At 41.7% G+C, this 144,179-nt stretch overlaps 1 protein-coding gene across 1 annotated transcript; it reads right to left on the bottom strand.

The window, feature by feature from the left end:
• Window positions 1–85,565: 85,565 nt before the first annotated feature.
• Window positions 85,566–142,078, bottom strand: col12a1a (collagen, type XII, alpha 1a). The gene is made up of 66 exons (XM_080479506.1): window positions 141,912–142,078; window positions 140,097–140,202; window positions 135,771–135,887; window positions 135,545–135,688; window positions 135,246–135,299; window positions 133,995–134,258; window positions 133,745–133,909; window positions 133,314–133,487; window positions 132,919–133,209; window positions 132,215–132,817; window positions 131,289–131,570; window positions 130,926–131,201; window positions 130,564–130,836; window positions 124,648–124,917; window positions 122,910–123,176; window positions 122,605–122,797; window positions 122,390–122,514; window positions 120,578–120,727; window positions 120,365–120,484; window positions 120,106–120,270; window positions 119,871–120,017; window positions 119,136–119,275; window positions 118,250–118,379; window positions 116,462–116,607; window positions 115,833–115,962; window positions 115,600–115,736; window positions 114,703–114,832; window positions 114,484–114,623; window positions 114,095–114,227; window positions 113,871–113,897; window positions 112,944–113,083; window positions 110,947–111,076; window positions 110,062–110,201; window positions 109,831–109,960; window positions 108,022–108,164; window positions 106,264–106,393; window positions 106,023–106,165; window positions 105,808–105,937; window positions 105,253–105,372; window positions 104,853–104,999; window positions 104,639–104,755; window positions 104,385–104,537; window positions 104,214–104,288; window positions 103,993–104,132; window positions 103,287–103,410; window positions 102,698–102,841; window positions 102,299–102,463; window positions 102,045–102,083; window positions 101,805–101,943; window positions 101,042–101,184; window positions 100,573–100,682; window positions 96,008–96,166; window positions 95,696–95,773; window positions 94,126–94,212; window positions 93,621–93,674; window positions 93,222–93,317; window positions 92,844–92,897; window positions 91,387–91,440; window positions 91,042–91,095; window positions 90,292–90,363; window positions 89,867–89,902; window positions 89,713–89,779; window positions 89,436–89,618; window positions 89,158–89,235; window positions 88,021–88,191; window positions 85,566–87,399 (listed from the first exon to the last, which is right to left on the bottom strand). The coding sequence occupies exons 2-66, from the start codon at window positions 140,164–140,166 to the stop codon at window positions 87,389–87,391; spliced, it is 9,219 nt and encodes a 3,072-aa protein (XP_080335632.1). The 5' UTR covers window positions 140,167–140,202; window positions 141,912–142,078; the 3' UTR covers window positions 85,566–87,388.
• Window positions 142,079–144,179: the final 2,101 nt, after the last annotated feature.

Raw genomic sequence — 144,179 nt, 5'->3', positions numbered from 1 at the left:
CACACACTTTGTTGGATTATTGAACCGTTTTCTGTTTTTTGTCCAAGCCATTTAACGTTGCAGAATGGGGCTGAGGTGAGTCTGGGGACAAAACATCAACTCAAGTTTGACATCTGGAGTTCATTACGTAAAAAGACATGAAGTGTAGATTATAAAAATATCAAAAGTAAATTGTTTTTTCTATCACCTCTTGTATTCACAGTTAGTGAAAAGCTAAAAAGAACGTGATGTTTTTCCATGTTTTGGGGTAAGATTTGTTTTGTTCTCTTCTTTGCTTCCTCAACAAGAAGAAAGTCTTGAACTAGTTGTTGCAGTTTTGCAAACAGAAGAGCAATCGGCCTCTTTGAGTCAGAGCGCACATTCACTATAATTTCAGCTGTGGAGGATTACTTGGAAGCTGTGACCAGAGGCTGTTTGCAGTGAGTCTGCCTCCATGCGGAGACTGGAGCAGCTCAGGCCTCTCTTCCCCCTTGAAGGCAGGATGTCCATAAACTCGTCCAACGTTTTGGTCAAGTCAGACGGAGGAACTGCTCAGAGGCATTTGGAGGATTGTGTAACTTCAACACACAGATGCTGACCGAATATAGAGAGAGAGAGAGAGAGAGAGAGAGAGAGAGAGAGAGAGAGAGAGAGAGAGAGAGAGAGAGAGAGAGAGAGAGAGAGAGAGAGAGAGAGAAGGAAGCACAGCATCTGAATAATTGTGGACATAACTTATGGGGTGACAGCAGTCGTAGAAGAAAAGTTTCACGTGTTGCTCTCTGCAACTCGTGGTGTTGAAAATAACACGTTTTCAAGCAGAGGTGTTAAGGATCCACATGCAGGCCAGTTTAAACTCGGGGGGGAAAGAGGAGCAAAAACAAAATCGTAACAACCAACAGATAATGAAGGTTTATTTTCACAGATCTGGAAGTTTTAAACTCAGCAACATTTTCAAAACAATGGTCATTTACATGGACGTGGCAGAAGCGCTGAAAATGATGCAGTGAGCATGCCAGACCACAAGTTGGCACTGTTGTTTGTTTTAGTAATGAAACCACAAACACATACGCACAGAGAACAATATGCTATAAACATTAACACTAGATAGTGCACGGACATTTGTATAGACAGACGACGAAGTTGTATTGCTATTCCGGGTGATTTTCAACTATAAAACTATCAAGTCCCATGAGAACATCAACTAGGAGTCATCACACTCTGAAGGCTGCCATTGTTGTTATTGTTTATCTACTCGTACATGTGCAGAACTTTTTACCATGGTTGTGGTGCGCAGTAGCAGCGGCACTTTTGTTTTTAAAAGTTTCATTTTCCCATATTCACATGGAGACAATCAAAGCATTTTCAAAAAGTTGCTTTTTCAGTGACTCCGAGCACGGTTGTCATGGAAACAGACTTTTCATCTTGTGTTCTCCCAGTGAACATACTAGGAACAGGAGTTCCTAAAATCTGAACTTATTGTTTTCTTTGTCAATTTTGGATGCACAGTTTGGTTCCATGATCTATATGTTTGACACCCCTGGTATAAAGTAAGAGGTCATTGTAACACCACAAGTTAATTAGTCATGGTTACAACTGATAATTATAAAAAAAAAAAAAGAAAAGAAAAAAAAAAGTAATTACTGGACAATAAGAGAGCTCATCATTTTTGTCACACTTAAAAATAACTTTGGAGCTACTCTCTCTATGTGTTGACAGCCAAAGGTTTTATATCAATGGTTACTTTTAAAAGGTGGAGCGTTTTCCTAATCCTTAACGAAATGCTCATTAATGTAACATGGAAGATGTAAGTTACATTAAGTTTTTCCATGTATCTTTGAAACCTAATTAGCATTATCTTACCTTTTATAAAACTTGTCTGATGCTGTTTGTAAGTCTTTAGTTTATCTAAACAGTTTTAGTGCTACTTCTATCAGTCCCTTAATCGTAAATCTGAACCTTTTAAGAGCAGGTGTCATCCAAAGTTTTGCATAACTGTAGAAAAGAGCCCCTCGTTGTGTGGAAAATATCATGATTATGATTATGATTGTGCGCCATCATTTGACTATGAACTAACCGCGTTAACTTAAGCTGAACTTTACGACTGAGTCAGTTGTCAGACTAACCCCTGCTGACAGCTCCACACAACTCTAAGGAAATATTGCCATTTTCATTGGGTGGTGGAGCTGATTTCCGCCAACTGAGGGCAAAGGCAGGGTACTACGCCCCCACAGCAGGGCAAACACAGAGAGACAGTCACAAGTCACACACACCTTACGGGAAATTGTGGGGTCACCAATTAACCTCACATGCATGGGGGGAAAACCCACTCATGCACAGGAACAACATGCAAATAAAAGAAAGGCCCGACCTGGATTTGACCACATAATCTTTTCAATATGAAGCCACATACACCATAGGTGGGCAAGCTCGATCGATGTGTGGTTCACAATCACTCCATCCTCAGTAAGGGGGGGGGCGTCATATTATATTATGACTGTGACTTTCAACTGGAAGTATATATAAAGATAATGGCTACTTATTTCACCAGCTACTTTTCATTTTCAGAAACTAGGGCAACTATTGTAATCAAGTACAAAGTTTCAACGGCTTTGACTGCCTGAAACGATAAGTCAATAGTATCTCGCTTGAAGAAACAAGCATCTATTTGGTCTTCAGTCATTTAATTAGCCAAGCGGGGCCACTGTGTGCGTAGTGGAGCCAGCCAGAAGTCAAAATCTGCCTGACTGCATCCCATCTCGCTGGTTACACTAATATGAAAGAGCAGGATAAGACGCCACAGTAATGCACTACTTAACAGGCCTTTTATTTGTTATTCTTGGCTTCTTAAACCTTTTAAAGGGGTCACAGGTCAAGGCGGCTGCCTGGGGAAGAGATGTAGATGTTGATTAAGTAAATAACATGGCGGTGGTATCAGCTGAGCCCGTTGGGACGCGGAGACACCGCAGATCCCTCAAGGGAGGCGGAGACGAGCAAAAAATCTGTAATGGGATCCAGAGTGGTGAGTACTGATGTCATGAGGAGAGACAGGCGAGGCAAGCACGCTTGTGTGTGTGTGTGTGCGTTTGTGTGTGCCTTTGTGCGTGCGTGCGGATGGATATATGGAGCGACAGACTTGCAGCCATGCTGGAGATATTAACACCACCAGCACACAGTGTGTTTGATCATGTTTAGCTTCAGAGCATGTAGTTCTGATCCCGTCCGGTTATTTTCAGATGAACTTTTCACTATGAGGAGGCATGTAAAGGCAGAAGGAGTCTTTTATTCTTTGTGTTTGTGAGCTGCACACAAAGATCTGTCACCCTCCAGAATCTTTTTGCAGGTCTTTCATATACTCCCTTCACACTACGATTTAGTCATCTCTTGTATCTCAAAGGTGTGTGTGTGTGTGTGTCTGCGTGTGTGGGGGTGGGTGGGTGCTGGGGGGGGGTTCGGGGGGTCTACAGGGGGGTGTGGACCTTTAACCAGCAGGTGTCAGTGTTCCTCTGCACCATCCTCTGACAGAATGACGGCAAGAAAAATGTCTCTGATATGAAAATTCATAGGAATCAGACGAGCCTGTGAAGTACTTTGTCTTAGTGATCCGTGACGTGGGCGTGTTGAACATTTTGTTGTGAAGTTATACTGTTAGCTGGTGGCGTCTTATAGTTTATTTTCCAGATTGAATATTAGATTACAGAAAACCAGTAAGTTTTTATTGGAATTGTAATTTTTCTCAAGAAGAGGATATTTAGGACACAAGACTCATCCCTGCTGTTTGAATTATGTCCAATTTGATGTTTTTATTATTCTTATTCTTATTCTTATTCTTATTCTTATTCTTATTCTTATTCTTATTCTTATTCTTATTCTTATTATTTCAGAAAATGTCCAGTTTGCACATTAGTCAAAATACAATCATTATTTTGACTCCAGCAATTATCGGTGTATAGCAGGTGAATAAAACCAAATCTTACTTTTCAGGGGTTGTATCATTCCAAAAGGGAATAAATAATAAGAAGTTGAACAGACTGAGTTTTGGGCCTCCACTCTAAGAGTTCTCAATTATCATACAGTTTGCAATGAATCCTTTCTTATTGATTTTGCATATTTGACATATTTAGTTGTGTTGTTAATAAACTTTGTGGAAATTAAGTGTGAAGGTTAATCTCACTCGTACTGTGGAAACTTCAGGAGTTACCAAATCCCTCGTATTGGCTTTGTTACAAGCACACAAAAGAACAATAAATAAAATGACACAAAGTGAAAAATTTGATTTGCAGGGAGCAGGAGCGTACACGCATGCGTACACAGATTTGAATTCCTCTTCTTTGATGCACATAAATCAAACTAAACTCAGGTTCTGAGATGAAAGATACCTGCTCCTTTGACAAGGTCATTCTAAAGACCAAATTTAATTTATAGCGTCTAAATTTATCGAATGCCTCCGATAGAGCAGCTTCTTTTCATTATTTTCTCATGAATAGCCTACTGTTGCTGGAAATGTCATGTTGTAAACACTGCGGCAGGAACTGATTCAGCCTTCCAACGAATCTGAGAGTTATGTCATTTGGCTTCACGTGCATTTACCTTCTCTGCATTTTATTACACACAATAAAACAAATAAATTGATAAATCACTTGCTCCCGACTGCGCGCCCCACTGCTTTAAAGCCCCATCATAAAGATTACAATGAAATGTGGCTGAATTCCTTATGAGAGACGTGTACAGTATGGATACCAGAGGTGGTAAAAAGTACTGAAAATTTGTACTCCAGTACTGCGACTTTTACAGTCCTTAAATCAGGGGTGTCAAACATATGGCCCACGGGACCAGAACTGTATATTCAATTATGCTGTAACTGCTATTCCTCATATTTCCACTGGGGGGCAGTGTCATTAAGTAACACTGAAACCTGGAAATGAGCAGCAGATGGCAGACTGCTTGCAAATTAGCAATAGCATTCGGAAAATTGCAGGCTGAAGGCTTCATCGAAAGAAGCAACATTCCTGCGGGACACATTATGGCCAACAATGAATTTTGACTCTGAAATGTCAGATAATTTATTCCTTACGCCATATTTTCTTTCAGACGATAAATTGCACTTTTTTTTGTTATTTGGTCGTTCACATTCAGTATTAAGAATTTACATATACAGGTACATCCGAGGCACCGTTTATACATCATTTCAAGTGAAAATGTATCTTGTTTTGTCTTTCAGAAGAGTTTTGTTTTTGTCCACCAACCCTAAAATCAGAGAAACTGTTACAGCGATGAAGAAAACGAAGAAGGCTAATTGTCGGCTAAAAACACGATGAACAGAATCGAGGAACAAAGTCACAGAAGGCTCTGGATGAGAGTTATCAACAGTGAAGTTACAGTATGTATTTGCATGTGTCTTTTACACCAGCATAACTTATATATTATAAATATTGTTCTTTTTGATACAATTTTGTTTTGCCTTATATTTCTGTTTCTTACATGCTTGATACATTTTTTTTGAAGATCGAGCTGTTGTGTATCTGACCACTGAACTCAGATGAGTTTGACACTCCTGCCTTTAATACTCAATTAAAAGCAAGGAACTAGAATATGTAGTTACTTTGTTACCACCTTGAATTGTACGGCTAAAATCTGTCTTATTTCCTTGAGTTCGCCTCCTAGTGTCTGATTGCTGCTCTCTGTCCTGATGTGTTTAACCTGTGCCTGAGTGTGTCTGAGATTGTCGCCACCCGGTGACAGCGGTATCTGTTGTGTGTCTTGTTGTCGCTTTGTCCTGTGTTTCATGGTGGGTTGCGTTCTTGTGCTCCAAATACAGCGAGCATTATTTCCACAATGGTGAAAATCATGAACAACCTAATTTACAGTCAAAAGAAGATGAATCGATTTCGTCCGAGATGGTTTTGAAAATCACGGATCCCCCAGAGAACGCCTCTTTAATAACTGATTCCTGACACAAAGTTCACACAAACGGTTGTGTGTGTGTGTGTTTTTTTGTTTTTATGCATTATGAAACAATTACATCCAAAATGATGATTGCTGCTTAATTTGGAAAGACTGGCTGCTCTGGAGAACGCTTGCTTCCAGATGTGGTCACCTGGCACTTTGATGAATCTTTTCCATCTCCACCCGGACGCCCGGTGGGGGAGCCTTTTGTTTACATGCAAAAAAGCTCCAGTCACACACAATCTTTTGATCACACGCTGACTGTTTTCCATCAAAACGTCCGGGCTTGCTTCCGTTGATTAGCCTTTTACATTTCCTCCCATTTCTTGGTTTGCCTCGTTTTTAAATCAAACATTTCCCTAATCCTCTCCCCAGTGTTTTCCCCTTTTTCTTTTATGTCTCAAATTTATATGATGGGTTCATGCGGATGGACAATGTCTCCTCTTCAGGCCAGAAACCACAGGTCATTTCGAGGTCTATGCCCCAGATACACATCTGGTGCATGTGGATGCTGCAGGCCAGGCCGAATTCACACATAAACCATGATTCATACCTTCAACCACACATGTGCGACTTAGTTTGATGTGCTTTCGTTATTTTTGGAAACATTTGAGAAAAACACATCCTGACATGTGTCGTGAAAAGGAAGTTTGGATCATTTTAGGAATGTATTCCTCGTGTCTATGTTTAATTGAAACTCAACTTTAGGGATGCAGTCTTAACTGGAACTCTACATTCAGATTCCTCACATACCTGCAGGCTTAATCTAACTAATGCTGGGATAACCCCCCCCCCCCCAAATTGTCCCATGATAGCGTTAAAGACCCCTAATGGCTTGTAATTAGTCCATCTCTGTGACTAGGGGGCGCACCAGAGGGATGGCCATCAGGTTTCGAGGTAACAGGCCTGAACATGAACACATACGCTTCCTGTTTGTTCATATCTTTATTTGGCTGCTCTATAATGTTATCATTACAGCTTTTCACTTCTCTTTGGGTGGTAAACAAGATGAAAAAGGGTCCAATTAATCACTCGTAAACAATCCTGAGGCTGAGAAAAGTTACAGCTAAGCAGTCTGAATGTGATTAATGAAATGTTTGAGGTTTCCCAAACCTCCACTGAAAAGGGGCAAGTTAGGTTTCTTTCCAAAAAAACTGCAAGAAATATTAAATCCCTGATAATCCCCCTGAAACCAGTCAAAATACAGATACCACAAATATGAGTGGTCATCTGTGCACCAATTCCCATGGCGGTCTGTCAGCCGCAATACTCTTTCTCTGTGTTGAGTAATTATACATAGTAACTAAACACCAGTGCTGCAGTGTTTTGTTTACCGAACTCTGTAATAATGAGCAAGAGGAAACCCCTACTTTCCTCATGTATAGGGGACATCAATCCATACGAGCAACCAAACCAAAGACGTTCAGAGGCGGCGTTTCTCAGTTGTGGCCGAGCAACATGCATTTAATGGATTCTGCATCCACGGGTCGAGGACAAACCCTGACATTTTCGGCATCTACCGTACGTCTCTCCTTTTCTGTCTGCCTTGCAGTTGTGGTGAGTGTTACAGATGCTCTGAGGCCCGCGGAACCAGAATCCATGTGGCCTCCAGAGAGCAAGTTGTGCTAATTCATGGGATAGAAAGATGTTTGTTTGTGTTTTTTTTCTAAAAGAGTGCATGCGAGCAAATTTTTGATGACTGAGGACAGTTTTGAGTTCGACTCGCAGGATTCTACGTGAGGTTTGGCTTCTCAATAGACGTTTTCATTCCTCTGGACCTGGTGGGTTTGGCTGTTCTTTTGGCCTGCAGCAACTGAACATAGGCACGTTAAGCAATTAGTTATTGCCCCGAGCTTAAATAGGATTGCCTGAGAGGGCTGATTATGTTCAATAATATTGACAATATGATGGAGCCTCTTTAGTTAGACACAATCCGTTTGGACAACCTCTTGTTGCTGCCTACTTGCCCTTTAATCTGTCTCGAGAATATCGGGAAACTGTGTTTATAAGAACAAAAAGGTAAATGGAGCTTTTTTTAAATCGTGCTCAGTCACACACTTCCTGGGTGGCCATGGTCATAAGGTTTGGAGATAAACTTGAGGTTTTGCATCTTTTAGGGACACTGCAACACGTCGACAGGTCGAGATGGGGGCATCACGCCGCCAATGAAAGGACCACCCGCTCCACCCAATGGCCCACAGCAGCTACGGTTTTATTTCAAAGGATTTATGCGCATTATCCGCACAGCTATTATGCATGAAAATTACTTTTTTGTGTGAGGAAACAAGAACATTTCCTAAGCTTCACCATAACCGCGGCCACAATGACTCACAGAATCTCCCAGTTTAAATGGATTTTTCCCACTGGGAAGAAGTGAGAGCTTTTCCTACTTCTTAAATACTGATGAATGCACCACCATTTTCAGAAGATCATGAATCCCCAGTCAAATGTTTTATTTGGGGTCATTTTAAAATGCCGAAGCAAACCTCATGGACTCAATTCAGCAACTTGTTCTATTTAAAGATAATGATGAGGACGTGTTTCTCCTCATTCATCCTCTGTTTAGTAAATTAGGGTTTTCATATAATTACAAGCAAAGGAATTCAAGTTCCACTTATGCAAAATACTTATTTAAGTGGATCAGTATTACACTTTTAAGCTGTGATAAGTTATAAATTTATATTGCCAGCATTTCTCGAGACTACAAATAATGTCAAACATAATTATCACCCAGTATTACACTTTCACTGAACGCTACTAAAGGTTTTTATCATCGAGCAGCTTATTATATCAGTTTTATGGCCTGTAGTTTTTATTGTTATATTCTCACTGCTCTCATAGACCTTTTTGGCTGCAACCCGCAGCCACATAATGCACAGAGTGATTAGTCAGTGAGGATGTTGTATCATTTCACTGCCAAAAAGGCACATTTTTCTCAGTAGTTGCAAGAACACAAATAAAACACACAATCTTGGGCTTATTTTTTATCAGGGGTGGAAGTGATGAATTACAAATACTGTAATTTGTAGTATTTTTATGGTACTTGATAATGGCCATTACTCAAATATCTTTCAATAAATTCGTACTTTAGGCCATTCTAAATGAAAATGTATAAATCCAACACAACTTTCATCAGTGCATTAAGATTTTTCTATCTGATAATTATGCCTATTTTAACTAACAAACTGCATACAGTCTGTTCAATATTAATTCATTTCCAAGAAACCAATCTTAAATATGTATAATTGCATTATTAGCTACAGTTATTACATTTTCAAAGTTTTTTTTTTTAATGCATTTAAATAATGTACTAACCAGCAATGTAAGAACTTATTACATTCTTAGTAAAATATTAATATCACATGGTACAAAATTGCATTATTACAAAGTGTATTATATTATATAACATTATTATAGCATTTATGGCTTCTTTCCATTTAAAATAGCCCCCAAAAATGTGTTGCCCTCTATCGGATCATTTGTTGTTACACAGTTATGTAATCATTTTGAATTGGTATCTAAACCTTTTGGAATTATTTCTGCTTGACATTTACAGTTATTTACAAAATTAATTGCAAGAGTGTGACTTTAATACACTTGAACATTGCTCGGAAAATAGAAGTCAAACAATTGCTCCTGGAAATGCATTTATCTCAATTTCAGTTCAAATGTAATTGATATTTTGGAGTGTTCTGTACTTTTGCTTTCATCATATTTGATTTTCCTTCAAGCTCATTACCAACAGACAATAAACAAGACAAAAAGTCCCTGCCAGAAGTGATTATTTTCCGTGTTGCAGTTAATGCAGGTGGAGACTAAACTCTGGCAGAGAACAGCTCATTGGTTCGACTGAAAGGAACTTAAAAGCTCTTATATCATCATTACGCCGTTAATGATCTCTTTACACACAATCAAGAAAAGGCCATTAGCTCTTCAAGCAGAATGAATGAAGCCACAATCATCCAAACTGCTTAACGTCTCCGGTTAATCACAATCATTCCCGTGCTAAAATGTTTAGGATTTATAATTTTCTTATTCTTCTCATTTCTCGGCCTTCCTTCCTGTTGCATAACAAACATCAAAATGCATACATCAAGATGTAATATAGTGACTGGGAGCTTTTTTCTTATAGCAGAAGACAGAGAATTGGAAGGCGCTTGTTTGCCAAACTATTTGCTGTAAGTGATCCGGGCTCAAGGCCAGATGAAGGTCATCAATGGGACTAATGCTGCTTTCCAGTTGCCTTATGATTTGTAATCCTGAACCTTATTTGGATTTTAATAAATCCATAAACACAAGCGAACAGATCACACAGAAATAAATGAATAGCTGCTTTTGTTACGTTGCACATTTCTGTCCCGGGCTGTTTCCCTTTTCAGGCTCCTTGACTTCCCCTCCCCGTGTCTGATTGCTTTCCTGATGTGTTTCTCCTGTGCCTGAGTGTGTGATCATCCTCACCTGGTGACTGCGGTTTATACTGGGCTTCAGTTCTGTGCCGTGTGGCCATTTTGTTTGTGTTCCTTGTGCCAGTTGTTTCCAGCTTTCTGTTCCTGGTTCCTGACCCGCCTTTCATCCTAATACGTTTCTGTCCAGACCTCGAGTTGTGGGAGTTCCAGCTTTGTCTGTGGGCGTTAACTGGAGGGTGTTCATGTCTGGGAAAGCACAGATCTGACTCCACGGGGAGAAAATAAAACACTTTTGTTTGAATGAATGAGTCTTTAGTTCAAACATACAAAAAAAAAAAAGAAACATTTAAATGAATTTTTATTTATTTAAAAACAAAAAAAAAGCAACTTTCAAGTAAGTCATGGTTGCAGGTGTAATATTAGGTGGCTGCAGGGGAACTGGTTGAGCTGAACGGGTGTGGGTTTGCAAAACTGGACTCATGCAGGTCAGTTTCATGTTGAAGATGGCTGTGCGCATTGTGGCGTTCGCTCAGTGTTTTGAAAGCAGTTTTTATTTCTTGTTTCAACGACTCGTACAAACATCTGTTACCTGTGGTATGACGTTCCACTGGGAATGAAGTGAAGCATTTTATTGTTATTAATACTCAGAGAAGAGCTCACGCGACAACACACGTCCAGTTCAGCTTTCCCAAGAAAGTCACATCATTCCAAGTTCAGAATGATGACAATTGGAGGCGGATTAGATTCTGTGTGAAAGTAGAACAGCTGCTTTTCTTGCAGTCACTCTACGAATGATGCAACTGTGATTATGTTATCTGAGTTCTTGCAAAGTTTAATTTTTAAGCCCAGAACTCCAATGCTTTGTTCCCCTGAAGCCGAAGCCTCTCGGCCAGTGTTTTGATCACAGTGGGAGCAGATCTCCATCTTTCATCCGCTGAGACGTGGCAAGCGGAACTGGAGAGGTTTTTCATGTCAGACCGTATAAATCATTTGATGAGCAGTTGTGAGCGCGCCACGAAGATCCTTAAAATGTCATCAACTGAAATATGAATTTGATGAAAAAAGTGTTTTCATTTCAGCCACTTTCAAAACTAATTTCCTCTCAAATAAGAGTCCGGAGAGGACAAATTAACTCCTTTCTGTCTTTTCCGTCTATGTTTTTCTGTGTTTTTTTTGCACTCCAGATGTGAACCACTCGCAGACCTCTCGCTGTGGGAGAAGACCATTTGGGTTGCATTGTGAGGAGTCACTTGAGGAGAGTCTTTGTGGGAAGAGGATACAGTAATTGTCAGCTGAAATATTTCCTAAGCTCTTTCTCTCCCAATTCACCTTCAGATAGTCCAACTGTTAACAGCACAGGAGAAAGTGACGCGGGATCAAAAGAAACTGTTTGTTTCTTGTCATAAGACTCCGAACATCAGGAAAAGTTTGGTTTTTTTGGCCATAAAACTACAACAAAAAAGTTTTTTAAAGAAACATGTATTTAATACAATGTTTTTTTACCTCTTCAAGCTCCTCCACAGGCCAGGTTTGTCTGTAAACAAAAGACTTTGTGAGAATATTTAGTTGCGTCTTAACTTACAGCTTCACTCATTCTGTTCTTTGAACAGTGGCACTGAGGGATGTATTTTCAGTTCAAATCAGCACAAAGGAAGAATATTACTTTGGAACACAGCGACTCGTTTCGACGACACACTTGATCACACTTGTGGTGCAGCTCAATGGTCAGTCGACAAAAAAGCTTAGACTTGGTTGTAGTTCATTGGTTCAGGCTGACGTTTTCACAGAGTCACTTAAAACTTCCACGAATAGAAACTTTGAACTGGTTTTAACTAGACCAGGGATGGCAAACATAAGGCCCGTGGGCTAAAAACGGCCTGCAAGCAAATTATTAAAATTTCAAGGAAAAGACACAACACAACACTGAGACCTGAGCTGAGATATCGGTGATGGTGATGGTCATCTCAAGATGAAATCGGGCTTCGTGTGGCCGCTGAGCTAAAAAGTATTTGACACCCCTGAACTAGATTGTGAACGCAGCTCTACTATTCGTGCTACCAGTAATTAGGTTCTAAGCTGCTCCGTCTGGGAACTGAAGCCACATGAGCCACTTGAGCATAGGCACCAGTGACGGCATGTTTGTGAAAGTGTTGAAAGTCCATGTTAAGGTTGTGCTATAGAAATGTTCAGAATCAAGTTTATCCAAACAAAACAAAACAAAACAAAACAAAAATCCATTAAACAAGGATCCAACCTGACACGTTCTCAACTCTCAAACAACAGAATGTAAAATCAACAACAGGTCAGACTAACGTTTTTTATATATATATATATATATATATGTCTGCGTGTGTGTGTGTGTGTGTGTGTGTGTGTGTGTGTGTGTGTGTGTGTGTGTGTGTGTGTGTGTGTGTGTGTGAGTGTGTGTGACGAAAGGGAAACAAGACCCAGATGGAGGATCGGAGGGCGGGGCAAATCAGAACAGAATCTTATAAACACACCAGGGAGAGAAAAGACGAGACACGTGTGAAAGGAGCAGAAAATGAAGACTGAAATGAAAAACTCTCGAGATAAAACTCCTTTATTTATTTAATTTGGGATATGTTGACGAGGGCATAGGTGAATATACATGGCTGGCTCTAAGATACAACTCTTTCTCATTTATTTTTTTTTGTTGTTGTCATATCCATTTGAAAGTAAGCTGACTTTGTGGCCTCATGATGCCAGGTCTTTTTGTACTCATGAGATTCTCTTGACACTTTATCTCACTCCCTCAGTGGGAAGTTAAAAAGATGTTAAATATTTACTGAACTTCATTGCAACCCCACTTAGCCAAAGTTGAGTGTTGAGATTCAGTATCCCTCAAATAAGCTTTATCCTTTTGGGTTAAATCATTAATGAGAGAAAACCTTCTCCATAAGATTCATACTTTGGTCAAATCTCATTAAAAAGTTTATGCACTTTTCTTTTGGGGGGGGTACTCTAAGAACTAAAATTTAATTTCTCCAAAACAGGAAGGAGCGTTTTCAGGTTTACATAATCAGGATCTGTTGTTTACATCCACACACATGATTAGAACTGGCAGTAGTTGGAACACTGTAGACACAAAATTCAAGGAATCAGCTCCAACAAAGCCCCCCCCCCCCCACTCACCCTTCTTTAATTACATTCCTGAAACCTTTTTACTGCACGTGAGTCTGAAGAGACATTAATGTCAAACTGGTTTGTGGCGGCTCAGCGCTGCGTGGTGGTGAAGTCTAATCTGTTGTGTTTGTGGTTGCTTCAGGCAAACTTAATGCCTGAAGAAGCGTTTCTTCTTGACAATTTTCTCGTTTCTTCTAGAATCCAAGGCTGCATGCAGAGGGTCATCAGAAATGTCATTGTTAAATGGTATGGAAAGCTATATTAAGAAAATACAGTTTCATTGTGTACTCTGCACCACAACAACGAAAAACTGTAAAGTTTAAATTTAGAGATTATTATGTCACTGATACTGAAGATAAAATTGGGCTGCATGTGGCCTCTGAAGTTTTTGAGACTGCTGACTCAGATACAAACGGACAAGTCTTCGTATGCATTGACAAATAGATTTGCTACAATAATGCCTCCTTACATAGGACTTCACTTTAGTGTTTCGCCTATTGATTACTTTTCATAAGTCCTTCCGCACGTCTTGTGATCTCTATAGGAGCTTCAGAAAGTGAGGGCTCACTATGCAACGCATAATTGTCAACAGGTGTAGACTGGAATTGTGTGAAAATGTCACGAGGGTCCGCTTCAGGCTTGTTGTTGTGCTCTTCATCTGATTTGATCTGCACCACTCTCATCTCGAGAACAATATGAATGAAAAAATGCACAATAACTTCCCATTCAGTCATGAAACATTTCAGCCATGATTCTTCGCCTCTGCTAGAGCACGCAGCGCCTTCGGACGCCTTCCGCCGTGATCCGAGGCGGTTTGCATGGACGTTTTCAGAGCTTCTTCCATACGTGCTTATCATAAAATTAACCGCTTGCTGTTTTTACAGTGTTGGACTCAGCCTTTCCACGTTACACCTCAGCATGTGAAGCCTGTCCTCGGCTATAAACCCAAGGCCGGTTGCTGTTGATGGAGGAGAAGGCAAACATTGCAGTTTTCAGTGTTTGGGCTTCAGCTGGATGAGATCATGACTGTCAGTTGTTATTGTACTCCACTAAAATTCCCAAATCCTCTAAAATGACAGCTTCCTGTGCACCCAATTACTCCCAAAAGAAAGAGGATTATATTTCAGGAGTTTAAAATTTTTTGGAAAATAAACAGCAGATTTAACCACAAGGGACCTTTATTATATATTGATTGATTTAGACTCAAATACTTTGTTATGAGCAGTTTTCATGACTTTCATTCAATAACAACAAAGCAGCATTGTAACTGGACATGTGTGTAATCAGTTCCATTCGTCTACCGTACAAATCCTCCAGTAATTGATGTTGCATGTCTCCCCCTCCTCTTCCTGCTACAGCTGTAAGGATGTGTGTTGTGTTTCTAACAGTCCAGATGTGACTTTTTACAAATCATCTGGACCTGGTGCCGATTCGAGTTATACCTCCCGTCAATACTGCTCAGAAGACACAGTCAAACCACTAATCTATTGTTGGGGCCATTTTTGTGCTGAAGTAATACCCATGGAGGTCCGTGGAACAGATGCAGAACAATCCATTTAATGTAATGTGGCATGAAGAGTGTAACTGAGTTATTGGGTTTGTGACGTCTGAGTTTTTCTGGGTAACACAACTGGAGGTACAAGTAGCAGGTTACTTGTGCTTTTAATTAGTACATTTTCTGATAATGTGTGTCTGTAACCTGTGAGAGGACGGCCCCCTCAAGGCCCTCTGTGTTCCCGAAAACTCTTCCTGACACACAATCCTGCAGGCGCACGTACTGAAACGTGCCAGTCAGGTAGTCAACAATGAAGTAATACCTTAATTACATCATTTCATTGATCAATTTTAACTTTCAAAGATCTCCAGAATTAATTCCACATCTAGAGTATTTGTCTGACCTGTTTGAGGTTTGGAGCTAACATACAGGAACATGTCTCTTTAAAGACTGTGGGTAAGTCCTCAATCAATCCATAACTGCCAAAGGAAAACAAAGACAGAGTCCAGCCATGAATCATTACAGCACAGTGGCCACATTGACTGCACGACTTAGATTTATAGAGTAAATCAATGTCTGGAGAATTTCTCTCAATGGAAGTGTGTGGAGAGTGCTGCTGCACTCTTTACTTTAAATGCACGTTCATAGACGAGAGAGAGGTAAGTGCCTTTGTGGAACCGTGGGACAACGCAACTTTTCTGAAATGCTGTTGTGGCACATGCGCATCATGACCGTAGTATATAGTTTTTCTGCACATGCGCGAGTAGATGGACAGTAACCATATTGGTGGCCTCCTGAGTGTGACGACTCTCGGTCCATGTTTTCCTGGGACTTGATAGTTTTATAGTTGAGAGTCATCCGGAATAACAATTCAACTTGGTCGTCTGCCCATGCGAATGTCTATGATATATTGGCCATTGTTAATGTATGATATAGCATATTGTTCTTTCCACACGGGTGTGATTTCCTTACAAAAACATGCTGCGCCAACAAAAAGAACATTAAAATAATGTTGAAAAGATCACATTGGTCAAGTTTGTTTAGTTTTTTCCTAAGTTCCAGCTTAGTCTGTATGGGGTCACGGAGGCAGCAAAGACAGCAATGAAACCGGGACGTCCTTTTGAAGAAATATTAATTGTCAAATTCTAACAATAGATTCAGATATAGTGTCTTATGTTTTGGGTCATTGATGTTGTATGTAAATTTACTTTATCTATGTTGCACATTTAACAACATCCGCTGACTTGAAGTGCTTTACATGATCATCACATTCACTTTCTGCTCTATGCATGAAAACAAATGCCAGAAATTCAAAGTCCATGTATCCTATGTGTTGAAATGATCATAAGGGATTCAGTCCAAGAGACAACGATGCTCTAAATCAATATACTAGACACAAATACCTAAAAGAAAAGTGCAATTCATTTTAGAGAGAAGGAAAACGATAACTAGATGGTAGGAGGGAGCGCTAATGTTGCTACAAAGAGGCACAATTGGGCGCAGCTTTGGGTTCAGTCTCTTACCCAAGGACACATCAACACGTGGACAGGCTGGGGTTGGGGATTCAACCACCAACCTGTGGATTGAAAGGCTACCAACCTAGCCACATCAAACACGGGGACAGCGGTATTGAGATGTCACGTTGTTTTCGGCTTGTGTTTGGGTTTGCTGACTGTTGGAGAAAGAGAATACCACAAGTCAAATCCTCAGAGGAAAAAAAGACAAAACTTCTTTTTGTGATTTTTTTTTTTTTCCGGAATATTACCACGTCTTCTCATGTGAATGTTTATTTGTGTTCCTCCGAGGAAACGTCAGCCCAAAGGAAGCCATGGGCAAAAGTGTTAGCAGGGCTCCAAAGAAGAATTCACTTTATCACAGACGGAGATCATTGTGGCCTGGAGAGGAGAAACACTACCAACTGTGCCGCTGAAAGCTTTACACAGTCTGAAGTGGCTAGCCTATCTGAACACTGTGGCATTATTTATTCCAGACCAGCCTGAGAATATGACACTTTCTGATGACATACCAGTGCCATCTGAAATTATTTATGATGGTTTATGTTGGATAAATATTATGTGAGAGTTGTTTGGATAGTAATGAACCTGTCATGGATGGGGAAAATTATTTTGCTTTCTTTCAATGAAGTTGGGCCCTCGTGACTATTTGAAATAAGACGTCTCGTCATCAAACCATTCTGTGGGATGGATCACAGGAGGAGGCCAAAGTCCCAGTCGGCTGGAGATACCAGCGTAACAAAACTGAGGCGACATTCATTAACAGCTGCGATGATAATTTGTCTGAGAGTTTCAATGCAGAATTTTCCACGTGCGGCATCTTCCACTTCAAGCAAAGGGATGGAATCAGGACCTGTCTGCGGCGTCTTTTCCAGGATCCTCCTCTGGAACAATAAATTAGAGTTGACTTCTGGTATATAGGCAACCGTGATGAAAAGTAACGTCTGCAGTTATGACTTGGTTTAAGCAAAGTAAAACACAGATGTGGAATCTGCGAAGCTATTTGCTTCAACCTTTCACTAAAGTGTTAGCAATAGCTTCATATGGAAAACAGGCTCATAGTTTTGTTAAGGGGGGGGTCAGCTCTTACGGGATGAGGACGGAGGCTTGGAGCTATTCTCGGGAAGCAATATTTCCCATTATAAATAAAATTTCAGAGAAAAAATTACAGTAAATTCATGTTCATCCAGATTTTATAAAAGTATATATCTTTCTGAAATAATTGAAATGTTTTTGGCTTTTTTAAAAAACAACTATTAACTCAGCTACAGTGTAATAACAGAGTAACTCATTAATAGTAGGTATATCTCAATAGATGTCTCAACACTCCGCATACATAACAACACTGCTCAGAACCACTGAAATCACAACCTTTTGACAATGGAATCCAAAGGTGGAACTTTTCAAAAATGCTCCGACTGTGAACTGGGGAAAACTTTTGGAAAACATGCTTCTGCGCATCATGGCCATTGTCAATAGTTCTTCTGCACATGCACCAGTAGATGGATGATAACAACAATGTTTCCTCCAGAGTGTCATGACTTCATGTCCATATTCTCCTGGGACTTAGCTTAGTAGTTTTATAGTTGAGAGTCTCCCACAATAACAATCTAACTTCATCGTCAGTCCATACAAATGTCCCTGTTCTCGCCATTGTTAATGTTCATAGTGTATTATTCTCTCAGTGTGGTTTCATTGCATTAACAACTAAAAGCACCCACTAGTGAGAGCTACATTGCTTTAAGTGCGTCTCCCATTCCATGTAAAAAATGTTGCTGTCATATAAGCAGAGCCTTAATATCATGCAGGCCCATTGTTACTATGTACTATACTATACCCAATGTTACTATAGAGCCAAAATGGTCACTTCAGACAGACATCCTTCATATTGTTTGAGAACAATCAGTCTTTTCAAGGATTACTGATGAAAGTAGTCCCCGAGCAAAGACAAGTTGCTGCTGTCCCTCAGTGGAGTCATCAACTTCTGCACAAGTAACCTGAACTTTAGTACATTATTGATTTTCTAAAAAATTACACAATACTATTTTTTATAACACTCACTTTGAGAATTGTGGTTGTAAAACAAAATACATGTCTCTTACCAAGCACGGCATATAAACTCCATTATAAGCTCCAGAGGGCCGATCAAGTAAAGGCCTTCAGATTGTTGTGGTTTGTGTTGGAAAGAGTCAAATTGCAGATGGATGAACAAAACAAAAAAGCCATTCTTTCCTACAGATGAAAAATCCCAACACAGAAAATTTCTCAAAAAGGATGAAACAAAAACCAAAGTCAAACTTGCACAAGGATCAACCGCCATCTGAGGAGGAAGACGAAGGAAGAGGGTTAACAAAGAACAGCGATGAGGATTAACAGACGGCATGAATAAACCACTGAGGATCACAGGAAGGATCACAGACCAACCAACAACTGACAAGACTTAAGATATACAGACACAGGAAGTCAGGAGACAATGAGGCACAGCTGGCAACACTCGGACTAATCAGAGGAGACACATGGAGACAAGAGCCACAACGTGAGATGCACACAAACATAAACTAAGGCTCTGTTTACACAATAACGTTTTCACGTGAAAAAGGAAAATATTTGTTGTGTTTTGAGTGTCCATTTATCGCAACGGTGCTCGGACCCACTGAAAACCCAACTTTTAAAAAACAACTATGGTACATGCACACCATTTCCATAGTAAATAGTTCTTATGCTACATTGTGCGTGTGCAGTAGATGGATGATAACAATCATGGGAGTCTCCAGAGTGTCATGACTCCCAGTCCATATTCTTCTGGGACTTGGTAGTTTCAGAGTCACCTGGAATAAAAATCTATTTTGTTATCTGTCCATACGAATGTCCATGTACTTGCCATTGTTAATGTTTAAGATAAGATAAGATAAGATATCCTTTATTTATCTCACATGTGGAGAAATTTGCAGTGGTACAACAGGATAGTAAAGAGAAAGAAGCACACATAGCAGAAACTAAAAAAGCAGATGAAAATACAATATAATAAAAATATGCACACGGTGCCTATAAGTGTGGCCATGTACAGAATATGGGGGTGGATGTATTGCACATAGTAAATACGTTTTTATAGATTATTATTGTTATTGCACCACTTATTGCACAGTTGGAGTGGAGTGATATTGTCCGGTTGTGGTGTGTCAGTGGTCTACTGGGAGCAGGCTTGTTGAAGAGTCTGACTTATGGCGTATTGTTCTCTGCGTGCATTTGTTTGTGGTTCTTGGCATGCTAACTACATCATTTTCAGCATTTCTGTTATTTCTGTAAAAATGGACGTCGTTGTCAAAACGTTGCATTGTACAGGTGAAACTTTTCTGAAACAAAAACGCAAAAATTATGCGTTTTCACTTGGAACATCATGTAAATGGACATGGAGCAGATGAACAGAGACAACAAGTTGTGAAAATGAGGCAAAAGATGCACAAAAATAAGTCTTTCATTACTGTTTTTAGACTTTGTGTACAGTAAAAGAACAAAACTATTCATGTGCTGATTCTAACTTTGTTAAACAAGTGAAAAGATTTTGTTTTTTCACATGTAAAAATTGGGTGAGGGGGGAGAGAAATCTGTAAGCCATAATCCTGAAATAATCCATCCGAGGCCAAATTAGAATTCTGGTTAGTTTGAAATGATGTCTCTTTTTTGTTGTTTCAGTAAAATGGGAAGTCTGGAAGAGGAAACAGTGAATTAGAAGGTTAGTATTCAAGCAGACCTACATGTGGGCCGTGTTTTTGTTAATATCGCCCCAGTAATCAGGCTCACTCCCAGCTCACTCACTCAAGCTGCACAGACCTAACAGTCTTTGTTGTGGGGGACTCCGGGTCTTTGTGCAGACGAGCTCGCGACCTGATTGACAGCCAACAGTCACTGAACGCCAAAGGGCCCCTTTATGTGTGACTGCCGCCAAAAATAAAACGCGTCAAGCACAGCTGAAGGGGAAAGCAAATGGAAAGTTTCGCAGTAAAAGCTCACCACGCGATAGACGTTGGTAATTACAAGCAGAGAACCCGATAATTAAATTCAGGGTAGAGTTTGAAGTCTGGATTAGTTTCATGGCCATCTGCAGAGTGCACCTGCTCGAGTGCAGACACGTTTCAGTCCCACTGCAACGCGACATCAATACACTTCCTCAAAGTAAAAATAATCCATTTCAGCTCCGCACACATCTCCAACATGCAGAAATCTCCACTAAAACCAGCTTCCTGCACATTCCTCCATCTTGAATTTGACTGTCCGTGACCTCGCTGTGGTATTTGGGCCGGCAGCTAGGTCTCGCAGAGGTCAACAGAAACACATGTCAGCATCAAGATGGAGGGAATCCCCAGTCTGGAAACACCTCTTTCTACCTGTACCTGAGGGTGGCTGCAGTACGTCTGCTCTCCTGTAGAGGCTATACAAGATCACTGCTTCAGAGAGCATGTTGGAACAAGTGTAAAATTAAATATGGGTATCATACTGGCAACATCTGCACAAAGAAGACATGAAAAGCACAACCCATCCTTTCCAGTGTGTTATTACAGGTACATTGACAAGTGTTGCATGTGAGGCTTAATTGCCTAAAATACCACCGTGGCTTTGATCACAGATTTCCTCCATGTGGTAGTGCTTATCGTTTGTTAGGACAAGCTATTGCTTCCAATTAAAACCTTATTAATGTAATTTCATGGCTTTCTGAGAAATTGTGGCATGGTTAGAAACAAAAATGTTTTTCTTCAAGAGCTGTGTAATTCACAAATTTAGATGACATTTGCTGACTTGGATTATCTGCTTAACCACAGCTCAACTCCACCTGCTCATCTTCATCAAATACTTTGCCCTGCCTGTGCTTCACTACAAGTATTGTTTCTCTTTTGCATTAATGTAAATCCTAACACCAGACACATTGATCAACATGATTTTTGAAATACCCACACATAATTTCAATAAGATACATCTCACATACATTATGACTTTTATTAAAACCTGGATTGACTAACTGGTTCTGTCCCAATACTCCTTGTATTTTGCATATAAGTTGATGAGTAAGATGTAAAGTGTTTCTTCCTGTTGGAAGACAAAACGTTATTTTCCGTAAATTCTCAAGTAACTCCACTACTTCGGCTATCGATTCCAGATCACTGTGACCAGTGATGCCAGTAACGCGTTACCAAAAAAAAGTCCTATTAGAGTAATACAACCACTTTTTCCGGTAGCGAGTCATCTAACGCGTTACTATTTCCAAGCCAGTAATCAGATTAAACTTATTATCAGTATACTTATCTCAGTCACTGCGTGTTACTATTGCAGCATTCAGCAGGAGGATTTTCTTGTCCATAAAGCCGATTCATTACCGAACAGATGAACAGAACAGATATAGATTAACTGGCTGCTACTGCATTCCTTCTCCTCCAACCGGACACACACACACACACACACACACACACACACACACACACACACACACACACACACACACACACACACACACACACACACACACACACACACACACACACCAACACACGCAGCCCCACTTGTGTGGCAGCTTTGCTGAAAACTGAATTTGCTGCCAATGTAAGTTTCCTCACCCAGATGAACATCCAGAGAAAAGCAAAAAAGTCCCTATTAATATGTTCAGGCATAAATAATCTGTTATCTAATTTATTGGAAAGCCGTTCAGTAGTCAGTTGTCACAAACATCAGCGCTTGTCAAAACCTTGCAGAATTCTTGACACTATATAAATTCTAAACTGGGGCTGTGTTATATTAGAGATTATATAACCTGTTTGTTATTGAGGACTCAGGGCAAAATGGGTTGTGGAAATGTTAGTGTGGGACCACGGTAGGGGTCCCTATTCAAGCCCCGAGGTGCTGAAGTGGGTTAATGCAGCCCTCATGTCAGGAAGCATCATCTGGAAACAATGACACGTGGTTACGTTACAGGAAAAGCACCAAACAACCGTTACCTTGGCAGCTACAGAGTACCCATTAATAAACATGCTGAGATGAAATGTGTCTTTAATTGATTAGAATCAGAGAAGAAAAAAGAGACACTTAAGGGAGCGTTTGGTGTGTATTTGCTTCAAAGGAAGGCAGTATGGATTTTATGAAGCTAAAAATATTTTAAACCGTGGAATGAAATAGAAATGTCTTCCATCCCCGAAGAGGGCCGACTTACAGTCCCAGCAGATACCAGGTGCAGCAGTGGTCTCCGTGGTAATGAACAACAGCCCTCAGACTCTCTGGTCATCACTGGTTGCAGCATTTCTGTACGAAGCTGCGAGCGGAGCAACGTAAATGTCTCACCGCATGAATCACAGGTTCAACAAATGGCTCTGTCAAGCGCCGCCGGTTTGAAAAGTGAATAATGACAAGAGGAAAGCTGACAAATCACTGCTTCATTTCCCATGATGCTCTCTCTGCTCTCCGCTCACAGACCCACATGAACACGTTTTATATAAAAATAGGGACGTGTAGCTAAAGAAGGGGGGGGGGGGATAGTACTGAGAACATCTGCAACTCTTAACAATCCACATGAAAATCTGCTGAAAACATCATTCTGCCCTTTTATTTATTCTCGAAACCTGCGACTCTTCTTTGAAACATGAAAAAGTTTATGTGCTAAGTGAATTTGGATGTGCTGTAATGAGCATTTCACGCTGTGGGATGAAATCATTTTTAAGATGTATTTAATCTTTTCAAGACTTGAATAGATTGTTTATGTAACTTCATTATTTGTCCCTCTAATGATCTCCATATTGAATACAATTGTCTGTCTTCTTTAATCTTTATGTTTCGAAATCTAGCTCATTACTTATTTTGACCTCTGATTTTACATAATACAGCAACATGAAAGTCATCCATGGAGAGAAAGTGAGTGTACAGTTTGTACAACAGGGAAAATGACAAACAACTTATCTGACAATAAACCATTTAATCTGGGAGTGAAAATGTTCACAAGACCTTCCAAGGCTTTCACTTTGAAATTATTGATATTCCCGTGTTCATTTCATAGTTTATCCAGTGAAGCCGAGAATAACAAACAACAACTGTGGTACTGTGCAATCGTAAATTAGTTCTGTATGTGCACAAGGAGATGAACAATAACAACAATGTTTTCCTCCAGAGTGTCATGACTCCCCGTCCATATTCTCCTGGGACTTGGTAGTTTTAGAGTTGAGAGTCTTAATAACATGATAACTACATAATTTTCAGCTTATTTGAATGAGCAAATAAATTAAATTGACTGTTTGCAACAAAAAAAAAGCCCCTATTTTCTTCATCAAATTGTTTAAGTACAGTACACTGTTACATGAGTATACATTAGGGATGCACAATACTTTTTTTTCCACACTGATAGCGATAACCAATAAATCGGCTCCTCGCAATCGATGCTGGTACCGATAACCAATACCATGTTTAATAAATCATACACACCCGAGGTAAAGAAAGATACTTATCGTGCGTTCCTAGTACGCATGTAACTATAGTTACATGAATGCTCAACTCAATATGAAGTAAAGTTTTTGCATTTACCCTTTCGAAAATGTGCGCTGTCACTTTAAGAGACAGACAAGAAAAGGCACTGTGGTAAGCTCAAAAAAGGGAAAAACAAATGTGTGCTTGTACTGAATCTCAGATTATATTGTTTTACGGTGGAGCAGTGCTTTGCTCTTTCACCTTGACTCAAGCACCCTGCGACCCTGCACCGGTAAAGCGGAATAAAAGATGGATGGATTGTCCCATAAAGGGTTAATAATGAAATTATGCAATATAAAATAAGAGTAAATCAGCAAACAAAGTAGATAAAACAGAAAAGCTTAGAAAATGATACCTAAAATCATAAATAATCATGACGGTTTATTAAATTAATACATGCACAAGCCTCCTCCATCATTACTTATGAACTTTTTTGACTTTAGAGTGGTACATTGTAGAACTATTACTTCCACAGGCCTTGTTTGTATTTGTGGGTTTATTTTTACTTCAGGAGTGACTGTGAGTACTTTAGCCATCTTTGGTAACTATGTTTGTAATTGTTTTCTAAAATGATATTTTCCGTTTGCAGCAGCCAGACCCTTTACTTCAGAGTGTGTGAGGCGGCACAGACGCGCTGACCTCAGGCCAGAAGAAAATGTGTGAAAACGATGGAGGCCGGCGGCTCAGCGAGCTGCGCTCTGGTCGGGATCAGGTTCGACTGTTGGCTGAACGGAGTCGAGGTGCGCCGGGTGTTTTGATAGGAGGTAAGTGACATGATGCCCAAAAAAAGCCCAGCGGTGGATTATATATCTCACACATCTGTTGAAACTCTCAAAGTGCGTTTTGGAAAATCCCGGGAGTTCCCCCCCGGGGACCGCCGCAGCCAAGCAAAGCCCTCCAGTGAATATTTCACCCGATATGATCACCTGAGCATGATTTCTGAGGAATGAGGATAGCTTTAATGTCAGGCTACATCCTGAGATTGAAAAGAAAAGTCTCTGGACCGAAGGTGCTGTGTCTGTGCGGTGGAAAGCCAAGGGTTTTAAAAAGCAGAATATTTTCCTTAATGCAGTGTCAAAAAGGAAGATGCGGCCATTAGATTGAATTACGTTCCTGTGCTGGAGAAAGCAACTGGAAAAAAGGGAAGGTGCCAAACCAGAAAACAGGCACCACGAGCACAAAGTCAAGCAAAAAAAGTGCAGCTTTTACTTGTAACAGAGATCTGATGTAAATTCACGATGTGCTGTTAAGATGTTTTGAATACAATTAGAATAGGGCAAATCTTCTATCCATTATCATTCCCACGGTGGAAGAATTCATCGTCTTTAAAGGTGAAAGGCATCATATTCCTCTAATCCAGCCTTCCCAAATGTTCTAGAAATAGACGGCAAACAATAGTCATAATCCCTCAAATCTTCAGCTGGCTCAAACCTGGAAAATCAGAGCAGAAATACAAGTTGAATTGAAACTCTTATTCAGGATGGAATAGGCCATTCAAAAGACGAGGCTTCCAGCCAGCAAAGCTTTGACATTTCTCTGCTATTAAGCCTGGCGGCTTCCACAATACGCACACAAAGGAACTACCTGGGAAGATCGTTAAATCTGCTTGTTTACTTTGGAGGGCTCAGAGGAAATCTTTCCTCCCATTCTGGCAGGTTACATAAACAGGGACGGCCATAACAGCGAATCCTTTGAATAATATTATCATACTTCGCTCATTCTGTTTACAGAGGCATCGGGGCTGAAATTAAGAGATGCTCAATAAATTAGGGGCCCTATAAACAGCAAAATGCACCATAGGCGAAAACTATACCATGTCACTGAGAAGCGAGAAGACTGAGCAAAAGTGCAGATAGCTGTGTAAAAAAGAAAAGTACTAAAACAACATCGGCTCAAGTGGAAGCGAGGAAGTGCTGAAACGTGCTTGAGTGTCAAAGTAGTACCCCGGTTCCAAAAAAAATCCGGGACACTGTGTTAAATGTACATAAAATGTAAAAATGATTATTTACTTTTAAGATGAGAGACGCCTTGTTCTAAACCTCTTGAATCTCAAGTTTATCCAGTCAGCTGTTCGAGAAATACTAACCTATTATTTAGAAAGCAAATCCATCCAACCATCTTCCACTGTAAAGTCACATGAAACAGGAGTGCCTGGAGGAACCCCCCCCCGACACACACACACACACACACACACACACACACACACACACACACACACACACACACACACACACACACACAAGGAGAACATGCAAACTCCTCAACATCTCATAGTGAGGTGAGAGTGTGAACCACTGCTCCACCACATGAGAAGATGCCTTGCCAAAAACATTCACTTCATTAAATTTAAAAAATCAAGGTATTTTAGCAAGTTTCGAAACTAAGTTCAAAAGAAGCAAAGCATTGATTGACAATGTATTTTTGCATGCATTCTTTCTCTTTGTTTTAAGAAAACATGATGGTGAATAATTGAGACAAAATGTAAACTCATTAAAAAAAAAAGAACAACAAAAGTTTTAGGTTAAAGATTTTTATCTTGGTCTAATGAGGACAAAAAAAAAAGCTATACGTTTAATCAGTGGGAATAATGTGAGAAATAAATATAGAATTAACAAGGTGTCAAAGTGAAAGGTTTCAATAACCAAATGATATTAAGAAACAGTTAAAACTCACAGTATTGAGAGTATTAGTGTTTAAAATAAAGGATGTATAAATAAACATAAATACTGAAAAAATAAACTCAATAACAAAATCATTCATTTGGTCTCCGCCTGTTGTTCATCTGAGGTCACGTCTAGGCTGGGAGCAGTAGTGTTTGTTGGTTTTGTGTGTTAGTTAGAAAACAAAACACACTAAAGAAAACAAAACAAACAGGAATCTGCTCTCATTTGGTTTTATTAGTGTGGATAAAATCCACAAACCAAATATGCTAATGGTCTAGTCTGTTAAATTAGTGATGGTATCTGGCGTTCTTCATGGCGCCTGAACATCTCCTCCTCTTTCCTCTTTTTTTTTTTTTTTTTCTTTTCTTTTTTTTCGCCGCTCTGGTCGTTCTGTGCAACTTTCTGCTGATTGAGTGCATTCGCCCACCGGTCTCTGATTAGGATCCAGCTTAATTTTAAATCCAGTTGAGGTGTTTCCAGTGTTTTCTCGAAGCCTCAAACAAATCTCCTGGAAATACAAGCTTTCACTTAAACCGCAGGAGAGAAAAACGGGAGGAAAAATGTTTCCGCACATGGCTGGCTGGAGATGCGGAGCGGCTCAGACAGTAATATATACTCCACTTCGCTGACACTGCCAGATACCACCGAACAACACAAATATTGATCATGGAAGGTAAATGAATCACTTGACCTGCTGCAGGTCACGTAATGATACGCCGGCGTTTCAACAGCTCAACGTTACACTGAAACTCCTGAACACAAGCTACTGTTGAATGTGATGACGGACAAGAAGAAGCTATAATTATTCACTTTGACACCGTTTTGTGGTACTTTACTTTGAAATTCATGAAGCATTGCCATTTAGTCTTTACCTCTGTTCCAGGGTATTACAGTACTTTCAACTGATGGAGGATGTCAAAAAGATAGTTACATGAAGCATCATGTGGAGTGTATCATATTTAAAGTCTTTCTAAATCAGGGGTGTCAAACACACTTTAGTTCAGGGGCCACATGAAGCACAATTTCATCCTGGGTGGGCCAGACAGGTAAAATAGTGTCATAATAACCTTTAATTTTATACTTTAAAGTTTTTAAAACATTTTTGTTTGTAGTGAAGCACAATAAATGCAATAAAAATGTTCATATTTTCAGAAACCAAACAGTTACAACCCCAAAACACTACAATCTCAACATAAAGTCAATTCTAATTAAACCTTCTGCAGCAAAATACAGTAAGATGTCCACAAAACATTTTCTATAGCTTCTCCTATAGTTATAACATGATAGGAAATGATGAGATTATCCACAATAACTATCATTTGCAGCCGTCAATAGTTAACTCAATAGTATAGTGGTGAAAATGGCCATTCGTCTTCTCCAGCATTTAGGAGTTCTTCATTATTATTATTTATTTAGTGTAATCTGCTACTCAATGGTAATAGATATTATTGAAATATCAAAGATGAACAAGTAGTTCTTTACATATGCCTGCATAAAAAAGAATTGTGTATCGCCACACAGTGTAGCGAGGAATCCGGTTGAAATGCATCAATTTCAGCAGCTTAATCCCGAGAAACATCTCATAGAGTTGAGTTACTGAAAGGCTGGGCAGATAAAATCATGTGCAAACGTGATATTGCCCGACCAGATGTGGAGAAGCTGATCTACTAACAGGAAGCACAGAGGATCTCGTCAGACCGAGTGGAGTTTATACTGGGAGATTAATGTACGGAGCACTTTTTTGATTTACTACATATGAAAACGTTTACATTGTTTATCATTGCGAGTGTTTGAACGGAGGTGGAACCTGGCTCAGCATTCAGCAGATATGCTGCTGTTATTGGTGTGAGAGGCATTTTCTTTCATTGGATTCTTGGCTTATGAAATATAAAATGAGATAATTATCTATAGTTCTGACATTAAAATGTGTTGATTTCTTGATAAGTGAAAATGTGCTTTATCTTTTATCTTATCTGGTTTTATCTTGCTGTTCTGGCATCTCCCTATGTCCCATGCTTAATTGTTTCTTTGACAGATTGATGATTCGATTATCGGCTATTTATTTTATTGACTGAATGCATGCATGAATGTAAATATACACTGGGAAGCCACAAACGAATTTCTCCCTTGTGAGATAAATAAAGTTGTCTGAAATGAACTAACTCAGTATGTGTTGAAGCTACTTGTCGTTCATATTTTCCTCATTCATCTGTGATGATAATACTAATTTTTTAGCAGCCAAGGATGGAACCATCATGTACTGGACTGTATGTACCAGTGATAAATCATTTCAGGCATATTTATAAACGGCGAAACCGCAGCAATCAAATGGCCAATTTTATGCAGTGATTTTTGAGCAAATCAGCAAGCTCAGTGGATAAACATAATTTGGTCACATTCGAACCTAAACACCCGCGTGCCTCCAGTCGCCTGCTGTCGCTGTAAAATGTTGAAAATGAAATTAAAAAAAAAGACATCTGCTAACGCCACCCCATAAAATTCCCAGACATTTACAAGAGCTCCGGGATTTACTGAGTCACCCCGAGCAAACACATTTTCCAGTTTGTTCAGTATCTTCGATCTTAAATTGAGGACGCAATCTCAGAGAAATCACCCCCATCGCAATCATTTGTGTGCGAGTGTAATGATAAAGCCAGATGCAGGAGCGAGTGGGAGTGAGTGAGGGGATGTTGTGGTCCGGTGCCCGCTGCGTGTTCGGAGATCACGCCACAAGTCTGGCGACCTCACGCCTGGGATCAGACTCCAGCTTGATTTCTTGTATTGCAGTTGGAGCAGACACATTTCTGCTTCTGCTCACAAAGCAATACGGATGTAGGACTTTGATCTCCCGTCACTAAATCACATCCAGCCTTTGCTCGTCCTCGCGCCCCTCTGCTACTGATAAACAGCCCGGCTCAAAGTCACGGTTCAGTGATGAGCACAATGTCCCTGGCATGATCCAGAGGGAATCCTTGTATATTGGATTTGAGCTTCTTCCAGCTGAGCGGAGATCAAGTCATTTTGACAGGTATTAGATATGAAACACATTTACCACTGGCTACAAACTATTTATATACACTATATATAGAAGTCTGAGAGAAGGACAAGGCCACCCAATCTTCTGGAGGGATCTATAAAGTCTTTAGTCCCGTGCTTGTCTGGCCGGATCTGTAAAACTAGTCATTTTCTTTAAAAGGTTGAACATCTGTAGTCGGACTCACAGGATTGGAAAAAAAGTTTCTGACAGAACCTTCTACCCAATGGAGACAAATTTAAACTATGGAATAAATGAAATGGTTCAGACGGTTGAAGACTACAGGTGAAGACAGATAATACAAATTAACGGCATCAAATAAGCTTTGAAAGAGCTCTGCAGTTGTGGCTCCAACAGTCGGTCACGTCCAAGAATCTTCTAGACCGCTTTATCCATGAGTCATGAGGGGAGGTGATCCTACCCTTTAATGGGGGAAAGAGACCTGGACCACCACTTCATCACAGGTCCAATGTAAAAAACAACTCTTATTTACACCTAGAGTCAATTTCAATTCACTGACTCACCTCATATGCACTTTTTTGGACTCTGGACCGACTGGAGAAACATGGAAACTCCACACAGAAAGACCTTCAAGCATTGAAGACCATGGGGAAGGGAGTGTGGAGCCTTTGCTAAATGCATTATTGCCATTGATATTTATTTATTTTTGCATAGATTTGTATTCGTTGTGTTCACCTCACAGTTCACCTTAGGCTCTGATCATGTGATCATGTACACATTAACACACACTCACTCACCCAGAAACCAAACTCTTCCTGATGCCTTCGCCGTCTCAGCCAATGACAGTGAAGTACAGAAACACACCTCCTGATGAAGACGTGCTATTTGGAAGAAGAAAACATTCGAGGGAAACTATAACACATGGAAGTGTAAACCTCTACCCCATTGTGCAGCAGCAAAACACAAAAAGAACCCCTTCTGCAGAAATTCACCCTAAAATGGGTAATGAAAGAGAGAAAACTGAAGTCACAAAACAAGTGACTACTCAGGGGATGCTGTGATTGTGTGAACGTCGAAATTCAGTGTCTGACTGAGGCTTGACTGAACTGAGATAAAGATGAAATGACTCTAAGATAAGAAGGAACAACGCGAAGCCTCGCAGATGCGTTTAATTTCAGTGGCGAGTTCATGCTGGTCCGAGCTGAATCTGAGAAAAAAAAGCTTCTGATAAAGGAATGTTGTTGTCAACACTAATAAAACACTTTGATTAATCTCTAATCATTTTATAGAGGCTTGGGGCACAATCTTTTATTGGTTATACTTTCAAAACCTGATTTTCATTTATTTGTTTTCACAGAGGCAGATTTGCTTCAGGGATCAAAGTAAAGCCCCACAAATCTTTGACATCAGTTTCAACTTCGGTGAACTTTGATATTCTAATGAATGCCTCTGATGGCCGATGCCAAATGGTTTTTGTTACGTGTGTTTGGGAGAACAAAGAAATGGCCCAAATAGGAAGCTATCACAACCGATTACTTTTACTTTAACGTTCTGTTAGCAGTACAATCACCTCTTTGCGTACAGGAGTAAATCCAGGTCATTTGTCACAAGTAAAGGACAACATCTGCAGATTCAATTGATCACAGCGAAATCTATCGTATCAGTTACATTTGTACTCTGTTAAATACTGAATCACTGCAGATTAACATTAGGGATTTCTTATCAGGCTATAGGGATGATCTATTAGAGGCTAGCGTGTTTATAAAATAGGCACAAATGTGCTAGTATGTGCACATGCTGAAGATGGTACACCTGGCAGAAACTCAAAATAACACACCATCAATTTGGCACCTTCATGAAAATGAAATATGGGAATGCGTGTTCGAAGGTATTCAAAATCCTGGGAAGAGTTTCTGCGAATTGATTACTGCGCAACACACAACGCAATTCAAAATGTCTGCAAAAGGATGCATTGCTGATGGTGGTGTCTGTTTTTAACACATTTCATAAGAAGGTGCAAATCGACTCAGCCTTCAGTAGAGACGCTATTGTTAATATGAAGAGAGATATTTCCTCGACTGGCTCTCCATAACTTTTGTGTGTAAACTTTATTATAAAGATATTTTCTTTGTTGCACCCCAACGTTTAAAAATAATACTGGTTGTAGCAGGTTGTGCTTTGTAAACAGACTCTCACTCACTCTCTCCCAAACTCACCCAATCCTGTCCTGAGCTTTGGCTTGCGATTGGCCCCATGATCGATTCAAAAGACATCAACCTTTCTCACGTCTCCTTTAATCCCCTCTCCAGAACTCACAACCACACAAAAGCACAGCTTTAACATTGCTTTAGTAAATCCTGATCTTAGTTTTGAGGCTATAGTGTTTTGAACTTCCAGATGTTACGGAGTCGATTGAAGGGACTTCTGGCTTTGTTTCGGCGGGCCTTGATGTCTTCATGAGCATCCTTGTCACTACTTAAAAGGCTTCCGAGGTATGTGAAATCTCCAATGCACTCCAGTTTTCGCATATCTCAGAAGCATAATACCCACAAAACCCTCATTTGAATAGCCCTGTTGACTTGTTATTCTTGGCTTTTCAACTGCAAAATGCACACCAACCAAAAGAGCAATAATTTGTATGGGTATGCAATTGTATGCTTGTGCAGGATCTTAGTAAAGTCGGTCCTATGACAGCATCATTGTCATAGTGGTACTGTTATCTTGTGTCATTTCAATTGTGTGCTATAACCTTGGCATACCAGTAGCTAGTTGTCTACTGTTTTGTTGCTGCAAAACAGAAAATACAATTTTTAACTGTAGTTCTAGTTGTCATTGACCACCATCAGTGTATTGAATTTTATGACCAGGGTCTTATCTGTCAGGTTAATTTCTCATTGTCTATCACATGGCTTGAGAATACTAAATGACCTGAAATAATATTTATAGCTGTCTTCCTTTATTTAAATTATTTGCATAAGTGAACAAAAAAAAAAGCAGCTGTTTGAGTAACGCAAACAATTTCCCAAATGTTTGAATGGGCTTGTCTCTACTCTACATTAGTTTAGCTTATTTCGGACATGTGGGTACACAACAAAACAAAAATAAATAAACACAAACAAATAACAAACATAGAGAGTAAACAAAACAAAAAATGTAACAAATAACTAAAAAAATAATGGCTCGACATATCCGAAAAGGAGTAGGAAGAAGCAAAGCTTATTTACTCCTACCCCTTATTCAGCCCAATCAACAGTCATTCGTACATTCATGTATACACACACACACGTACATCTTTACCAACAAACTCTATATATTCACATTTACAAGAAAAAGAAAATAGTAAATAGAAATACATATAAATAATAAATTGTCCCTACACCCATGTCTACAGCCCGTCCTCCTTGTACTTCGTGAACACCATTGCTTTGTACTGTTTTTGGAACGGATTCGTGCTTGGACACTGCCTGAGCTCCACCCCCAAACTGTTCCACAACCTCAGTCCACATATAGAAAGACCAAAGGACTTCAGTGTTGTGCGAAACCTACTGGTCAGATGCTGGTTTGAAACCTATACACATGTATACTTTGACACAGTTGTATACTGTTTTAGCTTGTGGATTGCAGGCATTCGGCAAATGGCTAGCCCTTATTAACCTTGTATACAGTTTGCTTGTTTAAAAAAAAAAGCCTTAAATATGTACTTTTCTAGAAAGGATTTAACACACACACATGATCCTGTATTGGCAAATATGGGTGATGATAATGCAGTCTGTATTCATTTCCATGAACCCTCCCAACTGGTAAACTCATCATGACACTCTGGAGGCTGCCGTCGTTATTGTCCATCTACTCCAGCAAGAACAGGAACTCTTTACTACAGCCTTGGTGCGCATGCGAAGTAGCTACGTTTAACCCGTTTACACAGAGACAGAGCCCGAGTGGGTTACACAAGTTGCATTTTCCCCCCATTTCCACAGAGACGGAATCGGAGTGTTTTCGGGATGTCGCACCTTGGGACCAATTTCTTGTAAACAGACACCGAAAACACAAGTTTTCTGTTTTCACTTGCAGAGTAAACAGGGCCTAAGTGTAATCAACACAAAGGAGGATATCATTACAGCACCAGGCTGCATCCATCAGTTTTTGTTTTGTTTTACTTTAAGGCTGCATACTTCCTCCACCACTTCCGAAATTGTCTTTACACGGACATGGTTTCACAATCAGCATCAGTGTTCTGGCTGTGATTACCCTTTAATGCAAAGGTCTGAACACAATTAGATGTAAATGAACTAACCACTTCTAATAAGAATGATCCAAACAGTCTATGAATACTTACATCGTTTTGGGACCCCTCGCCCTCACTTCAAGTGTTGTTCTTTCACAAGAAATAAAATCATCATGTATTTTCCATTCCCGCAGATTAAACATCTTTGTAGCAGGAGAGCACATCAATCTTCTTGAATACCTTAATAGACTCTCTCCAGAAATCTGTAGCTCATTTGAAGCTAATGCATTGGCTTTGAGTTGTTCTTTAGTCTTGTTTTTTTTTTTTTTTTTTTTTCCCTGCTTCTTCTTTTTTTTTAATCATCAGCATTATTCATTGTACATGACCTCATAACTGGCGTGAAACAACCAGAGCAGAGGAGCTAATAAACGTCGAGGTCAGCATCTGTTCCATGAGCCGGCATCCTTCAAACAGCCCAACCACTGTGTTAAAGAGGAAATTAATGTTAGGAACACCCTGTGTGGTAAATTCAACTTCATCTAAGAGAATTAGAAGTGAATTTATAACGGTGTCTAAAAGCTAAAAGATGCTTCATTGTTTCCTTAGTTTTTCCATTAAAAGGCTGATTGTGTCCTACTTTTGTGGTATATAATGCAAAAAGAGACTACAAGAAAGGTAAATACTGATCATCTGACATAATGACTGTTGTCAGGCATTACAAAGCCTCATCGGTAAGCAATAAGAGGGCCGGACGACACCTACTTGAGCCAGAATAGCAAACACCAGTGTACAGAGTTACTATGAGTGGTGGGAACTGAAATCTTTCTGGACAGGATCTTCTGCCAGGATTTCCCCGCACACCCTCATAATGTGCTTCAGTTTTAGGGTCTGGCCAAACAGTCTTTTCTGCCATGTGATCCAACTCACCAACAGATGGGGATCAGGTCCTCACTTCACCTAATTGTCCAAACATACGGTGAAACAACAATGCTGATCATCAGCCATTGGCCCAAGAAGCTCTGGCATGAAGTATACTTCTGAGAATCCTTGCTTGAACCTGATGTTTGGTATAGGCACAGATGTCCAACAACAACTCACTGCTGGAGATCCGATCAGGCATGTCATTCCTCCCAGTCATTTCCTTAAGGATTTCACAGCCATCGCCAATGTGTGCGTTGATGTCCTCCAGCAAGACGAAAAGTCAGAATCATCTGAAAAAACAGTTCATGGATAAAAAACAGGCACCAACTTCAGGTGAACTTCTCAGGTTTCCAGAAGAAATTATTATTATTATAATGTTAAGCTGCTTGGAGGCGAATCTCTCAACCAGGACAAACGCCAACTGTGAGGCGGCGGGCTTGTTAGTATCCTGAGACCACCATTTGTTAAGAAGTTAGGGATCATTTCTGCTCCACGTATGCTTGAAAACCGATTTGATGCTGAAACCGGTGTAATCATCTCTACCTATATACCTCCATGTGTCCAATTTTTGGAACGAGTGATTGACAATCAATCCAGCAGTGCTCCAAGTCAACAATCACTATGATGGAAGGAGGTCGCACCAATGTTTTTGGGAAAGAGGCACAATCTGCAGCAGCAAAACTATTAAACACCTCGAAGTGTCACACAGCCTATTGTCATTCATCCATGTAGGAGTTGTCTCAGAACAATTGAATCACATCAGCTGGACTTGTCTTGGAATATGTCAAATCTAAACGAGCCTGAGGTATGAACTGATGAAGTCACTTGGATAAGCAGGTGAAATGTGTTCCAAGATATACAACCAAGCCCAGATCATCTGATTCATTTGAATTGACATTTCATCATTTGTTATTTGCTTCTAATCTAAGCACTACCCTGAACATTACTGGTGATTCTGCTTCATTGGGCCAGATTTTAAAGATTGTAGGAGACGGACAGAAAAATGAATGCAGACTACGGACAAAATCTTTTTAAGTATCTGAAAGTGGTGAGCCCAATCAAGCCTTTAGGCTCCGAGCCGAACTGTATCCATCAGACTCACCAAACTCCAGTTCCTGCTCCTTCCCCACCAGCGAGGTGACATTTCACATACCTAGAGCGAGTTTCTGCCCCTTTGTAGCTCCCCACAGCACTACATCAACACTGTTAAAGTCTGTTAGTCTCTGCAGGGCAAACCTATAACTAAAACATGTTCATGTCATTCTATTTTCACTGTGTTCACCAATCCAGACACTACTGTAAATATACTGTCCATTCAAACCTTCGGCTCACTATTAATCTGCATGCAACCCGTTGGCCTGGCCACCATGTCGGGCAGATTAGCATGCTGATGGCCAGCAGCAAGCAGGCTGTAATTCAGACTGTCAGCTGCGGCCAGGACACATCGCACTGCTACTGCGGGAGGATTATCGCTGACTTATGGACAAACACACGGGAGAGGGAAAAAGAAATTGCACTCGCCTCCGTAGGTCTATAATTCATCCATAGTATTTGCAGATGTGATGACTATCGCTAATAGCTACAGCTGTTGTTAACATGGTGTGTGGAAGTCTGCAGGATGATGTCAGTTGTTGAAGTGAAGCTAACTTCATATGTCTGCCACACACAAGAGGAGAGTTATGGCTTTAATAATGACAGGAGTTGTGAATCTACGCATGTTGCGAGGGCGATGAAGTATGTGAAGCACTGCAGTCTGTGTAAAAGGACTTTTCAAATATTTATGCTCCTCTCAGAAGAAATAACACGTAAAAGAGACCCAGGGAATTAGGAGTGTATGGTGTTAGTTATGAGGGACATGATTCACATTTACAATACATAAATGTATGAAAACAAGGTAATCCACATAAAACACTGAAAATCACAGTCTCTCACATACTTGAAAAAGCTTTTTGGAAAGGGCTCCCAATGTGACACTTTTCTAAAAAGAAAATGCAAAGTCATGCATTTTCGCATGAACAGGGCTTTTAACTCCAATATTGCTGAAACACCTACACTCACTAGCCACTTTATTAGGTACACCTGTCCAACTGCTCGTTAACACAAATTTCTAATCAGCCAATCCCATGGCAGCAACTCAATGCATTTAGGCATGTAGACATGGTCAAGACGATCTGCACACCGAGCGTCAGAATGGGGAAGAAAGGTGATTTAAGTGACTTTGAACGTGGCATGGTTGTTGGTGCCAGACGGCCTGGTCTGAGTATTTCAGAAACTGCTATTCTACTGGGATTTTCACGCACAATCATCTCTAGGGTTTACAGAGAATGGTCTGAAAAAGAGAAAATATCCAGTGAGCGACAGTTCTGTGGGCACAAATACCTTGTTGATGCCAGAGATCAGAGGAGAATGGCCAGACTGGTTCGAACTGATAGAAAGGCAACAGTAACTCAAATAACCACTCGTTACAACTGAGGTATGTAGAAGAGCATCTCTGAACGCACAACACGTCCAACCTTGAGGCGGATGGGCTCCAGCTGCAGAAGACCACACCGGGTGCCTCTCCTGTCAGCTAAGAACAGGAAAGTGAGGCTACAATCCCCACAGGCTCACCAAAATTGGACAATAGAAGATAGGAAAAACGTTGCCTGGTCTGATGAGTCTCGATTTCTGCTGCGACATTCGGATGGTATGGTCAGAATTTTGCGTCAACAACATGAAAGCATGGAGCCATCCTGCCTCGTATCAACGGTTCAGGCTGGTGGTGGTGGTGTAATGGTGTGGGGGATATTTTCTTGGCACAATTTGGGCCCCTTTGTACCAATTGAGTATCGTGTCAACACCACAGCCTACCTGAGTATTGTTGCTGACCATGTCCATCCCTTTATGACCACAGTGTACTACTTCTGATGGCTACTTCCAGCAGGTTAAGGCACCATGTCATAAAGCACAAATCAACTCAGACTGGTTTCTTGAACATGACAATGAGTTCACTGTCCTCAAATGGCCTCCACAGTCACCAGATCTCAATCCAATAGAGAACCTTGTGGGATGTGGTGGACCGGGAGATTCGCATCATGGATGTGCAGCCGACAAATCTGCAGCAACTGCGTGATGCTTTCATGTCAATATGGACCAAACTCTCTGAGGAATGTTTCCAGTACCTTGTTGAATCTATGCCACGAAGGATTAAGGCAGTTCTGAAGGCAAAAGGGGGTCCAACCCAGTACTAGCAAGGTGTACCTAATAAAGTGGCCGGTGAGTGTAAAATGGCAAAACCCTCAAAAATGGCTGAAATAGATCAAGTGGATAAACCAAACAAACCTTGACCAATGTCTTCACTTCCCATTTGTACTTTCACGAGTGCAACATCTACAATTTGTAACTTTACAATTTTTGAACATTTCTAAACTCATGCTATATTCGTTTTGAAGGTTTGATGTGCTTTGCAGTGCCAGACGAGTCTTATTTAGTGGAAAATGGTCAAAAACATCTCTTTTAGTCATAAAGCTTCAAGACCTTTAGTGTACACCAAAGTGTGGGAGCTTCAATCACATTTTGACCCTCCTACAAACCCCAACACCACACATTTGTTTCACAATGAGAAGTTTTGGTTTGATGCCGGAACTTTCTCACTTTTTTACATTTGAAGATATGATCGTTAACAGCTGTTGGGATCCAGAGACAATGAAAATTAAAGTTCTTGCTTTTAAATTTTAAATATCTGGAAAGTATATAGACTGTGACTGTTGTAACTGTTACACATTGTAAAAAAGGTTTGTGATTCTCATTTATACCTACATAACACTTTGAAAGCTACTGGTATAGACTGCTGACTATCTCATGCATCTATTTGGTAAAAAGTGCACAATAAGCTGGCGGCCCCCCCGCCCCATATTTATTCACCAGATTCACGTGAAGCCACAGTGTCACACGTGCTGTTCCACCCGGATGCTTCAGTGTGGTTACATTAAAAGGAATATCAAATCTTGGCTTAATAAGGCAGGATTAAAGGCAGTAGCCACATTAGCCTCTGTCTCTCCAACTCACGGGCTTCTTCCTCTCGGCTCCCAATGCAACATGTGCTGCGAGTTAGAGTTCTGGCAGGAACCATAATGTGGAGTCTTCTTGCGATGGACGTGGCCCAGGCAGACTTTTACTCATCCCCCGCTGACAGATCTTAGTGGAAAGTCTGTGTCCAGTTATGCTGTAAAAACACTCAAAGGCCAAACCTGACCAGAGGTGATCAGAGAGGAGGAGAGAAACGGGTCAGTGGCAGCGATAGCGCCATGACATCAGCACGTGATTATTAATTCTTTTACTGTACATCAACCCCTTCAAGACAGCTATGACACGTCCACTTTATGACCCTATTTAATGCTCTCACGCTTTCTTGCCTCCTGATATTATTTACTTCTCACCACTACTGTGAGCTGATCTTCGTGTCAAAGCGTTCCTGTAGGAAGAGCTTCGTTATTACACATGCTTCCACTTATTCCCATAATTTGCTTGCCGCTGAGGTACATGATGGGGTGTCTCGAAAAATTCTGCAATAGCTTTACGGGCGTGTTGGGAGACGTGCAAATGAGTAGGTGAGTGACTGTCAGAAAAATGACTTGAGCTCAAAGCCATCCAAACCTCAGATTACGACCTCACCTGACACCTGCCCCCGCTGATTTAACCCACCACGGTGCAGCTCGCCCGAATATATTCAACATTTTCATACTATTACAATACCGTGTGACTGTAAAAGCAAAATCTGTGTTAAATCATCACTGGATCCTTGTTAAAACAAACATGTCAGGACCTATTAATGACACAAGCAATATAAGATGAAGGTGCTTTATTTCTTGTGGAATCAGCTTCCTGACTATAGTTTAGGGTCCTAGCAAAGTCTATTCTTCAGACAAGGTCCCTGCTTTGCTAAAACTGCATCTTCCAATATAGTACATTTATTTATTAGGGGTTTTCGGTGCTTTAGATCTAGAGCAATCTTCTGGAAACAATATTGGATCTGTGTTCATTCACTTGTGGTCAACATGGAGTGATTGGTCACAGCGCTGAGCTCACTTTAATACAAAAATATGGAGCTGGACATGCTGGTGGAGGAAGTTATCAAAAGATCCTTGAGGAATTTAACTCTAAATAAACAAAAAACAAAACCATAATCTACATCGTGGGTGTCAAGTACATTTTATTTCAGGGGTCACATACAGCTTAATTTCATCTTGAGTGGGCTGGACAGTTAAAGTACCACAATAACCTTTGAATTTAAACTTTAAGGTTTGTGTTTGTTGTAGCGCAGAGTGAAAAGTCTATATTTTCACAAAACCAAACATTTACTACTGAAAAATTACTACAATGTCAACATAAAGCGAATTCTAATGATACCTTTGGGTGTAAAGTACAGCGAAAATTAACCCAAAAAACTTTAAAAACTATAACTGTTGCATTATGCATGTTTTTACAAACTCACCCTGACAGCATGGCTCTGAGGCTAGTTTGTTAGCAATGAGGGAGCTTTCTTTTATTGCAGCATCACCAATATTTCAGCTCAGTTCTTACTATTGTGTGCTGTCCACTACTCTTCAGACATTTAAAAAAAAAAGTTTTTATTTACTCTATGAATTTTTTACTTTCATTTTCTTGGTGGTTTAGCGAGCCGGTTGGAGCCTCTGGCGGTACGTTTTGCCTCATGGGCCTTATGTTTGATCAAGGATTATTAAAGTACTTCTGATCTGGTTCTGATTCGCTAAAAGGCTGAGCTGGTTTGCACCACCTTTTCAAACAATGCAACGCATGTTCAGAGGTAATGATTGGCATTGGATCGCTCTTCCTTCTGAGGTATTTTCTGTGTTGTACTTCAAATTCTGACTTTGTGAAAGATGGTTTCCTAGTTTGTTTGTTTTTTGTTTGTTTGTTGTTGTTGTTTTTGATTTGCTGCAAACCTCCCGAAATGTTTAATACCTTTCTCCTTGTACACTTCCAACTCCACATTCTCTTATGATGGAGGGGTCTTGATATTCTTTCTAGCTGATTGTTCTCATGCAAACAGGGTGTTTGTACTTAAAACCCTCAAGGCCGTGTTTGCCATGAAGCTCAGTCGAGCTCAGGTGCTTCTTGTTTCCACTGATTATCATTGAGCCATTCCTACAGCTCCACCTGTGGTGAATTCAGTTGATTGGATGATTGGGCCAGGCACACGCCTGTCTATATAAGGCCCCACTGCTTCACACTGTGTGTCAGACATACTAGAATCGTCTGAAAGCACATAGGAAAGCTCGTCCAACTAGGAGTGTTCGCACTCTAACATGGGAACAGTCAAAAAGCAGAAGAGCGTTCTGTGCTATCTGTGTACAGGGGAAAGCAGAGAAAGCTGGAGCTGGAAATCTAGAGATTAGTCAGTCTGTTGCGTGTCTGCCGCATCCACCATGGTTGTTACCAGTCCCTGAGGTGGATACGTCCTTGCATGAAAAAATAAAAAAAATATATATATAAGGAAGATAGTGGACAGCTTGCAATGAGGCACATCGATGAATATTATGGTTATGTGCAAATCTTTACAGATGGTTCAAAGGACCCAAAATCAGGGAAAGTGGGCATGGTGGATGTGATCCCAGACAATGACATAAAACTTTTTGCAAGGGTGACTGATCATGTAACAGTATATTCAGCGGAGCTGATGGCAATTATAATGGCATTACAATGGGTGGAACAGAGTAAGCCGTTAGGATTGATAGTGTGTACGGATTCATTATCAGCACTAGAAAGTTTTAAATCTGGTAGTATCAGTGAAGGGTATGATCTTGTCAGTGAGACACTGATTCATCTTCAGTCTATCCAAAATATGGGGTCTCACATTAGGTTTGTCTAGGTGGGAATGAGCTGACAGATAGGTTTGCGAAGCAGGCCTTAAGAGCAAACATTGTTTCTACAAAGTATAAAATTGCTAAATCAGAGGCCAAGTCTTTAGTTAAGAAATATGTTAAAAAGTTGTGGCCGGATAAATGGGATGGGGGAACCAAGGGGAGGGTCTCTTATCACATGAATCCCCAGGTGGGGATGGGGCGTCAAGGTAGTCGATGCAGAAAGGAAGAAACAATATTCACAAGATTAAGATTAGGACATGCAGGATTAAATAAAACGCTACAGTTGATGGGGAAAACCCTCAGTCTGGAGAGTGTGAGGCCTGTCATGAAGTTGAAACTGTGGAGAGCACATTCAGACGAAGCACTGGATTTATAAATAGAGTTTAGGTGTTTTTTTTTTTTTTTTGTTGTTTGTTTTTTTTAGCTTGCATGCTACATTTCTTAAGACTTGTGAGCCATGCAGTTGATCGTTCACATGCATGGAAAATCAGGAGGGTGGACTATTGTCCGCATCCGGCCGTTAAGAAATCAAAGACGTGTGTGTCAGAGCGCAAAACAAGCTGGAAGGCAAAGGAGTTGTCTGGAGACACGATTTTCCTGAGGCACAAATTTGGGGAGGGTTACAGACAAATGCTGATGCAATGTATTTGTGTGTTTTCTGCACGATCTTAGGAAACCGGGCCTAGTTTTATCTAGTTAAGGGGACAGCTTTTATTTCACCCCACAGTCACCAGTACTTCTACAAGTGAAAATGTTGGAATTGTCTGTAGTTTTCATTTGAAAGCCATGGAACGTTCCGAGGCTTTCTAATGAAATGGCTATGCCCAGAGGTGATACAGGGAGGACCAAACGTCACAAGGGAATACATCTGAAATGGAGCAGCTCTTTTGCACAGTGCGCACAATCATGTCGAAGTTTGTGAGAGTCCCGGGCGTCTCCTTTGCTGCTCCCTTTGATGGCTGCAACGCTTCAATATCCATCCTGGCAATCATTGGGAGCAGGACGGTAATTTCATTTCTGAATCTTATTGCAAACCACAAGGCAGAAACTATCTGTGCTTGTCTGTTTCTCCTGTTACACGATGGTTGCTTGATGTCTACTCGAACATGTGGCAACACTTACAGATCTTTTTCCACTGGTGCTAGAATCTGTCATGCGTTTTTTTTTTTTGTCTCCCCCCCCCCCCTTTCCACTTCATGAGGTTCAAGGCCCCAGGCTTTACCAAACATTGTGGAAATGTGAATATGGAATATGTGCTGTTTATAGAGATGTAGTGACTTAAGGCATCGCTTGACAATCGAGTAGACTGTGGTCACTCGGGGGATCCTGTCACAGACGGTGACGGATCGGCTCACCACTTCATTTCTTTGTAGCTTACAGTGTAAATATCGTCAGGAGGAAATACGCTAGGTTTGGTGTCCCCCCCCCCGACTACAGTTCATTACTTTGTACAACAAGAGATCATCAAAGTGCTTTTCTGAGGCAATACCATGAGCTGGAGAGGTTCTCTATGGTCAGCAGTTTCATGTAAATGCATATTGTTACTTCACAGGAGGTTTTTGTGAAGTTTGCATGTTATCCCTTGGCTTGTACAGCTTTAATCCAGATACCCTTGAAGGATATATGGGAAGGCTAAATTGTTGGTAGCCCTTTTCAACATTTTCACCTCAGGCCAACAGTATAACTATAAAATGGGAAAGGACGGAAGGATACCCTCAGATTTTAAGACAACCATTCTATGCTGATTTTTCAGTGGCGATGTCTCACTAACCAGTTCCAATAAAGCATCATTCAATAGCACAGTAGGTTTTAATTGACTTGTTTGTTCCACTGGATCATATCTTATGACTAAATGGGATATTTCACGCTTTACTAGAGGTAATATTTATATATTCAGATGTAACATTTATGATGTGATTTTAAAAAGGGCAAACAAATTCTTTAACCAGAAAGTGTCTTTGCCAATGAGCTCACAAGTCCAATGCACAGATTTTAATAGTTTTGATGTGCAATTTTAAGTTACTATCGTCAATCTGACCTAAAAAGTGGTCTTGATTTGATAATCTGATCAATTGGTTCCATCTATGCCGGCAATGTCAAACATGTGGATTGTGTTTGTGCCCAATCCGGCTCTAACGTGACTCAATGCCTCACCTTACATTGTAAAGACAAACAATAAAGGCCTGTCACGCCCCGCCTATGCAGTCTCAAAAGCTGTCTGCTGTCTCCACTGGCTCAGTGCCTCTTCTGAGGCCACGGTTACACAAACCCAGTTAAAAAAAAAAAAAAAAGATTTCCCTCTGTTTAAAAAAAAAAAAAAAATAATAATAATAATTTTATATATATATATATTTTACACAGACCGCATATACACCTGGTTCAGAGCTGCTATGAGCATGCCAAACCTGTAGAGGGCAGTGTAGCGAGAAGCCATGATAGCCAATCAGAATCCTGGAAAACATGACCTTATGAATTGTGACAAATATCTGCCAACCCCTCTTTAGATACAACAAGAGACACTGGAGTTTATCCACATCTCCACTGTGGCTGGGATTTTCAAGAATCATTTGTGGTCAGTCGTAGCTGCGTTTATGTGTACATGTGCAGCCCGAAGGAGAGAATGTCGGCTCCAAAATGGCTTAGAAACGGGTGACTAAATCGGGTTTATCGAAAGCCAAATGTTGTTAATAAGATATAACTTTTAAAACTAAGACAGTTTTTGTCTTTGGTAGTACCCATGATTTTAATCATCTCTACGGTGATATATTTTAGAGTAAAAGCATTGCTTAAACACTGCTCAATAATGTAAAATCATATCTAACTTCTACAAGGTACTGTGAAAGAGGGTAACTCAGGAAAACGTGTCTTCAGCCACTTCAGGTATAACAAGTTTTAACAGGCAGCTGTATTGAAGATGGGTCCTTTAATACACTCCAGAGGAAAAAAGTTTCCCCTGATCAAAATGGCAAAACTTGAGTACATTGGAGCTGATATTTGGTAAACAAACCCATTAAAGGCTCGAGGAACACATTAAATCATTCAGTCATAAATAGAGAGGATGCAAGCTAAGAAATATCTAATATGTAAGAAATTGAGTCTCGTTTACCAAGCGTTCCCACTTCCGAGCATTAGTAGTGTTTTGTCTGTCAGGAATGCCTACGCCATGGAAAGCTTGGTTTGTGGTTTCTTTAAAAAAAAAAAAAAAGAGGGCATGTCGTTGCTTGCCGATAACTTATTTATAAGTGCAACCCTATTGTTGATGTATTGCTGCCCGTATACGAGCTGCAGCGCGACTATAAAACCTGTGCACAATGATTTACTGCACCAGCCATGAATGTGTGTGGAAGGCATCTAAGCTGTGGACATTATGAGTCACAAAGCCCAGACGGCACGCAGAGCTTTTCCTTCGCAGGTATAGTGGGGCCCAGCGGTGGCACAACTGGCTGTCTGAGGGATCGGCACCTTGGAAAGTGGTTTTGTGGTTCATATGAAAGGACAACAGTGCAAGTCCAACAAAGGCACCTTCAGTTTTACTGCAGCTTTGATTATTCAACTTGTAGAGAAGTCTCGGTAACTTTACACAGGAAAGGTGTATGATTTTTAAAAAGGCCCCTATGTTACATTTTAATCTGTTCCTGTGATTAATTGTAAAACATAAAATTCATAGGTACTTGTATGTACGCTGTTAGTGATGCTGAAAACCTCAGTAAAAACACATGTCGCGACACAATCTGCAAAGTGGCGAGGGCCCCAACAGCTATTTTTTTTCCCTATACATTCAAAGGTTTTTTTTTTGCTATAGCAGGTAAGGGAATATACTGTATGTAAAATACATGTGATGTAAGCTTACTCGGCTGTACAGGTACATCTCAAGCAATTTGAATAACATGAAAATGTTATCTTGTCCTCTTGACAATAACCCAGAGATACTGTGCTTGATTGGACAGCAAACTGGCCTGACCTGAACCCCAGAGAGTAACACCATGGTCATTGGACCAGCTTTTGTACCTTTGACCGTGTGGGCAGGTTCCAAGTCCTGCCGGAAAATGAAATCAGCATCTCCATAAAGCTGGTCAGCAGAAGGAAGCATGAAGTGCTCTAAAGTTTCCTGCTGGATGCTGCGTTGACTGTGGACTTCAGAAAACACAGTGGAGTGACACCAGCAGATGACATGGCAGCACAAATCATCACAGACTGTGGAAACTTCACACTGGACTTCAAGCAAGGTGGATTCTGAGCCTCTCCTCTCTTCCTCCAGACTCTGGGAGCTTGATTTCCAAGTGATATGTGAAATGTTCTTTCATCTGAAAAAAGGACTTTGGACCACTGAGCAATAGTCCAGTTCTTTTTCTCCACAGCCCAGGTAAGACGCTTCTGACGTCGTCTCTTGTTCAGGAGTGGCTCGACATCAGGAATGCGACATTAGTAGCCCATGTCTAGGATTGGTCTGTGCGTAGTGGCTCTTGATGCGCTGACTCCAGCCTCAGTCCACTCCTTGTGAAGCATTTTGCTTGACAATCCTCTCAAGGCTGCGGTCATCCCTTTTGCTGGTGCACCTTTTCCTACCGCACTTTTTCCTTCCACTCAACTTTCTATGAACATGCTTGGATCCAGCACTCTGAACAACCTGCTTATTTAGCAATGACCTTTTGTGGCTTACCCTCCTTGTGGAGGGTGTCAATGACTGTCTTCTGGACATCTGTCAAGTCAGCAGTCCTCCCCATGATGGTGTAGCCTTCTGACCCAGACAGAGAGACCATTGAAAGGCTCAGGGTTTTGAGTTAATTAGCTAATTAGGGTGTGACAAAACTGAATTTTCATATTTTCTGAGACACTGAATTTGGGGTTTTCACTATCTGTAAGCCATAATCAACATCTCAAGAAATGAAGGCCTGAAATAGTTCACTGTCATGAGCCTATATCAAATATGGGTTTGACTTTCTGAAATGAGTGACAAACAATATTAAACATTTTCATGATATTCTAATTTTTTGAGCTGTACCTTGTTCTACCCATCCTAATGGCAAAACACAGTTAAGTGGTGTACTTGTTCTCTGCTAACTACCATTTGAAAAAAAAAATAATAATAATTTGTCCTCACCTGACTCCACAGAAAATGTTAAAAATGCAGTTGATGCTCAAACCTTGGAAGATGGTTTGATGGCTATATGCTGGCCTCAACTTGCTAATCCTTGTGTATTTATTAATGACTGAAGCTAAATCTAATTAAATGTCTAACTGTATTAATGAGTGAAATTGCATACTTGAAAACTATTTGTAAGTAGTTTCTTCCAGCCCTGGTGGAACCTACAACAAACTGTTCTGTTTGAAGGTTGTGCACACGCCTCCATAGTGTAACACGACCTCTGCACTTCCCAGCGAGGCTGCTGTCTGAAGCAGAGCTGCTTACATTCAAACACCAGGGAAAATGTTTGCATAATCTGGATGAGGAAAAGTGTGTGGCTAAACTTGACACCAGACAATACAGGAATAAGCCACTGTGCACATGCTCTCACTTTTTTTTTTTTTTTTTCCAAGAGGCACTTTCCATCCATTTAAAAAAACATAAATAAAAAAAATCCAGTTCCAGGAACCTAAATCATTGTTTGGAGTCAGTGATTCAGTGGAATAAGAGGCTTTGCAGAGCTGTCTACGGGAACGTGTGACCACAGTGGGGCGAAAAAGATGATGCACAATCATGACCAATCTTTGCACAGTCCAGCCGCTACACTCCATAAGTCACATGTTTGCGAAATGAATGCCAACTCTGGAATTTTAATGAAGATCTGTCACATTGAGGAGTACAGCAACAGGTGATATCGGTCATTTTCCGGCATAGGTTGCATTAGTTCATTCTTCATGAAAGGCACCACTATATGCTATGAAACTCTAGATTCCCTTGTGCCTGACTTTAGAAAACAGCTACACCAGATGAAATGATTTTTATCAGCAGGGCCAGCTGTGGCAACTATTATTAATCATCTACTTCATGCAATTACTGCATTTATTTTCTTTTCATTTTGAAAAAGTTAATTTAGTAGTCATATCGTCATTTATTTCCTCTCATGCCTCAATGACACTTTTTTTTTTTGTTGTGTGAGTTACATATCCCAAAGGATCCAGATAGCAGAATAATGAATATTTGGAGAGTACAGGGGCACCAAGGTTTAAACATGGGGACTGAAGGCTATCTTTTACATCAGTTTTTAATATTTAGAAATAAAGTAGAAATTCAGTTTAAAACCTTTAAACTGCAACTTGGAGTTCACTGGCTCTTAAAACTAACACACCCTCACACACATGATCAGAGTCTATATTTGAAATAAAAATCACTCGACCCATATTTTTTCTTGCGTAGTCTAGCACTGGAACATTCTCCATCTCTTGTGGGGGGAACACCTAGATCCAACCGACCAAAAATGATCATACAGCTGAAGCAATGGATGAGTCCCTCCTCTGACTGATGGCAGATATATAGGAATGTGTGACCTCAGGGTCGTGTATTAGGTCCACAATTGGTTCATGGCAAGAGATTTTTGTTTTTTGCACCTGATGCATCTGAAAACCTTTTTGTTTGAATTTTAAGTGACGCGATACAACGTTCTTGTTACTACATGCATGTGCTATGAAAAACATATTAATGCATTACAATGTACTGTATAATGTAACCAACTGTCACATAATGTTCAAGATATCAGAAAAGGATTCTTTGAGATTTTGGGACATGTCAAACTCAAGTGGACTGAAAAATGTAAACTTGCAGAGCAACAAAGGATTCATATTATCAGTGAATATCTAGATCAGGGGTGTCCAACCTCGGTCCTCGAGGGCCTCTGTCCTGCATGTTTTAGTTCTCTCTCTGCTTCAGCATACCTGAATCTGATGATGATGTCATCACCAATGTTGTGAAAAAGCCCAATAATGAGCCCTTCATTGCTATCAGGTGTGCTGCAACTGGGAGAGCTAAACCCTGCAGGGCGCCGGCTCTCCAGGAACGCCCCTGATCTAGATTAACCAAAGCTTTAATTCTGACTGCGGCACAGCAGATGGCTTCCAAAGACCATGCAGTGTAAAACACCATGAAGAAATCAAGACGGGACATTCCTGCAACCACAACTCTGGGCCAGGAAGCTGACTGTGCTTGCCCTTGACTGAAGCACAAATTGAGGAGTCTGTGCTATTTTCAGTGTTACAAGCTTCTTCCTAATGGGAAATTAAAGAGTGAGTCAGGGCGTGCTATTTACACGAGGGATAATGAGAAGCATTCCCCGACACAGGAGCCGACTGCGAGCCAGAGCGCGGACTGCTAACCACACTCTCAACATGTGCACCATGTCACGTGCGGAGGGGTACGTTAATCAGCCTCCGGTGTTCCGACATGATCCCTGCACCCCTCTGCATAAGATGGAACACTTGGTCATTTTAGGTCATTCAAGCATGTAAACCACAAGTGCAACAAGTCTACGTACTAATCCGTCATAATTGCGACAACTAGAGAAGCTTTTACTACCTTTCTACGACTCCAAACACGCTGCAGAGTGTGCCACTGCTTTTTACAAATTGGGGTGGAAGAATGGAAACAAAAATAAGTGTTAACATTTTAGTAAAACCATCTATCATGTTGGTCAGATCCGATTTTAATCCCTCTGCTTAGTAGGAGTCTGTCATGGCTTTTCCAAGCTTCCTCTTACAGTATCTCCATTTTTTAAGTTTGACGGACAATCGGGACAATCTCAAACTGCACAATAATGTTAGAGTGCAAAGGTCAAAACATTAGGCACAGACCACCAACACAGACAGTGGCGCTCTTTGTTCAGTGAGGCAACCTCTGTGGCCACCATAACCATTAAACCCCGAGTACGAGTTACAACTGCCCTGAGGTTCACATGTTGCTGAGTGGCACTTTTGTGGTTGTGGTTATTGGGCAGACGGTGCTCGCAGAGAGAAAATTGGTCATGCTTCTCATTCTGAGTGGGATCCAAAACAACAGGGATTCCTCTGTACCCGGGCCAAGCCCTCTCATTGTTCACCGCTCCTGCAATGGTCTGCAGTTGTATTCGTGACTTACTATTTTCCGATGTGTGAATGATCAGGCAAATAGTGCAGCAGAACACTCTGTGTGATGTTATGTTACTCGGGGGCAAAAAAAGTGCAGATTCCTTCAAAAAGATGAGTTAGTCATATGAGCTATTTTTATTAAAACATATGCTCTCTAGGTTAACTGGTAACTCCCCACACTCGTAAGTGAATGCATTTCCCCTGTGCTGGACTGGTGACCTACCTTGTAATCTGCTGTCATATAAATTTAGCGGGTACTGGGTCCAGTTCCTTACGTACCTGGATTGGATGAACCTGTAGAGAAGATAGATAAGCCACTGAAATGAGCTGAGAAAATCATTTTAACATATTCTGGATTCGTAAAAACAAAACAGGCTGATCTCTCAAGAGCATTAAATGTTTGGAATGGGAAAACTCCCTGGTAGCAGGATAGACGGGTAAGATTGACGCATATCATGTACAGATACTTCCTGAGAGCTTGTAAAATGAAAGCAGCTGAATCTCCTGTGGAAACCTTTGAGATTTATGACACCAAAGCAAAACAAGCTCAATCTAAATTGTGGAACTGCAGATTTGGCTCATTCATTATGAAAGACTGATCACAACCCGGTTAAGTCTCTCCTAATATCAAATATTGATAACATTATTGATAATATTGATTGGTAAAGGCATCATAAATCTAACACGCTCTCTCCTCAGTGACATTTACACTACAAAAGCATGCATTTCAGACGTCCCACCGTAGACATGGACCTGTTCTCCCTGTTGCCCTTGTGAAGGCGGTGAAAAGGAAACTCTCTTTAAGAGAAGAGGCAGCGTTTTGCCTTTCCAGCTGTGGTTACGGGATTGGAGACGAATAAGTCAACAAACAAGTTGACAACAGACAACAAGCTAAGCCACTTGTGGCAGACTTCATGGGGCATAACGCTCCAATCCACATACGTTTGTCGTAACAGGAGTTGAAAAATCAATGTTGCCTAGCTTTTCATACGATTTCACTACTTTACACACGTGTTTGTCGTTTTGGTAACAACTATGATTAAGTTGTGGCGAATGCCACTGTACTTGTACGTATTTTTGTGACTGAAGTATCTTTACTTGAGGAATTTTATGTTCTGTCAGTTTAAATGGTTGTGGGGTTTTTTTTCTTGTTGTTGAGGACAATGATGTAGACCCAGATGAAGGGCCTTCCTTAAGTCTTGTGGCCCAGACTTCATCCCCCATAGACCAGCAGTGTCCCACCATCAATATGAAAGACCTCAGAAGTTCACTGCGGGTCTCTCTGTCTCCAGCCTCATCTGCACCACAATCGCCTCCAGCTCCCGCTCAGCCTGCAGCATTGCCTCCACCTGCTGCGACCACTTCAAGGTCCAGGAAGAGGAAGCAAGCCACATCAAATGGCTTTGATTTTGGAGGTGCTCTTCACAAAAGAAGGGATGAGAGGGAAGCTGTGATGTGATGGAGACAAGAGGACATCCTTGAGATGAATGATGCCACACCTCCTCCATGAATGTAAATTTAAGATAGAAAGTGTGCTCTATGAAGTGGAGCAGAAAGCCGCCCAGCTTGGCAACAAGTCTCAAGGAAAGTTGCTGACTTATCTCCTTGTTGGCAGGTTGGGCAGCTTTCTATGTCTTATGTATATATTTGCAAAAAATTTTCCAATTATAATTTAAATGTTGTGTATAATATTATAAATATATAGACATTTTGATGTATATATTTTCCAATCATGCATCTGCAATTGTTAATATTTTATTAATTTCCTTGAGTGTTTGTTGTCCTATAAAATTATATTATTGTCCAAAATAGAAATGCCTCTTTGAGATATTTCTACATTGAGAAATCTGGACTCTGAAGTGGTTGCAATTTATTTTATTTTTTTTTACTGTGTAAAGTAAACATTTTTAAAGGATGCATTTGATGACCTCCATAAAATGGGACTTTAGTGGTCTACACTTGTATAAAAGAAAATCAAGAAACTCAACTTTATTTATAAAGCACTTTAAAACAACACAGTTGGCCAAAGTACTGTACAAAGACAAGAGCAGATAAAAATATAAAATTTATCAAAAACACAGAATAAAAATCACAAACTGTAAAAACAATAAGTCAACATCTCGGACTGAGTTAAAAGCCAAAGAGATTGTGTTTAAAAAAATAAAATAAATAAACAGGAAGTGAGTCGGCCTGCTTGATGTGCAAAGGCAACAACTGAAAACGCACGAGGGAGTGTACGGCCGGAGCAGATCGGACAAATACTGTGGGGCGAGGCCATGAAGGCATTTAAAAACAAATGAAAACATTTTAAAATCAATCCAAAGACGAACAGGGAGCCAGTGAACCGATGCTAAAACTGGTGTGATGTGTTCGGGCTTTTTGCCCTCGTAGCTTCATCAATCCATGGCTTAGGTTTAGAGAGCCTGGTTGTAAACGGAGCCACAACATCACAAATAGATTGACAGGATGAGTCAAAGTGGGAGGATAGTGCCTCGACATCCGAATTAAAGACCAGAACGTCAGTTGGACTGAGAGTTGAGTAAAAGGCTGAGGAGAACTGTGCTGCAGTGGTAGCGTTAATAACATTGTTAAAAAAAACATAAAAAGAGTTTCTGAAAAGCAGAAACTATTTACATTGATCACTATATACAAAATATTTTATTTACAGTCTAGTTAATACAGCCCCTCCTGACAATTACCTATCGCCGTGGCACAAGTCCTTGAGATGTCTGGAAGAACTCAAAGTCATTTCTTGTGACCCAGGCTGCCTGGAAACCTGACCTTGTCCCTGGGTCTTGGAGGCTACTGTCTCCCTCCACCTGTCTCCTCCACTCTCCATGCTGCAGCTCACCAGAAACAGCGCTGGAGTCGGTGAAGTTTGCCGGGATGTATCTGTCGATCGGTGTATTGGCTGCGTCAGTGCAGGCGAGGTAATTATGCAGTGCGACGCAGGCCTTGACCACATCCTCGACTTAGTCAGGCAGACACTCGATGGGCCTGCCCAGGACCTTCTACGTTGGTGCCAGGATGCCAAAAAGCCTTTTCAATTACTCGCCGGGCACGAGAGGGGCAGTGATTGAAGATCTGCTCCTTCATTGTGAGATTGCGATCTAGAGACATCAGACATGCATGTATGTTTGCCATAAACACAATTGGGGAAATCCCACAGCCTCCAGAAGTCCTGTGCGATGTCCATCTGTGATGGGAAGGCATCAAACTCCTCCTTCAGAGCTCTCCAGATGGCTTCCGTCACTTCAGACATAATTATGCAAACAGTTGACCGTCCCATTTTAGAGCTGTCGGCCACACTGCCCTGAGCTTCCAGAAGCTGGTATGCACAGTGTGACCGCTCACCTCTCCTGCTGTGTTTCAGCGTCTCCTGGGTGAACGGCGTGGCCCGTTGCACAAGGTCGTCAAAACGAGAGGCCGACATTCTGAAATAGGAGAAGCGCATCTCCTCGTTTATTTCCTGCATTTGTTGGATGAGGCGAGCCCTGCTTAGCTCTGGTGGTATTGAGCAGTCGAACATGCCACCTCCGTCGCTCTTTCTTCATTTCCTCAGCTTCGAACATCTGCCCTTCTTCCTCTCTCATCAACTGCAAAACTGCTCTCTCTGCCATTGTTGCACCCTTTCGTTGACATTAATACATTACAAACATTAATTAATGCATCCTTAAGGTTAAATAGCATACCTGCCGTGACAGGCGTGACCTGTTGTAAGGGACATGCCCTGCAAGTTTGACAGCTTCTTCTCTGAGTATGAACTCTTATTCTGAAAAAGCATTTTTTTTCGGCAGCTAGCTGACATCACTTCTTTTTCTTATGGGATTATGCAAGTCTCCTCTTCCCTGAGATGATCCACAGAGCTCCGGGTCTCCTGCTGATGTCTGTTAGGATGTTAAGGAGCTGAATGAACTTCGCTGTAACGGCCTGTTAACTCACACATCCACGTAAAAACAAATTCACTTAGCAACGGAGCAACTGCACGTTGCAGTTCTGTGCACAGCCGTCTTTCAACTTCGTCTCCCCATGTTTTACAAGCGAGTCCAGCTTGGACATAAATATGTGGAGTGCTGAGACATTTCATGTGATGGCAAACATATTTGAGGTGCTATGCAGAGGTGGTATTCTGCCACGAAATGCCTTTGAGCAATAATGACTTGATGCACTTCTTCAGTGACAATAAAGTAAAGGTATATCAGGCTGAAAGATCAGCTATCTCATAATCCACATTTAATATTGTAGGTCGTTGTCCTACTACAGAAGAGGTTTTGATTCTAACTAAGTTATTCGACAAACTCCTCTCCTGTGAAAATCAGTCTTAAACAAAGACAAACAAAGCTCTGGGAACAGACGCAGCCCCTAATGGACAACTACTTATTTGGTTGTTGGACCAGAATCCTCCCTGACTTGAATCATCTAAGTCCAATTATGCAGGTTATTTCTATTTCTAATAAAGGAACTAAAGTGTATAAAGAATGAGGTGACCTCTTGTAATTTTGCGATTATTTTTACCTTCATTCTTCCTCTTCTTTAAGCATGTGTGAGAGAAACCTCAATCTCCTGCCTGCGTCATCCCTCAGAGGGTTTGAAGTAATTAGGAAAAAATTCTGGTTGTCTCTTTTTGCTTCAGTGTGCAGCCAACGAATGGTAACTGGTTTGGAAGAATGTGATCTTCAACCCCTCTGTTCAATGTTGCTCCGACTCATTTGGGTTGAGAATAGCAAGAGCATTTATGGTTTGAAAGAAGAAAAAAATGTGTTATTTTTGGTTCCTGGCAGCTTCTCTCTGAGCGTGGGTATTGTACCCTTCTAGTTTTATGGCATGATGCTGAGGAGGAAGCCTTTTTAATTCAATCAGACAGAAACCTCAGATGCACAGGACTGTTTTCATGAAACAAGATTTGGTTTGCGTGTAATCATCCAAAGAAAAGTTCAGTCAATCTTCTTTTAGTACATGTCGGACAAGATAAAATTTTGTTATACTGTACAAACTTGTACAGTATTTTTGCTTTATTGGATAAATTGAGTCAAAGCAATACGTCTTACTGAAGGGGGAAAAAAAGGGAAATAAGTAGCTATTATGGTGAAAATTTCCCACTATTCTTTAAAACCAAAGTAAAAATCTGCCTACTGCATCACAAACCCAAACTCGGGGGGGAAAAAAAATGAAAAGCTCCCAGCTATGTGTGTTTTCCATTTAAGAGCCATAATTAAAAACACTAAAGGGGAATAAAATCATCGGAGAACAATCTCACTGCAGTTCATTTGGTCCCAGGCTTTACTGCAACCAAACCCAAACCGATACAAGCGTCCCGCTCTGGTTTGACATCATGTTATCAGGTCCGCGCCAAGGAAACTTCTCCAGCAATTTCTGGCTTCTCCCTGAAAGAATTCAAGAGAAATTGTTTTACTGGAATGATTGTGGAAAAAGACACAACAGAACATCCCAACAGTTTCCAGTGATTCATGATGCATGATGTGAAGCGATGGTGATTACAAAGAATCTGTAAATGGCCCCGTTTGGAAATGAACAAAAGGAGTGTGTGCTTAAAATGTGAGCCGCACAGCTGTGTTTTGTGGGAATAGTTAAAAACAACAGCTTACAACACTGGCTTTTGTTGTGAAAAACCTGACCGCCAATTGACCGCCAATTGTGTCCACCTGAGGGGTGGGAAATAAATAATTTATCGACGACCATTATTGTGTGTGTAATCTTCAGTTTAGAAGTGCAGTGAGGAGGATATTGCACTTCTAAACTGAACTAAAAGAGGTTGGTTCTGATTAGATATTACAAATATCAATCTGTTTTGGCCTGAGTCATTAGATCTGATGATAAATATCTGTATCATAAGTAGTTTCGCCATTTTTCATAACCAGCATACATGAAAAGTCTGTATCTACCCAAAACCTTTCGGTTCAACTGTGGGAAACAGAAACTTTGTCACAGCCCAGTGGCACTCATTCACAGTCTGCCATCCCTGGACCCTGCCTGTCATCCTCTCAGCCGAATTCAAGAAGAGAAAACTCCTCCACACTTCATTCACATTCAGCAGCTGAGTCTCTTCAGCCGTAAAATCAACAGAATCCCACAATTAGCTGTGCTGGAAGTTTGTCCACATTCAATAAGGGATCATTTCTCTTTTTCAGACAACACTTTTGTCTTTAGGGACCACGGAGCTGCAGGTCAAACATTGAGATTGAAAGACGCGTGCCATACCTGATATTTAATTTGAACTTCAGCATGTGAAATGCTCAAAAAAAAAAAATTCTGGAAAAGTAGGAAGAATCATTCAAGGAATTTATAATCATCAAAAGTACATGATTACAATGGATCTCAATATTCTATTTATTTATATATATATATAATGGCTTATTAAGTGCACTGAAGATGTTGAAGAGAAGAATGTTAACGGCCATGTCCAGCCTGAGATTAATGTTGAAATTAAAGAACAAAGAAGTCGTGTCGACCCTCAAAGAATTGGCTTTACCAACAAAGCACTGCCTGATGAAAATCCTCTTTATTTGAAACCAATGGAAGCATTAATTTTCACCTGTTTTGGTTGCCCCCCCCCTCCTTCCCTCTAAAGCCACCCTGAACCCTCAGTCATCAAGCTCAGCATGTAACATGCAAAAACGTGAACTCAGCTTCACTTCTTAAACTTTCAGAATATTTTTTATTTTTTTTTACTTTTTTAATAAAGTAACAAGCAGAAGTATTTATTCTCAAATGCAGGAAGTCAAACCTTCACAGCAGATGGAAAAAGTGAGACTCGGGGCAAACGGTGGAAAAAATCTCCGGCTATGGTTTGAAGGCTTTTAATTGAAGCAGACGTTGCAGACTAGGATCCCATTTGCTGTATGTGCTTCAGAACAGGCGTAGGAGCCTGTCGGGCGATGAAGAAATGAATCGATAACAAGTCAGAGGTGTAAAAAGTCCACGGGGAGGCAATTTGTTAACCGAATCCCGTTCAAAGAGGGTCTGTGTGAGAGCATCTCTGCTGGCCTGATGGCTGGTTATGTGGCTTCGTGACTGACAAAACAGGGAGAATGCAACTAAATTATTGTGCCTGCTCATGCCTTTCCTTCATTACCTGCTTGCCACGTTTGCTTTTCCGAGCCCGGGCTGCTTCTCCTCCCAGGTAAACTGTTTTCATGTCATCATCTTTCCATCGTCCGCAGTGCCGTCTGCTCCAAAGTGTTCCAGTGTGGAAGAATTGAAGGACTTTCTTTTTACCCATAAAACATAATCAGCTCAAGCCTCACTTGGATTAACATTAAGAAAAGCACAATTCATCCCTCTCGAGCCGCCTGTGGAAATAATTTGATTTGATTTACTCAGCTTTAATGGTTTGGAGCTCCTGATTTTATTAGCGGCGCTCTGAAACTACCTGATGTTGAAATGTGTACGGTTTGTTTCGGCTGCTGCAGTTTGACTTGCTGCTTTCCAAAAACATCGAGCTCTCCAACAAAAACCACCGATCAACATGGAGCTCAACACTTGTACGTGTCACGCACTCATAAAACATTGCATTTCTTTTCCCCCATGAACGATTACAGATGTAGTCAGGCAAGTGGCTCAATCTAAACCTGCCTATTGGTGCGTCTAGAATAAGACTGAACTTTTTTGTAGAGGAAAAGACTTTTGAGAGTTGGAAGAGGATCTCATGTAAAGGTATTTTCTGTTATTTCAGACGACATGTGACGGTTATTGCCATATCAAGTTGGTGTAATGACCAACTTTATGATGATTTCTCACACAACAGCCCAATACTCCCCTTGAATTTCTTTTTTTGAACATTTTTCACATTGATTTACTTGTTTGTCCCACACTTTCTTTTTGCTGAACACATCAAGACATCAGTCAGGTAAAGCAGCAGTCTGTTCAAAGATCTGGAGGGAATAAATATCAGTATTCTATTACTTGTGTTGATAATACCTCAGACTAATTCAAAATGGGAATCCTAACTTTTTTAATTGATGAATAATTTCAATAAAAAAATACTTTGCCATCTATTTAGAACATTTTAGCTTCAAGCTCAAAAGTAAGCTACACTGTCACCGCCGCATGTTTGACACACCATGAGGTAGAATTTTCCTAAGACGCCAAGTGTGAAATTTACAAAGACCTTGAGTGAAATTTCTACATTAATAAACTGATACTTCTTTGGCCTAAAATCTTAAAGGGAATCCTTTCGAGTGGTCCAGAAATGAGTGTTTAAAGATTATTTTGCTGGCGTTTTATCGATCCTGCCACTCAAATTGGCCTCTGAACTTAAATGAGTTATTGGGTCATGTTGACTGAGGTCAGGATATTAATCGAGGCCTGTCCATCAGATGTCATGCAGATTATTAAATAAATTAAATTAAATTAAAACTGCTGACATCTTTAGTCCTTTGAAATCAGGCCTTAAAACATTGTTGTATACTCAGGCTTTTCACTTCTTTATTTGTGTTTTATTTTGTCTATATAATATTTGTACTGCACTATTGATGCCTTGCCTTCACATATAGCAGGTCGCTTTGCTTACAATAAATTTCCCTCATAGTTGATGATGTGCAATGAAGATATTGATCTTGGACTCTGCCGTTGCGTTCATCTCAACATTTCAACTTGTCTTTTTTTTTTTTTACTATGTTACCCTTTTATGGTTCCTATTTTCTTTGAATTTGGTCTTCTTTTTTTATTTTTTTTTATTTAATTACTTAAAACCCCAGCCAAGGTTTTAGTGATCCGCTGAGGTTTTGAGGGCAGCAGGATGGTCAGGAGGGTTGGACCAGAGATGAGAACATCTCCATGTGTGTGAATCTTGCTCTCTCTCGCTCTCTCTCGCTCTCTCTCTCTCTCCCTCTCTCGCTCCCACAGACCAGACGTTCCCTGTCACTAGTCGCTTGGAGGCAGCACCGTTCCTCCAGCCATGTCTGAGAAATGGCCATCAACTGAGGGCTTCGTGGTCCGAACACTGTAGGCCAGAGTCGGATCCAAACCATGTTGGCGTGAATGTCAGTGTCCAAAGAAAGCAGCTTCACACATGAATGATAATAAACCTGTTCTCACTTGTGTCCAAATCATTTGGAATTTACACTGAACAGGGCAGAAATGCTCAGCTCTGAGAGAACAGTGAGTCATAGTCAAAGGATCTTTTGTTGGTGGTGGTTTTGCTGTTTACCATCAATCATTGGTTGGTGCTCTTTTTTCTTTTTTTTTTTTTTTTAAGATTTTCCATAAATAGTTTCAGATTACTTTCACATAATGATCTTAAATTTAGAAATGACAGTAAATCCATTTAGAACTAAGGAGTGCACAGCTTGCTCAAAGCCATTTTAAACAGCTGTGCCTTATTTTTTTGGCCGTCTTTTTTGAAAATTGACCGTCCAAATGACGGTTGGAGACTCGCTGGCTAAAACAGCGTACTGAAATGGAGCTGCCGCTACTTTAGCTGTCAAAATACTGCCTGTGTTTGGTCTGTTCCACCGAGCGCACCCCGCCCTCTACCGGAGAACGAGCTCAGGAGAACCCGACCCAGTGCAGGACTCTGCTGTGAAGGCGGAGACCTGCGGCGGTGTGTATTAGCGTCAGTTTAATAAAAATAAAACAATTTGAAGCAGGACCGTGGTCGGAAGACGCAAGGGAGACCAACTTCTACTCCGGGGCCGAAGCTGCAGCTTCGGGGTTAACTCCCTCGCCTCACAGCCGGTGGAAAGCAGGACCCGGGACTCCGTTTCTGAGATGAACCCTTGTGCAGCTTCTTGCTAGACCTGCTCGGCATAAGCACACCTGCTCCCTCGCGCTCACTAGTTAAGCGAGCAGCGCAACCAAGTACTGTTAAAGGGGCCATGCACCCACACTCTGACAAAGGTTTTATTGAAATGTTGTCTTAACAGTATAAAAAATAAACTATTTCTGAATGACAGTACATCACAATATAGCAATGTTGTTCAAATAACATCTGTGGAAAAAATAAATAAATAAAATAAATGTGACTATTGGCTCAAGTACTCGGTATCAGTGAGTACACAAAAGCAGGTACTCGTACACTACTCATTTTGGGAAAAAGTGGTATCGGTGCATCCCTACTGGAAATGCATGATACGCACAAATGTAAACGGTCTGTATGAACACTTGATTCGGTCACATGTGGCGAGCCCTGATACAATCATCCACATTGAAATGTCTGGATATTATGTATTTAAAAATATAAATTATGTTCCTTGTGATGAGTAATAGCATTCCACCCCCCAGGGGTGGGGTGGGGCGTTGGGGGGCAGCCCTGCCCAGGAGGCGGGCTGCAGGGGGCGGCCCTGCCGCCCCGGGGGACTCCACCGTCCAGGACTAGACCATCTTGTTGATGAAAAACAAGTTGCTGTTCTTCAAAGTTGGAGCATGTTATGTTTTGCGGTGTTTTCTCGAAAATCAAAACAGAAAAATAATAAATGAATGTGACCTGCCGATGACCCAGAGCTCAGAAGAAGAGAAGCTTCAGCTGGATAAAGAGGCACATCAACGCAAATGAGTGCCAACGTCACAGAACATTGAGTCAATAGCTAATCATGTAATAGTTACTGCATTATTCCTGACCTGTTGTATACAGGCAGCTTTTAAACTCTTATATAATCTACAACATGACTGTTTAAACAGTGGACCGTCATTCTTTCCATCTTTTTGCCGTCTTGGTTGGAAGAAGGATAAAGTGATAGGGGAAAGAAGGAACAGTTAATCATGATAACTTTTTAATCTGAGGGGAAAATGAAATCACCCACCCCGGGCGCCCCGAGCAGGTGGTTTTTTTGGGGGGGAAAATCTCATGAGAAGTGGGGAACCTCAGAGGCATCCCAGTGATTAATGCGAAACTAACTCCGTATCACGCAAGAGTCGACTGTCGACTTCCCTCATCAGTCTAGTGGTGATCGTTATCTCACTGTACAGACGTCTGAGTGGAGACGGGAGGAAAAAGCTATACACTTCCACTTTCCGATCTAATCCAAACTGTTGTGCAGAGTAAACCCTCGCGGGACTGAGGAGAAACAAAACCCAAGACATCTGCTGAGAGCTGGCTGCATTTCCAGTCACATCATTGAAATACTACAACTAGCCCCCGGGTAATGGGGAACACATGGGGAACCCTGCCTTTTCATAGGTTAGGTGCAGTAAATATGACAATGGATCCAGTGCGTTTGTGATAAATGGGGGAGACGTCCATATATTTAGTGAAATCTGCCTCTGATATGACTGAGGCTGCAGCTCGGGGCTCAGTCTGTAAATGTCCTGTCTGTCATCGAGAAAACTAAAGCTCAAATCAGTTTGCCAAAGCAGGGAAATTCCAACACACTCTTCTGTTCAGGCCAATGCCTGTTTTGACGCTTGTAACATTATTAAAATCCACATTGTTGATGTGAGGTTCAGCACGTTTGCATGATATGTGACAAACCAAAAGAACATGGACTTTCACCCTTCTCAGATGAGTGCAATATATGTACTTAAAATTACAGGATAATGCTGAGAAAGATGGATTGCTGTGTGTGAACCATCCGTTGACCCACAAATAAATGACTTCAGCGGAACTTAATGAGTGACTCAGTCATCAGACTAACCCACACAGTGCTGACAGGACGCGACGTAATGCTCACATTGTTGAGAGCTAATCGAGAAATTGAGTTACACTCGTATAACTTTCCAGGAATCTATGTTTTTCCAAGGTTGCTAGTTAAGTATTAACTTGCCAAGAGGATCTACTGGTGTCAGGAAAACTTAATTCGAGAGATGTTTATGAGTTACCTCAAAAAGATGATCGGAGAAACAAAGTGGTAGTTCCCTATTTTTAAACATTGATAATGCACGAGAGTTTTAAGGCTATTGTGGAGCCATTTCATATAAAAGTTAAATACTTTATTGCTCCCTTTAGGGAAATTACCTCTCTACTGTAGGTCAACACTCTTGATAAGTGACCCACAGTGTTGGCATTCAGATTTGAACCTGTAAAGTTTCGTAAACCTGCTGTCCTATAACAGTTGACGGCTATTAATGCCGAATGTCTATCTGTTTCAAATAAAATGCCACTGTATAACGATTTCCTTCAGGTCTTCAAATAGTCAAATCATCTTTTCTGAAAACACAGGAAGTTCTGCAGATCAGTGGGTGTCAATGGGTAAGAAGCCATGTGAATCCGCAGGAAACTGCAAGTTACAACCATTTACAAGAAGAAAACATGGCCGGTTACAGTACATTCTGTTGACATATACTGACTAGATGTTACTGTATGACATATCCAACCAGATGACTAAAAAGGTGAGACTGAAAAACACAAAAATATATATTTTGTTTAGTTCCTAATTGAGCGCATCGGAGGTATTCTTGATTGTGTGCAGTTATATTTGGAAGCGGCCTCCTCTTCATACTATAATAATAGAATAGAACTAATAGAACAATCTCCACTCAACCATCTTCTTGACTAAGAGGCTGCAAGAAAGCAAGTAATTATGTAAAGTTATAGTTATATGTAATGTGAATAACAGCAATCTCGCAAATGACCGATGATAGACAAATTACACCTGACAGCATTGTAAGCATGCGGCTTCAGGTTTCTTGATGGGTTACGCTCCCTCTGGCTTTTTGCCGGCTCCTGGAAGGTATCTGCTGCAAAGTGAATCACGCTGCCGACAAACGGCGGCTAAACAGGACGACGAAACCACAAAGTAAACCCTGCGAGGGAAGGTCAGCCCCTTGGATTTGGCTTGGGTCGAGCTATCTACCCACAGAGCGAAGCCTCGCAACGTGAATGTGGAGACGTCTGAACAAGAATAATCATGGGTTACATCTTCTTCTCTTTTTTTTCTCCCATTATTCGAAAGAGTGGAAAACCACATGATATCCTGTGCAGTCGCAGAGCCAGAGTTTTACACCTTAAACCACAAAGTCATACGGACAAGTTAAATGAGTCGGGATCAGTTTCAGCTCACATGTTGTGTAACATGCCTCTGAGATGGAATAGCAATAAAATAATGGCCCCAAAAAAAGCATTACACCCATAAGCAAAAAAATTTTGTAAAAAGAGCTCATTGCTTCGACTGTTAGGAGTCTCTGGTGTCTCCTGCCTGAGACCAGGTTCTGCTTGAGTGGAGGAAAAGTTGGATCTTGCATTCATAAAATATGGAATCAAAATGTATACAGAGAGCAGAGTAAGCCCCACGAATCCAAACAAACCCTCAACTACGGTACAGTTTGGCTCACAGCTGAGCTGTGCAAAGATATACCGAGTGAGAACAGATGGATCTTGACAGAATGATGGGAAGGCCTGAAGAGTTCAGACATGGAGGGACATCAATTTAAAGGGATAAGAGTAGTAGCCATGGCAGTAGACACATGAATCTCCAACAAAACAAGGCAGATAAAACACTGAATCCTCAAAAAAAAAAAATAAAATCAAACGAGGCCTCGCTACCGCACGCCATTAAAGTAACTGAGACAGTTTTTTTCTATTCTCAAATTAAAATGTTCTCATTCACAAGTTTAAATAGGGAATCCACAAAGTGAGTCAAGCATTCAATGAGGGCTGACTAGGCTCATCAGAGAATTCGTGTTTTGACTCTTCATGAAAAAGATCTGAATCTGTGACAAACCAGGTGAAGAAAAGTGTGAGTTGTCTGGTTGGATAAACAATGGCATTAAGAAAAGTACATTTATTGTCTATTTTCTGCTTTTGGAATTGATGCACATGAAATATGACATAACCTTTTTTTGTCTTTTAAATCACAAAAAAATGTGAGACACAAAAAGTCTGAATGTCATCTTGAAGACAATTTTGTGATGTGCTGCTATTATATCAACTAATGTTAGCAGTTCTTTCGACTTGCCCCTGGCCCTTTGTGCTGATTACCACTCTGCCACAGGATGGTGTAGTCACACATTCAAAGCAGCAGAAATGGGAAGTGAAAACACAACAATGGACCGCTGCAAATGTGAATCATTAAGAAGAGCCAGAACCATTAAATCTGTTCAAACTCCAGACAAAAGCAACGTGAACTTAAGCCATAAAATATTTTTATTTTTTTAAAAGAAAGAAAGAAGAGGCATCCTAGAATTTCACAGTCCCTTCAAGACTTCAAGAAGAGGACACATGCAGGAAATAAAAATATTGTGACAAAAAGCCACCGTGCAACAACGTTTTTTATTTATTAGGTTTTGGTTACATTGACAAATAAATGGTTGCCAATGGATTGGCAGCAACAAACATGAAGATCCCATTCCGGGATGAAGCCATCCCCGTTGGTTTGAGGCCTCAAAGAAATGTTATTTCCATGTTTACTGCAATTATTCATTATCCAATTTGTTTAAAATAACTGAAAGAGAGAAAAACTGGCTCTTCCGCCGAGAAAGCCGTGCTATGCAAAGTGAATACTTTTGTATGGAGCTGCAGGGATTTGTTACCTGCTGACACACAGGGTGAGAGGTGGAATCTTGTTAAATATGAAATATAAGACATACACTTTGCTCATAAAGTGGGTAAATCCGATAGTTGCCTCTGGTTTTCATGGGCTGCAACATGTCATAGTTAATTTTTCACTCTGTTAAGAGTTTCAACTGTGGTAGAAACTCAGTCATTCATTCTCCTACATAAGATTATCTCGAGTGTTGGTGCCATCCCAATACATTTGAGGGTAAAAGCAAATCTGCCAAACCAATGAAACCAGTCATTTAATCACCAGTCAGTTGACATTGAGAATCTAGGGTGAAGTCCAAATTACAAACTCCGTCGGACATCAAAACCTCTAATTCATGCTTCGTCCTCCAAGCACCATGAGCTCACACGATGATTTGACTATTTCATTCAGCAGTCGGAGGCGGGGGGGACAGAACAAAAAGTTTGATTAGCTCTGGCAAACTACAGTCAAAATGACAAGGGGCTCTCAAACGTCATCAGATTAAACCAGTGATTTAATTTCCCTTCGATTTTTATGAAGCACTTTTTCCCAGAATCGAGCGAAATGTCAGCTTTGATTTCATCGTCGTGAGACAAAATGACATAAAACATCAGGATGAAGTGGAAGTTGTAAAAGTATATTTGTCAGTTGTATATTAAAATACAGCAGGATCTTATTTTTAACATTGGTTCTGATTAATTGTTTGTTTGTTCTTTTGTTTGTTGCTCTAATGACTTACATTTCCCCCCCCCCCCCCCCCGGACTTTAAACAATGAGAAGAAAAACCTCATGCTACTCAGATGAAGATTCATTTGGATCATTAAAGATTAATGCCTGAGCTCCCTTCAAAGAGACCTGACTGCAGGGCGAGTAGTTAGAGTAAATGCCGGAGGGACGAAAGATGGAAATTAGCCGTTGGCTATAATCTTGCATATTTACATGTATATGTTCATTAATATGTGTTGTCCCTGTTTTAAATAAATAAACTCAAACTACAGGGGCGGGGTATTAAGCCGTGTTTTGATACTGCTGTTCACATCCTTGTCAAACAAGACAGCGGTGTGAGTCAGACTTGTTTTGACTGGAACGAAACTTACTGGATAAAACGACTGTTCCCTAATCACCTCACCTGAACAGTCATCAAGAGAATAGTTTATGATTCATACTGTATGTTCGTTATGTCTGTTTTATTTTTCTTTCCATTTGTTCACAAGCGAGATGTTGTCTAGCATGCAAGACCTGATCTGCAGCTTGAAACTCTGAAAGTGACCAGTTGGGAAATTCCACTTTCTGAGTTACTCATGTGACTTTAAAAAATAAAGTTTGCCCGGCAACAGTCTGCAGCTAGATTACTTACTGTGATGTCACTAAGGAGATAAGGTCACTTTCCAGACAAGTAAAGGTATCAAACTTTCCATTTGTAGATCGTGTGAGGATGAAGTGTCTGCTTCTTATTGTCATCGGAACAATACTTAATATCTGCACCTATGAAAGTGCTGTGTTTACACATGTATAGATTCTTTTTAAACGACGGGTAAATGCAGGAAACTTTATTTACCTGGCTGACTTGTTTCGGCTGCGACTGCAGCCTTCCTCAGAGTGTCATCTGACGTGTGATGACGTGTCGGTCTTTATCAGGTGACCGGCCTGACAGATCTGTCAGTCCGGCCACACCCCACCCGACGTCCGGTGGTCTCTGGAGGATGGAATCCCAGGTGTGTGAGAGGATGTAGGTCCCCTCGTCCCGGTTTATGGTCTCCTACTTCCTGATCTCGATGGCCTCCTTTATCCACCGTTTCAGCTTGTTTTCCTCCGATGTGATGACCCTTCCCTCATTCCAGTTCATGATGTGGTTGTTTCTTTTGCAGTGGTCGGTGATGACTGATTTAGCATTTTCACACGTCGTCACACGTCAGATGACGCTCTGAGGAGGGCCGCAGTCGCAGCCGAAACATGTCAGCCAGGTAAATAACGTTTCCTGGATTTACCCGTCGTTTAAAAAGAATCTATACGAACGTAGTCAGAACGAAAAAATGAACACAATTAAACTAAGCTGTGTTTGCAGCTATCTGCTTCTGCTAAGGTAATTATGTCTTCTTCTTTTTTTTTATATTCAACTCCAAAAACATTGCTTTATCCAATAAACATACCATTAGAATTATTTTCCAGTACATCTCTCAGAAAATTCTTCACTTTCCCACTGGGAAGTTCTGAGTTTGATGGCATTGATATATTTTTCAACACTAGGAAATATGAACTTTCCTACTTATTTTCTCATTACTCATAAAGGCGGTAGAAGCTAGAAGTTTGCGTTAAAGCCGTGGTTTAGCATTCGATGTGTATTCAATGTGAATGGTTGTTTGTTTTTATGTGTTTGTCTAGTGATGATCTGGGGCCGTATTTATCAAGAGTATTAGAGTGCCATTTTACTCTTAAGGCCTATTATTTATCTCCGTCAAAACCACAGAGAGTGCGCGTCGGCAATGCCCGGGGACACAGGAGACTCCGAATGCATCTCCATCCAAACTGAAAAATAAAGAACCTGGCTGAAATATCAGAAATGGTTATATTGTTGTTATTGTTATGACTTGAACAAACACACATTTTCGACATTTACTGAACAGTAGCCTGACAACTATCCAACAACAAATACTTTCAAAACAAAAGCGCTGACTGATCGAAGTTCGCTCTTTGTGGCATAAAAAACTTATGTAAATGATTGAAAGAAACCAATTCAGACATTCTGGTTTCCATAGAGGGTGTTCCAGGCGGAGGGGGCAGAGGAACTAAAAGCTTGCTTTCCCAGTTCAGTCCGAACACGGGGAACGTGCAAATGAAAAATGCGGCTGGAGCTTAAGGTGTAGCGGTTGTTGCTTCTCTGTAGAAGATTCCATAAGGAGGGAACCAAGCCCAGAAGAGCCTTTTACCACTAAGGTCATCCAGCGAGTTCGCTCCTCGCACTGAGCGAAGGCCACACAGCTCTGGCATACAGTTCACAGTGGTGAGTGAGGTGACCACAACCAGTCACACACCTTAAGTCATAATGGTTCACTGTATTCAAAGACATTTAAAAGACGCACTCATGAACAGTGGTAACCATTGAGAATGGACATGTAGTGGTGCAACACCAAGATAACCAAACGCAGAGAAGAAAAACTACATTTTAACCCAAAGAGAGGGAATAAAAACATTTCAACTTCGAAACAGGCACCCAGCCTGCTTTTATCCTGAGAAAGTACTCAGGAAAGTACTGGCTCATTACTCAGTGCAGGTGGTTGAAGTGGCACGGCAGCCTCAACGGCAAGAAGATCTCTCTCAGTTTGGGGCCCGAGGGCCTTTTCGCTTGGAGTTTACAGATCAATTGGTTTCTCTAAATTGCCTCTTGGCTTGGATGTGATTTGTGTCTCTCTGTGATGGCAACTTGTCCACGGTGTTTCCCGCCTTCCTGCTCCAGGCCCAGGCAATCCTAAATTGGATTAAAGCGACACAGAAAATTTTGTTTGTAACAATATGTGAGTTTGGATGTGTTCGCAGGGCTTGTGGTCTCTGGCACTCACTGTGCTGAGTGGTGCGGATGGTTCCCTTATCCAACACACCTGAATCAAATACAGGCGCTGTCGTCAAGCTCTATAAAAGCATGATAATTGCTGCGGAATTTTGAGAATCGGAGCCAAAGTCGGGGAGTCGGTGTTCCGACTCACTCAGCAGGTTTATTTAGAATTGCAAATGATACAAACACAATAGTTTACTTCAGGTGTTATTGCAACGGCGAATCTCTGAAACGCACAAACGGTGGATCGAGAACATAGTTTTACACCGTAGACATACAGTCTGTTTTACATTAAAACTACACATTGTCCTTTTCTCTCTTCATTTAAATCAGGACCAGCTGCAATTACGTATCATCTGGTGAGGAAATACGCGTCCTGCCGGGGAGGATGGAGGAGGCGGAGGACAGAAGACTCCCCCAGTTATTGTGCGGTTTTCCTGCAACAGCTCAGCGGCGCACAGCAGACAGTGATCGTCTGTGAAATCCATCACCGATAGGAACAAGATTATAAAAGCTCCGCGCTATCACCCGCTTGGAATGTCCCTCCCACACGGATGAAGACGGTTGGACTTCATAGCACGTCCTGCACCCACCCCCCACCCCACCCCCACACACACACACACACACTCACTCACACACACAACAAACTCATTTAAGGTCTGGGGGAAAAAATTATTCATGTCACCCTGTGGGAGAGTTCAAAGCAGGAAGCGCGCACATCCAGTGACTCACATTATGATTTGATGTGCTTTATCTGTAATAAAGATGTACAGATAAACTCCAGGAGACGTCTCGTGAGTCGGTTTAGCCGCATTTCATTACGGCGACAGTTTCAGAGGTCGTGGTGGAAAACACCAAGTCAAAGCCGTAATGTGCTGTATGCTCTGAAACCTGAAACGAACATGTTCCGCCGAGACTGTCCACAACGACTTCGCTGCGAAGCTGTAAAGTGCCTCAGAATGACCAGCGAGGGAGGTGTAGGATAGCCGCTGTGCCAGCCATGAGATTATTTCTCCTCGTAAACCACTAAATCTGTTTTTACAGTTTTACAGAACAGACATTGAATTTTACTCAAAAAACCTCTAAAAACTAAGTAAATCCATCTCTAAATCTATGTCGGAAGACCTTTTGAAGACCTTTTATAATACAGTCACAAGAGACAGGCTTACCCGAGTAAACAAAGCCATTAAGATCACAAGATAAAGTCAAACCAACAAAACATGTGTACAAGCGCCACAGAAGATACAGCACAATAAAAACACACATGTCATGTATCTTAACTGGTCAAAGAAAAACAGCCATAATTCCTCTTTTGATTTGAGTGTTTGTACCTTAAGTTCTGTTTGTTTTTTCATGCTTCCTGATGTGGAATCGATTACAGTTTTTTTCCAACTTCATGTACATTGAGGAGAACTTAGAGGAGCCAGTAGCCTGAAAGTGGATAAAAGCACAAAGGGCATCTGGAAGTCTCCGTGTTGTTTCTTCATATCAAAGACTAAACTGGAATATGCCAGTGTACTCTGGTACGTGATTGTGTTCGGTAACTTCATTATATCTTCCTGCATTTTCCAAATGAGTTAAGGATCACAGAAGACATGAAACAACAGTTTGTCAACACGTTGAAATCGGTGTTGCTTGCATGGAATCTTTAGAATTTGGTTAAATGATGACAGACGATGACACTTCTCTGAAAATGTCCTTTGGAAAAGCACTTCTTACTTTGTGGACTAATCGGGAGATTAGTCCACAAAGTCACCTGATTGGTGCTTCTCGTTTGTGAATTTGAGAAAATATATTATTTAAACATAAATCAAGTGACAATATTTACTGCAACACATTACACAGTAGGACATCAGCACTACTAATATATGACTTTATAACCGCTTGTAGAACTCCAGTGAGAAATATTACCCATTTAGACACATTTCTGAGCTGTAATTCATGAGTGATGGGATAATTTCATTAGATTAGGTTTCATTTTAGAGTTTAGACTCAGCTTTATTTATCTCTTGGGATGACTCCGCCAGGGAAATTTAAGTTCCAGCAGCTTAATAAAAGAGGAGTAGCACACAGAGGAAAACAAAGATAAGTAACAGAAAAGGTACAAAGTATAATATAAACTCTTAACTAACCTTAACTTAACTAGATATGGAAGTGGCAAAAGGAATAAGAGTCCTAACAAAATATAGGAGTGAAAGTGGACCAACTTTAAATTGCAGTGTGGTTACAGACAGAATTATTGTAGTATGATCATTTGTACTCCATAGACAATTCGATATTGCACAGTTTGGCATTATGGTATGTGAGATATAAGATGGCGAGGTGGATGAGGTGCATAGCGGCTACTGTTATTTCCCTTTTAAAGAAATCTCGTGTCATTTTTCTTATGTTTGTGACATTAGAAAGTATCTTGCCCTATAAAGGGTTAAAACATAGAAATGCAATATCGCTAAGGTTTTCTCTTTTCCTCTCAAATGCAAAACCATGAATTGAGTTGTGAGTAGTTCCTGGTCCTCACTCCAACTGATTCAGCTCATGACTGAACTTAACAACCAGAAATTTGTTGTAGCTTTTCTGATGCCCAAAGGAGAAATCCTTGTTTTGGTGACCTCCTGACCTTTGGTCTTGCACTAACCTTCCATCCATCTTTTTTATGATGCTTATCCAAGGACAGGGTTATGATGGCAGCAGGCTCGGACGCTCCCAGATGTCTTTCTCTCAAGTCACGTCCCCCAGCTCTTTCCTGCACGATCTCAGAGCTTTTCAGGTTCACATAGGATAATTAATCCCTGCGGTGTGTTCGAGTGTGCCCTCCACCCAAACCACTCCACAACGACGGGATTATCTTGACAAGGCGCAGCGGTTGTTCTATTCTGAGGAACCTCCAGATGTCGGCACTCCTCAAAGTGAGCACACCCAATGGAAGCTGTTGGCTTCGGGATATATTTGGACCAGCAAAAAACTATATTTTGTTTCACATTGTACCTATAAATAAAGGGGCGGTCCTTTCAGATGGACCACGAGGGGGGGGGAGCTTTTAATCTTCTGTTCTTTTGTGAATAAGGTGGTGGGCCGAAAAGGTTACTGCTGTCGTCTTTGAGCGGAAATATCTCCAAAGGTTTTTTTTTCTATTTAATGGCTCCTACAGACTGTGACATCTGCATTGTTCCAAGTTTAATACATGCCGCAGAATTCAACGTGGATTCCATTAACGGGTAAGGTTGACTGCACAACATCAACCTCCACCGAATCCGAGAACTGTGACGACGATCATCAATACACAAGAACATCTTGTGCCGTCGGAGGATAAAATAAAGGAAACTTACCAAAGGGCCGAGCTCTTGTTCCAATAGCATTTATGTACAAGGAAAAAAAGCTTGTTATAGAAACAGAATGTGGAGTCCAATGTTTTATTTCCCTTGAAAATCTGCAAATGATCGTTTCCTGCTGCATTTTTATGAGTTGAGTGGCCATAGAGGTGGTGGCAGCAGTCACACTGTGAGGCGCAACCAGATGGTCTCATTTCTGTCACTCCAGCAGTCCTGAACCCCTCTCACTGGACAACATAACAGCTTTAACAAAAGATTTTGCCACAATCGCTCATCTTCCATCAGGCACGGATGAAAACCCCAGTGTATACCTGCCTTTAGTCGCAAATTGTTTCAATGCCTGCCTTCTTTTTTTTAGCCGATGCTCTGCTGAGTGCGCTGATTGCCATCGTCTTCTTGAAAAAGGTCATTTTCCCTCACATTATCCTCAAATTCTTCGGTGTACAAGTCAGAGCCAACTCGATGGAAACTCATCCAGTCTCTGAGGCGGTGACACGGCAGTATGAAAACACCATTGTTGTCATCGTGTCTCGCAGTGAGTATGAGGTTCGTCCGTCTGCACCAAACATGTTTATCACTGTGGCCAGAAAAACTCTCCGTTTTTCATCTGTCCAGAGCAGATTTTCCAGAGAACCCAGCCATAGCCTCTATATTTACTGGCTCTGATGTCCTTTTTGGACAGTGAAGTCTTTTTCCTGGCACACCTCTCCATGCAGGTCAATCCTGTGAAGTCTCTTTCTCATACTGTTCAAATGCACTTGGACGTGAACATATGGGAGAACAACCTGCAGATCTGATTTTATATGCTCCGGCACAAATACATTGCTTTAAATGTGTGCTGCTTGTAGATAATTTCATACACTTTGGGGATCTTTTTAATCCTGGCCGTCACAAGTTTTATTGTGTTTATGTGAATTCAGTAAAACTATTCAAAAATGTTGTAATTTCCCATCATAAGCTATAATAGGATGTGCTGGAAGTCATGCTGACTGTTGAAACTAAACATTATTACAGTATTGTGATTCTCATCTGCCAACAATATCAACCTACTCCTTTTCGAATTGTATGTACAATATATTACTTTCTTTTTATTTTTTATTTTTTTTAATTGCATTGTACAAATTCGAAATAAAGACTACTACTACTACTACAATATGCCCTTTTTAGCTTAAAATATCAAAGATTAACCTTCATTAATGAACAGTATGTCAGCAACTGTCACAATGAGGACACCAGTGTACTGTGTTGAAGGAATCAACTGTACAAAGACATAAGAGGCAACCAAAATCTATGTCCCGGGTGGTTACTGTGGGCAATGATCCTTTTATAATTGGCTCAAACCAAATTATAATGGATTATAACCCACATGTGAAACTTTTATTTGACTGTATGACTTTTAACATGGTCAAACAAAACAGTTGAGGAAGGTAGCTTTGAAGTACAATAAAGAAACATGTTGCTGCTTGGGACCAAAAATGGCCAAAGCAACGTAACACAGCTGAATTACATTCATTTTGTCGTTCTTGCTGGCATGCTTCGCCTGTGTTTGTAGTCTTCCTCGGGGCGTCATCTGACGTGTGATGACATGTCGGTCTTTATCAGGTGGTCGGCCTGACAGATCAGTCAGAATCTGCCAGCCCGGCCTCCTCCTGTCCGATGGGCTCTGAAGGATGGAGTCCCAGGTGTGTGAGAGGGTGTCGGCCCCCTCGTCCCGGTTCATGGTCATCTACTTCCTGATTTCGATGTCTTTCTTTAACCACCATTTGTCTCTGTTGCCCTCTGAAGTTATGACCCTTTCCATGTCCCAGTTCATGATATGGTTGTTTCTCTTGCAGTGACCAATGATGGCAGATTTTGTATTTTCTTGTTCTGCTTTGTCTTTTTGGGATCTTGGGAGTCGTCCTGCTGTTTCTTTTCACATTCTGTTTGGTGTTCTTTCTTGGATTAAAGGCTCTGCCCGTTTCCCCAAAGTAAGTTTTGTTGTAAGAGTTACATGGGATCTCAGATATAACGTTGTTTGTTGTCCGGATCTATTTGATCATAAAATGATAAAGATTGAATGAATGGTGTATTTTGTTCATAGCTCAAAAAAAGTCATTTGCAAATGGTAACAAAATACTGTATACTTTAAGGCCTTGTTTATGCAACATTTAACATTTTTTCTTCATAATAGGGGAAAACGTTTATTGCATTTTAGGTGTAATGTACATGACGGTGCTCAGAGTAACTGAAAACACAAACCTATAAAAACATTTCAACTGCGTTTCCATGGAAACATTGCTACTGTACATGCACACCACGACCGTAGTAAATAGTACTTATAAAGAGGGCCTGAATGACCAAGAAAATAGAAATAGTCTGGAGCCATTGACTTATTTTTGCCTATTCTGTAAGACCATATTCACTGGTTCTGTTTATCATAAGACGTAATTACAAGTCATTTGTGGATGGTGGCATTTCACTTTTTTAAACTTTTTTCTTGAAGGAATGTTTTAGAACTCAAAGCCGAACCACAACAATAAAATTATGAATTGATCAAATTAGCTGCAATATTTTGCTGAAAATGCTGTTAAAAGTTTTAAGAGTTGCAATACAAAGGACTCGTTCTTCACTCCTCTTCAGTACATGACATCACAATGGTAACGCACAGTATTCGTGGTCTTATTAAAACAAGGGAATCCCACTATAATTTAAAGTTGTCTTAGTAATTACTCTATAACACTAAAATCCCACGAAGTAATGAGCAATTAAACAGCACTGCTCATTCTCAAGCAGCTTTTTATAATTATCTCCACATCAGAATATTGTGTCCTTTACAGTTAATTTCCTCTGAGTGAAAAAAGGAGTGAATGACAACATAAGACTTTTTTTTCCTCTCCTTATTCAGTCTTTCCCAGAACAGCGAGTAGTTTCCTTCCAGACGTCTCCGGGAGCTGAGTCACGGAGACTCTTCCTCCGCTGGGGGTTCACCGCTCCCACAGCTGCCGTGGCCCGGAGGGGAAACTGGAGAAGGCTCTCGCAAAGTTGCTCCACCAGGAAAAAGTGACACAGCACTTAGTTGACCTCTGTGTGCATTTTCTTTTTCCCTCCGTCCCCTCTGGGAAGCCAGAGCGGTGAGAGTCCGGGCCCACACACCATCACCCACTCCACTGTCTGAATGAAGTCGGTATGCAGTGACGACTCACAGCGTCCAACAGCATTCCAGCTGTTTTGAAGCGAGCTCTTGTGAATTCTTCCAGTGTTTTACTGGGTTTTGTTTGTTTTTTTTAACTTGGAACACGATCATTTACTGATCAATAGTTTCCAACTTTGGAATGAGGATTCCCGACGGTCAAATCTAGAAGGCCAGCTCATGATTAAAGGGATGAAAGAAAATCTGGCTTGCTAGGGGTTTTTCTCACTACTCTCATTTGTTGGCACATACTATATATCTTTTAATGTCATAAAGGTTTGCGGGCATTGAGGTTCTTAAAGAAGAGAAATACTCTTCAATCCTTTAACAATTCACTGTTCAATGTTTTTTGGGCCCGAATCGGCTGGAAAATATTTGGCTGCCTATTGGAATCAGACACATAGCAGGTCGGCAGAGAGCTGAGCGTCACAAAGACAGAACAAAGATGGAAAAGTTAACTTGATTCTGTCAAAAATCCCCCGAAGAGCACTGTGCACCTTTACCAGACGAGACAACGGGTCAACCTGCCAGGTTTGGAATCTCAAACAACCCAGCCGAGCAGTGACACTCTCCTCCGAAGTCAGCTAGACCGGGAGCAAAGTGTGTTCACATCTACAGAAGTCGGAAATCCATGTAGCTCACTTGATAGCTCAAACAATCCCATGTCAGAAATTCCAACCTATCGTAAAACGAATATCGCTCTTGAACAAAACTTAAGTGAATGTATTAGCAATCCAGCAAAATTAGGGAGTTTATTACATGTTGTTATTCTAAAGCTTAAATTTCCTGTACTGTTTACAAAGCCAAGGTGCCAGTGAAAAGAATGCCAGGGAGAAATAAACAGCTTAGCCTTTAAAAGAAAAAGAGAAGAGAAGCCAGTTTTCGAGTTTATAAGCAGCTACAGACGTTCTCCAAGCACCCTCGTATGAGTAGTCATATATTTGAACAGGCAGAGTGTGGTAGCGATTTCCTTCTGTTTCCAGTCTGCGTGCCAAGTTAAATGGCATAATATCCTATTTATCATCAAGTCATGAAAGTCCTCTCAACTCTCCACATCTAATTGTTAAACTCCTCCCTCAAAACCTTCACTCCAGAGCCCGTCACAGTCTTTATACGAGCCACATTAAGCAGGTGAAATCATGGCACGCAACCAATTACCCGCAATAAAACACGACATCCAGTAAAACTTCGTTTTTATGGGTCTTGAACTTTACCCCGAGTTTCTCCGATGTGCCTCGGTTTGAGTTTAAATGGGTTTTTTTTTTTCCTGGTGCTGAAAATAAAGAATTTCAAAGTAACGCATCACTGCAATGCTACCACTGGTAGTAACGATCAACTGAAGACTGTTATGAAATGAATGACTTTTGAAGTCTGTGTGAGCTTGTTACTCTGTATTTTTGTCATAAATGGAAACAGCTGTGGAGTCGCTGTTACTATTGTCAAGCGTTGGCGTCGACACTAGTTTGTACTTTTTCTAACCTCCTGCTTAACGGAGTGGCAACACCTTATTATTCACAGACTCATTTGGTCATCATGGCAGCATCACAAGAGATATCTCAACATTCGTGGCCCTGAATGAACTTAGTTTCAACATATCAGAGCTCTATTTCAGGTGCTTTCCGCAGAACAATTGTCCTCCTTTATGGAGCGCTTGCAGGCGTGCGGTTAAAAATATTTGACTCTAATAATAATGACTGATTAACTGAAACAGACCAAAGTAATGTGTGTGCACCTCGGTTTGGCTTCTCACCGGACTGATGTAACTTCAGCTGAACTTAATGAGTGAATCAGTCATCGTACTGACTCACACTGTGCTGACAGCTCAATTAACGTGTCACACTGCAATTATACAGCGATGTGCGCATTGCTTAAACATACTAATGAGAGATAATAAACGAACGGCACGTTTCTAAGTAAGTTCACTAAAGTACAATCTCTGCAACTTCTTTATGATATCATGATCTAGTTCTACATCTATCTAAGCGTCCTCCCCCGTCAAGCATGTAAATAAAGTATTTGCTCTTGTCTTTCACCGTATAACGTTTTCTATTCACTTCAGATGTTGAACTTGATGATGACTAACTTTTGCATCTTTCCCATGAAATTAGACTCCGTTTTAATGAGCGGCCGTTACGCAATCGGTACACGCTGGCACGGACGACGTCTTCACTACATGTTTGTCACACTTCATCGTTCGCCGAGGATGGATCTCTCTGGACGGCGCTGGGACGTCTGATGTGTTTGGTGAGAAATGCTAACTAGAGTCGCAACGCGCTGCCACAAAACGCTCGGTTTTCTGCAGCGTTTGGCTGAGAGCGCTGGAAAATACGACTAGAAAGAGAAGGCTCTCATGAAAGCAGATCATGTTGTAGTTTGACATGAATTATTCCAGTGAAATACTTCACAGTTGCCTGGGACCGTTTAAAGCACCTCCCAAAAGGGAGGAACACGTATGTCAACCGGCGGCTAATGCGAGTGGAGTTCACCCACGCTCGCGGATAAAGTCGAGATAGAAAAAGAGGATTTTTTCATCTCGTCCTATCTGCCTTCCAACCGTCAACAAGCGTGTCAAGTTCAGAGAGATCCGCAGGATGAGTCTCACCTCATTACTCCTTCAGTCACAACAACCAAAGCATGTGAGACCACCCTCATCCCTCGGTAAATACGCCATCGCGGCTCGCCCGGCAGAAGAAGGTCAAATATTTTGCAAACGTCGGCGCAGCTTTTTGTGGGGATCAAAACACTTGTTGGCCTTCAGCCGCTGATCTCCACAGCTGTGCTCTCCATGTGCCGCTTCCTGTCACAGAGGGCAGAGCTGTGAACCTCGCGGAGGGCGCGCCGGCCTCGCGGAGTAGACGAACTAACAGTGAGAGCGAGAGCCCAAAACATAGGACGGAGTCGTCGACAGTGAAAAGTAGAACACCGGCAACAATATTTAACAGCAAAGTTTAAGAAAATAACTTGAATCTTTGATCCAAGTGACAAAGACAAACTGGCATTGAGACAAGGGAAAAGCACAGTGTGAATGCAGGGGGAGATGAGGATACCAAAACACAGATGAATCAACCACTCATCTGGCGAAGGGTTGCAGGGAGTCAATCCCAGCTGAGAATAAGCAAAAACAAAACGGACACACACATACACAACTACTTATCTAGCTCCACCAATTAACGTAAAACCTATCTTTGAGTCGTGGAATTAAGCTGAAATACTTAAAGAAAGCATATCATATTGATGCCCTTAGGGAAATGATTTCTCTGCTTTGAAACCATCAATGAAGCCCTTAACTGAAAAATACTAGGAGAAGCTACAGCGCAGGAGCAGCCTGGCGCCGACTGCCTTGCTCAAGGACTTGCAGTGGCAACCTGTTGGGAGTGTGATTCAAACCTGCAAACGCAAGCTTGGCTCTCTAACCTACACCACCGATGGAAAACCCATGCATGCACAGGAAGAACTTGTACATTAATAATAAAACATGTTAGGAAGGACATGAGAAGTAAAAGTGAACGAGCTCAAGGGCAAAATAAAGTGCAATACTAGCAAAGAAAACACAAGAATCAGGAAAATACTAGAAAACATGTGGTCGAAGTAAAAACCAATAAACCGAATGTTTGCCCTTCAAGTTCAAAAGGACTCCTTCATTCCTCCTGTAGGTTTTGGTTGGTGAGCCTTGAATCGAAGCCACTCTGCTTCTAATGAGCAAGGAAAGCACACATTTGTGTGACTCTTCTCAGAAAGCCACAATAAAGGCAGATTTTGAGCTGCATCGTGATGTGACCATACAGTTTACAGGACAGCCGTGACTTTGGAAACCATGACCGTATTCATCATTTCAAATGATTCTGCTGCACTAGACACTTTCTAGATGATGCCACTGAGGAAATTAAAAGGGAATATTTGGCTCGTCGTGAGAACCGTCCAAAGAAAAGCTTCAGTATAGCTCTTTAGAACCCATTGGTCAGCATGGCCCATCCCATTGAGGAGGCCAGTAACCCCGCTAACAAAACAGTTTTTGTAAAGGGTGTGTGTGATGGAGCCTCTCCTTTTTGACTTGATGAAGAAGTTGAGTGAAGACGGGCTAAATTTAAATACAGTTGGTCATATTTTGCCAGCGCAACTTGAGGTTGTGGGACACTGGAGCTGAGCCCAGCTGACATTGGGTAAAAAAGCCCAGTCAGGGTAACACAGAGAGAGAGAAGCATAGATTGGGTGGATCACACACATTATGGTAATTTAAGGACATCATTTCACCTGATACACATGTTTTTTTTGTACTGTGAGAGGAAATAGAGTACTTACATATGGACAAAAGATAAATTAAACCTAACGTTTTGTTGGGTATGTTACCATATTTCATTATACCCCAAAGGAACCAGAAGTCACTGGGGCAATCAAGTCGAAGCCCCCACACCCCCCAGTGAGGCCCTTAGAAGGCCCAATCCAAAGTCTACAACAACAACCTGATCCCCAGGTTGAGGTAAACATACTGTTTATGCGACATTTTTAGTATTTTTCTTTATGTAACCAGAAGTTTAATTGTTCAGATCTCTTTGCCGACACGTCACCTCTGTGGAGGTATGAGCAAAAACTGCTCAAGGTTGCATCAGTTAAAGAATCCATCATAAACTGTCTGCCAAATCAGAACAAGCCGATTACATGATCTGCCATGGAGCCGGCAAAATACATCGAAACCAACTGTGAAATGTGGGTGGCTCAATACAGCCGCTCATCTCAAGACACTGAACCACTAAAGTTTCTGCCATTGCTTTGCCAACACACTGCGTAGCAGTCATTAACCATTTTTAATCTCTGAGCTTTACCTTGCAGAAAAATCTGGGAAATTAATTGAAAGAAATTACCAAAACGTCAAACACTTCGTGAATCAACACATAAAATGAAATATTTCCTTCGGCGTTGATGTAAAAATGGATGTTAGTGCGTTACAGCAACCATTGGCGATGTTTCACGGCCACAGTCTCTATCTCTGTAATGATTAATGTAGCGTACATTATGAGCAGAACAAGAAAACGTCGACATTTTCATCAAAACAATTGTACTTCTCCACATGTTTTTCCCCTTTCACTGCATGTGATGTCCATTATTTAGCTGTCATCTCACAGGTTCTTGTGCTGGTGCTTTCATAGCACTCCTAAATGTCCACATAAAAAACTCAGCTTTTCAATCACTGGTGATTACTTTTCAATACCGGACTCATTTAACTTTTGGCCCTGGAGGCCGCGCCTGAGTTCATTCCGAAGCGGGCATTAAACGCTCTTAAACAGCTGCGAGTAATGACATGAAGTGAATTGTGAACCGTTTAACAAAGACGCAAGAGAAATGTCTGCAAGTGCTCTTTAAAGTTTTTCGCTCAGCTCCGCGGCCCTGCAGTAAATCAGCGGATCGCTGCGGTGGAGTTTTCGCCTCCTTTGAACTTCGATCTGAGTTTGTGATGTGCCAGCTCTGATATCACAGATCTGCTGCTACATTAACAGAAACGCCGTGAGAAAATCCCCCAGACCGTTTGAGAACCTCTGACCTTCTAAAAATGGCACTTCAAGGCATTTCTTTTTTCCAATTAGGCAAAACACCAAAGTGTGTGAAATCAATGTCTCGTCATCCGCTTCAACTACTTCTATTGACCATGAGGTAAGAGTTTGCTTTTGTTCTCGATGTGTGAAGCTGAAAGGTTTTGGGGTTTTTTTCTTTAAAAACTGAGCATAATGCACCATGCTCGGCAAACAGAGCGGAAACAAAAGATCAGAGCAGCCTCTTTCACACATCGCACCATGGAAATACAGAAAAATGAGGTGAAGCCAGGTGTGCAACCATATGCAACAATCAGATTTCAAACTCCAACATGCTCAGTTTCTTTCTGCAAGATTACCTCATGTGAAACTCAGTTTATTCAACTAATGTCACACGCCTCAAAGTATTCAGTGGAAACTGACAATCGGATTAAATAGTTCATTGTTCCTCATTATGGAAAGTCTTATAAATCCTCTTCAATAAAATCTTTATAGGACATTTATTAAAATATCAGCAAAGAGAGAATTTCAACACTCAGGGGCTGCTGAAGGATATTTCCAAACCATTTTCACATTTTGCCATAAAAAGCACATTTATATGTAATGGAAATCTATTGTAAAGTGTAAAAAAAAGAAATCTATAAATAGGCTAAAATTCACACTGAATGTCTCCAACGTTTCACGATACAGTTGTCTCATGTTGATCACCTCATAGTGTGAAAAACTCCCCAAAGGATCTTGCGTTTTAGGAAAAAGAGGTTGTTTCACACCGTGGTGTAGCAGTCATTCAGAAGTTGGGCGTTTGGACAGGAACACGCTCAGGTTTACTGAGTAAACCGCTGCGGCGTCAGTTTCGAGGCGAAGGCGGGGAAAAAAATGGAAGTTTGTACCTGAGGAAGAGCCAGAAGATACACAGGTTCACTCCTGGAAACGTCACACACCCCTTAATTATACATCCATCCACTCACTTCATCATATTTAAGGGCTGTCGAGTTCTGGAGCTCATTGCACCTTATGATAATAAAAGCACAAGTTAGTTGCCAAGTAACACAACTTAGACACCAGACCTGGATATGAAGGAATACAGTATCTGGGGAATGTTTAAGAATTCCAGAAAAAAATCAGTTTGCGTCACCATGAAAGAGTTTTTTTATACCAATTTTACCAATTTTAATAAAGTGAGATACACACTGTTGCTCTTGGGCTCCAGAGGTAACAGCACTGTTATTCCTCTTCCCTTTGGACTGAGATATGTTTGCTGTTCCTTTGGCCGAGCAAACCTGTACATAAGTACATTTCCCAAATGTCACATTTCTCCTTGAAGTCTTCCTCTTAAGTACATTTGCTTCCCAAACAGCTGTATGAACAGCTGCTGAAGAGACACTTCGTCGGCTGTGTTTTTCAAGGGGACAAGTGGAGAAAAAACAGGAGTTTGTTATAGTAACGACCACAAGCTCGGCTGCAGCCTCCTTGAAAGTCTGGCCACAAAGTGGACACAGATGCACAACGGAGTCAAAGAAACGAGCAGACAAAAGCCATGTGGGGCTCACAACGAGGATTTTTTGTCCGTTTCAAGGGAGATTCTGTATGATTTAGATTGTGTTGGTTTTTATAAAAAGAGGTGTATTTAATTGCCTCGCTGCTGCCATGGATAGTGTCATACAACAACTGTTTGGTCCCGACTTGGCTCTGTGGGAGTGAGCTACTCTGTCTTTCTCTCTCCCAACCCAGATCGGCCTCGGCCACTCCTGCAGACCGTCACCGTCTTCTCTCACGTGGATGTGACAAATTGTGAACAATCCCTGAAGGAGGGTCCAAAATATCTTGAAACATTCACGTCACATTTCCCCTGCATGAGGAAGGGAAAGTGTCTTGTGTTTTCTTTTTGTTTTTTTTTGAGACTCAAATAGTCTTGTAGTTGTCATCACTGTCTCAAATCCATCTAAAGACCTGAGTTTGTGTGAATTAGAAAGTGTGAGAAATGAGCCTTCGTCACGTTAATCTGCTCCCAATCCGGCAGCTTCAGCACTTCTTTTATGAGCTCCATCTTGTTGGACTTTGTACGACAGAGTGATGGGCGAACTGAGGGAAAGACCACCATTTCTTACAGTTAGAAATTCTCAGTTGCGACTTTGTGCACATGTTTTCACGGGAAATGAACCCAAGGTGCTGACATGCAATCCAGAATTAAAAGCGATCTTTATTGCAGATGAAAAGAATCCCAAAATAGAAAAAAATAAATAAATAAACTCTCAAAAAGGTGGAAATAAACCTGAAATCCAAACTAATCAAAAGGAAGAACCTGAAATCCAAAAGAAAAACAGGTTGATAACAGGAACAAACCAGGACTGAACAGGGTGCAACAGGTGAGGATTTCAAACAAACCGACATCAGGCAGGACTGAGGACGGTACAGGAATACACACTGGGAAATAGATAGAGAAAAAGGCACAGCTGACAACAATCTAGGGAAGACAGACAAACAAGACATTTGCGATGAAAGGAGAGAGGCATTAAACATGAAACCAGATGTGAACATTGACAAAACATGACCGTTAGTGGACAAATAGATAAACAAGACAGGCAAAGTGGAAAACCATAAAACCAAAACACCATCATGGAAATAAAGACAATCACAAGCATTGTCGTGTGACTCTTAAACAAATATTGTGCTGGTGCATGAGAGTTTCAGGCATATTTGGAAGTTTGTTATCTGTGAGTCATACTGAAGTAAAAATTCATTGTGATTAATAGGAGACATGGTTGCTAATATACAGATATTATTACACTTTTATTCTCCAACTAATTGTGAGTTGGTTTCCTTGAGCTATAGTCTATGATATGAGCGAAGTGTTTGATCTGTGTCGTCTGCGATCCTGAGAAAGATGAGCTCTCGTCGATCAGTGTTGGTAAACCTTGGTGAGTGATGAATCCCCTATTCAACTCTTACCTCATAGTGACAGTATCCCAGAGTCAAGCTCAGGCCGACCATTGCATGCTGTCACTGAAACATATCCTAAAAACATTACTTTAAAGCCAATTACATTTCTTATCTAAAACTGGGGGGGGGGGGGGGCGTTGGAAAAAGCCATTGACTTTTGTTCTCCGAGCTCTGAAACTCACTTCCTATTGGAAAAATACAAGTCTGACAGCATTCAGTTGTATTTTTCACACTACGATGTTGGAACACTTCTACTTCCTATAGTTACTCGTGAATGAATGGGGGGAAAGTTGTGGGTTCGAGTCCGGGATGAGCCATTCTGTGTGGAGTTTGCATGTTCTCTCTTTCCTCCGATTTCCTCGCACAGTCCAACAACTTGCAATTGAGGCTAATTGGTATTTCTAAACTGGTCATAGGTGTGGATGTGTGTGTTGGTGGATTGTCAGTCTCTCTCTCTCTGTCCTGATGAACTGTCGACCTGCTGCACCTTGTATCTAACCTTCATAGTCAACAAGGATTTGCTCCCAGGTGAACTGAAGCTGGATAAAGCGAGCTCCAGAAAGGGTTTCATTTCCCAGACGTTCGGTACAGCTTGGACTTCCCTGCTTTATATTTTGTTTTGTTTTTCTTGTTAATCTGAGCCACAAATCCTTTCTTTCCATGTCCTTGTCCCCTGGACAGCCTGAAAGGGGGCCATAACAGTAACATTAAAGCCAGAAATTAGAGCCTGATGTGGAGGCGTATTATGAGCAGCGTATCACCACTAACAGGTGTGAACATATTTCAACAAGACTCTTGCATCTAAGTGAATGTTGCTGCAAGTGAGGGGGTCAAGCGAAGCTGCACACTGACCTGACAATAATAGCTGTGTTTTATTCTGTGCACACATACTTCAGAAGTGCCCCCCCCCCCCCCCCCCCCCCCCCCCCCCACCGCTCATATTCTGTAAATAAAACACTCACACATGAGTTGCTGACCATTTTTATGACTCGCCGCAGCTGTTCACTCGCTCTTTAAGATTCACCCTTCTCCAAGGAAGTCTGAATATTTACCCGGACTTCTTCGTAATTTGCACATCAGTGTATAAGAAATGAAAGGGTTTCCAGACAGGAGTCTCGACCCCGATCCCCTCGGCCGTTATCGCTGGCATTTCTGCCAGAACTCCCCCTCAGAAATGTTTCCCCTTCATCACAATAAACAGAAATGCCGTCACTCGCTCCTCACCTCATACCTCTCTTATTCCACCATTAGACATGCTCGGTGGGTGGAAATCCTTTTGAGCATTTCCAGATCGCTGGCACCGGCCCAACCGGGTTCGCATTGTTTGCTTGGCGATATCTACACATAATCGTTACAGCCTGGCGGGGGAAAAAAAGCCGAGCGGTTGCATGTAAAAAGTCTGGGAGGCGGTTTGCGTATTGGGAAAGCTGTTTTCATACGCCCTCCTTTTTCCTTTTATTGACACAAACTTTCTCTCTGAACACCTCATAATATCTTTAGTTGTCAAAATAGATTAAGGTTTGAACTTCAAAGTGTATTTTTTAATAAAAAAAACTGGTTTTGACACTGAACTTCATATCAGAAAGACTTTGGGCAATGTGGATTTGCCCTTTAACTTTTTATGAGATAATAATTGCGTAAATGTCGATCAGATAGTATTTTATGACTGAATTTCAAACTCTATTCTGTTGTTGTTCATCACAAAGACAAATGATTTTAAACCACTGATGAGCAACTTTAATCTTTGTCATTCTCACAACTCAAGTCGGAAATTATGAACTACGGCAGCTGATTAAATGTAAATGACTACTTGTATATTTAATGCCAATTAAATACATGCATTTCTCTTAAGATTTTTATCCAAGTAATATATTTGTTGTTCAAATATGCTTAAAATGACAATCTTCCTTCATTTACCTGCAGGCCTCATTTGGCCGCCAGATGTCCTCTACTGCTTCAAACCTCTTCTTGAAGGAAAAACTAGATTTTATAACAGACTTCTGAGCCTCCAAGCAAATTCCTAACACAAATGTATGTTTGTTTTAAAAAGAAAGCAGAAGGTGTGAATGTGGTCTGCGGGTCCATTGTGAGCTGATTGGCTGAGCAAACATGATGATGAAGAGGAAGTTAAGATTGTTGACAAGGAACTGTGTTTGTATCCTGAAGCACCAGCGGGTTCACTTGTTGAGCAAGTTAAAGTCGTTTGATGTCAGTTGAAAGATTTTATGCATTGTTCACCTTTTTTGTTTTAATTTAAAGTATTTACTGTTGGTGTTTTAAGTCTCTCTGTGCTGTTAAACTCTGTCCAGCAATAGTTGGGGTTCAGAAAAGAGACGTATATTCCCTGTGGGAGAGACGGGTGGTCCGTCAAGGTTTGGAAATAGTTTCTCAATATCACCACATCCTTGCCTTCTTATTTTAATTCCTATGGCTTTTTTCCCCCCCTTCAGCCAGGAGGCTGCTGAATCCTGGGAGCTTTTTACAGACGGGGTATCTTGTTCCCGCGTGGTCTGGTGGCGCGAGTATTTTGTATATACATCCAGTTCAGTTGTGTATTGTTATGTATTCATCTTTTCTTGGCTCAGCTGGGTAGACTGCTGAACTGAACTGACCCGAATGGAGTAAATAAAGTCGTCTGGGTCCAAAATCAGTTTGCCGAAACAATTAAAGAGAAAACAAATACAGTCCAGAAACACACAGGCAGAGTCTAAACGGTTCATTCTGTGGAGCCTGCATCATGACGTGATCAACTTCCAATAGAAGTCCGATTTGATCGAGAAGTTTAATCTGAAAAAGGGTCGACGTTTCTTCAGATTTCTCATCAAATGCTGCAGTTTGTTTCGGGGGCTTGAAGTCCTAAAGCTTACATGCACAGGCAATCAAAAGAGTCAAAGAAAAGAAAAAACTGCAGAGCCACAACAGATGCTACATTTTCAGTAGTTTTATTGAAAAATGCCTCTTCTGTTTCAGAAATAAATAAGAAAATAAGGCTGTGTGGAATTCACAAAATGTGCAGTTAAAAACAAGAGAAAAGCAATCCTATGTCCATAGTCTTGCAACCAAATCAAAACTGCATCGACAGAGAACAACAACTATATTCTGACTTAGAAATCCTCTCTAAATATACAACACAATCATGCAATTCCACCTTTGGTAACAAAACAAAATGGGTTTAGTTATTATTGGGTTTACAGGCCATACAAAACATAAACAAATCTTTTGGGAATTAAAAAAAAACAAAACTTTTCCTTTAAAAAAAACAAAAAAAAAACTACCAATGGAGTATCTGAAACAGCTTGACATACTGACATGTGACCAAAAACAACACGGGCAGTTTTGAAAAGTGTTTGGAAACATACACGCCGAACGTCTTTGGTTTTCACACAGTTAGTGCCTTACACGTGGGAATCCGATAAACAACTGCAGTTATATTACAAGCAGACACTTAAGGGAAACACTTAGCAAGCACACAGGTTCGTAACATGTAGGTTTGTACTGCTGAACTTTTTCTCACGTCCCCCCAAAAAAAATTAAATAAAATATATATGCTCAATATAGCCAGGGGCATCAGACCCGTGAGCGTACTCGCTTTGTTCGAAGCGGATCCAATAATTAGCTCCTTACTGCAACTACGATGCGAGTCTTTCTGTTTTGTCTCGTGGCAGTGATCTCTTTCCTCGAGGGACTCGTGACAAACCGGGTGATTGTATTGTCTCAAACTCTCCGGCCGGCTCCACAGGTATAGACGCTACCGCAGGGTCGGGCTGGTAGCGGGTGGCTAGAAAAATATTGGGGAGGGGAGGGGGGGTGATTTGGCCAATCAAGGAATTCTCCAACTTTGCACATGCACAGTTCGAATGATATTGCACTGTGGACTTAAAGTAAAAAATGCCCTGTGTCAAACTACTGCTAAACTTTAAAGTACAAAATAAAAAATAAAAAAAGAAAGAAGTTTGAAATGCTCTGATGACATTCACAACAAAAACAAAAAAACCCATCAAGGTATTAATATGTAGTAAAATAACCAGCTGATACTACAATACACACTTGGAAATGGCAAGAGAGCAACATTTAGCACCTTTTTGATCAAAGTAAACAAACGAACGAACAAAAAAAACAAAAAAAAAAACAACGATTAAAAGTACAAGTGAAACATGCGTCAGTCTGGACCAGAGATGTTTTAAGTGATAAACAGAGGTTATGCTGGTGGTAAGTAAGCAGAAGGTTACGAGGCACAAGCTCAATACAGATGTTAACTTGATGTTTAGTGAAAACGTCCTGGTTCATACAATCATTTACAAAAAGGCTAAAAAAGAAAAAAAAAAAAAAAAAAAAGTTTTATTTACATGTATCACCTCTACATTAACGTTGTTTTCAGTTATGAAATCCTCTTTGTTAGTAGCTGGTTTCGGGTGGTGTTTGTTTGTACATGCTCCTTCCTTCGTAGAAATGCTCAGTCTTTGTTTTGCTTTTGTTTTTTTTTCTAGTTTCCAACCGCTCGTGGTTCAAGATGCAAACAGGCCAGCAGGTTGCCATCGCTGTAGCTTGTAGCTGTGAGATGGTGTTAGTGCCAGTCCGCTCCGTTCTGCTTTTGGTTTGTTTGTTTGTGTTGTTTCTTTTTTTTGCCTTTCGTAACATTTGTTTGAATGTTCAATAATTATGTCCTTGGTGATTTATCCTTACGTGCCCAATAGCAAGTGGGCAAACATCTCAAAAACAGGACTTCAAAGTGTAAAGCGGCACAGATTACTATGCCATACCTGCAAACAGTTCAAAGAGGGTGTTAGTTTTCTCTGTGGAACAAAGTTATTCGCATCTTATTTAACGTAACGTGAGTCATCGTACTCTAAAATGCATCACATGCCAGGTCTTTCAAAAATGGACATCGAATGTATGGAGGTATATTAATGTAGGGGTTCTCTTGAGGGGAACTTTAGCAGTGATTGTTCGAGTTTGTCTGAGCAATAGTAGCTCCGCACATAAAGTCTGTCAAGCTTTGGCTTCATTCACAAGATGAAAAGGTGAGTTCTAACATCATTTTCAAGAGCTCAAAAAGAAAAGCATACGTTCACAGTGACGTCCTGTCTGACTCCTGCTAAGTGTCTGCTTGTCACTGAACGATTCAATCTGAATTAAATTCTTAGATTTTATTAAATCATAAAGTCACAGTTGAGAAATGTGCTGATTTTGAATAGAAGTCAACAGTTTAAAAACACGATCCGAAAGCTGGATGGGCGATCTTTCTCTGGACGTAATCCCTCAGCCACTACATTCATGCCTCCATACATTAGCGGTCAGGTAGTGCAAATGTAATTAGTGTGCATACACTTAGTGTTTCTTCGGTGTAGTGCCATGCAGAACTTAGACCGGACTGAGCGTACCTGTGTATCCTTGTCCATTGTAAGGAATACCAACACACTGAGAGGAGTCGCAGTATCCAGGGGGTCCGGGTGGCCCCCTCACCCCTGGAGTACCCTGACGACCTGGAGGGCCACGAGGCCCAGCGGAGCCAGAAGGACCTGGGGGTCCTGTTCGCGATTCTCCTGGTGGTCCTGGAGAGAGAGCGAGAGAGAGAGAGAGAGAGAGAGAGAGAAAGAGAATGGGAACGAGGCCAATTGGAAAGGAGTTTTCCCAGAATGAAAAACCGACTGACATCAGCCATGAACCTCCTGTGGAAATCTTGGGAGTAATGCGCGGCTGCAGCACGCTCATTTCAATTTTTCAATGGTTCAATTAAAAAGCGGCGAGATGTACTCCGGGGCTGTGCGGAGTTACCCTCGGCCCCGTCTGTCTAGACGGCAGAAACTCGGCATGGAATTTTTTTTCCCCCCCTCTATTTTTCTCTCTGTTAAGTGAGCCCATGTGTTGTCCATGGAGCCACCAAAGAAAGCTCAGGGTACAACCATCTGATTCTCACACACCAGTGAGTCACACACAGTGTGCATTTCTCAGTTCTTTCCCGCTTCATTCACAGAAGCAGACATCAAACAAGGTTTCCTGCTGTTTGTCAATCCCTTCCCTGGGGAAAGAATGTTTTATTTTGAGAGAAAACGCTGACTTATTATCATTATTTGCAACTGCATCGCAGCTTTGACCGGAGGCAGTCTGAAGTCCAGAAACAGAAACTGTCATCTTAATAACGAGCATAAATGCCTTCCATTCGCTGGAAATGTTTTTGGAGGAGTTTTTCATGCACACATGACATGAATCCCTCGGAAAGGAAAGAACTGGGAATATGTCTGGAGGGTCTCCAAGAAGTTTATGCACTGCAGCTGCTCAAACCGAGGTGCCGCAGACACACACTGCAGGGAAATTTCAGCCCCGGGCTGGAATGTGTCGTTTTAATTGGACTAATGGGAGTACTCCGCGGCTGAGAAAAAGGGCCACAAGGAAGGTGAAGAAGCTGTCACAGTCGAGCGTTTTCAGCCGAAAGGATGGAGTTGTAAAACCAGTGGGAATCCTTCATGTGTTCTGTACTGAGGCCGAAGATTGAACTGAAGACCAAACAGATTAGTTACCTTGTGGCCCTGTTGTTCCCCTTTGTCCTCGGATGCCAGTCCCTGGAGGTCCTCTCTCTCCCTTCTCTCCTGACAAACCTGCAGAAAGGAGCGAGAAGAAATCAGATTTGCACACATGAAGGGTTTTTGGAGGCGTTTCCAATCAATGAAACTGAGGTTGGGGGAAAATCATGCAGAAGGACAATCGAACCAATGAAATACAAGTTTTTTTAAGTTTGCTTGGACTCAGCATCCTCAAGCTAATTCGTTCATCATTACAGAGAAGAACAATGAAGCACCTCTTTCTCCCTGACTTCCAGGTTGACCTGGGTTTCCAGGAAAACCAGTTCGACCAGGTTGCCCAGGCTCTCCGCGGCTGCCCTGGTTGCCGGGGGTGCCGGGGGGACCGGGCGGCCCCGGAGAGTTGCTGCGATATCCGGAGGGAATCTGGTTGAGAAGCATGTCGACTCTGCTCATCTGGCCTGCAACGACAAAGTGGAGATCATTTAAACGTCGGATGCTGCGGATCCTTCAGGGACGAATGGAGAAGTTCGGTAGGTGAAATGTTGGGCTCACTGTTCACAAGCTGCTCGCAAACTTGTCTGGCAATAGAGCGCATCATGTTCTGGGATGCAAAGTCTCCCTGGAAGCACAAACATTTGGATGAAGACATGTTGTGACTTCCCTCATCAACAGAATATAATTTGTACAAATATAACTATATACACACCCTTTCTCCTTTCTCTCCTTTAACGCCAGCAGTTCCCTGTTGATGACACAAACAAGGTCAGAACAAGAAGTTCTCTAAACAGTGCCCAAGAAAATGATATATAGTACCTCATTATACATGAAAAAGCTGAAGATAGTTGGTTTTTCTATGGTTTTGATCAGAGTTATTGGGATATCACAGACTGGAATTCATCAAAGTTAAGTCAAGATACTGTTTTGAAACTACTAATTTAGTTTTGATGGCAGCAAATACACCCAAATACACCAAAAAACACCCATAATTCAACAAATATAGTCATTATTTATTTTTATTTGACTTGCAGAGAGTGCAGTATGGAACTGTCCCTGTCATCTTTAGGGCAATTAAATGAACGAAAACTAAAGCTGACACTTATTAATGCTTGAAAACTGGTGAAATGGACTTACTGGGTTTCCTGTGTCGCCCGGTTTGCCTGGTTTTCCAGTAATTCCTGGTACACCCGGGTTTCCAGGGCTTCCCTAAAAAAAAAAATACAGTGAAGTGCCGTTTTAGTATAAATAACTGCGCAATGAATGTAATTGCAACGTATAACTCCCGCTGCCTGAGACGTTGCGTAACAGGCTTTAAGTCGGGATCCATGCTTTTGACATCTGCAGAGGGAAGGTGGGTGTGGGGGAGGGGGTGTGGCACAAGCTGCCAAGAACACCAGAGAGGAGATGGAAACACACACACACACACACACACACACACACACACACACACACACACACACACACACGCACACACACACACACACACACACACACACACACACACACACACACACACACACACACACACACACACACACACACACACAGCAGACACCACTGCTAATGGCTCCTGGCGCGCACAGGTTGGTATGGTACATATGAAGTCTGTTCTGGGACGCTGCCTGTTGGCATGTTGGCTGGACTAAGTACATTCAGACGTCCACAAACCACAGCAAAAGAAGAAAATGAGAAGCGTGCACCGTCCTCGTAACGTTTGCGGGGGCCTAAAGACTACAGTCTATTTTTTTTTTTATGTGGCGTTCCAGTAGAGTGCCTCTGTGGAGCCGGAGGAGTAATTGTCGTAGACATATCAGGAAAGAAAGCACACTCTGAGGAGTATTTATTTGGCTCAATTCTACACAACACAAACATGTACACACTCACCATGGGCCCTGGCGGACCTCTGGGTCCAGATGGTCCCTCCTTTCCTGGTGGCCCCTAAGTAGAAACAACATACAATCACACATGCGTTACAACACACTGGGGACGCCGTTGGTGCAATACATCAGTGTCACGGCCTCGTATTGGGTCCAGCTCTGACTGCGTCCTTTTGAAAGACGTCAGGCCGGATTGTTCCAGGCGACAACATGCAACTTCAACACCACAATACTCCTGTTGAGTGAAACTGGAGATCCTGCAGAAAAGTCCTGGCTTCATCATGTGTTTGGGTCCATTTACAAGCTTTGAACACAGTGCGCACACAATGCAGGGGTTGGAGGTGGACCTTACCCGTGCTCCGCTTGGTCCAACGGGGCCCAGAGAACCGCGTGGCCCCTGAGAACCCTGGGAAAAAGCAGACACACTTAATCAAATCTTAATGATGAAGAACAGGATATTTATGTAGCTCCCTGATGCCTCTGCTGACCTCGAATTTACTGAAAAGATTCAGCAGTTTCCACCTTCTTCAGCCAACGATAACATATCATTTTGCCTGTACAAACTGGAAAATATTCCCTTTGTATCCCGTCATGTGACGTCTTATAGAAACGTGCATAGGCAGTGCTATTGCAAAGTGAAGTAAGCAACACAACTGTGCCAATGAGCACTGACTATTACAGAGTGGGATTTTCTCCCATGTCTGAATTTGCTTATTCAGAAGCCAGAATAACCAATGGTGATGTTCTCTCCGGTTCAATGGTGGGAGTTGGCTGAATGGCTTCAGCTGGATGAATGAAGGGATGTTCGGCCAAGAGATGGCTATGCAATACCAGCCCACTCAAAATTGCCCTTCCTAACAAAGGATTTCCACATGGATATGATGGCTGTAGCCAGAGAGATAAACACTGAGCTGCTGCAATTATGTGGTTCGACATCTTGGATGATTCAGATCGGAGAAAGGAACCATAACTCTGCGTTGACCATCTTTGGTGACTTACACATTCTTTTAATTGATCTATGATGGAAAGATGTCAGCTTCAGAATACGCGACTCTGAATTTGTGCTACACTTGGAGAAATGGGTTGCTTTTCTAAGAATTGTGAGAAAGAGAATGAGAAAGTCATGGAAAACCACACTTTTGTTTTGAACTTCTCAAAATACCACAAATGCTGAAGTTTTGGGCCGGAGTTTAATTGGTACCCGTCATTGTGCCTGTCTGATACATTGAAAATAAACTATGACACCATGCTCAATCACTGTAAACACTGTCAATGTTTCTTCTTTTTTTTACAAAACTTTTTAAATCGCTTCCAATAACATCATTAGGTTGAAAATTTCAATATTTCAGTCAGTGCCCTGCAAAGGGTTAAAGAGTTTTGAGGAGTAAATCACTGTAATAGTGACTTTAGCTGACATTCATTTGCATCCAAAGTGTCACCAAGACAAACTTTTACTAGAAGTCAAAGATGCTCAAACTCCAGACAGACTGCGAAGCTCTACAGAGTCACAATCATCTCCAATTACGAGGCTGGAGGAGAACATGTTCCATTCCCCATTTCCCCTTCGGTAACACGAGTCCACGCTTCATAATAATTTAACTGCATCACTGGCCTTCTCCGGGTTGTCAATCAACGGGCTGATTTGAGAGTGTGGGACTCCCCGAGGATGGCACGGTAAGCCTCCCACTCTGAGTGTGGTTTCAATCTGGCTGTGTGGACTGGATCCAGACTCCAGTAGCAAACCCCGCTCTCCATGGATGGTCTCCTATTTCCTGCTCATACACCGCAAAATGTGAGAGGAGTGCTTACTTGCAGGCCGGGCAGGCCGGGGTCTCCACCATCTCCCTTTGGTCCTTGGCGACCCTGAGGATGAAGGAGGAAAAGAACAGTTTGCGCTCCGGTCTTTTGTTCTGTCCATTTAGCTCGTGATTGTGATTGATAACATGTTTTGACAAGAACATCTGCAGGTAAAGGAAATAATGAAGTATTCTGGCGGGCTGTCTGGAAGTAATTGGGAGTATAATAGATTTTGACACGGGTTATAAATTCAGCACGCTGGTGGATCTGCAGCGGAGATTATGGCAGCTCTTCAACACCTTCCAGTTTTAAAACAACTTAGTCATAGTGTGTGTCATATGTGCCCATGCAGAGCTGGACATTTCCCTCTGGTAGTGTGGATTAACTCACAGGCTCTCCAGGCAGAGAGAGTCCGTTGGGTCCTTGTGGACCTGGTGGTCCCATGGCGCCTGGAAGTCCTTGCTCACCGCGTGGACCCATTGCACCCTGAAGCAGATGCACAGAAAGACACCAAATGGTTACGAAGAACAATTGTAATCAGACCTTCAACTTCTCACGTTCGCTTGTGTGAAAATATACAGTCGATAACTGAATTCAGATGTGTGCGGTTCTCTAGCGAAGCTCTCGCCGCTTCGGAAAACACCGAGCTACAGAGTAGCTTGAGCATCGACGATAAGGTCAACGTGGTCCAGTCATGCAAGTTACTGAAAATAAATTATGAAGTATCGGCCCGTAAAAGCAATGATAACGATCTGTAGCGTGCTCAAAGGGAAGACAAGTTGAACTCACAGCACTGCCAGAATCTCCTCGATCTCCTCTCGGTCCTTTAGAGCCGGGGCTGCCCTGAAAAGACGGGGGGAGGAAGAAATGGAGTGAGGGCCGATTCCAGATTCTAAAACCCCAAGGCATACCAAATCCTTGTGGGGGCTTAGTGAGTTTACCAAGCGCTCATATTGCAGTCTTCTCCACTGTTGTTCTTTCCAACAGGCATTTATCTTTTGACACTTCTCCCTAAGCCCGCAGCGCTTTGCATGCCGCCGGCCTCATCCTCGAGCTGCTCTTTACAGAGGAGCGGAGTGGGAAATATAGCTTATATAATAGACATCCTGAGCCTGCTCGCCGCATGGCGAGCAACTGTTAACGGTAACGCTCGCAGAGTGCAGTATGGCTTTACCATCAACCTCGTCCGAGAGGTGGGACTTCTGAGAAAACACTTTTATTAAGTAAAGGAATAGAGAAGAGACGTGAGGTGAAGACAGACGAGAAGAAGGGACAGTGGCGGGAGTGTTTCTACCTGATGTCCAGGTGGACCCTGGGGGCCGATGCTGTCCTGCGTGCATGTGCAGGAGTGGGGAAGGGAGGGACACTTGGCCTCGTCTCTCTGAAAGGGACAAAAAGTAAGACGGAGGGGAATGAATGGAGCTGCACAATTCAGAGCAGAACTATCGCAGAGACTCTGGGAAGGTTTTTATATAACAACGATGAAGACGTATTGCTGCTGTAGAAACTGATCGACGAACACGATGCGCCGAGGATCACGTGACACACTCTAGCATTCATCAAATGTGGAATATCGGTCTTGTGTTACAGATTGTAAATAAATTCTTTTCATAGTTTGCACAAAGATTTACCACATCTGAAAAAATGTTTGCGTCGTTTATGACAACGCATGTTCTCAATGTGTCGTGTGTTAGCCTTTAGCACAAATGCTACCGTTATCGCTGCGAGAGGCATTTCCTCAGCTGGCTTCCGACAGCTTTTATTGGCAGACATTAGAAGAAGATATCCATTTGCTTTGCCCTTTCTGAAGGCTGGAAATATTTCTTGAATCTCTTCCGCTGCCCTTTTTCTCTCCACAGATTCCTTTCACAAGTTGTGTTTTTTTCTTTTCCTGCTCAATTCAGATTTATTTGCTGTGTCGCTCCAATGTGATCGATAACTTCCTCCACCGACACGTCCAACTCGGTGGTGTCACATATCATTCTGTGCTTGTGGGGGCTCTGCGCCTCATCCAATTACTGGCAAACACAAAAATAAACACGAACAGGACACTGTTTCCAGCAAAATCTTTCTCGTGTAAACAGGGCCTACTGCATGCAAAACCCTCTTTCAAATAGTCCTCGTTGCGTGTGATATCGCTCATTGTATTATTCTGCAGTTGCAGAAACTGCAGAAAGCAAGTAAACCAAAAGTGAGGTAATTTAGTAATGATAAAATATGGCATCAAAGGGGTAACATTAAAAACATCTGAATAAGATTTTATGATTGATGCTTACTGCATTGACTTTACTGGGACTTTTTCAAATGAGGAAGCTTTCAAACACTACAGAGATCATAACAGATAGCTCAGCTCAAATGTGACGACAGCCAGCAACTTGGTGCTTTGAGGAGGAATTCTCAACGACAGCTGTGAGTCTGTATTATTAGACACGAGTTGTCAGCATAATGAGTTGCATAACACTGAAATTCTTGACATGTTGTATTAATATCTGAAGCCAATTACAGATGAATTACTTATAATTGGCCAAATGTGCCTGCATCCGGTATTTTCAGAGCTGAATGAAAATGAATGTGATTTACTGGCTGCTTGTTGATGTGAAGCAGCACTTGTTTTCTTGTAATTGGATGGCCATGCTGGCAACAGTCCGATTAGCACAATTACACAGGATACAGGGTTCTCTTCAGTCTCGTTCAAGCACTTTCTTTTCAAAACTGCCATCTAGTCATCAGCATTGCATCTCAACGAAAGTATAGTCACTGTGTCCCACCTATGTTTACTTCGATATAAAGAATGTGATTATTGGCTGATACTGGCTTGATACGATTGTTTGTGAAATGATACCCAGAATGGATCTTGTTCTTACTGTAGAAGGCAGGTCGCAGCATCTGTCCCGGCTGATCCAACTCAAGCTGCAGACAATATCGAACATCTGGAGCTGGAACTGCTCGGCCAAAGAAAGAAAAAAAAAAGCATTGAAAAAGGGTGTTACAAACGACTCCAGTTCACAGTGAAAATGTGCATTGTTGGAAACCGACGACAAGATGACCCTTTGAGAAATGGAAGCATTGCAGACTTGCATCCACCCAGCACTCACTGGGAGCCATTAGAATTCAAGTTACGCACAAGAGGTTTTGTTTTTTGGATTTTTAACAAGTCCGAGGTCTTTTCCACTCACCGTAGCCGACTTCCTCCTTCCGCCTCCAGACTTGACCATCTTGCCAAGCACCTCGTAGCCATCCAGAGTGATGTTGCCGGCCTCCTTTATGGGCTTCTCTGCCACCTCTTGGCAGTCCACGTTGAGCTTGACTTTTTCCGGCGAGACAGTGATGTGAAGCTGCGGGAGAGGGTGGGTGGAGCGAGGGCACCATTAGAAGACATCCTTGTACCCGGCTGCCAAATTTGTAGCAGTACAATTACTTGGCCAATAGTACTGAGAACATTTGAGATTTTGAACAACTTGGTTTGGCTCTGGTTTCAGGGTTGGAGGGGACAAGGTTGCCCTTTAAAGGAAAATCCAGATTCTTTCAGAAAGTGCAACCATAAGGCCAGAAACAACCACACGGAAGCTTTATAAGCTCCGTTGTCTAAAACTTGAAAAGACTGATGCTCTGTTCCACATAATTGCTAGAGAGCATATTGTTTAGTCTTTGCAGAACCAAGTTAATTATAGATTCTGATATTACCTTAGAGTGGTTACTGATTTGGCCGGAGACTGCTCTTTGATGCCTCCACAGATGAATGCACCATATGAACGAAAAAAGGAAGTACACCAGTGTTGGCCTCTTCTTGCAGCATTATGGTGCTGTAGTGAGTGATTGTATAATAACACAGAATGACAAAGTGCTAGATTCTGAAGTTTCCTGTCCAGAGAAACCAGCTCCACATCTTGAAACAATATCATTTGTGGTGTGCCATCTAAAGTCTTACACTTTCCATACTTTTCCTTCACAGTTGCAAATTTTCCTTCTCTCCGCAGTCAGACAAGCTTTCTTTATGTCAGGAAAGGCAAGCTACCATTTCTTTCTACTAAGTTCACAGACCACAGACGAGGCTGTGCTTCTTGGCCACCAATCACAAAATTACAGTTGACTTCCTTGGCAGAGGAACAAACTGTCTGGTTGACCACAAAAAGAGAGGGGTGTCGTTTATCCCGGGGTCCTGGCTTGGCTATAATACCCCATGATGCTCTGGAGGGCTTACCGAAACAACTTTGGATGGCAGCCTGGGATGGTCAGTAATGAGCATGTACACATTACCTCACTGACCAATAAGTAAACACAATAATAACACTTCAGTCTATGGAAAATAGGGTTGCAGAAAAACTCGCTTTCGAGTGACCACTGCTCCCTCAGACGATTATACTTGCTGCTAAGGGAAACAGCAAAGTGCCGACAGACGAACAACTTTCATCAATTCATCAATTGTCCACACAGAAGGTTTCAGTGTGCTCCGCTGTGTCAACACTCCACAATCAGAGGACATGTGGTACGATTTCAGCCGGACACCAAGCCCAACACACTTGATATATTTCCACAATTTCTATCAGATTAGGTTTTATTGTTTTTGGACCCATCCCTGGTGTTCCTTTTATTTTTCTAAACTTTATACCTTGAAAAACTCATACCTTCATTTAAGGAATTCACTAATAAGCAGTTGTGATCGTCCTTTAACTTTTACTGGGAATAAAGTAAACTAAATGTTCCATACAGAATCTCCATGTCGGAGTTTCGATTCCAGACTGCCGCTACTGCTCCGGAAATCCCCAAGCAGGGCTTATCGTTTTCATTTTATCTCCTTGGGAAGGAAGTTCACATGTCTCATCTGGCAGTTTGAAACAGACGAAGCACCTCCGATCTCATAGGTGACAGAACTTAAGATATAACTTCCTGTCACTTCTGTGGTCTGGTCTCCTAAAAAATAATATTTAATCTACACTGAGATGGATTCTCATCTAAGAGTAAGGCCACACAAAATAAAAATACAAAGGAAGCAATCAACAAGCAAATTTGAGATTGTGTCTAAAAGACCAACAAAGAAGTGGGAGCAAACATCAGTCAGGGTTTTGGCTCTTTGCAGACCTCCATTTACCTCCTCCTCAGTCTTAATTATCATATGCATATATTGGCACAACCTTCACATCCCTGAAAGGAATGTTTGAAATATCGGATTCTAGACTTCTCACCCATAAGATTAATGTTTTTTTTTTCCAACTTTAAAGTTACACTGATATAAATGCTTCTACCAATGTGCCTCTGAGCCTTCTGACCTATGGAAAATATCTTCGTGATATTACTTAACAGGAAAGTTGCCTCTTCGGTCTCCCACCACTCAAATGTAGGAGGGGAGTCCCCAGCGGACCAGTGCGTGGCGAGCATCTGCTATGATCATAAGAACTTTCCCACATGTCTAACTTGTGCTGTACTGTAACCTCTCCAGCCGCGGCTTCTCTTTATTAACTTGAGAAGAAAAACAGTTAAATCTAGAAACAATTTCTGACCCCAACACATTAAAGAAGAGTTGTAGAAAGACTTGTCCCAGACTTGAAAAGCTTTGATATAAATTACCAAAAGTACAGCCAGGTTGAGTATAAAATATCAAAATTGACTTTGTTCAATCAGTATTTGAGGATTTTGGGGGGATCAATTTCTAAATTTACTACACTAAACCTTTGAGTTTGCATATGTCGATCCAAGAATTCATTGTGGCTTACAGGAGTGTATAATTTCACCCATTAATCGCCGAATTAGTCAAATTCAGAGTATGTTGTGCTGGATTTTCCACTCCTGCCATACACACAAAGCCTGACTTATGGTCACTCTGGTTTATGGTGTGTGTGTGTGTGTGTTTGTGTGAACTAAATCACCCAGGGTGGTCATTCTGGGAAAAAAAAACAAAAAAACATGGACAACGTGTTGAAAAACCACCGACAACATGCAGAAACACGCCACTGCTGCAGTCGTTACTTACAGACCAGCAAATAAGCAGCTAGGTAGACCGCTGCGCACGCGCCAGCCCGTGGGATAGAAAACACTGCACCGCAAAGTAGTGTCGTCCCTGTACACACTCAGACTACAGTCTCCACGATGGCCACAGAGTGTGAGGCGAGCTTTTATACATGCTCTCCTTCCAACTAGACCAGCGGTGATGTAATTTACATCCAATGTTTTCCCAGGTCCTGCTTGTTCATGAAGCTACCCTACAATTAGTTGTGTATACGCAGTGGTCAAACTGAAAGCCTTGCACAGTATATGCGCAGTTCTCTGGGCCAAAATGTTGCAAACTGTCCTTAGTCCTTTTTTTTTTTTTTTTAACTCTTTGGGAGGAAAAAGAAACTGTATGCTAAATATGTGGCGTACAGTCTTCTGGTAAAAACTTAAAGCCAATTGGACGTGACATGGCGCACACTGAAACCAGCAGTTTCTCCTTCAGGGCTGAATTTTGCATTTTAAGTTGTCCCAGGTTGACGTGGACGAAAAAAATAAAATAAAATAAAATAAAAAATAGGGATCTGCATTGTTTTACTGTCTGCAACAAAAGCCATAAGAGGGTATGTTTTATGTTTGCTCTGACTTTGCTTTGGACAGAGACACGCTTAGCTGTCTTTTAATTGACCTCCCGCAGTGGCCCCAACAGCGACAATACTGTACAAAATGCAGTGAGCTGTAAGCCCAGCATGTGGGCCCAATATCGCAGTGAAACGAGTGACGAAAAACAGAGTTTGGAAAACAATACCACCAGTGTGGGTGCATGTCTGAAATCAGATGACATGTTTTGACAGGTTGTTTTAAGCGTAATCGGTGATCAGCGATCTTTTAATCGGCACCCGCTGAGGGGGATCGAGCACAATTTTTTGCATGAAAGAACGGGACAGATGAGGCCATGGATCTATTTCAGAGAAGAAAAATTAAAAAAAATCCTCCACAGACATCTAGATTTGGATTACTATACCACGGATTGCAATGATTAAATAGCTGAAAACAAATTTGAATATTTCTGCTTTCACAACTACAAATATACTCCTACGGCTCTGTTATGCATCACTTTTACTCCTAACTTTTTTTGTTTTGTTTTGTACTAAGCGGGGGCAAAAAAAAAAAAATCTTGATTCCATTTGTCTGTTCCTCTGTAATCGTAACAATAAATAAGAGGGGAAAAAAAGTGCAGATTTTCAAAATTGTCCTTTGAGCTGCACTTTTTTTTTTCAAAAGAAAACCAAGAAATCCAAAGCAACCTCAAGTGAATCCAAGGAATTGATACGATTTGAAGTACTCTGCATTGGTATTGCCTTAACTAGTACCAGAATAACCTCCACTCTTTATGTGGTCGGACCTCAGGATTAGTACTAATAGTTTGCACATTACACTGGGTCACTCAGACTTTCACTCCAGCCACTCTTTAAACTTATTTATAGCCCCAGGCACCTATTTATCAAAATTAATCGCCCAAAGTTCAATGTCACATCATAAAGAAAAAGGGCAAAGAACACTTTGACAGCAGACTGACGCAAGATTCATGGCGGGGCAACATTTGACAGGTAACATAATACAGCCTGGTGACACTGGCTGTTTGTCAAGGCTTTCCAGTAAAAGGCATTTAAGCCATAATAAATGTTGCATACAAGTCACACGGAGGAAAGAAGAGAAAAGAGAGAGTAAAAATGATTAAAAGAGGATAACCAGCCCACGACTGACCGCGAAACATTCACGACTCTCTCTTTTAAGAATCACGCCGCGTGTTTACCTTGTGGAAGCTCCCATGGAAAATCCGCTTCACCGCCTCCTCATTAAAAGTTGCTTTTTGGATTTCTCCTCGGGTGTCCTTGTTGTAGAACGTGATTGTTTTGCTGGTAGCTGAAAAGAGAGGGGTCTTTGATGAGTGTCTGATGGTGCGTTACGACGTGGAGACACGCAGAGTGCAGACGGGACTATAAAGAACACATGCTTGAAGCCGGAGCAGAGGGATAAAGAGGAGGCCAGCTGGGATTACGTCCATTCTCATAATTATTTGCATGCTTCTACCACCTGTAGGGGTGCCACAATTGTGAAATATACTCATTTAGAACGATGTGAAAGCATGTAAATGTCAGCCTGATTAAAGGAAGAAGCTTTACATTGATGTTTACACTCTTAAACAGACTGCATAGCTGTGTGCGTTTCTACAGCAACGTCCTCTTTCATCTCACGGAAAAATGCATGGCGGGCGGACTTACGATCAACTGTGAGTCCGACCTCGGGGTTGTCGTTTTTGTCGGAAACCTGCCAGATGTCAAAAGGTGTGGGGGCTGTATCGCCGAGGATGCGGAAGAGCAGGATGATGGTGTAAGCAGGCGGAAGGCCCTCGGGATGGATCTCCCTGTTAGAGAGAGAAGCATACCTTATAGTGAGAAAGTGGGAAGTCACAACATCAAACCTCTTGAAGACCATTGAATCCTTCTACAATGATGCAGCAACTAGCGCGGCAGTCATGTTGTAGAATCTGCAGATTATTGCCAGTTTTGCCCCAAGGCTTCAGCTAAATTGCCCACACATTGAAAGTATTTTCTGTCCTCTCCTCTGTAATTTTAACCGTTTCCATTTGCCTCCATTAAGTCAATGGCTGCACTAAATTTACATCATTATGAACATATTAACAAAATATTCAAAATAATCAAGTCAAGCACCACTTAAAAGGAGTCACAACTCATAATCCAGAGGTTATTCCGCCAGTCAATGAGGCCTGGTTCAAGAACTTTGTAATTTGGAAACCTTCTTTTATTTCAATGGGGAGCAGTTCCTGCAGACACTTCAAACTCTCAGAGCAAATAGTGCTGTGGTTTAGTACCAAAGGGCAGGAGGGAAACCCTTCTTAACCCTCATTATGAGTAACGACTGTGGGCAGAGCACCATTACCGAGCACAGGCTTTCAGGCCAATAGGTGGGGGAGTCTGCACAAAGCGATCTTGCACGTTTCACACAGAAGTGGTTTTTCCTTACTTGGTGGGCTGGTTCAGGAAGGAGTCTGTGAGCAGCTTGTAGGAGATGTAGCTGTTGAAGGTGCCGGGCTCCATGGCGACGCCGTTCATGCCGGCGAACGTTCGGTCTGTGATGTTGAAAGCCTCCAACATCCTGAAGCCTGGAATGGGTGGAATCGGGTTAAGAGGGCAACTCCCTTTCTACTGTTTAGCATGTTCGCTCCCAGGAGATCAGCTAATGACGTTGATGTTGTATGCTTACCAGGCGTGGTGAATCCATTGATGTAGATCAGAGGACAAGCTGAAACACAGCAAGAAGTTACAAGATTAAAGAATGTGGCTCATGTCTCTTTAAAAGTTTCTCTGGCAGAAGATAAGAAGAGATGTACGTCAGTGTTTCAGCTTCCTCTCCACCGCTGCAGGTGGGCTTATGAGTTATAGAGAATTCAAAAGTTGTCCCTCCTGGCAGACCGATATTGTAACAAAGGTCTGACGACACATTAATCTGGGACTTACTCGAAGTGGCCGTTTCGCAGATGAAGGTGATGAGGTTGTCCTGGATTTTGGCGAAAGCGTCGTAGTCGTCGACCACAAACACGTGTCTCTCGCTGGGCTTGCTGCCAATGTTTCTCAACTCTGCCATATCTACATCAGCCACTCCAACAACAAACACACTGTAGCCTGCGGAGGGAAAGCACACACAAATCAAACAAAGCCCATTGTTAAGTTTCCAATAACCGCAGGCACTTCCATCAACGCCAGGATTATAAGAGTCTATTAAATCGGCCACAAACTCTGGCTCCGATGAAGGAAATTAAAAGGAGGACAGTCTTGCAATATTATCATGGGGATAAGGCCTTTCCATACAATTCAAGCTAAATCACACACGACAGATACGAGTATTTCCACACGTACCAGAATGCTGCAGTTTCTCTGCGCTCTTCTTGACGTCGTCCTGGGATCGTCCATCCGTGACCACCACCAGCACTTTGGGGACGTTCCTCCTCATTCCGCTGTCAGAGGTGAACACTTTCTCGTAGACGTGCTTCAGCGAGATGCCTGAATGATGAGTCAGAGAGGACGGATATCAAGAGATCTTAATATTCTACTCTACTCATCGACATCTGATTCAGTCACTGTAATGGCTTTGTGTGTTTCTACTTTAAAATGTTGGGAATTGTCTATAAAGTATTAAAACGTCTCAGATTTACTTCATTATGAAGCAGGTTTACTCAGTGTTTCCAGGATCAAAACCAAGCAAACTGAATCAGCCTTCAGTTTCTCTGCTTCACACTTTTGAAGCAAACTTATTTACTAATTTACTGTCTTATTTTTAGCTTTTTCATGTGACATTTACCTCAAACTGACTTTAAATGTTGCTTCAAGGATTTTTTTTTTAATTCCTTTGATTTCCTTTTCCTGATTGGTGCTGCATTTAATAAACTTTTTCTTGTATGGTTCATCCTATATTGAGTCTATATTCTTTATACGTTGAATGGCGTACCTGTCTTGGTGTTGCCTCCTCTGTAGCGGACAGTCTGCAGCGCTGACAGCACGATGCCCTTGTCGTGGTAAGTGTTCAGTTTGAACTCGGTCTTGGCGTCATCACTGTACTGCACAAATGAAACCTGATAACAAAAGATAAAACATTCCATATATTAACAAAATAAATCAATATGAACAATAGTTTTAAACAATAGTAAAAGGTTCGGTCTCAAAGAGAATATCCCCTTTTGGATTGCAGGGCATAGGGCCTTTGTATGTCGAGTTTGCATGTTTTTTCATGCATGTGCAAGGCAATGCGGTTGCCTCCAATAGTCCAAAGATAGTTTTAAATGGCGTCTCTCAATTGATTGTTTGGTGTGAATGTGAGTGTGTTGGTGTGTGTTTGCCCTGTGATGACCTGGTGAACCTGTTCAGGGTGTAACCCTGCCCTTTAACCCCTTGTAAGCTACAATTAGCTCCAGTCCCCAGTGAGCCTGAGAGAAAGATAAATGTGAACTAGAACATTTCAGATGACATTTTGTGTGTGTCTGCTGCTTGCTGCCCACATTTTTTTGTGTTTTTCACCAAAATCCCATCCGCTGCTGAAAAACAGTTTTCCCAATCGCTAACAAAAGTTATAGAACACTATTCCTTAATTTTCTGCAAGTTTGGATGTGCTTTTTGTGTATGTGCTTCCAACAGAATAAGCCTTCCAATCAGCTGACCTGCATGCCTCTCGGACTGATGACATCGAAGGCTGCGGTCATGCTTGTCACAAACTGGATGACTTTATTGAAACTCTCATCTCCAATACTCCAGGACCCATCGATGAGGAAGACCAGATCTGCTTTGGCACCTTTGCACACTGTGGGACATTTAAATTAGCACTTATAAATAACACACTCTTATCTTAACCAACAGATGTCAATGTTAAAGCTCTCCTCACCATCCAGTGCAGGAGGGACTGTTGCAGGAGCAGGAGGGGTGGGGGGCTCAGTTGGTACTTCAGTGGGCTTCACCACTACAACAAATGACAATCATAAAGTTGAAACAACATAATGAATCCAGTGAAGGGACGTTTGTGTTTAAGAAAGCATTATATTTGACTTTTCCTTACATGTCCTCTCCTTGACACTGACTCCAGGTCCCTCCAGGTTGGGCGTTTGTGTGAACACTGTGGTGTTGTAAAGAGTGTCGGGACTCAAACCGTCAAAACAGTAGCTGCTCTCAGATCCTCTGACCGTAATCTCCTGAGCTCCACTCTTTGATGCTTGAAGAGAAACAAAGAAAAAGGGAAGAGGACCCCAAATCAAACGGCTTCATTCAGCTTTGATCGACCAAAATAAGAACATAGTTCACTAAGGCCCTTACTGTCAAAGGGATTAACTTTGAGTCTGTAGGAGGTGGCTGCTCTGTGAGGGGCCCATCGGATGCAGTAGGACTCGTAGCCAACATTGTAGGTCGTCAGGTCGGTCACATTCAAGTACACTGAAAGGAACGCAAAGAAATATGCATTTATCTGATTCTGCCACGCGATCTAGGACCTATACTCCTCTAAAAACTGAGGATACCATCATCTACTCACATGTGGTGCCCTGACCATCCAGAGGCGCGCTGACGCCTGTGTTGTACTGAGCCAGCACCTTCAGGTCGTACGTGGTTCCAGGTTTCAGGTTGTGCAGCTGGTAGGAGGTCACATCTCCAACGCCCACCTCCATGAACTCATCAGAGCCTGAAAGGAAAACAATAATGTCACACGCGTGTCTTTAATAAACGTTGGATAAGATGGCTAATGTGAGAGAGTGATACTGGGTATAATAAGAGGGTTTTTATTCACTGCAATGAACAAGCCAAATGGTTTCAAACTTATCAAGTAGATAGGTCAGATCTTGAAGATTGGTATAGACTCTACAGAGTTCAGTACTGAGGACGCAATTTTTAAAACATTTAAAATAAACACTGTGTTAGTATACAAGCCTTCATACCTTCAGGTCGGTACATGAGTTTATATCCATTGACCCGAGAGGGGGCAGGGTCCCAGGCCACTTTGAAGCGGGTGTACCACTCATCAGAAACACGGAGGTTTCTGGGTCCCAGCATCCCCACTGTAGAAAACAGGCCAGAGCTCAGTTTAAAATATAAGTCAAATATTTCTACATGAAATCAATATGATGGTAAATTCCGCTCCTTCAAAAATGAAGCTGTAGAAACAACATATTGTCAATTAAAAGCTTCCCAAAGGAGCAGAGTAGCATTACGATGTGTCATAATGTCTCCATTGTTGTGCAGGCAGGACATTGGCCGGCATTGCGAGTATGAAATCCTCCACCCCGGAGAACGGGCTGTTTATGATTCTCTGGCACAGGCTTCCTGGTGCCTCGGCATTCCCAAAAAGTCAAGAATTTCACTCAATCGGCTTTTACTATAATGCAGTCACGAACCTTAATCAGTGACTTCATCAGTTCAGATTTCCTGCTGTCCTACAATTCCATGTGCATGTGAAGCATTGAAAACACCACCAGAAACTGAACTGTTTGTACCTGTGCGTCCATCTCCATCCAACTCTCCGCCTGGTCCATCCGGATAGATGGCGGTCACTTTGATATTGTAGGGAGTGTCTGGATCCAGGTTCTGCAGGACCACGTTGTTTCTGTTGCCTGGTACTGTCACCTGCAATATACATATCAGGTGATGAAAATGGGAATGAAACGACAATAAAGCAAGAGTGTATCTGCGTCTGCGACCGTTTGCTTACGTATTCCTCGATGGGGTCTCCTGTAGTCTGGGCGTAGGTGATGCGGTACTGCATGACGGGGCCCTCTGCATGTTCCCAGCTCACGGAGAGAGTCGTGGTGGTGGGGTCGTACACACGCATGTTCCTTGGGCCACTGCGGGGCACTGAGGGTGGAAACATGAGGGAAAAAAAAAAAAAAAAACATGTTACATGAGGTAATCACCTTGTTTTGGCGCATGAGCATATTGGCATTGGTACTAACGTGTCTTTCCGGCGTCGCTGACGGCGGGGCCTTCGCCGTCGCTGTAGAGGGCAACAACTCCCACATTGTAGTCAGTGTTTGGGAGCAGCTGCTGCAGCTGGGTGGTGGTGGTGGTTCCTGGAACCAAAACCTGTGCAAACACATCAAACCAAGTCAGCATGGATTGTTTTTGGAGTTCCTGTGCTGTGGATGTGACACTTAACCTTTGATGAGTCAAATCAAACCCAGAACGCGAGAGGAACCGTCACCCAACACTGACACAAACAAAGACTTTTCCTCTCCCCTGACAGCTGCATGTGTTCAACACCACCTCTCACACCCCTGTTTTACTCAATAAGCCCCTCGCTGTCAACGCGGAGTGAAAGCTGGACTCAAAAATTCCTTTGATGCTCAGAGGTGTGGTTGCTGTTGAAGGAGGGAATTTGAACACCGGCGCTGCAGTTCAGGGCAGTCTGACACTGAAGACAGCTGATTGCACAGGTCTTAACCTCTTCCTCACTCCCACTTTCTCTCTCCGTCGAGGCGGAGTGAGGTCAAAGCTCCTCGAGGGTGATGCCCTGCTGATAACCTCCACCAGGGAGGGACAGGGGTGGAGGATTAATATCAGCTGCGCAGCAGCCGCAGGTGGACAGAGGAGAAAATAGGCTTGGGATGGATTTGTTTGTGAATATTTAAAAGGAAAAAAAAGGATTTTGTGTAATGTGTTTCTCTTGTAGTTGTATGCTTTGTGCTCCTCTGCACTGAATGAAAATGTTAATATCCCAGCTAATGATGGTAAAGCTTTTGATCTCCAGCTCTCCATTTCTTGCTGCACTTCTTGTGCTCCTTGTATTCTTTTAGAATTTATTTTGGGCTCTAACTCATCACTTTTATATGAGACCTTTCAATGACTGTGTGTGGCCTTAGATCAGGGATGGGCAACTAATTTTCCAAGAAGGCCACATGAAAAATTACACACCACTCAATATAAACCTTGCAGAATCTGTGACTTCTTTTAAAATGTCCTGATATAAATCATTATAAACTAATTTGGGCAATGTTCTCATTTCATTGAATTTTATGTTAAGATAAATTTGGATAAATTAGATTTGGACTTAATGATTCAAATTTGGAAAAAAGTGGTGTTGAAGATGGATGGCCGTGCTCCCACTATTGGTTTAAGGAAAGGGAATGTGCAGAAAATCCACTTTATAAATACTTATGAGGAAGTGGTGAACAAACTGTTGGTAGCGGTGCAGTCCGCCTGGCAGATGCTGAAAAGCACTAACGAAGTGATGTAAAGTAGTACCAGGTTGTTTTCATGGATCCTCTAAGCAACCCAGAGACCTTTTACAGAAGAAGTTGTGGGCACTCGGATGCCAGACGGCACATGTTGCGTAGAGAGCGGGGAGCTTGCAATTAAAACATTTCTGCCTTAATGATCATGTCTTGGTTTTGAACTTTAATAGATAGTTACAGAAAAGAATCCAAATGGCATTAAGTGCACATATGTAAACGCACCCACTTTGTCCCATTTGGTGAACAGGCGTATTGCTTCGAGCAGTAAACTGTGCGCTCCTGCGTATGGCTGGCTATAAATGTTGGTCAAAAATGGATCAAAGCAATCCTCAGTTTTCTTACAGAATTCCTCAGCTGTTGTTGGTATATAAAGATTTAACTTGAGGGACATTAGAAAAAAAATTCCTACTTCTGTTATTTACCACTCCTATTGCACATCCACTGTGTACTTGTACTCTAGGGAAGCAAATACAAACTTACCGACTCAGAGGGCCGGGCTCCAGTCAGAGGAGAGTACACCACCCGGTACTGCTGGACTGGGCCTGTGGCGGCTTCCCAGCGGACGTTCAAAGTGTTGGTGGTGGGGTTGAAGACCTGGATGTTCCTGACGGGGCTGCGCTCCACTGCCGGGTCGGGGACGTTGATGGGATGCCAAGTACGGTGAGGTGGAGACGGAGATAAGGAAGGGAAAGATCAGGGGTGGAAGGGTGTTGAGGACAAAAGGACATAAGAACAAGAAGAACAAAGGTTATTTAGGTCAAGACTGAAGTCCAAAAAATACAGTAAAAATACAATATTGATAAATGGACACAATCCCCCATACGTGAGGAAGTCAGCCCATGATGTCTTACCCAGGGATACTTCAACATTGATAATAATGCATGTCTTATATTACAATCTCATGTCTTGTAATGGAGTTTGTCTGAATGACAGCCTTGTGATTCCCAGTAAATAGTGCTGCTGTTTTCGTTTGTCTCGGTGCAAAAAAAAAAAAGGTCCGTAGGCAGAACAAGACTACACCACATGAGAACATTTCAATAAAATTGTGAGAAAACATCCCAGTAACCATCCGAGACGAGTTTTAAGACATCATTTAACAATAGCGCTATCAACGGGACGCTTTCTGACAGTGCCCTAAAGGTTAATGAAAAGGATATACAAGGCGTAGGTGCAGCTCTGTGTGGAGGAAACTTGCCTTCTAAAATAAAAAATAAAAAAACCAAAGCAGATGTTTGGAAGCTTTGTGCTGCTCTCCATTATAACCCCAATGAATGCTGAGCAAAAAAACAGTGAGAGAGCTTCCGTGCTTTAAAGATTTCACACACCAAAGCCGCGGCTTAGAAAGCGGCTTTGAATTTTAAGACACAATAAACACTCGCTGAACAGCCAAATAGTGAGAGCAGATCCGGGGATAAGGATGGAGAAGTTTAGAAGAAAAACTTTTGCAGCTGAGAGCTGTGTACTGTGTACATACTGTATCAGAGTTTGCTGAAAAAGACACTCAGGATGAACTACCCTTGACAGTCGCGGGCATGGACTATGACCATCGCCAAGTGAGCTCAAAGCCATAAAAGTAATAATGCTCTCCATTCATTTCTGCCCCCCCCCCTTTTCTTTTTCCCCTAAGAGAGTAGCCAAATACTCTATGTATCTCTTCCCCCATTCCCCAGCCCCTCCATTATCCTGACCACTGCCCTTCAGTCAAACCTATAAATGGACAACATTACGGTAAAGAAAGAGGAGACACCATTATAATGCTGCCAGCGTGGAGGAATTCCTTCCTACGCAATCACCCCACAAAACGCTGACTCATTCCCGGCAGGCCTCGTGGTTTTTACTGTGGGAAAAACGTAAAAAGTCCATGTTCTTTGAAGCAGTTCAAACTGAGCTGACTGAGCCTATATGCAGTCATTTTATAGAGCGCCTAATGTTCGATTGCACATCTTTTGTGTGTGAGTTCACTCCCGAGCAAATTAACGGCATTCGATGGGCTTATAGCTTCTGAAACGACTTGGATGAAACACATGGGTTGAAACTTAATGCTTTACAGAAGGTTCCTGATGTAGAGTAAGAGAGAGCCAACGACTCAGGCCAGTAAGTTCATTCTGGACCGACGTGAATGGATTCTTGACTGAGGAAAAAAATCTTCCATTAGGCAGTATGTCATTCAAAGAAAAGTCCTTTTCTCAGCGTATGTGGGCTTTGGTAAAACCTTGAGAACTGCCACCGAGGCAGCTTCTTACGGCAATAAATTGTTCCCCACACCCGTCATTACTTCGGAAGACTTACGTGTTTTGCCGTTCTCTGACATGCGCTGTCCCTCTCCAGCAGAATAAATGGGAACCACGGTGGCGGTGTAGACGGTGTCCTGTTGCAGGTTTTTCAGCACCGTGTTGTAGGTGCTGCCTGATACCTGCACCTGGAAACATGAATGACAACACAGCATGCATGTTGCTGAGCTCTTGAGTGGTGGAGAGGGACTCGCTGATTGTTTGGTGTTGATTTAGTTTCTTTGCTCACCATCTCTTCTTCTCCTCCAGCTGCAGGGACGTAGTACACCCTGTACTGACGCACGTTCCCCTCTGCAGCCTCCCACAGCACGTTCAGGGTGCTGGTTGTGGGGTCCGTCACACGGAGATTCCTGACACCACCCAAAGGCCCTGAGGGAGCATGAACAAAAAAATTCTGATTCAAGTATGAAGATTCAAGTAAATAATCATCAGTAATAAAGAACTAATTAAAAGCTAATGATGTAGAACACGAGCACATAAGTGTTTGATATTACATATTAGTACGTAAGTATTTTTGAGCTAAGGGGTTGGACTAAGTCTATTTGGGGTTGGTCCAATAATAGTCCACTAATAAGCTTAAATTGCCAAAATAATACTTTTCATAAACAGTACTCAAAGCTGTTCATTCAGCCGTTCAGTGCAGTTTATCTGTACGAACATTTGAACCTCAAACTGATCATACAACATTACACTGCGGCAATGTGTTTTACTCGTTGTACATAGAAATGGTTCACTTTTGAAAAATAAACAAAAATAAACTTTCTGATTGCCACATCAAAAGAGTTTGAATATTATTTAAAAGTGTGAGCATAAACTGCAGTGACTTATGATTTTAAAAGTAGCGAGAATCACACAATGTAAAGTATACTAACGTATGATAAACATACTAAAAAGTACAAGTCGCCATAAATATTATATAACTACAGTAATGTAAATACTTGAAATGTGTTAAATGTATTGTTTGTAGGATGACTCTAATGGTGTGATTACAGCATCTCCTTTAGTATTTTCATGAATATTTTCACCTTTAATCAACTTCTATGTGCTCGGAGGTAAACAAATTGTACATACGGATAGATTTACTGCAGATTTCACTACTTAGTATCCAACTTACTGGTTTTTCCATTGCCTTTCAGATCCTTGCTTGCTCCTCTGGCGTAAACTGCAACCACGTTGATGGAGTACTCGGTGTCGGGGGTCAGCTTAGGCAGCAGGACATTGTTCTTCTTTCCTCCAACCTGAGTCTGAAGGGACATAAACTGATTGTTGGCGAATACAAATACTGGTAGCTTCAAATTTTCTGAATTTACAAGTGGTCGTGAGGGACTTGATTGGTTCAAAGTTGATTCAAGTGGTTCTTTCTTTATAGACATAATATATCTTTCCTGCTGTCACGCTCAAAACATCCTTATGCAACAATTTCAGAAAAGAACATCTGATTTATTTTTGTGAAGATAAAGACTTCACCATGAGTTTCTTAAATCGATAACCTGATGGGAGGAATTCTTCCAGAAAACTACGAGGCTGTCAACCTTTCAGGAGAGGAATGTTTGGGGTGTTTTGGGACGCGGTTAGAACAGAGTACAGCGGCCAAGATAAATCTTCTCACTGATGGCTGAAACAGTCGGATGTCTTGTCATAACTGATCCTGAATTTACTTCACAGCTTTCGGAGTGAGATATAATGGAGGAGTGTGTGCAAGCATGTGAATTTGTGTGTGATAATGTATGTGACCACACGTATACGTCCAATTTAATCCACTGTGGGATTGTTCAGTCGCTATAAAGTTGGCCGATTGTGCAACTGGCTGAGAAAACCAATCCAGAGATGCGTTTGTTTTGTTTTGTCGACCCGACGTAATGTATATTACGTAAAACACTTCCTGAACACGAGAACGTTGTCTCAGATGAAACATTGCAAAACTCTCGGCGTCCTGGTTGACAATTTCAGAGTGAACCAAGGTGGTTTGGCGAGAGCCGGAGCGACAGCCTCCAGTTTTCCATCAGACTCTGAGCATGATATCGCCCAGACAATCAGCATAGCTGGATTTCACTAAAGAGCAAAATATTCCATCCAAGTGGGAACGGGGGAAACAAATGGTCAACAAGTGACCTAAATAACACCGGCTGAGCTGTTTCACACATAAAGTCTGACAAGGTAAATTACAAGGAGAGAAAATTTACTTAAACTTTTAGCTGTTTTCCTCTGCGTGACGGATGGTGTACGCCATATGGGCTTTTCTTCAGAAAAGGTAAAAAAAACTTAAATAATGGCCGGGTTCGAGAATGCAAGCACTTTAAACATTATCTGCTGTGTAATATATGACACCTGTGGCACCCGGCTCTCTCATTACAGACACTGACCTGACTGGGCAAGTGCTTCACATTTTCCACACATGCAAAGTTTGCCATTGTTGTGCTCTAGTAGCTCTCAGATTATCAGGTCTCCGAATAGGATTATGTACTTTTCTTTTTTTTTCGAACCGTGGAGGTTATCCGTCTTAAGCAGTGAAGTTGAAATATGTTGGTTGAAAGATTTAACGCAGATTTAAAGATCTGTTTTGCAACTCATCAGAGAGACTCTCGGCCTGTGATTAAGAGCTTGAGCGTGTGCGTCAGAATAATTTAGCACCGCTCGGGCTCACTTTTAAGTCTCGCTTGTGGAAGTAATGAGAAATGTCTGGGAGCAAATTGAAACCAAAAATTCAGCTGTCACCCAAAGAGATTTTCTGCAAATTCAGTCATCCAGCCAAAATATGCATGACCGGGGGCGTAAACAGTCTGCAGTGACAGGAAATACTGAGAAAATGTAGGAAGAGGTTAGTTTTTTCTATATTATTGCTGTTAAACCAAAATGACAGATTTCAAGATTTCACTTAAAAGAAACTGAAATATTTGGCCAATAAACGTTTGTAGTTATCAACATATCTTTCTTGGGCTATGAGCCAATCTATTAAGTAGCTATTATTTGAAAGCATGTGACTTCTGCCCCAAACAAGTTATTTCCACTTGGTATTCCAAATATTGAAGAGAGTTCCTCCACCCTCAAGTTCAACTAAATTTCCCATCAGCTCCCTCTCCCAAAATCTGCCCCAGCTGTATTGTGACTTACGGTCTGGCTCCTGCCTCCTGCTGTGGGAACGTAAGTGATTCTGTAGTTCTGGACGCGGCCCGGAGGGGGAGTCCACCTGGCGTTCAGAGTGGTGGTCGTTTCATTGTAAACAACTAATCCGGTGGGAGGTCCGAGGGGCGCTGCAAAGCGTACATGCAAGCAAATGTGTCACAATTACAGCCAAGCCAATTCTGTGCCATTAGAAGATTTCTTACTTTGAATATTTCTGAAATGTGCTTTAAAGACACAGTCCTTGTTATTTGAGTCAATTAATGTTAAGATTCCTTATTTAACATGATGTCTCCATCACAGTCATTATCTTAAAGATATCGATGCTTTATTTATTGCAAAATAAAAATGTTTTACTACTAATCAGTAACAAGGACAGCAGCTTTAAAGAGGAAAAGACAATCCTCTTAAGGATTGTGACTTTTCTGAAGCAGGATGGATTTTCTTGATGAGCAATGGACTGATGATGATGATGATGATGATGATGATGATGATGATGATAATGATGACAATGACAGACTGATAAATGCATGGATTAAGGAGATGAACAGATGAATGGATGAACAGACGATGGTTGATGGAATGAGCTTCATAAACTGGGACTGAAGTCCCAGTTTTGCCAGGCATGCATGGTGGAAATCCATCTTCAGCCATTTAACATGACTGAATGCAGACAAACTCATGAACAAGCCTCGGACAACACAGAGAACACAGGCAATGACGCACACCACACAAAGTGAAACCGGACTGTGTCAGCGGCAGCACCATTGGAGTGGTGGATGGGTTAGGAGTCTTGTTTGATGGATGAAACAAGTCGTCCAATGAACGACAGCGTCGATGACTGACTCAGACATGGAAACATGCTTTGGTCTGCTTGAGATGAAAAGCATCCTCCCGCTTTACCACGCACATACTTACATGGTCTAGTACCAGCACCAGCGGGCACTACAGAGGCAGAAATAGAAAGGTATAATGGGAATACCCTCGACTGAACATTTCATTCTGCATATTTCAGGAAGGTAAACTCAAAAAGGTAAGTAACTGATCTTGGTCAAATCACGAACACTGGAAGTGAGTAATATGAGCAAATCGGTGATAAGACAAAGAATTGTTGAGGCGTTATCACACAACGAGCGTCTTACATGTCCTCTCTGTTCCCAGAAGGTCCTCGCTCTCCGACTCATCGGGGTAGATGGCAGTGACAGACACATCGTAGGGCGTATCGGGATCCAGGTTCTCCAGGACGTGGGTCGTCTCGTCATTGTTCAGAATGGCCTGATGAGGAAAACACAAACACAGCGTGTGGGATGGTGCTTCACTAAAGATTTTCGCCCACGCAAACCGAAGTCACGCAGAGCAAGAGCCACACTGAAGAGATCATAATTGTATTGGTGCAAAAGGTCTGTTTTTTAGATGTTCCCAGCGTCTCGATCGGAGAGCTTCGCCAAAGCTCCGACTGTGGGACTCATCAAGAAAAACCTGTGCGACTTATTCAAAGCGTAAACATGTTGGACAGATGGTTTCCTCTTACATATTGGAAGTTGCCCTCTGCCTTCTTAGTCCAGCCGATGCGATACAGAGCCACGTCAGGGGCTCCGTGCTCCCAGGTAGCCCTGAAGCTGGTCTGGGTAACCTCAGAGAACCGGAGGTCCTTTGGCGCTGGAACCACATCTGTAAAGAAGAGAAGCAAATGGTTGGCATCCAAAAGGCAGAGCACATCGCTTACATTTTCATCAGAATGATCATTTACCTGTGATGGCCTGTCCTAGCATCGGATGTCCAGGTCCTTCGTCGTAGATTGGTGTGACGGCTAAACTGTACTCAGTCTGAGAGATCAGGTTGTCCAGTTGTCTGGTGGTGACGCCTCCCCCAACTTCCAGCTGGAGAACAATATTGTTTAATATTATTACATAACCCATCAAAGTAATCTCGAGTTCTGAAGGTTTGTTTTTTTTCATTCTGGCCATTTACTTTCCCTGACATGTTACAAAATGTACCCCGATGGTGCAGTCTCGGACCGGGATTGTGAAACACTAAAGAAGAACTTTGAAAAGAGGATTTGTAAATAAAATAGGAAGGAAAAAAAATAAAGTCCTGATGTCTTTCTCAGTAAAATATGCAAAAAGTTGCAAAACTCTGAATCATTCTCAATTTTCCAGGAGAATTGGCTTCAGCTTTAATGTGCAACTAATAAAACTAGTAGTAAACTTGGCCAGCAAAGATAAAACTTGGGGAAGTTGAAACAAACACCAATGATGACAAGAGTGCCTGTATTTATTTAGTAAATTAATCATATGGGTTGTATCTCGGTGCGTATTAATGGTGTATGTTTGTGAGGGTTAGGGTTAGAGCCGTCAAACTCAAAATAAACAGCGGTAGCTCCAGAACTCCCAAAGGAGAAGGTGCAACTATCAAGTATTATCTATTCGCCACCTTCACCGCCACCATTTGGGCACTGACAATTCCCATTCTGATTGTTTTAAAATCTTTTTACTGGACTCTTCATCGTTTCCTGATGTCCACCCAACCAGCTGCAGTTTGCATTCCGTTGGCAGAGTCGCTCTAATAAAGCAGTTATCAGTGTGCTCCACCTGTGGGTGGTCCAATGCTTTCAATTTTAGGAAATAAAAGAAAGTAGCGAACTCACTTCTTTAGGTTCTCCTTCGTCGGGCTTGTAGGTGATGACGTACTTGCGAACGAGGCCAGGAGCAGCATCCCAGTTGAGCCACATGGTGCTGTGGGTAACGTCTCGAACCCTCAGTTCACCAGCTGGTGGCATGGGCACTAACCATAGAAAGTACAACAGACACTTTCAATCAGTTTCTTTAGATTGTTTGAGTCCCATTGATGAAATAAAGTCGAGATGAGGCAGCCACGTACAGGTGACTCCCTGCTTGGTCAGGGGTTCACTTGCTGATTCTCCATGGAGGGCAAAGAGGGAAAGTGTGTAGGCCGTGTCGGGGAGGAGCTTCGCCAGCTGGACTTCGGTTGTGTCTCCGCTGACTCTCATCTGGAAGGAGACCAAACCAAACAAACAACATGAAGTCAGAGGGAAAGCGGAAAACGGGGACTGCTACGTGACAAAGAAAGAAAAATGTGCGTATAATGAAGGAAATATGTTTGTCAAAGTACATCTGCTTAATATTGTTTTTGACCCACTGGGTTTTACACCTCATGAACAAATGATGATGTTCCCCTGGCAGAGTGAGCTCATTTTTCATCCATTTCTCTGTGACTAACAATGTTCCTCTGTGTTTTGTCCTCTTTACTCGTCTGCTGATTGATGAAGCAAACAGTGGCTGCTTTGTAAAATGTTATTTCAGTGCGGGGCATCTGTCTTTACTCACATACGCTGGTGACAATGGGCTGAAGTGTTTGGTCACTTCTGGTGTTTAGCCATGTTTGGTGCGGCTTATATAAACCTATGTGCATGCAATAACGGCTTCCTCACTGAATACTGTGCAGCTCACATACTGTGCCCCCCACCGCCTTCCCAGAAAGCATCTTACCTCCTGCTCGACAGTGGGCTGGGTAGCATTGATGGCGCTGTACAGCAGCATGTAGCCCGTAGCTCCCGGAGCCTCCTCCCACCTCACGCGCATCGTGGTAATCTGTTCATCATAAATGTCCATCCTCCTAACAGCACGCAGGGGCACTGGAGAACAAAGCAAAGATGTTCAATGAAACTGAGATTTTCAACTGTTGCAGATATTTCTGAAAAGCAAACCAATTTTAATCAAATACAATTCAGAACTATATGGAGTTTTTTTAAAACAGATTTAAGGCCGATATCAGTTCAAAGTATTTTACACAAATCATTCTTCTGTGAAAATGTTGATAAAGTCACGGTATCAAAATAGCAATGGATAAGGCATGAATTAAATATTTTCTTTTATATTATTTTAAAAAGTGAGATTATAGGTGACCAATGTTCCAATAACAATAGAAAATGTGGGGTTCCTTAAGAATTTGTATTTGGCCACTTGAGTATCATTAATTGGATCAGACTTTTTTTTTTCAATCAAATGAGAAAAGAAACCTGAAATTGTTGTTGTTTGTAAATATTTAAATTTATTTTCCGGTAGGCCCATATTCACAACAAAAAGTTTCCTTCAATCAGCCGTCTATTTGATTTGATTATTTTTAATGGATGGGCACCATCACATATTCCAGTGTCAATCTGACTGTATCCCACTTTAAGATCGGCAAATGCTGCTTCATTGAATATCCACGCAATGGAACATTAAAACAATTTAAATTAAATGAACTGAAGCAGTTTTTCACTGTTTTTATACACTAGACATATGGACTCCTTTACATTTAAAAAGCTGCTAAAACATGTTTCATTAGTTTTTTTATTACTATTTCATTATTTTAGTTGTGCTTCGATTGTGTATTTCTTTTTATCATGTCCGTGATGACTGATGTTTTTATTATCTTTCTTCTGGTTTATGATTACTATTACTATTATTAAATTTTTCTTACTAAATTGAGAGAAAATAAATCAATGTAAGCCAATATGAATATACACACACGTAGTATCACATATTGTACTTGATCCTGTGAGTGCTTCAAGCTTCAGTATTCCATCCACGTTGTATGAGTGTGAAAGTCACTGTTATTTTAAACGTGCTTTGATAAATATTAGAAAGTACGAGTGCATCTCTGATTTGCTAACAAGCATTAAATAACATCCTAAGAGAAACGAATGAACATGTAGACATTGTACGGCAACCAAAGTGTGACTGTCTAATCAGGCCTCACTTTTGTTATCTTCCTGTGGCCACATATGGTTTTATAAACAGATATACCACCTTTGAACATTTTATAAATGGAGACCACACAGGAATCACAGTCTCCAAGTGCATTAAGTCGGTTTCGCGTAACTGAGAGATCCACTGATGGCGGCCAACTCAAAGAGTTAACTGTACATAAAAGCACAGACTGCAGAGTGCAAAAGAGCCACGTTGAAATTGAAACAGCTTTTCACTGACAAGCCCATTTATTTTAGTTCCCTAAAAGGTGGAAGCCTTTATGAGTCACACTCTAAATCATCAAGACTTTAGAGCTTTATTTCTTTAAGTAAGTGTAGCTTATAATGGTCTGAGGCAGAGTTTATCATCAAAAACCACTTCGACTGGTTTTACTAGTGTTAAATGTGATGCTGTTTACATAGTTAAATTTGGCTAATTTACATCCTCTTTGGCAACTTTTACCATATGTGGATTTTCTTTTATGAGTGGATCTCTTTACATCAAAGCCAAGTACAGGAAAAAACCTCAGACATGAAGACTTACATGTGGTCTCTTGTCCTTTTAGGGGCTCGCTGCTTTCCTCCCCCACCACGGCGTAAACATTGACCAGGTACTGTGTCAGGGGGTTAAGCTTCTGCAAAACCACCGTGGTCTCAGTCCCGTCCACAAACACCTAATAACGGGGAAGAAAGATCGCAACTGAAGGAACAATCTGGAAGAAAGTCTGGAGTGAGATTTTGGCTTCCTATTCATGAGTTACAAGCTTGTTATGAAGTTCTTTAGTGGATGTTTTTTCCGAGCACATTGTAACTTATTACTTTTACATGTGTATTTTGATTGGTTGGAGGTTCGTAGGGTGCACTGGATGTGGGAAAACAGGATCAATTTAGCAGCCAAAAAGCCAATTATCCCATATCCTGGATTGATTTCAACGTTTCTAATGAAAACCAGAAATTAGATTTAGATTCACTAAACTGGAAATCAGCATGAGCTTCCATCCTCAATCTATAAACAATAATAAAGCCTTGTAAGCAATGTTAGCCATTAAACAAAACCATGGGAGCTGGATAAAAACAAACATCTCCTACATGTAATTACATTCAGACACCAAAATCGCTTCACTTCCGGACACTTTGGAGCCAAGACACAGCTGGCCACTGGAGCTATCGCTCATGAAATCAGTTATTTGCTTTCTGATGTTTTAAAACTGAGAGCTGTATGTTTTTGTTTCCTTGCTCTGTGTGAAACTTTAGCGTAATTAGACACCAAAACAGTAAGATCCCAACACAAACAGAGAGCTAGAAATAGAAGTCTGAGTGGAGTTTTTCATTACAATCAGACACACGGGTTAGAACAGCTCCCAATCAAAGCCCAAACAGGAGAGCTGGAGCAGTTTCATGTGAGAGTGGAGCTGAAGATGTGGCGTTACCTGTTGCGGGCGTCCGGACACAGTCATGTACTCCACGCGGTACTTTTCCACCGGTCCGTCGGGTGCGGTCCAGGTGGCTCTGAAGGATTGGTGAGTCACTTCTGATGTCACCAGATCAGTGGGTGCATCTGGTGCACCTCCTATTTACATGTAAGCAGACGAGGAGAGAAACTGATGCACGAGTAACCACAGCTGGCATTATAGGCCATCCCCCGTGCTTACACATCGCAACAAAGGTCAATATCCTCACAAGTTTTGCATTTGCATTGACCAGTTTCATTTGCTAACAAGACAAAAAAACTCACTTGGCGAAAGATAACACTATTACATGCCTCCGTGGCCACAAGTCCTAACAGAACAGAGCACTTAATAAGAGCTTACAGTCAGATCCCTCCAAGTATTATCCCCACAGTGTCCAATAGCAGGTATTTAATTTGATTAAGGAGTTGGTGATTTCCTTTTCCAGAGGCAGACGGAGTATTAAGAGAAGGAGAAAATAAAACATCTGCAATAATGCTTAAGGTCTTGGCTGGTTCTCTGCATCTAGTGTTGCATGTGCGTGCGCAGTATTGTACACTACAGCACAGCTTTTCAAATATCTTCAAGTGAAAAAAAAGTAGGCTTGAAATCCAGTATAGACTTGTTATTAGTTCTTGTAAAGTGAAGGACTTCTTGGCTTGGAGCTCTTTCTGCTTCAGTTAAAGAGGTGCCCGATGTGAGCTAATTCATCCATACCTGGACCCTTGACACTGTTACACAGGTTGTCAGTGACTCTGTCCACGATGTCCAACAGGAAGGAGAAATCAGCCACGTTGTACATGTGAATGTCATCCGGGTCAGTGGCGATGGACCTCAACTCGTTCTCATCGGCATTCTTCACACCTACGAGTTTGACGGCGAACAGCAGTTTTAAACATGACAATCTCACCCGGTGAGCCACTGCAAAGCGGTAAAACTGATCTGTGATTACCGATGGCGTAGAGCTCGATGCCCTGGTCACGCAGGTTCTGGGAGTTGACAATAACGTCGTCCTGGGATTTTCCATCCGTGATCAAAACGCCGATCTTTCGAGCCTTGGGTCGCATCCCAACGTTCTCTTTGAAGTTGTTCTGGAGGAGGTAGTTCAAAGCCAAACCTACATCGAAGACGTCACAGAACATTCATTGTCAGAGAGTGCTACATCGCTCGCAAAGGGATGAATGCATTGAGGAAAATGTAAGCTGACGAACCCGTCAAGGTGTTTCCTCCTTTGTAAGGCAGGTTGGCGACAGCATCCAACAGAGAGTCCCGTGTTGCATGAGCATTCAAATACCATTCAGTCTTTGGGTCTCCACTGTACTGAGCAAGACCTGAAAATCGCCCAAAAAGCCTGAGTCAGTGTTTGTTTTATTTATGTGAATCGGTTAGCTTCATTTATTCTTGCCTATACAAAATAGACGCACCGATTTGAACGCGTTCAGGCCCAATGTCGAAGACTCCCACCATACGGCCAATGAAAGCACGGATGGTCTTGAAGTTAAGACGTCCGATACTCCAGGAGCCATCGACCAGCAGCATGATGTCGGCCTGTGCGTTGGTCTTACACATCACATCTGGCAGGACAGAGGTTAGTGTGTCACATGGGAACTAAGATTATATGATAGTAAACTAATATACCGACAAACAAAGAGTGTGTGTTGAGAAATAATGGTGTGACAAGTGAATAAGGAAATGTGGCAGGTGAAGAAAGAAGGAAAGAGAAGTTCATGTTATACAATTTCATTTTAAAACAATCCAGTCAACAAACAAAAGGGAAAAAAACTGAACATTTTGTCTCTAATTGTCATTTTGCTTTTTCCCAGATTTTTTTGTTTTTTGTTATTAAGTAGATTTTATCATCCAGGTGTTATAATTATCATCTTCACGTCTTGGTAGCAGGTCGAGGCAGTAATTTCTTTCAGCTGTGCTTTTTGCATCCAGTCAGTCCCAGGGGTAGATCAGGAGAACGTGATTTTAATAGCACATGACATATCAAAGGCCTCCACCGGAGAGATTACTGAGCCCTCCAGAGCGGCAGGGTAATATTCATATCCTGTTTTCCAAACACGTGCGCGATGACAAGGAAGGCATCCGATCCTCGGTACCTAAATGAACGCTGCGGGTGTGCAGCCGCAACATGCAGATGGTGCACTAAATGCTGCCGCCTGCAACTGAAAACAGGTTATGTTTGATTCACAGGATAGTTTGCTAACAAAACACAAAATCTGTTGGAGCACAAAAACAAATTAGCATGTCTCAAGTTGGTTTGTCTGTTACAAGCAGAGTGAGGATATATATATGATGTACATATGCCACCATTTGTCTTCAAACTACCGCGAGCTGAACCAGTCATGAGACCGCGCTGAAAGATCAGTTGGCATGTCACGGCAACACTACTTTGCATAAGCTTTTAAAACAAGTAGCGCACACATTACTTTTCCACGTAACCACTTGTCTTTCATTTGACGCTCAACACTTGCTACAAATAAAAAGTTGTGAGACTTAATGAGCCGTTACAATGTTAAGAGAGGTACGCTTCAGTACAACTGACCTTCTAATGTTATGTAAAATAGTTATCGCTAAATTAGAGGGAGAGATTGAAAAAGAATGTTCCCTCAAACATACGCCACACCCGTTTAGGTCCAGAGGCAGATCAAGAACTAACCTGTAAAAGGACAAGTAGTGATTCTTACGCCTCATCAATTTCATCTTGTAGAGCAGCAAAATATCACCTTTCAGCTACGTGGTCAAATCAACCTCCACTGCAAACAAAAACATTTCACCTCCTCTCACACTTATCCAGCTAGTATCTGATGTACTCAGGCAGTAAAAAGGTTTTAAAAGTTCAAAAAACATTCTATGTGCTGGAAATAAAAAAGCTGAAGCCCAAAGTCACTGTGACGAAAGCAAGAAGAAGGCAGACAGGTGGTACTGCCATTACCTCCATTATTGCGTGACACAACTAGCCCTCAGGAAAGGCATTTCGAAGAACTCTTCAACTTTTACAAGGCGTGGAGTTAGCGAGTATTTTCCTTCGCAAAGATTTACTAGGTAACCCAGTCTTCACTGTTTGACTATTGCCTCAGAAAGACAAAACATAGTGGAGATGCTGCCTTTTAGGTGATGACAGACAAATCTACAGTATAGTAAAGACCATTCCAGCAAGTTTTACCATCCAACATTGAATTCCAAGCATTTGAAACCTTGTATTTGGGTAGAATATTAGGAAACTTTACTTGGCCCAAGAGAAAATGTTGGATCAGGTGCATCAGAGTAAGTGGTGTACTCCTCTCCAGCCAGTGGCATACTCTCTCCCCCATCAAATACACCAAACACATTCACCATGTATTTGGTAGCAGCTCTGTAGACAAGGGAAGGAAAACAATCTTAATATGTTGAAGGGTCAACAGATGACTTCTGGACTTATAAAGAAAATAACTTTGAGACACACCTGAGCTCCTCCAGCACCACAGTGTTGTCATAAGGACCAACCACAAGTTGTCCCAGGTCGATGTCCTCCCCAACGGGGTGGAAAGTCACTTTGTAGCCCTTGACGTCACCGGGAGCAGGGTCCCACGTGACACGGAAACTGGTCCTGGACGGCTCTGATGTTTGGAGGTTTCTTGGACCCTTGTAAGGTGACACTGCCGAGAAACGATTTGTGATTCAAAGGTTTCTGCACGTTGCATAAAAAAGGAAGTACTAATAGTAGAGCTATGAGCCTATTGCTGCCCAGGTCTGGTTTAGCCAACGTACGTGTTGTTCCTTCGCCCTGCCTTGCTTTGCCCTCTCCGGTACGGTAGACGGGCAGGACGGTGATCTCGTAGGTCGTGAGGGGAGTAAGCCGTCTCAGCACTGTGGTGGTATTGCCGCCGGGTACTTTGGCTGCGAGCTGGCGGCCTCCCGCCTTGGGCTTGTAAGTGACACGGTAGTTGAGTACATTTCCAGGAGCTGGCTTCCATGTTACCTTCATGCTCTTCTCCGTCTCCTCTGAGACAGCAATCGTTCTGCCAGCGGCCGAAACTGCAACGAAGGGGGAGACAGCAGCGAAGGTTAACAGAGAAAAGATGATGAATGAATAGTCTGACAGAGAACGTACTCTTTATGCCAAGTTAGGATGAAATATGTGCTAAATGTGCACTTAACCACCCATGTTTCCAATATATCTTTGGAAATATAAGCAGCATGGCTTTCCTTCTGGTAAGTAAACTAAACAGTAACACGCTTGACTACCTCGCAGTCTTTCATCTGGATATCTGCGAAGTTTCCATATGCGTGTGAATACAGACCCACCTAAATGTTTCGGCTCCCCAGCAGTATACATTAAACAGGCACCAACGTACATGATTGATCATGTTTAGTTGGTTGTTTTAAGAATGAGGCTCAGAGAAAAACCCCGTAGTTTTAAATTTTTCCATGGTGTGAGTATGTGTGGTGTTTTTCTTACTTTCGGAACAGGAAGGCCAAGTGTGAATTGTCAGGCTTCAAAACAAGCTGGGGGAAAATATTCAGAATGCCCTACTTTAGAAGTACTTTTGTTTTTTATTCATGGAAAATGGCAACGCATCCAAGTTTGCAGTGTGTGGCTCGGCCCAAAGAGACTTGAGATTTGTGCAGAAGGAAAGAGAAGAGCAACAGATAGTGGGTCAAAGCGAAGGAAGGAATGAGCAAAGTGAACATCTATGTCTACAAAGCGGCCTTATGGTGGCATTCGGTGTGTGTGCCACCTTTTGTACTTGCCAGAATCAATAAACATGAATGACTTGTGGAAATATTTTTCCATTTTACTGACTGGTGGACAGGATCCCTCCCAACTGGTGCAAGTTTCCATTCAATGTGCTTTTCTCTTCCAAGCAGGAGTGTAGTCTAAGTAGGGGAGAGGCCAGTGTCTCTCTGTCCTTCATCTCCCATGAAAACTAAGTGCAGGTGCACATGGGCATGAGATCACCTCTGTGCATACGTGTGACACACATGCACGGTCTTTAAGATGTGCATGTGGAGCGCTCAATTTTTGTTTTTATGGGTCAAGCACACGGCAGCAGCCGTGACGTTATCTCCAAGCTCTTCAGAATGAACTGAACAGTAGGTGATGCTGATTGTTTCCATTTTTCACAAGAAACCCAAAAGCAGAAGATTGGTTAGTGATGATTTCTTAAATTACATTTGTGGCTTGACAGACTCGTAAAAGTTTAGGGCTGAAAATGTGTTTACGAGACGAACGTCTGGACCTGCGTTTCTGGGTTTTAACAAAATCCCTAACTATTAAACAAGAGGGAGGAAAGCTGTCCCTCTGTGGTAATGGAGCTTTTACGCTTTTATAGTCGTAAAGTTCCATCACACATACTTAGCTTGACACTTTCGAAGTAACCCTAAAGATGAGACTCCAGAAACTCCAATCACAACATAAACCATGGAACGAAGAAAGAAAAGGAAGCAACGGGGGGAAAAAGAATAGGTGGATGAATGACGAATTAAAGCAGTCAAAGTAACTCACTGTCGGTGGTTTCCTCTCCAACCAATGGCTGGCCTTCTCCGTGACCGTAGCCGGCAAACACAGACACCTGATAGCGTGTCTCCGGGGTGAGACCATCCAGAACCGTGGCGGTAGTGTCTCCCGGTATGGACTTCTCACCAGTCTCGTCACTGTACAGAGACTTCCACCTGATCCGGTACTGGCGGACGTTACCCGGGGCGGCGGCCCAGGACACTCCAAAACTGGTGTCAGTGACATCTTTAGTCACCAAGTCTCTGGGTGAACCGAGTTCTGTGCGGGGAAAGAGAAAAGACTTGTTACATATGGAAAGAGTGCAGGAGTTCCCAACATCTTAACACCCCATCCACACTGTAGTCAAAAAGGCCAGTAAAGCCAAACCCTGGCAGACAAACTCACAGTCGGTAACATACGAGATTAAAATCAAAAACATGTGTTATTATGGTTTTCTTTCAAATGTTCAAATCTAATTTTGACAACCAGCAGGCGAAGCCTCAGAACCCCCTGGGAACCAGAGTTTTCAAAGTGTGGAAGGACAGGCACCCTCCCCCAATGTTTTTCCAAGATATTATTCTTAACAGCTGTTTGTATCTAGAGCCAATAACAACCATCACCTTTTCTTGTGCTAGTTTGACCATTCAATTAGAAATATCTGGTTTATTCCTATATATTGTCTGTGACTGCTGTGACCGTTACACAACAGGTGTTGCCATAAAATATTTTGGCATTTCACACTTTAAAACGAATGCAAAAAGCAAGTGTCATAGCACATGTATCTTGGTTTACCAAAACCATTCAGAATTTTTTTTCCCCCTGCATTTAGTGCAGGAATCTGCAATTTTATGACAAAACTTTCCGCCAGATAAAATTTGTCTGCAGCCACAAAACATGTTTAACCTTTAAAATGAAACTAACCGCTCATACAGTCATATATATAGTTTTTCTGTATATACAAAAACTGTATCTGTTATGTTAGGGTTAGTTTTCCAATTACAATTCACATTGTCAATTACCTTTCTTTTTATAATTACATTTAGTTGATTCTGCTGTTAGCTGTTATTTCCCTATTTTGCTTTTTTTAGTGGTTTCAGTTGTTTCATCTTTTTAGCCATAGACAACAATTGTAGGCTGTTTCTCCTTTTCACATTTTTCATGGTCTTACTAGTTAGATCTTTTAACTTGTTTTTAACCATTTTCACCAGGAGATAGGAGTCCTTTTAGAAATAAAATATGTATAGTTATAGAATATTTTGTCAAAGCTTCACGGAGCCACTACAGAGGGACGAAAGAGCCACATGTGGCTGCAGACCCTTGATTTAGTGCATGAAATCCCAACTAAAATGGTGGTCTAAGTACAAAAGTAGAATATTGCTTGATAGAATTCCAGCACAGTGATGCCGCACTCCACATGGTGTTGATTTCTAAGGCAGATAAATGGGGGCTTGAGGAAGCGAGCGAGACGACGAATGGTCAAAGCGAACAACCCCGATGATAAAGCATCAACAATCACTCATCTGTCTCCGCTTTAACCCCTCAGGAACTGTTTGAGCAACCTGATTTTCTCCCTTCCATACTACAAGACCACTGGAAAAAATCCTGCAAAACTAATCACAAATCACATATCCTCAGCACCTCTCCCAGCAGCACTTTAATTTTCCATTTTAACAGAGGAAACTCGAGCCACCGAAGCGTGTTTGCTAGAATTGCAGATGTTACGCTCCCTCCCCGCCCCGCTCACTTTTCCTGGGAGATCATCATGAAAGGAGACACAGGGCGGGGGGGGGGTTTGTGGCAATGCTTCCTGATGAGCGGCTAACATATGCTTGGCTGAGGTGGATACCCATGTTTAAATGGACTCTCCAGCCTGGCTGCTGTGAAGAGGAGTTGGATTTACCACATGAGGACGGGCAGAGCCTTCAACACAACCTCTTGGATCCCGATGCTCATGCGAGCTCTTTAAGCACGCACACGCCAGCAGCTAATGACAATATAATCACAGGCACAATGAGCCGTGGAGCTGGGTGGTCTCACGCAAACCTCATTCATCAAATCCTACCAAATGAGGTTTAATTGAAACTGTAATCACAATGAACAAAATAGAAGCAAATTTACCACAAATTAAATGGATTCATGGAAGCAACTGTGTGTCTGTCACGGTACAAATCCCTCATCAGTCTTGCATCCGTCCATTGGGTCTCTACTGGGAACTCATCTGAGCAGAAACATAACAGCAGCCACCGTGCCTGGCCAACAGAGCGGTCCGCATGTTGAAAGCAGGGAGCTGCTTATCAAGGTAAACGACCCTGACCGCCGCCGACTAATGAAAAGTTCCAGATTTTGGAGGACCATGAAAAACGGCGCGGGCCACCAATAAATACCACGATCATTTCATCAAAAGAGTTTATCCCTGCCAAAAAAGAGCAGCGGATGAACTCGACTGACTTTTCCGGCTGTGTGTGTGAACCAAGGGCAGAAGGATCACGAGATAATGACTTCTGCAGACAGTGGCTCACTTTTCATCAGTACTTACAGACAAGCTAAAAGAGATGGGGCCTCTCAAAGAAGCCGAGCCTGCGCATACACGAAACACATGGTCCACAGACCCAGCAAACAGCTTGAGCAAATATGATTCAACGTGGTTGTTTGTTTTTAATTTTCCTTGTACATATATTATGCTATATATCTTGCACCGATGTTTACTTCCACAATTCCCAGAGTCACATCAATCAGCCATGACTACCCTATCCTACTCCATCAAGGTGAAAGACTCTCAAATTAGGATCTACAACTGAAGGAGTTCACTAATTCACATTAATGCCTCACCCATGTAAGTGGAAAACCAAACATGACACAACCAAAGATTAGAAGATATCGCCCAAAGGGCATGTGCTGACATCCCCTTCGCATCTGCAGCCAAACACGTCAAAAGCTTGACAGTATAAAAGACTGCGCTTGAGAAAAACGATCACGCCAGCAGGCAGGGAAAATGCACATGATAATCACTCGTCTAGCACACTAATTATTTACCATGGCTTGACAGAGAGCATTGGATATCTTCGCCTTGGGATACCTTTTTTGGATAATAATTCAAACAGCATTGATTTAATCTAGCTTGCACTGTAAAATCCTTGAAAATAACTCCAGAAAATCTATTTCTTCTTCAAAATGCACAAAAACAAAGAAAGAAAATAGTTAGACCAACTTAACTGAATTGCTTCAGTTGGTAACATCTAAATGAATCAAATACTTCGAACTTAATCGAATTAATTAATTAGATTAAGTGTGAAGAACTTGATTAATGTAGATATTACTAATTGAAGCAATTTAGTTAAGTAGGTCCAACTATTTTTTTTTTCAGTGTGCCAACTTAGGTCTTCCACCCGAGTTCAAACTTCCATTCCTTTCATGCTCTTCATTCACCAAGACTCAAAAAAAAAAAAAAAACATGAGCCACATGATAAAGTCTTCAGTGACTATCAGCCATGCTTGTCAGCCCTTGACTTTTTACCTCAAAGGACCTTTAGAGCGGTTAAGAACAAAACAATCCCAGTGAATATGTCTGGCACTGCCTGAAAGTAGCTGAGGGCATAAGTTTCATGGGAAATCAAACCAAGATGCTGAAGTTTCACCTGGTGTCATGCTGTTCTGTGAGTTAAAGGTAGCGAAGAGACACTAAATCCCTATGCCACATGTGTAAACATTTGAGGTGCCGTGCAAATAGTTAAGAAATGAGTCAAAGTGGTGCTCAGGGGTTTTTGAACGTATGACCTCTTTGTTATGGGCTCAGCTTTTCATCCACAAAGCCACCCAGAGGCATTGTGGTTCTCATTGTTAGGAGCCTTTTTTTCCTCGTCTTGCTTTCTTTGCCTGTGCCTGTCCTTTGCCCCACCCTGGAGGAAGGTGAACAGACAGCTTCACCCTGAGACCAGACAGCCAGACAGCTCGCCCGAGTTCCAAGGTACTCTGAGGTAACATCTTCCACATGCTAAATAAAACTCCCTCCGTTTAAGTAAATAATTTGCAGTTGTTTGTGTATATTATCCACGTTTGGGACGTCCACCTAAGCATTCCCATCACACTGTTTGTGAGCTCCTACCGAGTCATGTCAGGATGTTATAAATCTGTCCTACTCAAGCCTTTTGCATTGGCTCCAGTCCCCGGGGGGGGACAACGAAAGCCTTTGTGCAGGCCTTCTCTTCCAGTTCTCGCCTACATGTGCTCCACAGAGTGGGTCACTGAAAAAGAGTGGCACTCAAAACAATGAGATCAGTGTTGGGGCATGCTCACGTCACGTCAGCTTGATAGACTTTACAAAAAAACAAAGTGCTTTGTCATGGATTTTGAATTTTTTTTTTCCTGTGGGGGTGTATGGCTGATGACAGCACAGCTTTGACCTGTGGAAACTGACTCTGTAATCAAAATCAAGCCATCTGGTCAATGTGGGAACGGTGGAAAAAGTAGAAGAAACCAAGTTTCTCATTGTTGCACTCACCAGAACGTAAACAGACAATCAAATGTCTTCACAGTAAACTGAAGATAGGTAATGTGCTCTATTCAATCAGATGCAGGATCGTGTGATGAATTGTAATCGCCTCTATTAAACATACACACAGTGCAGGGGACCTCAAAGCCAAAAAGGCCCACACTGTTTATTACAAAGACAATAAAAGCATTGGTGTGTCTTTGAGCTTCAGGTTGAGCACAACCTGGACTTGATTAAAAACAGCCACTATGGCTTTTTTCTTCTCGGCACAACGTGGAAAGAAAAAAAAAAAAAAACAGAGCCCAACTGTTTCTTACTCTCAGATCTTTAAGCGACCACAACAAAATCTGAATAATGAAACCCATTGGAGATTGTTTAATGTCTTTCCAAACCTCAGTGACAATATAGCCAAAACAAGAGCTCACTTTTTCTAACCGCAAGCATTTCATCATCTCTAAACCAAGCAGAGGATTTTATTGTCAAAGTGAAATTCAGAGACTGATATCAAAAAGGTTACCAAAGTAAAGTCAACGTAGCCCCTCACGTTAGTTTTCTTATCCCATAAACTGGTTTGAAATGGAATGGACATACATCCAGAGACACGAGGTACCTTTCCTGCAATGTGATACCATAACAGCCTATCTCAAATCAACAGCAGGCCCATCGCTTGTGTCTTGTATGCTATTGCCCACAGCTGTCAATAGATAACTTCTGTCAAAGGAGTCAGGAGGCAGCAGCAATAATTCACACAAAAGTTGATAAATCATCTGTTTATCGTCACAAAATGTCCCCAATCTGTCTTGTAAAGCCCTGTAAAACAGTAACTCGTATGTTCCAGGCAGGCTGAGATGTAAAGGCATTAGCAGGCATATGGCTCTCGCAGCCTGTTCCAAGTCATTCCATAGGTTTTCTAGCTTTACAAGCATTCCTCATCCATTTCCATCTCACTGCCGTCATGGGCGGCAAAGCCACCCCTACCTGTTGTAAGTGCCAAAACAATTACATCAAGTGCCACATGCCCCTTTGTTCCTTAACGACCACAGCTCATATACCCACCCAACCCTACAAAGTTAAAGCAACTTATATAATTTTGATATATTCCCTTGTGAGAAATACCAGATGCTACATTATTGTAGGGACGTCAAGAGTCCTCAGACAGGATGGAAATTATCTAGAACTACAGTTTCACGACATTCCGGACCCTGAAAGGCCTGAAATGCTAAATACCAATCCCTGATTGTCAGGGTTATACTCTCTGAGGTTTCTTGAAAAGAAGCAGAACACAACAATGCATTTATCGACTCAGCAGTTCTGCCTTGTTGAGCACACAACCACGAATCATGCTTCACAGTCTGTCACACACTGGCTAAAGAACTAATCCTATCGTGCCCATTGGCTTCAAATAATACATTAGCAATGTGACATTCTCCTCTTACCTTCCAATGTGGTTCCTGTGCCCAGAAGAGGTTCGCCCAGACCGGAGGAATAACGAGCACTAACAAACAGCTCATATTCAGTGGCAGGCTGGAGGTTCTTCAGCAGAGCCTGGGTAGTATCTCCTTTAACAGAAATCTCTTTCCTCTCGCCTCCTTCAGCAGGTTTGAAGGCAATGCGGTACTGAAGAACATTTCCTGGAGCGGCCTCCCAGGCCAGTTTCATTGTGGATATGGTCTCGTCAAAGACACGAAGGTTGCGAGGAGAGCCACGAACTAAAAGTGAAGAGAAATGAATGAGAAAACTGAATTGCAGAGGAATGTAGGTTTCACAATACCTTTGAGTTGTAGCTTCTTGTGCTCACCTTCTTTGGTGGTACCATCCACCTGCATCTCATTTCCTACACCAGAGGCATACTCAGGAGACACAGACACGCGATAGGTGGTGATGGGGAAGAGCTCCTGGAGAACGATGGTGGTTTCTGGTCCAGTGGTCTGGGTCTCCAGTACTTCTCCTGTGCCACTCACTGGGACATAGGTCAGGCGGTACCTGATCACTGAACCTGGAGCGGCTTGCCATGACACCCTAAAACTGCTGGTCGTCTCGTCTGTGACTCGTAGATTCCGTACAGGTCCTTGCTCTGAAAAGGGAAAAAAGAGAAGATCTTTAAAGATTTTATATTGAAATATTTTTGCCGCAGTGTGCCAAATCCAAACAGATAACTCACCTTCAAGAGTGGTTTCTTCACCAGTCAAAGGGAAACTGTCTCCCTTTTCATACTGTGCAAATACATTGACTTCATATGCCGTGACGGGAAAAAGGTTGGGCAGAACAGCTGTGGTGGTGTCATGGGGAACTGCCATGGAGACGTAGTCTCCGGTGACATCTTCAGCCTTGCGGAAACGCACAAGATAAGACAGGACATCGGCGGCGGTGGCGGCTGTCCAGGTGGTACGGAAGCTTCGAGAGGTAATCTCTGAGAAACCCAAGTCTCTGGGTGGAAGCAAACCTGAAAAGCAAAGATCACTTTTTGAAAATGTCTGTCTTGGATTGCATCTAAAGTGTTGAATCAAGCTGTTAAATTCATGGGGCAAGCTGAACTTTGTTTCTCGTCTTGATCTTGGAATGTTACACTGCCTAATTGGTTTTTGCTTTCCCATACAAACTTCAGTGTCTGCAAGCATAGATTGTGACACAAGACCATTTCACCAATGTGTGAAACAGGCACAGCTCTTTTATTTCTCTAAGTGTGAGGTTGAGATTCAAATCCAACTGTGTCCATTTTAAGATACCACTGCTGTTTCTGTAGCTGTAATCGGTGATATCAGTAAAACATTGAAGAAAAAAACCATTGCAAGTAGTATTTCCATTGTTAATTGCCAGGCAATGAGTAATGAGTCATTAATTTTTGCCTGTGGCAAGCCTGACAGTAATTTACTATGAGTACTGTCGATTTAAGTGTCATTCTGCACTTTTTTGACTGCATTGGCACTGAACCACTATGCTACTAATAATCTGGGAAAACCAGTGGTTATCACTCAAAAGAAAATCCAAAAACCATTGGCCATACCAACAAGTTAAGGTAATCATCTGTGGATGCACTCCAGGTCACAGTTGATAAAATCAGATCTGCCGCTCTGTCGTCACACTTACTTCTCTTTTTGATGTTCAGCAGCTCCTGTTCAATCCTCAGACAGATGGACTGGGTCAGCTCCTTGGAGATCCTCTGGAATGCGTCAAAGTCCTCCACCTCGTAGACGTGGGTGTCTGATGGCTCATTAGCAATGGCCTCCAGCTCCGTCCTGACTGCATCCTTCACACCAACCGCAAAGATCTCCACATCAGTACTCCTCAGTTTGGTGGCTGCATCCTTGAAAGAGTCTGATGACTTTCCATCAGTGATCAGGACCATGACACGCGGGACGTTCTGCCTCGCGCCCCTGTTTTGGATGAAGATCTTCTCTCGGACATAAGTCATGGCCTTGCCGGTGTTAGTAGAACCGCCACGGTAAGGGAAGGTGCGCACGGCCTTGACAACAGCACTAATGTCATGGTGGGTGTTGAGAGCAAACTCAGTGTGAGGGTCACGACTGTACTGAACCAAACTGAGCTGGACCTTGCCGTGTCCAATGTCAAATGAATTGACCAGAACCTCCAAGAAGGCGCGAACTTTTGCAAAGTTTTGTAATCCAATACTGTATGAGCCATCAACCAGGAGGACCACATCAGCCTGCACATCCACACCCAGAGAGCACTCTGTTGAAAGACGAGACACAAAAGGAAAAATTGTAACGAAACAGGGAAACTGAGTCTGTCAAACACGAATGTAGACGTTTGCACAAAAAAGATCACTTTACCAGTTGACACCTTGACTGGCTGGGTCTTCTCCATTGCCATGATTGGTTCACTGGGGGTCAAACCTTTGAGGGCATACAAGGTGATCTCATACTCAGTCTCAGGGGAAAGGTCACGGACGTTGATAGACGTTTGCGAGGGTCCAATGTACAACTCTTGACGTTTCATTCCAGGTAGCATGGGAATGAGGGTCAGCTTGTAGCCTGTGATTTCCCCAAGTGACGGGTCCCATGTCACTCTCATTGACTTTGAGGCCATCTCTGTAACCTGCAGGTTAGAGGCTGGCTCCACCACTGAGGAATGAAAAGCACAAGAAAATGTTTTATTTGGAGAACGAATCTCTTTGGCATCTAGTTTGAGTACAACATGCACATTTAATAGGCATCATTCAACTCACATTCTTCACCGCTGACAAGTGAGCTTAGCTGGTCATCAACACCGGAGCACACTTCATTGATAATCTTTTTCTGTACTTCTTGGATCTGGTCAAAGTTGGGCACATTGTACACATGCTTGTTGTGAGGCGTGGAAGCAATTTCTCTCAGCTCATCTACATCTGCTCCTTTGATACCTGAGAGAGGAGATTTCAAACCAAACCAATTACTCACATGTTCTTGCTGTCTGCTGCACAGCTGTGACAGACTGTTGACAGTTTAAGAGTATTGCTTATGTTAGGGGAAAAAAAAAACAAACAGTATTTCACTTTTTCTGAGCCAAATGTGGATCTTGCATCAAGCAATCAAATGAAAACCAATTGGTTTCCAAGAATAGGCAAAGTTCCACATGGGAGAATGAAAATTCAACAGAACACTGAATAATAAACCATACCTAGAACAAATATTTCCACTCCAATGTTCCTAAGTCTTCTAGCATGCTCCTCCACTGGGTCCTGGGACTTTCCATCGGTGATGATCATGGCTACCTTTGGAAAAGCTTTCCTGGATCCAGCCGTCTCAGTAAAGATGTTTTGTATCAGGTAATCAATGGCGTCACCTAAAGGAGAGTGCACAAGCTTTAAAAAAACATTCTGGCCTTATTGTTAAATTCATCAAAACTATCAAATTAATGAGCACATTACCTGTCATTGTATTCCCTCCTTTATACGGCAATGAGTTGATGGCTTGGAGCAGGTCTCCTCTTCTGGTGTAACGGCTAAGGGGGAACTCTGTGCGGGTGTCAGTGCTGTACTGAACCACGCCCACTCTGGTCTTGTCCTCGCCAATGTCAAAGGCCCCAGCCAGGGCACTAATAAAACTACGGATATGTTTAAAGTTTTCTCTGCCCACGCTCCATGAGCCGTCCACCAGAAAGACCAAATCGGCAATCGCGCTGACCGAACACTCTGCAAAAAGATGGCGGAGAGACACGATAGTTGTTCAAAATCATAAACTACGTGACATATTTTGATCGATCCAGAGTAGCAACAGCTTGGGTTTTACTGGCGGTTAATGATAGGTGTAAAAACACGAAATGCGGAAATCCACAGCTTTATAATGTCTTAAATTAAAAAGTTTTTCAGTCCAAAGAAGGTATGGCAGTGAAACTTTGGTCTTGGGAAAATATCTTTTATTAGTCCATTTCTCCTGTCTGTCTAAATAAGATCAGGTCCTTGACAGTTAGTTGGATTGCAGAGAGATTTGCATTCTGACATCAAAGGAAATATCAGACTGTGCCAAACAGTGGGCTGGTATAGTGATTCCCGCAGACGGAGGCAAGAAAAAGAAAAGTGACTTTATAGACTAAACATTCAACAAAGGTTCCACCAGCAAAGTTCACTTTTATACTCTGAATTCCACAGAGTTTTAAATCAGAGGTGAAATTTTCTGGAACGTTCAAGATGACTCTATCGGAATAATTGACCAGGCTTATGTGGATGGACTTTAATCCTCGATCCCGCTGGTCTCATTGACTCTAAATTTGATTCTTTATATCTCCGAAGCCACACTCCCAAAGGGACATTGGCTAAGTCAAAAGGCTCAAAGTTAATGTTGAAGAACGATGGTTTTAATGCCGGAGTTTAGTCAAGCTTTTTGAATCGAGGCTTGTTTTGGAATTGTGCTCACAGTTTTTAGTCGCAAGGTGATGGAAAAACAGTCCTCACAGATTTGACATGAGTCAAGGATAGTTTGGCAAATCGATTAAGAGCTCAGTACTTGATTCTAGGTGGCACAATGAACACGTCATTTGTTGAGAACCTCCATGAAACATAGCGTAGCCTTTGTTTCCTAGCATCAAGCCCCAATTTGGAAAGCCACTTGGCAGTGGGGTGGGGGGGCGTTGGGGGAGGCCTAGTTCAAATCGTAGTTGACATTCTGGTAAACATACTCACTGATTGCATCTGACTGTGGCCTCCTGACTCGTTCACTGGTGTTACTGGACTGGACTGAAACACAGGAAACACACCCGGATTCACTTTGTGCTCAATGAAAAAAAAAAAAAAAAGCAGGAACATCAACACGTATCAACACATTAGCGCTCAACATTACGTCAAACATTGAGGGTCAATTACGTGATCAATTTTATTCTGTCTAAGAATGAGAAAGTGTTTTGGTATTGTTGAAGGACTACTGTATATCTGATGTCCCAGAGGACAAATGAGATTTCCTACAACCAATAGCATGTACTTACTGGTCAGTTGTCCAAAGATTGGGATGCTCTCATCTGTCCCATAAAAGGAGTTTATAGACACTGAATAGTCCAGGTCAGGCGTCAGATCAGTGATTGAGGTCGTTGTGGTATAGGCATCAAGGGTAAAGTCTCTAGTCGGTTCATCTAAAAAGAGAATATGGGGCATTAATGCAGTCCAACTTACACATAAAGAGCCAGTGGTTTCAGAACAGAAGTCTCTACCAACCTGCATCTGAAGTTACATATATTCTGAAGCCCTCTATATTTGATGAGGGTCTCCGCCATGACATTTCCACCGAGTTCTCATTAAGAATTTTAAATTTCAAATCTGAAGGTGGTTCCACTGCAAACAAGAGACAAAACAGCATTACATCGCAATCCATAAAGGCAAAACATGTACAATTCTGATGTTATTTCTGATCAAAGTAAAAGGCATTTCCAATCAAGCATTCACATGAATTCCCAACGACAAACACTTCAAGACTGAAGCGGACTCGTTTGTTGTTGGGGGCAAAGACACACAGCAGTGACGTCCATTGGTGAGGGTGACAGGTGAGGAACACAAAACAACATTGGAAAAAAAAGTGTGAGAAGCCATTTTTGGACAGGGTTGAAACAAAATGGCACTTGTTTGAGTTGCCCAGCCTGGATGGGCCGGCAACTCAAACACTGGCATACAAATATCATGTGCACAACTCCACGCAAACACTGAGTGAACCATCCAACACATGCTAAGTGCAGTCATTAACAACGCATGCCCCCCGACCGCATACTGAAATGCTTTCACAACGGAGCTGAGCTCAGTATACAAAAAAAACAACAAAAAAAACAATAACGATTCATTCTCAAGTTACTGATTATACAATGGAATCAAGCTGGTCATGTACTTGTTGGTGTAAATCTCCACAAAAGTGAACACCATATGTTTTATATACATTGTATATAAACATATTTCACAGACAGGGAAGGTGGTTTGTCGTTTATTTGGTTAAGACTGTCGAGTGAGTAACACATCCATTGCAAACCTTTTAAAAAAGAATACACAATTCGTCGCTGGAGACTCTTGTGTACTTTTTCATTGACAGCGCAATGCATAAGAAAGGCACGAGAGGACAAGACGCCCGTGGCCAATCAAATGTACTGTGACAGAGAAGGTGGTCACATCAACAATAAAATGAACACACAACAAGAAAACAGTGTGACAGGATCACGCTCCTTCACGCCGAGCTGATCACAGCGCCATGCATCATGTACATGAGAAAGTTGTTTGACTCAACAACTTGGATGGACTGGACAGTAGTTTTCCATGTACAGTTGGGACCACACAGACAGAGATGACAAACATATTTTAGAATGATATTCTTTTCTTACGTCTCGCAGGCTGCAGGTGGAGGGGGAAAGGCTTATGCTGGGTGCAGTGTGTTAACGTTTCATGTGTTATTTACATGCCAGTAATCTGAAGAGATACGTACCAAAGTGTAACTTCACCTTTGGGATCTCTTCTCTTTGCTTTTTTTTTTCAAAGCAAAGTCTTTCAACATTGTTTTTACATGCGGGTTGCAAATGGTGATCAAAGCAGTGTTTTCAACGACGGAGGGCAGGCGATGAAAACGGAGCCGTGCAACTTCACGTTCAAGTAAAAAGTCACATGTTAGATATGAAGGCTAAAATATATGTTATAGGTGCATTGGTCCCATAGACTTAGTGTGGTCTTTACTTTCAAACTCAAAGTTTTTGACTATAGATCTCCTATTGAGAAACTATAGAAACCAAGCTAATGGCATGCATCTTTAGTGTGAGTTTAGAATGAATCGGAAGGTGACAGCTCTGCTTTACATCAATCTTCAGTGACATTTTATGTGGGTTTTTTTTTGAAGTACCCTTCAATTACTATGTGGTTAGAATAACTTGTTTTGCTGCCAAATCATGCAAAAAGAAAATAAAAAATCACATGCAACTTAAAGTCTTACATGATAAATAAGCATTCAATGTAAAAGACATTGCAGAAAAGACATTCCAAATAAGACGTTAATGAAGTTAAGCGCAATACAACGTTGGTTCTAGGACTTCATCACTGGTGTGATGAATAAGCATGCACTGGAAAACACAAGGCACCGGTTAGAGCAGTATTAACTATTTGGGCCATATAGTTTCATGCCAGCCGTTGATTAGAGCGCCACAGGAGGCCAAGAATATCATTGTAAAATACACTATGAGGACAAAGCGCCATAGCTTGGGACACATTGAATGTACAGGCAGATGACGAACAGGAGCCCACCAGATACTCAAAAACTGGGATCGGAGAATCACCAACCTGGCATTTCAACTCAAGGAGTCCCGATGGACCATGTTTTCCTTCATTTCTCCACGAGTACGCATCTCCAACACTAAGAGGGGTGTAGAAGTGTGTGCGGGTGTGTGTGTGTGTGTGTGTGTGTGGGTATGGATGAGGCGGGTGAGTTTGGAGCATGAGAGCAACGGAACGAAGGATTTAAATAAACCAAGAAAAGCTTATTTGGGATGATCTTCAGTTGCATGACGCGCCTCCCGACTCCCACGTTTGGTCACGGCGAAGTTATCCGAGCGTGTCCTTTTCAATTTGTTAGAATTCCCTGAACCGTATGCCCGTGTGGTTTTCACAATGTAATCAAGAAACAAAAGGCGGTAACGTTGGGGGGGAAAAAAACAATCCCAGGGGTGAGATGTGGGATGTTGTGGTTGCATTTTGTTAGAGGGGAGGCCCCGTCCCATCGGGTTCTAATAACGGGCACCTCTGGGCTCCCAGGGGCCGCGGCCTGGCTACTGTTGCGTTACCTCAACCTCCAGTCAGCCAGCAAGCCCCGCAGCCGAGCTGCTGCCAGGAGGAGAGACCGAGAGAGAGAGGGAGAGAGAGAGAGAGAGAGAGAGAGAGAGAGAGAGAGGAGGGAAATAACAGCGACTCTCCCAAAGAGGCAGGACAGACGCCAAAGTAATTCCGCAACATGTGCTGACATTAAACATTACTGCGTATTAACTTTCCATATGTCTTGCAACTCAGCATTTTTGCAAATGCCCGCAGAAGGAGCCCCCGAGAAAAAAAGGCTCTTTGTCTTTGTGCTGTCTGAGGATTAATTGGCTATTCTCGTATTTCATCTTTCCATTCCGCGAGTGGAGATATGTGAGCGAAGACTCCCCTCGCCACGCAAGGGAGCTTTCCAAGGGAGTGGGGGGTGGGGGGATCACCATTTTTTGCCATTATTTCAGATCAAACTGCGAGCATACGAAACTGCATTGAGTCATTTTTCTGTCAAAGCTTCCAGCACTCTAACAAACTCTTAATCACCTTTGACATGTTAGTCCATATGAAGGAATTTGAAAATTGACTCAAAATTAATATTGTGATTTCTTAAAGCTGTCTGCACTCTCCTCGAACATACAAAACACTTTCTTCTGTATTGTTTGTTGATAAACTATCAAACGACTATATACACTTCATCTACTTGTTCCAACATTATTTCATGAAGGCTTTACTGTTTGTTTGGTTGTTTTTTTTGGGTTTTTTTTAAACCAATGTAGCCTTGCATTCCTACTACATGCATCACAGGAGCATAATACTGTGATTTAGCATTTCAATTCCTAATTACCAGGGATTTAGTTTCCTTTCCGTTCTTTTCTTTGGAAAAAAAACCTCCTGCCATCATAAAACGAACACAGAAAAAAAAAAAGCCCTGCTATAATATTTACGAGCAACATTATCCACAATATAACTTTTGGTTTGTGCCGCGTTGTTTATTACATTTAATTAGATATTGTAAAAAAAAAAAAAAAAGAAAAGAAACTTCATTATGCTTGGTTTGTTGTGTTTGCCAAATCCGAACGAGAAAATTGTTCGCAAAGTATCGGTTTAAAGCCGGAAAAAGAAATTGCAGCCCCGGATAACAAGTGAGTGAGACCTGGAATCTGGAACGGACATCAAAGCGTGTAATAAGTCTTGACAGATAATCTGACAAAATATGTAACAAATGAGGCAAAAACCAAAAAACATGACAGTCATCGAGGAGTCAATCACATAGTCAAATAGCATACACATGGAAAGAAGAATGACTTTATTCAGTTTATCAGTGCAAGCAGTCCCACGTCGACAGGTGACGACTTCCTGACATTGGAGGGATAGATTACACGGGTTGACGTGGGGCTGAGTGAGGTACTTATCCATAATCCCACCAAACATGGCAGTTGGAATAATCATTCAGCCTTTTTGGGCTGGAAAACGTAGAGTCAGAGGACCAAAGACAAACCTCCGATTTGAGCTCTTTTTAAAAGGATCAAACACATTTCAGAGCTCAGCCTGACCACTTCTCCCAAACTGTGCTGACCCCAGGGATAAGTACCACATACAACCCCACTTTGGGAAAAAAAAAAAAAAAAAAAAATGCCAGCCCTCCCTTTAAAGTGAAAGGCGGTAATTCCTGTAACATAAATTACTGGAGGAGAAAATAGGTGAAAGGAGTGAAGGAGGAGGTAAAGAGGAAGAGTGTGTGTAAGTGGAGCGGGTCCAGGTGGTTTCATTTACCTTGAGCATCTATGGAGGAGAACAGAGCTGCCAGGAAGGCAGCCGCGGCCAGCGACAGCCCTATCTTCATGTTTGGCCCTAAAGAGTCAGCAGCGCATCAATCAGTCTGAGGAAGGAGAGCGAGAGCGAGATAGAGAGAGAGAGAGAGAGAGAGAGAGAGGGCATCCAAACCCCGGATCAGTGTGTTTTATAACCGCACGCGCGCGCGGAGCACAATGCGCCGAGGAATCCCAGTCCGCTTTGGACCGAAATTACATAACGACGCCAGCGCACGCAAAAGCGCTCCTCTGAGTTATGTTACTTTTAATATGGATCCACGCTGATGACTCTAATCATTTAACCGTCCATCCATCATTACCACGAGCGGTGCAAGATCCATCTAGACTCTCTTGCGCAACGCGTGCCACACCTTGCTGCGTTGAGCTGACACCCAGGGCCGGAGGCACCGGGGGGAGCGCGGCCTGACGCGCTGCAGGTACGCAGCCATGAGGGGAGGACAGCACGGAGCAGATCTTTATCTGGTTTGACTTCACAGACATGCATTAGGAATGTTCTGCTTGTTGGTATTGCTTTGATCACTTTGAAGGTTCAAACATAATCATACATATTAGTTTGGATTTTTTTTTTTTTTTTTTTTTTTTAAACCTTTAAACCTTTAAACCTTTCCTTACAGGAGTTGGAAGCAACTCATGACAATCACTCACATTTATGGAATTTATTTAGTCGTATCTTGTTTTTTGGTTTTTTATTTCTCAAGTATTTTAATTACACTCAAGTAATCTTTCGAGTCAAAAGTGTCTGCACCCACAATTTGATTCAAACATTCAAACCTTTTAATGAGTTCATTAATTTTTTCTGCTTTATCTCTTTTTCTATACAATGGTGGATCTTTTAAATTTTGTATTTTTTCTCCAGTAAATGTTCTCACATATTTCACTAGGAAACTGAAATGATTGCTGTGGACAATCCAATTAAATGTTGTGAGAAAAGTAACTAAAATTAAAGTTTTTACACTGATGCATTTGTTTTGTTAATGTAAGTGCTAGTCAAGCAATACAAGGCAATGAAATATGTTGATTAAAACTTTTTATTTTTTTAACAATTTGGAATCTTCAAATTGCTTGCTTAACTCTATCTTGAACTTTATTCAAATCATATTGCTGGGCTATAAAATCACGAGATGCCATAGGATTTGAAAGCAGTGGGTAAATTTGACTTAAGTGGACCTAATACCTTTGAAAACGTGAGTTTTTAAGAGTATAAATCCAATCAGTGGTAGATTTTCTATAAGACAAAGCTTGAGCAGATCACATTGTTGAGACGTTAACGCAGGCTGTGCGCCCCTCCTGGTGCCCGAGTAGAAACACTGCAGCTCCAGGGGCAGAAGTCTTTTGGCCCCTCAGATACAAAAATCGTATCTAATAAAGAATGATCCAATGGATTCTATAATACAAAAAAACAAAAAAAACAACAACTATGTGTTCCCTCCTGTGGAGACACTACATTGTCACATAGAAATGTCTTTTGACATTTTCATTCAAATATGTTCTAAAAAAAATTGTTTTTAAATTTTAAAATAGGATCTTACTCCATATATATATGGTTAAACCCCAACCCTAAGTTTTGTAAACTTTTTAAGAGCCCTTGTTGTATTCTTTTATGCCTTCCATTTAGAATGTGAGTCAAACTGTTGGATGCGCAATTACGCAAAAAAACAAATTAGTAAAACTGCCCGATGTTCTATTTAATGAAAATGAATCATTTGAATGAATCACTTTGTCCAAAAATTTAAGAAGACTTTAATTTCTCACTCACCTATTCCGAGTCCCCCTTAAAAAAAAAAAAAAAAGCTTGAGTGCAGCCCGCTTCTGGAAAGTAAGAGAGAAGTTTGAGGAGCTGCGGCAGGACTTCTCTCTCTCCTCTCTGGCTCCTGGAAGCTCCACCAGCAGATGTCCAAGCAGGGAAAGCCTCTTTCCAAGTGGGAAGAATCTTTCCACCATCGGCTACTTAATAAGGCAGGGGGGCAGTTCCCAGCTCTCAATTTACCATCATATGTGCTTCTTACGAAAGCTCTGCCTCCTGCCTGATATATTGTCCCCCGCTAAGACCGATCCGGTTGTTGGAAATGACTTTTTTTTTTTTTTTTTTTTTTTTTTCTTCCTGCATTCCTTTGGTGAGCGATTTAATGAGTTTCCAATGCCAGTATGACTTCACAGCAGGGTCACATCTGGCCAGACAACAACCGGGAGGGGAAGTGTTTTATTTGCGCAACATGCAAGCCCATCCAACTTATTTACTCAGATGTCAATTGAAATAAAAAAATTTTTTTTTAAAGTTTTCTCCCCCCCCCCCCCCCCCCCCCCCCCCCCCCCGCTTTGAAAACAAAAATCTCCCGGTGTCATAACACAGCTATTTCTCATAATGTTCTCAAGATGATACGAGAGGAAATAGTAAGAGTACTTTTGTCATCCAGTTTCTTCTTTTTCATGGTGATATGCGGCATTAATGGCAAAAGTTTGGTGCCGGTCCCTCAGTCACTGGGTGACAGGTTTATACTGCCATCTAGTGGTGACATTGAGACACTCCAACCGTTTTTGATTGTAGAATCGCACACGAAAGAATTGACACCACGAAATTAAAGCGCCACATCATCAGGAAAAAAAACATAACAAAAAGAAGAAAGAGATGCCCTGATGTTAGTTTTTTTTATTTATTTTTTTTAACTGTATTTTATTGTTTTTGTTGATCGCACCTCATGTATTTAGATTTTTATGTCTATTTGTGTACAGCACTGTCATTCACCAATAATTGTTTTTAAAGCGCTTCAGAAATAAAAGTTGAGTTCAGTAAACCACGTTTTAGACAAACTTTGCTTTTCTTTGGAGGTAAAAGGTAATCTAACACAATCTGTTAATCTAAGAAGTGAAGGAAATTTAACCAGCAACGTCGAGAGCTGGCCCGAGCAACAAAATTGTCAATTTTGGCTCAAAGAAACGTGTTGGAATGCAGAAATCAACAGCTGTACTCATTTGTATCTTCAATATATAAATGATAGACTGTCTAAAAAAAAAAAGTACTCCTGAGGATGTTCCCACCCAGCAGCAGCTTATACCCATCATCAATAATAGTGTTTTTCTAATGAAAAACTAATAAATGACTGCATGTGTATTGTGTGTCCATAACTCAGGGTAATTCAGGCTGCACACACACACACACACACACACACACACACACACACACACACACACACACACACACACACACACACACACACACACACACACACACACACACAGAGACCACCTCACACACTCCGATTCACAATAACAGTAAGTTTAGAGCACGAGGTGTCCAAACTACAACCTTTTAAATTGATCCACAGCCGTCATTATCTGCGTTTGGCTAATACCACTCTTTAAAACACAGATCATATATTTAACAATTTGTATTGTCAGGCTAACTTTGTGTGTGTTCGTCAATGAAAACCTTTTTTATTCATTTAGAGCCACTAATTAACCTCAAATGCATGTTTTCAATGCAGCAAATAGAAAAAAAAAACATGCAAACTCTCCACTCGAACTGGGTCAACTGATAAGTACTAACAAAGTCGCACTTGTGCAATGTGTGTGTGGCCCATGACATGTGAGGACATTTTGATTGTAATGTCTGTCCAGTCAATGTAATGGAAGTGTCCCCCCCCCCCACCATTACATTTTTTATTCATTATGTTGTGTCTTATATACTTTGGCCACCGTTCCACCAATTGACTGGCGACTTTGATGCTTTAATCAGACATCTTCAAACGTCCCCAGACAGATGGATGTTGAATTTCACATTTATCAATGATTTGTAATCAATTCAGGATTACTTATATGCTTTCTGACTAGTTTATCACAAACGTCTCAAAAACAGTCAATACAATGGAAAAGTTTTCTCCCATAATTTAACTTGAACAGTGAAACTACTACAAAAGTAACTTTATTTTTTATGGTTTTTTTCACACAGAATGAAATATTTTGAGCTTTTATTGTTTTATTCTTCATCTTTTCAGCTTGTATGTAATAGAATCACAGTATCTCAGGA

Source organism: Lipophrys pholis (genome assembly GCF_963383615.2).
Source record: "Lipophrys pholis genome assembly, chromosome: 14".
Taxonomy (NCBI): Eukaryota; Metazoa; Chordata; class Actinopteri; order Blenniiformes; family Blenniidae; genus Lipophrys; species Lipophrys pholis.
Note: the sequence above shows the minus strand (reverse complement) of the source record. Positions and strands in the feature narration are given on the sequence as shown.

What these genes read in the sequence shown, in the direction of transcription:
- col12a1a (XM_080479506.1), bottom strand. Translation starts at nt 140,166, where the DNA reads ATGAAGATAGGGCTGTCGCTGGCCGCGGCTGCCTTCCTGGCAGCTCTG. An exon ending in GAAAGGCAATGGAAAAACCA is followed by an intron (nt 110,202 to 110,946) that starts GTAAGTTGGATA and finishes ATGCTCCCTCAG; the next exon opens with GGCCTTTGGGTGGTGTCAGG. An exon ending in GCTGCGACCTGCCTTCTACA is followed by an intron (nt 94,213 to 95,695) that starts GTAAGAACAAGA and finishes TGTCCCTTTCAG; the next exon opens with AGAGACGAGGCCAAGTGTCC.